Genomic DNA, 111,749 nt, shown 5'->3' on the forward strand with positions numbered 1-111,749 from the left:
CCACTCACATTCCCAGAGCCTCTGCTGCTGATACCACTGCCTGGGCTCTGGGTCTCTCTGGCATCCTACCTCCAGCTCAGTCAGCAGGCATCCTACAATCTGTGCTCTCATTCCTGTTTCCTAGCATCCAATACAGAAAAGTGGGTGTTTCCATTCCCTACCCCTTTCATATTATTTGAAGCTGAAATTCATATATCAGTAATTACATTATAGAAATAAAATGTGATTTATGTTTAATAATATGATTTTATATTAAATTTGATAAAAATCCATAGATCACAAATCTGTTTTTTCATGGCAGCAGTTCAGGATTAACAGCATATACAGTACATGTGCTTTTAATATGATTTATCTCTTCTAGACAAGGTGGGACATACCGTTTATTTTCTAAAGTGGAAATAATCTGAATGTTATACAACGCACTATTATGATGTCATTTATAATACTGTGTACAATTCTGTTTGTTTTACAATAAAAGGAATATATTGTGTTTAGGAAGAATTCAAAGAACATCAGCAAAAATTGTCTAAAATGTATGCCACACACCAGCAGGTTAAAGGTACTGTGATTAAAGGTATCTTTTCATTTCATAGTTGGGCAAAGAAGAGTCTGAAGGGATCTGATACTTGTATCCAAAACCTTAAAAGTTATTGATAAAGTCAATCAGGGAACAGGGAAGGCGACGAATAGAAGACGGCCTTCATCACCACCCATGAGCACTACGAATACCAGGTAATGCCCTTTAGCCTGGTTAATGCACCCGCCATATTCCAAAATTTTATGAATGATATATTCTGAGACATCTTCCAGAAATACTTATTGGTTTATCTGGATGACATTTTAATATTCTGCTACAATTTACAAGAACACATCTCCCACATTCGTGAAGTTTTGTCTCGCCTCATTCACACCAAGTTATACGCCAAGCTGGAGAAGTGCATTTTTCACATCTCGAAGATCCACTTCCTGGGATACATTATGTCTTCTCTCAGGGTAGAGATGGATCCTGTTATGATTTCCGCCATCACAGACTGGCCTACCCCCCAAAACCTGAAACAAGTCCAGAGTTTTGTGGGCTTCGCCAACTTTTATCGTCGTTTTTTTAGGAACTCCGGCTCCATTGTTGCTCCCGTCACTGCTCTGACCCGTAATGGCCCCAGGCAGGGCAAATGGACCCCCGAGGCAGACAAGGCTTTCCACCAGCTCAAGCAGCATTTCTCCATAGCCCCTCTCCTCCATCACCCGGACCCTACTCTCCCCTTTCGTCTTAGAAGTCAATGCCTCTGCCCACGGAGTCTGTGCCTTCCTGTCCCATGGCCACAGAAAAAAGGGGATCCTCCACCCATGTGCCTTCTTCTGTCACCAGCAGAGATGAACTCACAGACGCTCACTATTGAGGAAATCCGTCTGGAGCTCCCTTCGTGCGCCTTTGTAAACAACTAATTCTTATTCGCCGCCTGACTCATCGATCGTTTCTGGATCACATTTTTTCCATCTGCTTTCCCGTCTTTGTATCATCTGAGCCATGCACAGGATCCTAATTTTTGCTGCAGCCCTGTCAGTCAATAGCTGGAGTCAGACTGAGCAAAAGAACAGACTAAAGAGATAAAATTGAAGAGATATGCAAAGATTCAGAGGTCTTAGGACGTGGGCAGCTGGGAAGAGGACATGGTCTTAAGATGTATGAGGTGATGCTATAGAGATCACCACAATAAGAGGAGACAAGACTGGAGCTGTAGAGGCTGCCAGGTGTCATCTAGTACCTGGTTTGAGTGTGCAGTCATTGGAAGGAGTGTGTAGAGAGGTGGTACAGAAACACTCAACCAAGAGCCAGCTCGTCTTGGGCTATAACTGGAAACAAAATCTGGTTATTGAAAGAAATGGCAGGTGTTTATACTAACATCTTGACTCTATATTATGGAATACTGTTGGTCTTTTTAAATATTCATTGTTTTAGGTTGCCAGGACTTGGTCTCAGAATTCTGTTAAAATGTATTTTTTTAAGCCACTGTTTTCGCTTTTTACACATTAAATTTAATCACTAATTTATCAAATGATTAAATTAAGCATAGAGTGTTTCTCAGGAAGGTTCATGGCAGTTGTTGAAAAGTGATCTAGCACGGGAGGTGTTTATAAACGTTTAATTATTTTTCCTTAACAAGCAAATGATTCTTAAATTATTTAATTGGGAAAAAGCCCTGTGGTTCATTACAGTAGTAGTAGTTTGTCAGGACCTAGACAGGACCAGACATTGCTGTCAGCATTGAACTCATTTCGGTTTTCTCTTCTGATCTGATCCTGTTCTTACTCTGCTTTGTTCTGTGTGCCTCATTAAATTAGTTTCTGAACTGCTAGCAATGTCAATATCTTTTTTATGGTGACTGGAAGGCTAAGGTGAAGTTAGCTTGTTACTTCTTTTAGAAACAGATTTCTTTGCAAACTGTCCAACCATTTTCAGAGGAAACCTTTATTACATTGTCCACTTTTCCAGAGCTGAACTTCATCTCTGTCTTTTCACACAGAAAAATATGTGTGGGACTTATTGGTGCATTTTTTAATGTCAAAAGGTGTCAAAGAGTGAAAAGGGTGGAAACGTCAGACATAGAGATGCTCTAAATGTATTAAGAATCTGATAGAATACATTGAGAGCAATATTACTCTCTCTTTATCTACAGTAAATTAAAATTATGTACTGGGAGGACCCCTATATAGTAATACAGTACCAATTAATACTGAGCCAGTTATGTTAGCATTGTGTATATGATTATGTTGTAGAATTGCCTTCCACTCATAAAATCAAAAGTGAAATGTTTTTCTAGAAGTGAAGCATTAGTTTCAAAATAAAAGGTTTAACTTTCAATTAAGTATTTCTGACTACATAACATAATAAAACAATTTAAAAGCCAACAAAATGCTACAGTAAAACATTACATTAAAATAACTAATGTCAAGGCTAAGCAATTTGTCAACACTGAATACTGAATTGTGCACAATTCAGGTTCAGAAATAATTCCTTGTCTAAAAGGAATAACACAGAGAGAAAAGTTAAAGGGAGTGAATCTTTTCAGAACAGAGGTAATTATAAGTGACTGACAAAATGGTGCTGAAAAAATGCTGTCAATGTCAAGTCAATGGATGACTTTAGGAAGAAAAATAAGACTTAAAGGCCGCAAGTGGAAGTTAAGGGAGGATATTTAGTTGTGAAAGCCAGAGCCACCATTTTTGCACAAAGGGTGGTAAGTTTCCAGAATAAGCTGCCAAGTCATGTTGTTTTCAGAAATCAAATAACCAGAACACATACTGTATGCAACTGTCCATGCCCCCATATTTTGGAACAACCTGGGAGTTTCCAACTCAGAGAAGGCTCTGTCTCAGTTCTTTTCCCCTGTCTAATAATGTTTGATTAGCTGTGTTGTATTTTGAAAAGGGCAAACCTAATTGTCTCCAACTTCAGAGGTAAAGACATTCTTTAAAGCACCCAAATCTGGAAATAGTGTTTAAATATGAACTTATCTCAGAAATAAAATACTTACCTTGAAGGCATCATAGTATGTGTCAGTGTGTAGGCCTGGTCATTTCAGTGTGTGGAATGTTGGGCAGACTGAGGGATAAGGAGGCCTAAATAAAGACAACACAAACCTATACTAATCCCAGATTACACAAAAAATGCTTCATCTTTATGTTAACTGATTAGTGTGGGAGATTCTTTAAGATGCACAGCCAAGGATATAATTTTATTTCAGTAAGATTATAAATTACAAACTGAAATGATTTCAGAGCTTTTTTTATGGTCCAGGAAATCATTTCATAAAAGCAATTGTCGAGAAATTGCCTTCACAAGCATATTGAAGCTCATAACACTAAATTGTTTTCCCAACCTTGGTTCTCTGAAAACTAAATGAAGTTTTCACCAATGGAAGATGTGCACTGACCTTTACTGACCATTCCTGTGCTATTATGCCAAATCTGCCTTGATACTTTGAACTTCATTGTTTTTATCTAGACGTTGGGAGGACAGTTTAATCTATATCAATTTTTTTTAATCGGAATCAGAGGTCAGCTAAGAGCAGACCAGAAAGGGTGATGATTACATTCCTTTTCAGCCCAAACAAATGGCTGACAATACAGTCAATTGTTGGGCACAGCATGAGGACTGGTCAAAGCTTCCATTTGAATTTGAGTGACAGCTATCTACACATAATAATGCTGCTCAGATCTCATCCAGGAATGCTCAGGCAAATATAGCCATGAAGTGACATGAGCCTTAGTGTAATCCAGCCTTTTGGATTCCAGTGGCAGAAGGTCAGTGGGTTTTATGCTAGTTGGATGTTGTCTATAATTAAATGGCACAATCTAGATTTGGCAGGAACAGAACCACAGATCCAATTAACAAAAACCACCCCACTGTCATATGTGAGCATATGCTGTGGGGGTGAATATAATATATTATATTTTCACCAATTTTAATCAATATCTCTAAGGGGAGATAGACAACTGGCGACAGGTCACTCTGAAAATAATATTTCTATTTCGAAAGAGTCTAATAGCTCAGATGCAAGAGAAAATCCATTCTTCTCTTCAGAGAGACAGGGAGAGAGAGAGTGTGCCTTAGCTGGATTTCCATAGGCAAGGTTCTGGCTCGAACACTGGGACATCCACATGTGCAGTTTATATTCCTGCTCATTAAATAGACAATGATCCCAGCGTTGCATTCCCATGCGGCTGGCAGGAGAAAGAGGCTTGAGCCATATTCCCTCTCCCCTGAGGCCCTCCAGCACTGACCAGCAGAGTTCTGGCTCAGATAAAGACAGCGAGTCTCCATTGTGTCACAACGTGTCAAAGAAGCCATGGCTGCCATAATAACTTGGGAGTGTAATCCAGATTTCAGAGGGCAGTTTTGGTAATCAAACTGCAAGTAATTGAAGTAAAGGGCCTCAAAGTAAAAACCTCAGAATCACTGGCTACTCACAGGCAAGTGGGCTAAGGCTTCTTTCTTTCTGTGATGAGGTATTTTTTTCTACCTCTAAAGTTTTTTTTTTCTGTATGAGAAAACTTCTCTTTCTGTTTGAGGTTTAGACTGCAATCCATCTGCTCACTGCAACATCTTATCCTATCTTTTCTGACACCACTTTAATGAAGCTAGTGATTTGGCTTGGATCCTAAGAAGTTTAGTGAAGAAAATAGCCTTTAACAGGTGCCTGGAGCACTAATTTAAAGTTGCACACTGAAAAGGAACAAAATCTCTCACTTAGAAAGAATGAAGAACAGGAACAGCAGTGACAAGATGTACGATAACAGTTATAATACTGGAACTGAACATGGTGCAAATGGCACCCTATATTTATAAAACACCCTAGGGGGTGACGAAGATGACGTGGGAAGGAGTTTTAGATTCATGAGACTGTCTTAACCAAGCCACTGCATCTGTGTGCTCCCCTCTTCTGTCATCTTATACAAAATATTAACAGGCTAACAGGTCAAGTCAAGATTCTCCAGTCCTGGTGTGCTTCAGCCACATATACACTTTCAAATTAAATAGTCAATGTGCCTTAAAGATTCAGTAGTATAGTAGTACCATCTATGTTCTAATGAGAGAAGTTAGTGGAAGTAAACAATCGTCTCTTTTGTGCTAAGTACATAATACAGCTTGTCAGAAATTCTTTTCTCATGCCAGTGCCTTGAAACAACATGTGGATTGAAAATGAGGAAAAAAGTGTCATTATTAGAACTAATTTAGTTTTCAAGAGTAAGACTTTGACAGGTAAAAATGTATTTAAAGCTGGGGGAATATTCAGAAATCTTTTTAAAGCCGATTATGTCTTTCTTTACAAGCAAGCTCCAGTGGACTATTTGCAAAACTATTTACCCATCTCCCAATGATGTCCCATCCATCCATTTTCTAACCGCTTCTTCTGCTCAGGGTCACAGGGGAACCAGTGCCTATTCCAGCAAGCAACAAGCACAAGGCAGCATAAACCTGGCCAGGAAACCATCACGGGCCAAATAAGCATGCACACTTACAGTATGCCTAGGGACTGTTCCCCCAGAAACCAATTAACCTACCAGTATGTTGCTGGACTGTGAAACCCATGTGAAACACAGGGAGAACATACAAAATCCACACAGATAGCACCCTGGGTCTAGAATTAATCCCAGTGTTGCAAGGCAGCAATGCTAACACTCCGCCACTGTGTCACTTAGTCAATGGATTAAGGTAAGGATTACCTAATTAAGGTAATCCTTAATTACTTTTAGGATTAAGGTAACTTGAATGCATTCTCAGAACTTTTAAGGGTGTAAAAAGTTAAATGACCACAAAATCTGTAAATAAAAACTAAGACATTCATTGCAAAGTATTCACCCAGGTGAGTCAACACCTGCTGGAAGCACATTTGGCACCAATTACAGCTAGGAGTCTTTTTCGATACATCTACCAACTTTACACAGTGAGATAATACAAATTTCTGCCATTCCTCTTTGAAAACGTACTAAAGCTATGCCAAGTGGCTAATCAGTTTTCAAGTCTTGCAATAAATCTTCAAACCAGGACCTTGAGCCACCCTGATATTCACTTTCTCCTTAATCTACACTAACAAAGATTTGGGATATTGCCCCGCTGGAAAGCAGACATCTCACACCTCAGGTTTTGAACTCTATACTCATTCATAGTCACCACTGGATTCATATTGGCATCTGTAACTGGTTTCCCCATGCCTGGCTGCTCAGTTTGGAGGCAGTGCCTGGGTACATCCACTTCTTAATTAACTTCACCATACTCAAGGGGAAATTTATACCCTTCTCTGTCTTGCTGTAACTTCAAAATATCTCCAAGTTGTTTTGAAAGCTCATTGGTCTTCATCCTTGAATTCTTCTTTGAAATTCAGTTTTCATCCCCCATAGTAAAAAGTATAGAGCCTCATTAAATGACCCAAGTCATTAATACCAATACGTAATTGACCACACTTGTTATAGACCTGAATTTCTATAACAAGTTTTTACAAATGCTTCAACAATTATAAAAATCTTCCTGCCTGATCTATTTTCGGATTTAGAATTAAACTCTTCTGAGCCCTCAACCCGATTATTTTCTGTTTTCTTTTAATCTGGTAACGTTCCCAGGTGACCCTAGGCTTCACCCTTATAAAGCAGCTGCCCACTTACTATTATAATGAGCCAGAAGTACCTGACTATAGCAAAGCCAATAACTAAAGAATGATCTACAGTATAATTAGTTAACTGGAACAAATCAGAGGAAACTAATTAATCAGTTGAGCCAAGATACCAGCTAGAAAAATAACAACATCCAAGAATTGAATGCTTTGTGAATTTTTGGAATGCCTGGTAAGACAAGTTTGGTTTATCCCACTTGGTTATGGGCAGCCTCCTGGCCATAGAATGAGGGTGTTTGAACCCCATTCAGAGAGGGGTAAACCAAGGAGAGGGTAGAGAGGAGGTGGAGGAGGGATGCTTGAGACTAATGCAAAGGAAATGTTTGTTCAATATATACTGTATAGAGCTAATTTCAGTAATGATAGTGATTATGTAATGAGATTTACTTATCTTTGTTATCCCTCCCAAACTTCAGTTAAGAACTTCCATATCTAAGTGATTCATTAGGTTGTATCTGTTTATTTAGATTGTTATGAACATTTGTTTTAAAAAAATCTGTTACACCATGAGATCAAACCTGAGAACTTTATGTGAAAAATACAATATAAAATACAATTTTCTATTTTATTGTCAGATTTTAATAAAATATTTGTCTTAAGACTTGTTCAGACAGCTGTAAGTTCATTGACTGTCTTGCAATGAGGTCTCCCATTTATTTTTGTCTGTGAGTTTCATAATAAGAATAGTGTGTGCTGAACAAAGTTCATTTTGCTCTTAACATGCACTGCTCCTTATTAAAGAACTAAGTGAAAGCCAAAAATTGACAAATATTTGCATATGCCAAAAAAAGTTTTGTAATCACAGACAAAACTAGACAGCAAAATGGACTTTAAAGTGAAAGAAGTATGAGCCTGGTTATAACACTGTGTTCTTTTATATTTTAATGAACTATAATCAGAGATGGAACAGATCAGATACACAGAGTGTGTTGCCAAACATTTATAGGTAACATGAAGTCAGAAATGAGTGTCTTATCATTTTTGGAATTCCTCTGGTTTTTGAGGAGGTAATCTATCTCCACCATTTAGTGATGAATTCAGAATGAGGAAGAGAGGAGAAAAGCAAAAAAGGCACTTGCTCCTTATCAGAGTCCTTTCTCCCAAGGTCTCTGATGGGCTTGCTATATAACAAAGCTGGCTGCGTGCTCAGGATCTATTTATTCACTTGAACATTGTGTTGTTGTCTTTTTCGGTACCATTAGATGAAGATCTAGAAGAGCAAAAGCAATCTGCAAAATTCTGGAATCTAATGATATATAACCGCAATATCAAAGTAGTGTTAATGCTTGTCAGCTGAAAAAAAGACGATCCACACATTACCGCTTTATACATAAAAACACAAAGAGACCAGATTTCTGTGGACGGAGACAGAATGATCCTGTTGTGGGTTTACTTTCTTTTGATAGGAATGCAATGCATTGAATGCCACATCTGTGCAAGCAATGGGACAACCAGATCTTTCTCATGTGTGGGAATCAAAGTTCTACAGATGCCTACCGACATTCCACAGAACACGACCTATGTGTGAGTAAAATGCCTGTAACTAAAGACATAGAATCTCAATAGTGTTAAAATCAGTAAATAGCAACTGTTTGAATTCCTTGTTCTAATTGATGTAATTATCTTACATTTATTTATAGTAATATAAACATTAATATTTTAGCTTTTACAAACTATATAATATGATGACTGTTGGAATGAGTGAGTTTGAGTGAGTGATCTTTTCCAATTGTCTTATTTTTTTCAAATTCAGTTGTTACTCCTGCAAATATATTTTAGCCAATATGGCTGACTGTAACTACTATTTTGTAAATGAATGGGTGGATGTTTATGGCTCTTTTAATTAAGGGAAAAAGCCTTGAACATCATGTGAAGAACAACATGATCATATTTTGATTACTTCATTTATAATGCTGCATAGCGTGTGAATAGATAGTAAATAATCCAGCAGAAAACATCTTAAATTTTCCAACCAGAAACTTTGCAAATATCACAGTATTCTTATTCCAATTATAGATTTCTACTCAGCCTTTACCAAAAATAATGTTTAATTAGAAGTACCTCACAGTGCTTAATGCTTTACCAAACCAGAACAGTACAGCAAAACGTCATAAACACTAATAACAGATCAAGTAAATGTGTTTTTCATTTTTATTTATGAGCACTTCTCAAGAAACTCATTTTTATCACCTCATGATAGGAAAGATTTATCTTGAGATGTATAGGATCCCACTCCAGACTTGACACAGGTTAATAATGGTTGTCACAGGGACTGTACATCTCCAAGTCCCCAGTTACTCAAAACCCCTAAAACTGGTCCAGGACATGGTGGGGAGAGGTTCTTGATTACTCTAGAGAGATCTGAGGAGTAAGTTTATATTATTAAACCAGCAATACCCCATTCCAATAAACCTCTAAGAGTTAATCATGTAAATTTAATAGCAACGGTGATTATACAATATATGGGAAGCCACTGTGTATAATCTGGGTTCCTTGTGAAACAAATGTGGTCTAAAAACTATCATAAGTATCTCAAGTTATTGTTCCCAAGATTGAAAGATAACAGAAAGAAACTATCTTTCTGATGTATGGAGAACCTTTAAGATTTTTCCCACTTATTTTTGTTACTTACATTTCTTGAAACATTTCCACTCTCCTATCCAGTTTTTAATATTTCGTTTAATCTATATGCTTATATAGATATTTTTTAGAGGAACCCTTTAGTTACAAAGCATTACAAAAAAGCATTACGAAAAAAGTTACAAAGCAGCAAGATTTATGTCACGTTTGAGCAATGCAAGCTGGAGACTTTGTCAGTCTTTTGGCACTGTGAAAGCAATAATGATTTTTCTTTGGTGTGTAACTCAGATTAATTCATAAGAGTTACTTATAAAATGTAAGTGTGGGGAAATTTTAGGAAGTCAACTACAATGATGATCTAAGGAGTACAAAAGACCTTCTAAGGAATTTAGAAAAAAATAATAATGAAAAACACCTGGACGTTAAATAGAATAATTACATAAACTTTATTTCTTCATTTAAATGAGTGGTACATTTTTATCTGAGAGCAGTATTCATTCTGAATATGCTGTGCTTTAAATCAAGCAAAGTCTTCCCAGCCCTGTTAAATCCCTATGTGTTAGAAATTAAATTCAAATGCCCCTAAGCTATATCTGACCCCCTTGAAAAAAAGATACAGAAACCTACCTAGTTCCATACACAAAAGGCTCTTTTTTTTCTCAAGGCTCTGGGTTTTGGTCCTAAAGGACAAATGTATCAGGCGAAACACAGGATTAGAGTGCCTTTGGCTGCTATATCAATAATTTATATTACAATATTAAAAAAACATAGTAAAAAATACAGATGATGTCAAAGTTGTGGCAAAAACTGGACATACTTGTAGCAAAATAAACATTCTTGATGAGAGATGGAGAGGATTTAAATCAGGTCATTATTGAAGCTGCAAAAGAAACATCTAATTTTGATTATTTAAATACAAGAAAGTCTAAATTGTTTTGCTCTGGTATTATTCAAAGCTAAGATAACTAACCGTTGTGGAATCAGAAGAATTTTGTTGGCATAGTACAGAAAATCAGTGTATTTATCATTTTCATTGTGTGCAGTGACCATAAAGATATTAGAAATTCCAAGGAAATGTATTTAAGACTAATTTTGCCTGGTGTTTTTATGGTTTCATGATCAGAAAGAGGCAAAAAAATGAAAATATTTGTAAAAGGGAAAAACATGGGATAATCTGAACCTGAAAAGATTACTTCTTTCCAGATAGTAAACTGCTAGGTAACTGAAGGTCTTGCAGTGGTGACAGAAATTAATTAGCTGGGACTGCTGTGTATATAACAGGGAGCTGAAGATGCTGACTATGTAGAAAGATCACAGAGGTACATTAACTTCGCTGGTACACAGACTGCACAGAACAGAGAATCTATTTTCTTGTTTACAGCTAGTTTACAAAAGTATCTGTCTAAACACCCAGTTCTCCAGTAATGTAATCTTACTCTAACAAAAAATGTGAAGGATTGTTGTATGTGGTTTTCCAACTCCCATGTGTAAACACAGTGAGAAATTATTTGTTTTTCACCTGTTTGTTCAAGACAAATATTCATTTGTATACAGAGAACTAATTAATGAGCTCCCCCGAAACGGTGAAAGCAAACAGGTATGGTATTGCTGACCATGCAGTATTTAGTCATGAAACTGCACCATAGTATTTAGATATATTTAGTTTTCAAATTATTATTTTCCTAGTGCATTAAGAAATAGTATGGTGCATGTTGCCATTTTAACATAATCACCATATTTTTTTTATATCTGAAGCACTATTCACTTGATTTGGATTAAATTCAATAACTTGTTTGCATTAAAAAATCTTGGAGAAGCTGAAACAAATTAAATTGCAACCTTTGAAAATGATTATCAAAATGAAAAGTCGTTACTGTCCTTCATACACTTACTGGCCACATTACAAATGCAAAATGGAAGTCCATTGTTAAACACTGTTTCCAAAAAAATTACACAACAAAAAAATCATGCTACTTATTGTACAATGCACTAGAATACAGTAGGCATACGCTGCCACGTGGCATATTTGACATGAAGCCTCTGTATTAAAACAAACTGAAAACAACAAAAATACTAAGTCTTCTTTGACCGGGTAATTTATAATTTAATGTTTCAATCTTTTTTTGCCTTGTACATTCCAGCTTGTCTATCCTCCCTCTTGCAATATAGCATTTAGAAATATAGGTATTCCCCTCATTCATGATGCATTCTGCTCTAACAGGAAAAACAAAAACTGTCCCTAGTTTTTGCCATACTTGCTAGACTTCCATTATGTGGGAACACATGGCAAACTTCCCCATTATCAGGAAAAAATATTACCTATCAAATGAAACCGAGTCTTGCAAGTCAGAACTTGCAAGGGCAGTCAGATCTATGGGCAATGCTTCAATTCTTTCCATTCCTGTTAAGCCAATCACAATAAAGAACATATCATACTCTCCATCTGGTCACGAGGCCAGGGTTCAAGTCTGTTGTTTTGGATTGTGGTAGTAATTCCACAAGTTGCACCCTAATATTAAGAATAACCCTAATAATGTGGGCAGACAGATGCAATTTCTTCTTCAGTTCAGTGAAAACAAAAATGTTCAAACTGGAATATTCCAGAGGAACGGATATTCAAGAGAGAAGGAATAGACGTTTTTCTGCAAAATGTAATTAATAATGTGGTTACTATTTTCTACCATAAGGTTCTCATGGACCAAAATAAGACATAAGAGGAAATTAGACAGCGTTATCAGGAAGTTATTTACAGCATGGGAAGATTCCCCACTCCCAGGATCACAGATCATTAGTGCAGAAACTGTTCCTTAAGTGATACTGGTGCTCCTAGGAATAGGTGCAGCTTTTATTCACTATGATGAACCAGAGCTTGTTTTTCTAAAACTTTTGTAAATGTAAACTGTGTACAAGTAATTACAGAGAGAGAAACCAACTAGGGCAGAGGAGACAATGTATTCATATTTGAGAGTACAATGCTGTACAAGTGTCAAAGTTCAAAATGGCTTTCATCTGTTCAACTATCCAAAAAGTAAACTGCTCTTCAATTCCTTCCCTAGAGCTACTATTACAAAATGACTGGTATTTACTAATCAGGCTCTAGCTCAAAAGTCAGCTTCACTTCATTACGCCCTTCTGACATTCATAGTGGTCATAATGTCTCTGTCAATAAACATTGATAATACAGCTCTTTAGATTATCTGTATTTGCCTGCAGTCAACTCTAAAATCTGACAGTAACCAAATATAACCTAACTCAATGTTAAGTACAGGGAGTTGAAACCTAAAAATACTTAAGAATTCTCAAAGCTTTTTTTACAGGTGATATTACTCAGATACATTAGAAATGAACAAAAAAAAGATTGTTGCCAGGGCTTGAGAAACACAGAGTATATGACAAGTACCATATCTCTTTTTGACAGGGAGAACAGATAAAAATGTCAATTCCGTTGGGAAGAAGAAAATATTTTTGTAGCTGATTTTATAGAAATATTTGCCCTTGAGTTTAATTTGTTTTTGCATTTTTTTGTTCTTCTTCATATGATACAGCACCCTCCTAACCACCTGACTGCCATGATGTAAACACCAATGTGGGTGAAAGTACAGATCAGGAAATGACAGGCAAACACCTGTGGGCACTTAAGGGCTTTCATTCATGTTGGAAGGAGAGACTATTGATATTTCTGTTTACTTCTTAAGAAACACTGCTAAAAGCAACAGAAAGGCCTCAGAAATACTGTAAATAAGAGTTCTATTACCTTTGCCATGTGAAAAAGTCGCTCACATACAGTACTTATTAATTTTGTTCCTAGGGAAATTAAGATGACCAAGTTGAAAGTGATCCCCAGTGAAGCCTTCTCTGGACTCACCGACCTGTACAGAATGTATGTATAAGAAGATAAAAGAATATACAGCATAGCTATAAAGTCTAATTTACTGTACTTGAGACACAGTTGGGAGAAAGAATATTTGGGGTTTATAAATGGCATATCAAACATGCATATCAGCCCAGTTTATGGATGATCCTTAGAAGAATTATTTATGGTGCACTTAATACAAGGAATTTATTATGCTCCATTTCAAAGTTCATACAAAGACAGTTTCTAATAAAAATAACTTTGTTTTCAAAACAAGGTAAATCACAGGATTCCAAAGTTACTTATATTAAAAGATCGTTTTCATTTTTTCACTTCAGAAGTTAATGATAAGGTCTTTGTGGGGTATTATTTATTACTTTCTTTTTGTATATATGTTATACTGTATTTGTTTAATTTTATTTGACTGTGGTTGATTGTAGCAGATATGCAAAAGTGATGCTATACCTTGCTGCTGTGTACATTTGTGATCAGGGAGACCTGAGAGCCTGGTTATAAGTCTGCCAGGTTAAACATACTGTAGTTTCCTGCTCAAGAATAAGCCGTTTGGCTGTTTATCAGAGAAAATGCTGTCGGTGAAAGCTGCACCACACCTCCAGAAGGTGTTTACTGTTGTAGATGCTCACAGAGTGAATTAAAGTGCACGGCCCCACAAGGCACATTTCAGAGGTTGTGTGTGTGCTGTCCTCATCCATCCTGTGCTGGTTCAAGAACGTGATGTGCTGGTTTGAAGCCGTAAACCGACAGAATGGGGACATCAGAAAAAAAAACAGCATCGGTTCAATTTTTTAACAAAAACTCGTCTAAAGATGAGAAATCGTTTATGTACGAAAAATCAACAAAATGTGGCAGCTGCCATTGGTTCTAATAAACCTAATTACAAAAAGAGCAGTGATGCTTATGAGTGTTGCAAAAGATTTAGGGTACATGATTTGTAAATATTGAGATAAGATTTTATTTATCATAAATGTTTAGTCTTTGATACAGAACATGATGTGTAGCACAGATCTAAAAAACATTTGATATGTATCACAGAAATAGAATGGTTATGCCTAGAAAAGAAGGAATGCCATGTCTGGCTATAACTACTGTACACCACGAAACACTGAGAAAGGAAAAGTAGAGTCTGGGAAGAAGCAGTTTTAATGAGTACTTACAGAAACTGTCATAATTTGGAAACCATTCACAGCCACTTTTAACAAATAATAAATCTTGCTGCAGAAAATGATTGTATGGATTAGTGTAAGGTATTTTGAAAGCCTGGGAATTACCAGTGTAGTTATCAATACAGCTTGAAGATTCAGAATGTTTTTTATCTGCTTGTTTGATTGTGACCCCCTATCCAGAAAAATCAAACCTTAAGCACCAGGATGCAGTACTCAATACAGTGACATCAATAAAGTCTAAAAGGGGTAAATAAAATAAATGGAACAAAGAGACTAATTTGATTGAAACAATCTATGACCTTTTCTGCCTAGCCTATAACGAGGCCTTATCCCTTTCTTAATAATCCCAGAGTCCCTGATAAGGCAAGGGACTCAAAGCAAGCTATCCCTATAGACTGCAAGTTCATAAACCTTCTTCTTGGTCATTATTTGAATTACTGTGAAGTTAAGCAAACTGTGATTTCAGTACAAGAAAGAAAAGTACTTGGGCATTATCAGTACTTAAACTAATGACATTATATACTGAACATCAAAAGGAACAGAAATGACATAGGTAAATTCAATATTATGATTAACATTTGTCAATAACAGGATTGATCAAACATGAAACGCAAAGGATTGTAGTATGTGTCCACTGCTGGAAGAAATATAAACAGTATATATATATACAATGCATGTTTTGCGGTACATTGCAAATGTTGTATTATGGGATTCTATCCCATTCTTCAGTAGAGTGTGACAAGCACATGCCTGTTCACTGGTTGATGTGCCCTAAATGCCACATGTAATCCCAATTTATCCCACAGATCTTCAGTGAGGCTCAGGTCTGGCAAGCATAACATGCACTGTTGCATGAGCAGCATAAGGATGTGTCTTTTCTCAAATTTATTAAAAATATCTGCATACAATTCCTTTCTCATGACTGTTCTGTTCCCCAGTGTTATCACAGAGAATTTTGCACTGGAAGAGATAGGACACCGTGTCTTTAGAAATCTCCCAGGACTGCTGGAAATGTAAGTAAGAAAAGACCACCAGGTCAGCCAAAGTTACAACAACATGCTTATTCTGAGGTGTTGGTACTTATTCCACAATAGTACATTCTGGATTGAGGGATGTCCTTCACATTACATACAGTTGCAGGCACTCTTAAACACAGGCAAAAATACAGAGAGGAAAGCTTGTTTTGCTACAATGCACCCATTGTCTTGCTGTTTCACAGTTGTAGATAAAGTTTTAAAAAGGAACAGACACTATTTCAGAATGTGCCACAGAGATAGTGAGAAAATGATTAAAGTTAAGGTCAGGGATAGAAGAGCATGGGATATGTAATTCTGTGAAGGCAGCAGGATGAAGTCTTGAGCATTTGTGCTCATGATGGGACTCGTCTGCAGCAGGACTACTCAGCCTTCACCCCTTCCAGCTCAGTCCAATGTTGTACTGTGATATAACCAGCTACTTCATTGCTATTTTCATCCTGCTAATTATCTTAAATAATTCAATATCTTTTTGTAGTAAACTGTAAAATGGGGTTGATTGGAAGGGATGCAAGTTGAGTCACCTTCATGTAAAGCATAACAAAACAACATGCCTCAAGGCAGTCTGATACTCTTTCATTGAGATGGTTTGCAGAAATCCTGCTGTCCTTCTTTGCATATTAAATAAAGTGATAAAAACAGTAAATATGTCTACAACCTCCTCTTAAGATTACTGAAAGTGTGCTGTGAACAGTGCAACACATTCATGTAATTTTATCACAACAAAAAAACATAACAGCTGCTGACCTCCCCTTCTGAAATCATTTTAACTACATCTTCTGCTGCTTTCACTGGTTTCAATTTCTCTCTGTGTATTGCTGTAGAGGCAAGCTTATGTAGCTGAGTTAGCTAAAATGAGGCCTACTACATGAATATTTTGTGCCCTACTCAAATCTAGACTTTCTGCTCTTTGTCTATTTCTTACTAGCCATGTCTGCGAATCAATGAAATCTGATACCTGTACCCGTGCCTACTGTCACTGTTTTCTGCTGCTGTTAAAACTATTTTTACAAATTCAAGTAATTAAAACTACCATCCTATTTCCAACTTACTTTTTCTCACAGAACTAATATAACAGGGGTGGTATCTAAGGTGCAATTTCATGTTATACCTTTTTAGTTTAGGTTTCACACAGAGACACAAGCTGAATTTACAGCACCCTTGTCCATTAGAGACTCTGTAACTGTTGACATTTTTAAAACTTGCTCAGAATCCTACCATTTTATTATAGCTTTTAGTGTACAATTTAGTTTTATCTTGGGTCTGTTGGATCAATTTATTGTGCTCTTCCTTTTTATTTCTGCTTTGCGTTATACACATATGTTATTTTACAGCACTCTGAGTTTTTTTTTAATTCTTGGAAATAAAATGTATTATTAGAGATCGTCAGGAACAGAATGCCTTCCTTAATGGAACCTTGTCATGGTAAATCTCAATGATTTATTTTCTAATTTGGTATTGTTTGACCATTCCTACTCTCAGTACAGTATGTACTGTAGTTAAATTTGCCTCCCCTTATAGGTTTAGTGGGTGGAATAATGTTTTATTTTATGTTTACCACTATCCATTATTAGAATTTTTTACTTTCTTGTCATGATACATCACAGCAAACATGAAGTATGTAGCAGGATATTGTCAGAAGTCATATGTTATGTTATTCTTTCTGATACTTGTTGATAGCAACAATGTTGTATTTGTTGTTCATTAAAGGTGATGTGTGAAATAAAGACGACATGGTGCATCTGACATGAAGTGTAAGTTGATGAAATTTCAATTTGTAGCATGCACTTATATTAATAACTTGTTATTCTTTATTGTTTGCAGAACAATTGCTAAGTCAATAAACCTTGTTACCATTCACAAAGATGCTTTCTGGAATCTACCAAATCTAAAATATCTGTAAGTACTATTTATAGGTTTTTGGTTGACATCTTAAAGCACTCCTAAAATCTCTGTTTTCATCATAAGATGCATTGTTTTTTGCATTTACAAATACAGATGTTTGCACACAATGTTTCCTACAAAGAATTGATATCTTCCATTTACATATTTACAAAATCTCAAGAGGTTTTCTCAGAAATCTCAAAAATTACTTGAGCAATTTCAAAGTAATTTCAAAGAGCAGGTTCAAAATGGGACTCACCCCTAATCCATGGGGTGGATTATGTCATTATGGTACAATCAGGTCGTGCTTTGATTTCTTACTACTTAAGGATAGTAATTAATTTCCATTACATTTCTCAATGAAGCATTCTTTGAGGTGGTCTTCCTGCTGTTAAACATCTGCTAGTCCTCCATTGATCTCCTAATTGATTTGGTTACACTGGATAGTTACTTTTACAAACAACATTTTCCGAAAACGTACAAATGAATCTAGTCAGTAAAGCTTTTGCTTTCGTATGTGAAATCTCAAGGAGGTCCATGCTTTGGTGTCATGTTTTATATTTCTTTTTTCCTTACAGCTTGCTTGGGAATGGGGGAAAAGTTGAGGGCAGGGTTGGTTAGTTATTTTTGTGTTTGCATATACATGTACAGAAGTTGGACTTAATAATCTTAAGTGATGCACTTTGTTTTCATCTTGATATTGCCTGAGAAATAATAGATTTAAAGACTGAAAATGCAGAGAGACAGGGTTTGTCTGGTTTTAATCCCAGTCATGTCACATCCTGCTTTCCCACAGGAACCTTGTAAAGAGGTTTGCATCTTTGAAGATCTTGGATTCACCAACTGAGCATGTAGCACAAAAAAAAATGCTAGATTTCGTATATTATCAGGAGGATGAACATTTGTGAGGTTGATCTTAAGATTTTTCCTTTTCTGTTAATCTTTTTTTTTTCAGAACCATATCAAACACTGGACTCAAGATTCTGCCAGATTTCTCAAAAATTACTTCCAGACAACATGGGTTTCTATTGTAAGCTATTCCTTTGTGTCACACAAAAAAAGACAGTTCATAAAATATATGGACAGCGTACATGTGGTTCCGAGCATAAAAGGAGGGGAGAAAGCAAGGCTTTGATGTGGCTGGAAAATTGATCTTAACTGCTGGGAACTGAATCCTGTATACTGGTTATCACAGCTTCACTCCTCACAAGCAGTACAAGGTCTGATTCACAAGGGCTGCATATTGTCATGGGCCTCAAAAACTGCTAGTTTCACATGTGATTTGATCTTCCTTATTTAGTAGCATTGAGTATATGAGATGAGTTCACAGTGTTCTCAGCAGTTTATCTATAAGCACTAACATACAGAATTAAGACTCTTCACAATCATAAATGAATAGAACATAAATGCTATTGAAAGGCCTTTTAACCAATCTCAGTAGAATGTAGCAAAAGAAAAAAGGAGGTGGTGACAATGTAAGATTAAGTTTTAAATTGAACATTTTCTTTTATTTTTAGTGATCTCCAGGATAATACAAATATAGAACTTATTCCTCCGGATGCCTTCCTGGGACTGAGCAATGATTACATATCTGAGCTGTAAGTTTACTGACTGCATCTTCTAGATTTAATTAGACCATGGTTGCAAATGAGAGGAAACCATTAATCTGCTTTGCTCCTTAGGTGCTTTAGTATTTTATTCAGTTTTCCCTTGAAGGAACCCAGAACGTGGGACTCAAACACGCAAGTAAGCATTTCATTTACTCAAGTACATGTGATATTAAACTTGGGATGCTTGTTCCAGATATTCACAGGCCTTTGTATAAAGAATATTTTCTGTCGAGAATAGAATCCCTTTCAGTTTCCATTTGTGAACACTCATCCTTGCTTCATAATAATTCCACATGTTGACCTACAGTATTTGTATACATTGGGATTTTAAATAAATCTCCTCTCAGTCTACTTTGTTCGGGAGTTAAGGGAGATCATCATCTCAGGATTCTTTATGAATTTATACCTCAAATATCTTCATCTGATCACAGCAGGACACCTTAAATTACAATAATTTGACTCTCAATGTAAAAGCAGAAAAAGGACAATACATTTGTTCAATTGTTTTTAGTTTTTTATCAGAAGCTATTTCCACTACTTTTCTGTACTGTGGGACCCTGTTGGTGAAATGAATCTTACAGCTCTCTCCTGTTACAGCAGGCTGACAAAGAATGGGATTATTGAAGTGCAGAGCCACGCATTTAATGGCACCAAACTGGAAAAGCTGTAAGTTTCACTCGATATAATGTAACCAGGTAACATTTGGCAGAGGAGTTCTGTAATGGGTGTTAACTTACCTTTATGTTTTTTCAGCTTTCTCACAGGAAATGTAAATCTTCGAAAAATACACAATGATGCCTTCCAGGGAGCACAGGGTCCTGTTGTTCTGTAAGTGGCAGTGACTCATTTCATTCTCAGAATTCATAGATTTGAAACATTCCTAAAAGGTCAATCCCAATCCAACAAAAACACATGCAAATCAAACAACACATAAGGTGTACAAACAAATACAGCATGAAAAGATTAGTCACAAGATTTCAGGGCATATATTTAACCTATTAGAGTACAACCAGCATTAGACTTGTTTAGCCCTCTATGTTATGAGAAATTATAGAGACATAGTTGATAACATTATTTATTCTTCTTCTACTGAAAAATCATCTGTAAATACCTAACAATTTTAATAGACTCTTGAAAGTTTTAATTAACCTTGAGAAAATGCACAAACCTCAAAGTAGATTTTAAATTTTGTGATTTTAAATTCTCTCTGTGTAATTAAAACTGTTAGCAAACTAATTATATGTTTTCTTGACCATCTAGAGATATTTCCAGTACAAGCATCAGCATTCTGCCAAAGAACATGCTGAAGAGTATTAAAAAGTTCAGTGCTACCTCCACTTACAATCTAAAAAAGCTGCCCAACTTAGATATCTTTACTGAACTGATCGAAGCCAACTTGACCTATCCTAGCCATTGCTGTGCATTTGCAAACTGGAAAAAAAATCAGTAAGTATTTTATTGCTACTGTACAATGAACAACCCAAGACTTCATTTTAAAAAGATTTTAAAAATGTGATATTTATAACGTTTTCTTTGGAGCCTTTATTAGAATATTTGTAAACTGTGTACCCTCCAGGCATAGAAATTTGACCTTCCATCACTGTTGTCTTCATCTTCAGTGTTATTAGCAAACAACTTAAGCATGTCAATACAGTAGTTGTGTTATTTTCCCCCATTTGTATTGTGTTCTGTTGTAAATTATCTTATTACAGTGTGAAATTACAATGTAGATTCTATTTTCCAGGTCAGCAAAAAATCCAATGTGCAACATTCCCCACATAGACCAAGATGAGCCTGGCTGGTACAATGAGCACTGCAGGAAAGTGACTGAAGTAACGTGCTACCCCAGACCAGATGACTTCAATCCCTGTGAAGACATAATGGGACATACCTACCTCAGAGTATCAATATGGTCGATAAGCATCTTGGCCATAACAGGCAATCTTGTTGTGCTCATCGTGCTAATGACCAGCCGGTACAAACTAACAGTGCCCCGTTTCCTCATGTGTAACTTGGCCTTTGCAGATCTCTGCATGGGGATTTACCTGCTGATTATTGCTTCTGTGGACATCCACACTAAGTCACAGTACTACAACTACGGCATAGATTGGCAGACTGGCTTGGGGTGCAGTACTGCAGGCTTCTTAACCGTGTTTGCCAGCGAGTTCTCAATGTACACGCTCACCATGATCACCCTAGAAAGGTGGCACACCATCACCTACGCGATGCAGCTGGAAAGAAAGCTGCGCCTGTGGCACGCCTGCGCCATGATGCTGAGTGGATGGGTGCTGTCTTTCTTGATAGCACTCCTCCCCATTGTGGGGGTGAGCAGCTACATGAAAGTCAGCATCTGCCTGCCCATGGATATTGACACGCCCCATTCTCAGGCCTACATCATGTTCATCCTGCTGCTGAACGTCATCGCCTTCTTCGCCATTTGCATCTGCTACCTGAAAATCTACCTGACGGTTCGGAACCCCAGTTTTGTCTCGGCGAGCAGTGACACACGGATCGCTAAGCGCATGGCCATTTTGATTTTCACAAACTTCATCTGCATGGCGCCCATTTCCTTCTTTGCCATCTCCGCCTCCCTGAAGCTGCCCCTCATCACTGTCTCCAATTCCAAGATCCTGCTGGTCCTGTTTTACCCCATCAACTCCTGCTGCAACCCCTTCCTCTACGCCATCTTCACCAAAAGCTTTAAAAGGGACTTCTTCATTCTGATGAGTCAATTCGGGTGCTTTAAAAAACAGGCCCACATATACAGAACAGAGACATCTTCAGCTCACTACTCCAACAACAGAAATGGAACATGGGTTTCCACCCTGAAAACCAGTGAAGCCACCTTGTATTCACTGGTTCCTCTGGACCCTCAGCACAACACTCCAGGGAGAGCTACAGTCAGCAAAGGAAACAAAGGTGATGCACCACAATCACCTGTTCAATGACTGAGTACACAGGGCAACATGAGGCTGATTTTCAGATCTTTTTTCCTGGCACTGCTCTTTCGAGGATTTAATACTCTTTCCTTAAACATCTAAACTCCACATTTAAAAAATGAACTAGTGTCCTTCTGCTATTGACATTGAGCTGAATATGCAGAACATTTTGGTCTTCATCTGGAAAACACTGTTGATGTTCCCCACAATTGTTGAACATAATATTAGTTTCCAGGTTATGGTTCTGGATTATCTTTATTATTCCTGCATCCTGAAGTGACTGACATTTTTTCCCGGTATTATTTAAATACCAAATACTTAAAGACGTACTGTATTTTTTAGTTTTAACTACATTTTCAAATGGAACTTTCTTGTTGTGCCAACAATATTTTCTTATTCATGAGTATTACTTATTCGGCACTCCATTCTGTCTGATGGCATGTGTCCAGGCAAACCAACACAATACAGACGTCTTAAGGAGCAAGTGGAAAGGTACACTTACAAAATAACTAAATCTTCTGCCTCCAAGGCACATTAAATTCTTAGTTCTGTTTTAACAAGCTGTACAGTATGTGACAACTTAAAACATAATGGTGTATACTTTGATTAATATTTTCAGCCTCTATTTGTTTTGTGGTGTGTATATAGTGAATTTACTTTTTGTGTGGTGCTTTCTTTAAAGCCTGTCTGTGGAGGCTGGGAGTTTGCAGCGAAGAAAAGAGGACAAGATCTGCCAGCAACTGTTTCTACTCTCAGCTGACACAGGACATTTTTTATCTTTTCAATCAGGCCAAGGGAAGTCATATTTGGGCAGGCAGCTTTAAAAAATGACATAATGTGCTCAGGATTATAATCTGATTATAGTCTGGGGTAGATTTACATTAACAATAAATGCAAATGGTTCTATTTGTCTTTTGCTGTTTTTCCTATTGTAAGTGTGCATACATGTGTATAAGTGTATTAAAATTTAGTTTTGCAAATTAGGACTCAACTTCTTCAGCAATTTTTTTTTTTTTTACTGAGGAACAATTTCAGATGAGAAATGTGTTCAATAAATTCATGTAAAAACCTGTATTTTTATAATTAGCTTTTAAATTCCTCTCCTAGGACAGAATCTTGAAGTTAGCAATGTTCCCACAGTGAATTGGTATTAAAACATTTGGCTTTTCTGTGATTTAACTGGAGAGGTCAGATGCTTGACCCCCATAGAAAAAACCAAATGCACAAATGAGACTTACATTTTAAGACAGTTTTTTAATGGATTTCCTCAACTTGCTGAGCGCTCTTACCCCAGCTACGTAATAGGGACTCGTGAAGGCTTTTGATATATACAATACATTAATATACACTGTATGCAGTCATTTATTTACAAAGCAAACGTGCAAATCTTTGTGCATGCTCTACAGCATGTGATGTGTGATAGTGGTGTTTAAATTACTGGAACTGGGGATGCATCAAAATGCAGTAATACGTAATTGCTAGAACATGCTAGTCATCCATTTCATTCAGTGTTCATATCTCCGACGCTTCTTATTCAGCACATCTAGTGCATTCAAGGTCATTGTGACCTGACAGTGAAATTCACGCCGTTAGTAATTATGGAGATGGAGACTGTAAGGAAGACAGGCAAAAGTAGAAAATAAGTTTAAACTTTTTAAATGTGGTCATTACAGGCTATAAAAGCGCACACCTTTATGATACAAGATCAAAACCATGACAACTGGGATTGTTAGCACTTTATAACATGGGAAGGGAAAAATACAGCAACAAAACTAAGCTGATCTAAATGCTTCTTGTTTCATTACTTTTACTTTGGGATCATTAAACTGCTTTTCATGTATTTTTGTTTTCTGAGAAGATCATGCCTCTAGTTCATTGTGTGATATTTGTCAATATGTTGCTTTTTAAAAAGATTGCCCTACTTATTTTGCTGCAGCTCCTCACAAAATAAACACTGTGTGTCTTATCCTGTACAATAAAACGTAACTAGACCCATGAGTCCACAGTAAGTTCTTAAGAAAGGGACTTAAGAAAGATAAGCTCATATACTAGCTTGTAATAAGTGCAATTGTAAAATGAACGGAAGTTGACAGTCTTAGAAAAATATATTTTTAAAAAAACTCTCCCAGAAAATAACATCTAATGTCAAAGATAAAGTATATTTAAAACGGGTCAAAGAATCTTCTTTAAGAGACATCAAAGAAATAAGAATGGAACATTTTATGTCAATTTGTTCTATTTTCATCCTGTTGGGTTTATGGGGCAGGCAGCTTTGCGTGCTAAGCCAAAATATGACCTAATTGTTGATTGTGCCTCTTTGATCAAAAACCACAGCTAATTTTGTTTGAATCCTTTAGACTTCCGTCAGCTGCCTTGGTAGAATGGGAATCTGAAACACATAAACACGTTATCATTGTGAAACAACACTCTCTGTGTTTATCTGTCTAATAATCCCAAGTTTAAGAACCTTCTCTCTTAGCTGTTTAAGGTGTTTCTGTTTTACACCCTTAGTGTGTTTAAAATGTGATGCTAATGTCTTTAACATTTCAAAATGATCTGTACAGCCTGCTATATTAAGTACTCTCATGATTATTTATTTTGATTCATCTGTTTTTTCCTTTTCCAAACTCTACTTATCCTTTCTGTAATCCCTGAAGTGGAACAGCTTTTCTTTCTGTACAAAATATTTAATTGTAATATTCCTTTCTCTGCCTTGTGCTGCCTGAGAAAGGAGGTTGTGTGATAACTTTAAAGACAGATCCCACATAAAATCTGATCCACTGCCTGTAAAGGAGTAAGCATTTGAATAACATCAGTATCAGATGCCTTTTTGGACTATGATGTGTGGCAGATTGCCCTGTCAGAGAATGCACTGACCACAGGGTAAATGTAGAGATACAGCCTCATGACTAAACTTATGCATATTGTGCCTGTAATTGATTATGATGTAATGTTAATTGAAAGAAATATAGCATTAATCAAACATGTTTAGACCGCGTATAAAGGTGTATCAATTTCACAAAGGGCTGAGAGAAGCAGATGCAGCGGATCATGAATTGGTTGAATTTGGAGCCAAAATGAAACTCTTTATTTTTACAAATCTTGTGTTGAGATCTTTATTAACCTTACTATATTAACCTTACTTATAGTCAGGATCAGCAAATGTGCGTTAGAGATTCTCACATGCAAAGATCTGCTGAGCCATGTTACCTTAGTTTGGAACCCAAAAATGGTGGCACGGTGATGAGATAGTGGCCCCTAGTGACCAGCCAAGGAAGTACAGAAGAAATCTTTAACAGATGTTTCTAGTGCAGTACAGAAAATTGCTGGAGGTGCAGATGACTGCTGAACAGTGCAAGGCTAATGAGGCCTGGAGGGCTGAGATCAGGAGATGGATACAGCAGGTGTAGAGGGCTCTGTAGTAGTCACTGGGAAGTGTCAGGCATTAAGGTGGATTCATTACAAACCTCTGGAATTTTTTGTGGGCTGCCAGAGCTCTGGTGCTTGGAGGTTCAACCAGACACATTCTTAGAAAGGATTGGTTAATCCCCAGTGAACGGACTGGGTCTTGCCCCAAGAGAAGCAAAAATCCTAGCTACAGGAGGGGAGGAGTGGAACTACTCAACTCAGATGAAGAACAAGTGCCCTCAACAGAATGAGACAAAAATGAGGGACATTTGGCAGGCAGTGGAGAACAACTTCCCTGGCTGCTTGGTTCCTGGCTGGAACTCCCTCTTACAGCGGGCTTTCATTCACCTGGTAGTGTTGAGCCGGTGGCGAAGGTGTGAGGCAGATTGCCTGGTCAGACGGGGCTCTGGCACCTGGAGACGCCCTCAAAGTCTAAACACAAATGTAGCTGTGCTGTGATTGAGCTATGGTAATTGAATGAAATGCAGGAATGCTCATGTGTTTGGACTGTATATACAGTTGTCATCTTCAGAGAGCTTTGGGAGACGTTATTGCAAAGAGTGGGAGTTTGTTTGCAGTGCTAGATTAAGACATTTTTATACAGCATGTGCAAACTTTAATAAAGTCAGCATTGCCACTTGGGCCCTTAATTACATCTGTGATGGATTCTATGTGCAAAGAACCCCTAAGTTATGCTTCCATGCCTTGAGATTTTCCTCAGATAAAAATTCCTGTTGAAGGGGATAGATTAAGGTATTGAAGCCTACACCTGTGTATAATTATTTAATCTTCTGTCTTTTCAGATATGATTTTAAAATGCAGCTGCTCTATGTGTTTCACCAACACATTTTTTAGTTCTAGATGTTGTTGAACCGGTATATATTTAATTTCTGTTCATTTTGGTTCAAAATGTATAAGCAATAGGCTAGAACACCACAATGAGGAACGTCTATGTTTACAATCAGAATGTAAATTGGCGCCTTTCAACTTTACCATTCGAGGGGTGCATCTGCCCTCTGCTGGTGGCCTCCCATCAGTAGTAATGGGAGTTCTTGAGAAAATATTAAGTGATTCATAAACATCAAGAAAAGTTAACACATATACAGGCAAGGTTCATGATTCCTGTGCTTGATTCATATAACGTTAAATACAAACTTTGATTCTCCCTTGTAGTGGAATTTGATTGAAAGTGTCAGAAATGTATCTGGATTCAGTTAAAAACATTGTAAAAGAAATCAAACCCTTGATTATTCTTTTTAAACTCTAAAATGTACATTTCTTTTTCATTTCATCAAACGTACCATTTCAAGTCCAGATGAGAGAAAATAACCTTATGAAGACATTCAAAGAGCATTCCAAGTACAACATATATCAATACAGTAGCAACAAAGGCAATATTCAAACAGCAAACTGCCTCAAAAATATAGCTTCACTGACAACAGCTACACGAGGGTAAGTTAGTTTCCTATATTTTTGTTTTTGTACACTGTAAGTCACTCAAGGACATGTGCATTCCAAAGTGATAAAGACAGTGTTATTGACATTATTCTGATCCTCGGCTCATGCTATTGGTGGACACATCATGTGCTATTGCATGTCAAGGTTTTTACTGGTGTCAAAGAGATAAATTTATGTTTGAATTGAATCTCAAATATTTTTAGAATTATTTTTTTTACTGCACAATATAGTGTTAGGTAGCTTTTAAAGTTATTTTGTTTTGCCTGTAAACCCCAATCAGCAGGGAATGTGATGTTTATAGTGATATAGAGGCAACGACAGAAGAAAAGAATATGCTAATATGCATGTGTACTAATATAAAATTGCTTCAGGGGGTTATGGGATGTACACTTCCCTATTAGAGTCACTGTATACAGGACCTAAATTACAGGTTTCCTGAATTGTTGCTTCAGTAGACAAATGGCCACTATTTGGTATAAATACAATATAATCAGTAGAAATACACTGACTACAATAAGTATTTGTAATGCAAATCCACTACTCATGGGAGTTCATTTCTACGTTGAATAAAATGACTTGAAAATGATAAATGGTGAATACAATACATTTTTCATTTAAAGACACATAAACAAATAAAACCTGGGAAATTGCTGGAATTAACCTCCTCTGTCCTCTTTGAGTCTGTTTCCGTTCCTCTCCCCTCCTCTTGGAGTGAGAATGGCTATCCATCCCTGTAGGCCTCTCGCCACTGTCTTTCTTTTTTTTCTAATTGCATGCTAATGGTCCACTTGCAGGCCTTGTTCTTTCTCTTGGATATCAAAATATGATCCTCAGTTCTTGCTGCTTGTCCTAAACTTCCACATTTGAAAACATATCTGTTTTCAAATTATTTGTTTTGTATTTGTTTAATAAAAATTGCATTTTTATTAAACAAATACAACGGTGCAATCATTAGCTGCTTAATTTGAATTGATAACAGTGAATTATATTTAACAACTTTAAACAGTACCATTCTATTAGTGCATTATCAGAAAGCCTCTTATTCTCCGTTTGGGTCACACACCTATTCTGTTAATGCAAGACAGTACTACCTTGGACGGGATTCCAGTCCATTACAGGAAACATACTGTACACATAAAGAAAACATAGAGTCATTTAATTAGCCTAGCCCACATGTCTTTGGAATTTGGAAAGAAACTATAGCACCAGGAGAAACAGCCCAGAACTTGACAGAGTACAGAAAGCATTATGATCCAAAATCAAACCCACAACCCAAGACCAATGAATCAGAAGCAATAAGGGCTTTGCGGACAGTAACCACAGATTAAAATTCTGCTGCTAATATCGACCATTAGCACAATAAAAATACAATTCAAGTAAAGGTAAATTCAATGCTGAAAAATAGAAAGGAGAAATACAATATTTATGGATACTTGTTTCACTGCAGCCAACATTAGCTGCCACAGCTCCTCACTCAAACACCTTCAAAATGATAAATCTGTACAAACAGTTTTACTTTATTCTTTTTTTATAATCCATGTGTAATTTTGCTCAGCTTCCAAGTACAGTACAAGACCATTTTTGTTGGAATGATTTGCTGGTGGCCTCTCTGTCACAGCTGTGTTAGAGATATACTGTCTTTCAAGCAGGGAGCTACACTAAAATGTCTGTAAATTAAATTCAAGGGTACTTGCTAGATTCATTGACAGGGGACTCATTGAAAACCACTTTGCTTCAAAGTGAGCATGTACTGTATAGCTCCAATCAGTTTAACAGTAAAATGTCAAAAGGCCATCACAAAGGGGTCACCAAAAGATTGCACTGTCATGAAGAATAAACTACAACCTGTCACCACAACCTTAAATTATGACATTTTCCTTTGTTGTTGAATGAACGAGACAATGCCTATATCTCACAAAGCCAAATAATTGGCCCTCATCACCAACATATCTTTTTGAAAATAACAAAAAAATTATAGTTGAATAGTGTTTCTCTTCTTCTTTACATTTTTAAATGTAAAGTTATTGATTATGCTTTAACTGTGCACCTAATTTTATCTGCATAATATAGAGAGAAGAACCCTAAAAACTTCAGTCTGTCAAATTTGTTCAAGTACTAGCAACTGAGAGGTAACCAGTAACAGCAGAGTCTTTTTGTTTCTTTTTATATGAGGCGTTGTGGTTGGCTGCTGTTCTCAGACAGGACAATGAGATATTTGAAACATCTGTCTGTACAACACAGGGGCATTCATAAAAAATGGTCCTGAGAATGTATCATCTGCAGCATGATAGAAAAATCCAAAATAAGTTAACATCTGGATTACACAGGAGTTTAAAATGAAGTTTATACACAGAGGTTTTGGAGGAACGTTATCTTATAACCTCTCACACTTCCACCTCCCTACGTTGGGTGTGAAATTCAATCAAAGCAGGTTCCTGGGAGGAGCCACGGAGATCACTGGTAAAATGTCCTGTTTTGAGGCTGTGGAGGCCAACAAAAAAGGGAAAAACAAAAAAATGGGTCATCCAAACTGGACTATCCCTATCTAACAGGGTCCAGTCTTGGAAAAAAATGCACCACTTGGAACAGCAGCATCCAGACTGGACAATCCCTATTCTGTGGGGTCCAGTCTGGGGAAAAAGAACCGCTTTGAGCAACGGGATCCAGTCTGGACTATCCCTATTTAACAGGTCCAGACTGGAGAACAAGAAGAGTCAGGCCTAAAAACTTAACCTGTCCCGGCAAGGATATGCAGTGGGACAAGAGTCCTGCTTGCTTGTCCCTCCGGGGATGTGCTCAGTGTGTTCTTAAAAGGCCTCCACAGCTGCACCTCATCCTAAATTTGCCAGGGCAGCTGTGGTTGCTAAGGCAACGCATCGCCCTTAATCCAGGACTCTGCCTCCACATTAAACACGCCCCCCGTAATGCCACAACACACAATGCTCATTTATTATAAGAAATCAAAATCCAGATTTGTTTGAACTACCAGGCTGATTACTTTAAAAATTCTAACAAGGACAGTGGATTTTCTTCTTTGAGACAGGGCTTGGATTCAGTTTTACAAATGGCACTAGCAAAACAGTAAATTCGGTGGTTCTGGAGTAAGGTAACCCACAGAGCATTTTTTCTATTATTATTGTTGTTCTTATTATTAGAGCCAGGTATGTATTGCAGCCTTGGGTCATTACGACAAGGCTCCAGAGAGTGGTGCAGAAGATGATTGCAAGTACTCTACCTCACTGTAATGAGGAAACTGAATGAGAGAGAGAAAGCAGGCTCTGGGGCTTTATTCGCCACAGAACAGGGCTGCTGTTTTTAGAGCACTATAAACAGTCTCCCGGGTCAAGGAGATGTTCTATACTCAATTGTTTGATCTGTCAAGTTAATATAAATACGAGCTCTGGCAATCATGTTATCATGCCCTGCTGACAAGTAATAACCCACTTCAGTCTTCAGAACGAAAAGCCTTTTCTCAGATCATTTATTCAAAATGCTTTGTGCTGTACATATTTGCTTAGGCTTCATGTTGTAGCTTCACACGTTGTAAGCTCTAATGAAATCAAAGTAATAGGTCTAATAGCAGCTGGTATGTATCTATACAATATAAGATCTGCAGCATCTTGAAGATTATTGAGTCAGTCATTTATTTCAATTTGATTCTTTCATAGCTGGACATTTCAGTAACATTCCTATGTTAATAACTTCATAGTTGTCCAATTTGTCTTGTCTTAAAGAAGTATTAATACTGAATTCATATAGCATATGAAGAAACAAAATGCACAAAGTACAAGTTTTTATAGAATTATGCATGACAGACTGTATCTCGTCTTGAGAGAGTTTATTGGAGTTTCCAATACAGAAATATAGGTTCTGATTTCACTCACTTCTGCTCTCCTAAGCATAATTATCTCACCTCCTGAGCAACCTTTTGCTCTTCTTTTTCACTTGCTCTTGCCAGAGACTGACCTTGCCTTCTATTCTCCACTCTGTAAGTTCCCACAGCACTGTGCTGCCACAAAGCTGCCATCGTTCTTCACCTTGAGCAGGCAGATCTTCAACTTCTACTTACCCACATTCACAGAAAACAACCAGCTCCCCAGAGACCACATGTTGTCTGTTTTCGTCTTCCGTCTCTTTCTGATGTCATCACTGCTCCCAATAACTCCAGATCGATAATAACCCCCCCCCCAACTTCCACATCCCTCCACTCTCCCCCTATTCTCTCTCTTTCAGTACTGTTTCATTGTCAGGTGTCCTACCCACCACCCTCCAGTGTTTCATCACTTCCTCTACCTCATTCCTTCTTTCCTGCTGTCCATCTCTGTGTGTGTGAGGCCAAATTCCAGTCTCTCCCACATCCACTCTCCTACATATAAGTATGTTGCCTCCTGAGTAACCCCATTTTGCTTCTTTCTTGCACCTCTTCCTCCACCCCATCTTCACCCTTGAGGCAGCTCCCTGGCTCATTTCTTGTGAACAGAATAGTATCCTGTGAGCCTTAATCTCTTGGGCATGCTGTCATTCCCCCAGCCTGGCAAGATACACCAAATAAACTTTTAATACATTCCAAAATTTCAGCACACTCCATTCTCTACACTAACTTAATTAGAATTTGGCCAAACCTCTGAACTGTATGTGGTAAACAAATAGTACTTTTATGTTCGTTTTTGCAAATATTTGCCTATATTTATATATTATACAATATTTGACTATACATATGCTTGACTTAAAAGCTTATAAAGCTTTACCCACCACCTCTCCATTACACTTTTCCAGGTTTCCCACAGATCATTAAAGATAATTTTCATCCCATTATATCCAAATTGATAATGACTGAAGTGCCCTTCTAAAGCTAAACTCCTCTCACACTATGTTCTTTCTCCATGGGGACTTTGGTTTACAGTCACGCACAGAGCTACATAGCAATAGTCTCTTGGTGCTCCCAATAAATTCTGAGCGAATGAAAATTAATGACTTCCTGTGCTCACATCTACCCCATCTTTTCTCCATCCTTTAAATGAGAAGCTTGCTCCTGCCTTCTGATGCACTAAGCCTGTTGTAAATAAATGATCTTGCCCAGATGCATGGCTTGTTCAACTAGGCAGGGACTACAGCAGATTCATACAGTCATGCTTCTTTAACATTGGAAATTTGTCTCATTAAGCTGAACTATCATCTGCTTAATTCTGTTTATTTAGCTAGTTATGTACCTCATTTAACCAGTGGGAAAAAGATAATTAAGCTCAATGATCTCATTTACATTGATGACCTAGGAATTGAGCTGTACTATTAAACTTTAGATTCAAGAGGACTATAAGATAAGAAGTACAGCAGCATTTAAAAGATGATTTTTAACATTTGAGTATTTTGAACATTTGCATACTTGCAATTCAATTTTTTCTACTATAGCTTATTACCCCAATAAATATGTATTGCCAGGTGAATGGCAGAAAACCACTTACCCAGCTATTCTCTTTTATGTATGTATGCCTTAAAAATAATTATTTGTATATCTTCAAGCTTATGTACCTTCAGATTTAATCATGTGATTTCAATGCATTCTGATTCAAACATATTCAGTGCTTTTCCAGCTTACCAGTGTCACAGAAATGCAACTCAGCAAACTTAGATTTCTCTCACTCATGCATCAATTAAATTTTACCGAAGTATTATATCTCTTTAAGTTCCAAGAATTAGACTAACACAAGGGTTTTTTCATATAAGTTAGATATTCAGTTATAGATATTATGTTTATGTAACATGTTCATGTAGTGTAATTATATGACATAATAATTGTAATAATTATGTATTTTAATTATGTGAAAAGCTGTTTTTTTATTGAAAGTACAAAATATTTCTGCCTTTGCTCCTACTCCAGTAGATTCTGAATTCAAAAATACTGCTTGTATACCACATCGCAGAATACATACCATATTGGTTTTAAAAGTAGGCTTTTCTATTCTACCAAACATTAGAACAAACATAAAATGTCTCATGTATCTCTAATTCTTTCTCTCTCCTTATACTTTATTCCCATGACCATACATTTTCTTTCTTTGCTCCCCCATTGCAAAGCAACGCAAACACCAGGGTTTTGACTTCTCTGGTCATCTTCCTGTACCTCTGTGAAACTCTTATTGCGACAGGGCTCATCAATCCTACAATCTGTCTCTCAGTCTTCTAAAATACAAACTCATGTTACCACTACTGCGATATTTGACACTGCCCACAATCTGACGTGAGGCATCTTCTTTTGAGTCATTGGTAATGCTGTATGCCAAGTGATCACATGTTCTGTGTAACACTTCACTTTATCTGTGGTATTGCCAGCCCTGCATTATCCATTAGAGTTTCACCTCACCTTTAAGCCTGTTGCATTGCATTATATACTTATATCCACTATTGGTTTTAGATATAGTTTTCACACACATAGCGAAAAACCAATTTTCTACTCATTGCTGTGTTTATACTACATATTTCCTGAATCTAATTAGATATACCATTGTTTAACTAAAAAGAGCTCTAGTTTAGTTAGCTCTAGGTTTCTGACTTGTATTAATCTGTAATCTGTTTAGACTAAAGCTGCTAGAAAGATGGAAATGTAAATAGTAAAAAAAAATCTTGAACCAACTGGCTAGTAAGTGGATTATAGCAGCATTAATGTACCAGGACAACGAATAAGTGCTGCTCTGTCGACGACACAACTGAAAGTTATTTTATCCAGATGACTCTCCGCTGCCCGCCTGTCCCTTCTGAATTTGTATCTAATATCAGCTACGTGTCTTGTGCTTTGTAATATTTTTGTTAATGAGTTTTAGGATAAAGTACCAAGGTCCATCACTGAACTCTGAAATAAATATGCAACAGGAAAATTGTGTTAATGAAAGTGAATTAAAACACGATGTAAAGCTAAAGCAGGAGCTTTACTGTGAAAAAGAATCAGTTTATTCCCGAAGTGAAAGACCTCTGAAACTTTATTACATCGTTGTGCATGCGTACGGGAATTGAATTCCGCTCAAACCTGCAAGATGATACACTACCACAGTCGACCAGAACAAGCCTGCAAACGTGATGACGTAAACGTTTCAATATCCCGAGTAGGAGAAGAAAAGGTACAAAAGACTCTCTGGGCATGTCAAAGTGATCGTGAGAACTACTTGAACTGGTTGCAACAGCTGCTTTACTTTCTTTTGCCTTCAAAATACATTTTGGGGAGAAAAGTCTGTCGGAATGGCTGTGCGGAGTGTCGGGCAGGTGATTGCCCTGTCCTGTGTGCTACACGTGAGTCTGTCAGCCCTCAGTTTCTCCTGTCCAGGGATCTGTAGGTGTTCAGAGGACAGCATCATCTGTACCAGAGAAACACAACTCGCATCCAAAGGGGACTTTTCTTATATTAGAAATTTGTAAGTACTGTATGCTATCCATCCCTTTTGCAAGTACTTCTCGAATACTTTTCGAATTCCGTTGTTAGAAATACAGTTGTACAGAGGAATATGTAAATGTGATTTAGAATCTATGCACAGAACGTTGTGTCATCATAAAATGGTTGTTTACTTTATCATACATGGGTTTTTTGAAAGTTAAAAGTATTAAATTTCTTCCGTTATTTGACTTGTATTACGTCTGTCAGCTTGTTTGTGTTACTCAAAGGATAATAGTTACTGGAGTTGAAAAGGAGCACGACATGAGGGAAAATAAGTTTCCCACGAATTTTCTTAGGAATTGATTTCTTAAAGAAGCAAACTGTTGCGTTGTCAATAAGAAGAAGTGCAACAGTTTTCTTTCTCTTCTTACTTAGGTTATTTATTAGGTATGAATCACTTCTAGTTTGCATTAAGTATTTGAAATATTACTTCGACGTTTCAATCAGTGATTGTGCTAGAATCACTGTTAACGTATATTATGTGGCAATATATACATTATCGGAATGGGTGACTAGGTAATTATTCTTTAACTGAAATTAAAAACTGAAATTGAGACACACCCTCCTTCATCTATTAGCAAAGAATTGTGTTTTGTTGTTTGTTCTGATATGACTTCCACACTACCATTAAAATGAAGTTGCACTGTCATTAACAAACTGTACAGGGATTGTGATTCTCTTTTATCTCTTTTATCTTAATTTGCCTATATCCACAGATTTTAAATGTTGATTCAAAAGTGGCTAACTAGAGCTGACTTATAAGTTCAGGTCACCAATTGTTTTAACTGTTCTCTAGTTGAAATACTTCAGACATGTTTAGGGTTGTATGAAAACTAGTCACTTCTGTAAATAACTTATCTGTGAAATGCTCCCTGTGTTTAAATCCATTTTCTTTTTTTTTCTAGAAGATTAACTCATCTTCCTTTCGAAGAGATCCAAAGTGGTGCTTTCACTGGACTGATCAATGTGTCGAGAATGTGAGTTTGAAATCCATTTGCAGTTCTTATTAAATGAGTTTTTTATGAACAGTAGCCCTGTAAGGATTTGATTTATGAAACAAAACAATCTATTCCGAATGTGATTAATGTACTGTGTGTCTCTTACTGAAAATACTGTGTCTAGTGGTAAAAGACTGTATTGCAGCAAGCATGTTAGATAAGACCGTGTACAGCATCAGGTAAAACAGGTTGCAGTACAAAGTAATGAAAGTGCTGTTGCATTACTTCATATAAATAAGCTAAAACTTGAAAATATTTTTGTCTTCTGAATAACCTGTCTGGAGTATGTACTTAATATTTTCAAAAAAATGTTTTCTTCTGTGATCATTTTAAAATAGTGCTCTGGAGAACTCAGTTATATATTTCTGAGACGCTTGCTCAAGAAAATGATGTTCATTTGGATATTGGTAGGTTTGTAATAAGAAAAGCAGATCCAATGCTTCTTTCCTGAACTGACAAACTGATGGCCAAATCTATCTGATGGGGAGGGTGTGGGATTTTTTCTTCTTTTCTTTCTTTCTGGCATCTTCTTTAGGGTGTTTCCTGCTTTGCACCTATCCTTGCGGGCATTGTATTGCATCAGAAAATGGTTGGATGAATGGATTTTTAAAATGGTACTTATAAAAACATTGAATCTTTAAAATACATTTGCAGAGGAGTCTCAAGGGTGTGGCAGTTAGTGCTTTTGGATTCTGGACTGGATTGCCTTGAGTCTGAAGTCTGCATTTTCTGTCTGTGGCCCCATGGATTTTTTCTGGGTGCTCCAATGTCTTAACACTGTCCAAAGAGATCTTGTTTAGGTTCACTGGCATCTCTAAATTGTCTCATGTGTCTTGTCCAGGATGCATCCTGCTAAGAACATATTAGATGGCATACGTTCCAGCTCACTGTGAGCCTGAATTGGAATAAGTAGTTATTATAATTGTATGGGTGGGTCTTTGCAAGAAAAATGAATGCAAATGAATATGTATTGGTCAAATTTTAATATGTTCTGGTGATGTCTAATGAAACAATTTCAGACACCTGTGAAAAGAGCATGTTAGATATGTAGGAAGGCAGCCATTGAGCAATTTATTGTACAAATGGACTCATTATACAGACTTGACAAGAACAATAGTAACATCTAGTAACAATGTTTGCCTCTGGTTGTAATACAGAATGAACACATCAAAAGAAACATTGTTTGGATGAAGAAGGTGAAGTGCATTTTTCATTTAAATTAGAAAATGTCATTACCTATTTAAAGAAACAAAAAGGATTCTACAAGAACAGTAACCTGTTAATATGCACAAAAGCACAAAGACAATTACCTGGGACCCATTTATTAGGCCTAGCAGCATGTGTCTTGTTTACTGTGTGATTAAAAATTTAAATAAGAGGAGCAGGGATTGCAGAGTGTTTCAGGAATCTGTGCCAGTAGCTGTGACTGTCCTTTGCTGAGGAACCAAAGGCTCTACTTCAGAAAAGAATGTACACATCAATCAATAGATAAGTGCAGATGATCTATCAATGCATTTGTGGATCCTTTGCTTGGCTTCCCATCTACCCCTCTCCTTCCTAGCAGGCCCTGCTGTATTTCAGTTTTCCATGTGTTTGCATTGATATTCTTGCCATCTCAAGAGACAACAGAATATTCTCTGACGTGTTGTAATAAGGACTATAAAGTATAATATTGACAAATGTATTCGCAGTGTGAAAGATTTTCTGGTTGTTTAAACAGTCCAACTCACGTGAGTGACTCGCATTTTTAAGAATAAATTATAGCAAGATGCTTTACAGCACACAGTTACTGACCAGTTTCTCTGAAATGCATACATAAATGAATGTTTCAGTAAAAAACAAATTACAATGCAGGATATCATTATTGGCGCCTTTCATTTTCTGAGCTCAGTTTTTGACCTTGAAGACTTAGGTTTTTTGTACAAATGTTTTATTTTTTATTAGTTTATGATAAGGAACAGTTAAGAGCATTCTAAATATTGCAAAACACTGCAGCAAGTTAACTGTTTTCTCCTTTGCTCTGCATACTACAATCTATTCATACTACTTAACATGCTTCTGCGTATCACCTCCCTTAAAGCAGTTTTATCCATACATTTTAGTAACCACTTTATTCGTTGAAGGTCACAGTGTATCGGAGCCCAGTCTAGCAGGCACAGAATGCACAGCGGGTCTACACCCTAGACAAGACAACAGTCCATTACAAGGCACATACACTGGGACAGGGGCAGTTTAGAGATGACGGATAACCTGGAAACATGTCTTTGGACTTGAGGAAGCTGGAGACCCTGGAGAAAACCCATATTGACATGGGGAAAATATACAAATTCCATATAGAAAGCTCACCCAGACCAGAATCGAATGCAAGACACAATAGCTGTCAGGCACTAATTGCCACTGTGCTGCCCCTCAAAATACAATGACTGCATAATCAAGACAAGAGTTTAAATTACACTTAATACAAGGCTCTGCACCTGACAATGCAAGGCACAAGCTCATGTCACCTGTAAATAGTAATTATACCTGTATATGCCACCTGGGCAGTATGAACCATAGTCATTTTAAACTACGTTATTGCTACGACTGACAACAGCTCTTTGAAATTATACCATCATGCAGAGATAAAAATATGATGATAATCTGAGTGCCTAAAAGAGCGTTTATAAGTGTTTTTATGTTTGGCAGTTCTGAGATATTCAATTTGTGTGTTGTACTTAAAACAAGAAAATTACAGCTGTTATACACTGGTGGCGCAAAACAGTTTGCCATTGTACATCTTAAAGAAAGTTTGAAAACAAATTTTAAGTGTGTGAGAGAAAACAAGACTGGGAGATTGTAATCCATTGTGGAATGTTATAATTATCTGTGTGAATGGGTATCGAAAACTCTTTACACTGGCTGTGTAGATGACAGTATGAAAATCCAATTTCTGTTTTTCTTTAAATAGCATTTGCATTTGCAAATACAATTGAAAGGACATGTTAATTATGGAAAAGCGCACATCTTCTGAAATTATAATTAAGGCAGATGCAAAGACTGCGGACAAAAATGAAATTAGGTTTCTGAAACGAAAAGCACTGCCGCAATAACAGTGACGCCATTAGTAAGGAGCTATTACAGACAAGGTCAGGTCAGTGTCTTGTTTATCTTTTGAACCTGGAAGCCATTTATTTTCCCTGAAATGTGGACTTATGGGTTTCAAATGACATGATCAGAAGTAAAGAGCATCCATTCTTAGTATATGAAATTTGGAAATTTGGCTGCACACTCTTTTATTCTTGCAGTTGCTTGTTGACACAAACCAATGTTAATCATTACTGTTTCTCATCAATATAATACATTTCTAATAAAACACTCACAGACAAGTAGCATGTGTGAGTGTGGCCACCATTAGAAACAATACAAGCTGAAAATCTGCAGTTCACGGCTGCTACATGATAAATGTAGCATCAAGCATTCAGGATGCCATCTACCACTACTAGCAGAATTCTGTAGCACCTAAACACTCCTGACCAGGCCATTATATGTGTTCTGTTTTAAACAAGAATTAGTGTATTGTTCTGCACATCTTTGTGATGTGCATTAACATCATCTATATAAAACTGTGATTCATCACTTAAGAGGACTTTACTTCACTACTAGTGATTCACTGAGGTACTTCTTCCAACATACAGTAACAATGGCACAAAGGTGTTATTCTCTTGATAATCGTGGGGCATGTTAGCTCTTTTCTGTGCATCTTGTCTCCTGTGCCCAATTAACTTTTACTAATTAGGTGATTGAGTACTTATGCAATGTCAATCGAGTGTTTTATGGTCAGTCATAAATGATCTGTTAATCAAAATGACACCAGAAACATTTTATCAATATCCAGATGGATATTTATTATTTTTTAAACATACAGTACATGTACAGAATAGAGTGATATGATGCTTTTGATGGTCAGTTTATAACAAATGCTGCAATGAATGCATTGATTTGTGAGTAACAAAAACACAAACAGCGTATCCGCGCAATAATTACCTCTGATAATTTCTCCTTGTCTCTGTCACAGCGAAATTGTCCAGAGTGATTCAATCAAACGAATAAAAGGACAAGCATTTGTGTATCTCCCCAACCTTTATGAAATGTAAGTGTCTTTCTGTTCTTGATAATGACATTTCTACTACAGTATTAATACCGAAGACTTGCTGTAAAAGAATCGTGTTGATTAAATGGAAAAGAGGAGATTGAGAAACCTAAACAAAGGTTAATTAAATTTCATGTGGAGTCCAATTTGTTGTTCACAAACAATGTTCATGGCAACCCAGACTAAATCTTTAAAGTTAAAAGAAAACACATGTTTAAGCCATTAAACACAGAATAATGCAGCAATATTAGGTTTTGGTTATGTTATTGTCTTAAATGTTTGAATCCTTACTTGTTTGTTCTGTTCTTTCTTTTTAGAGTAATACAGAATACAAATCGGCTTGTGGCCATTGAGAAGGGGGCATTCACTAATCTAACAAAGTTAAAATATCTGTAAGAATTGGTGTGAGTTTGTTGTGATAATGTTCCATGTTTTCGTAATAATGTCCAGTGTCTTTTAGATAGTAGGATTTCCAATTGCTTGCATTGTGCCATTGTCTGTACTTTCCACCTTTATTTTTAAGAAGTAAAGTATTGTTTCCTTTAACCAGGAGTATCTGTAACACTGGAGTCAGAGTGTTCCCTGATCTGACAATGATTTCCTCGCTGGAATCCTCCTTTCTTCTGTGAGTATGCAGCAGGCTCACCTGGAGCCTGATAACTGTTGATTAGACCTAAAATGCTGATTGCCCACAACCACTGGAGCTAGTCTGATCATCTCACTAGCCTTTGTTTCTCCAGGGAACTGGGTGACAACATGCACATAACCACAATCCCACCCAATGCCTTTCTGGGAATGACAGAAGAGTATTCACTAATGTGAGTAAAGCATCGGGAAGGTAAATCTGTGAAGAACCTTCTTTATCTTAATCACCTTTACTAAGGTATAGAGTAACCTTTATGAATAGATAACGTTTAGGTTTTCCTTAAAAATCTGTTTCTTGTTTTTTCTAAATAGATCTGCCCTTAGAGGTACTCACATCTTATATTATATTGGCTTAATAGTGCAAAATCCTCATACTTCTTTTGGCTAATTTTGAAATTAATTAGGTTTGCTGGTCTGTCTTACCACAAGATGGTATGCAGGTCTCGTATCTTGAACACATATACAGCTTTGATGTGCACAACAAACTCATCTTCTCTGCCGATGTGACGTGCATTGCACCATGATAGTAAGCCTTTAAAGAATCAGTAAAAATTAACAGTGGCTTAAGAACATGAAAAAGTGCACTGCATGGTGTATAGAAAAGTAGGAATCCTAAATGGCTACACAGCTGGAAATTATGGTAGTTCAGCTAGTGGTAGACTAATTAATCTAATGAAGGATTCAGTCACATTATTAAGAGTTTGAGCAGAATTAACTAATATTTTTTCCTGTTATGACCAGGTATGAGTATGACTGTTGCTGACAAGGAATCAGCAAGGATTCAGAACGGAAAATGTAAACCATCTCAGACACATGCAAACTTCAAACTGAAGGCATCCTAGTTCAGACTTGAACTCAAGAGCCTAGAGCTGTAGTACTAATTGGCAATGTGCCATTTCATCCAAAATGCAATATTAGATTCAGAATTGTAAAGGTTCTGAGAGAACACATATAGAAACTGAGTACAAAAAGCATATGTTTTCTCCCTCAGTTTCACTGAAGGAAAACGTTTCACTGTTTGTTTTTCAGGAATCTTTTTAAAAATGGATTTAGAGAGATACAGAGTTATGCATTCAATGGAACAAAACTGGATAAACTGTACGTATTTCTTTTTTCTCTTCAGAGCTATCCATAAATGATATAACAGTAAGCCTCAAAAACAGCTTGACAGTCTGATGTGATGAAATTGACTTTCATCCCAGAGCTGCTGGAGTTATCCAGAAAACACATCATACTTTGACACTATTATTTCAAATATTCAGTGGGGTGGTAGTCTCCTGTAATCACTGGTACTTTATGTACCAGTAAATACATATCTTTCAGACAAAACATTGATTATAATGTCGGTGCAGTGCTGTTTTCTCATCTGTACCATATATTAGTTTTGTAAAACAATATTTTATCCTTCACTTTTGTTTCCATATACAAATGAAAGAAGTGAAGGCTCAACAAACTAACAATGGATGTTTATTGTAATGGATAAACAACATGTGGGGTCAAATCATAGAAATAGGTTTTTATGAAATGATTATTCTACATGTACAATTGTGCATTTCATCTTAGAAGATGAAGATGGTTCATGTCTAGAAGATGGTTCATGCCTTTTCACTTGTGAAAATACAGTATCTTCCTGCAACTTCCTCACCTTTAGAGGAGAACTAAAAATATAACGTTTATTATTAATGCTAGTCTAATTATTTATCCCCTTAAATGAATGTTCCCAATATTAATCTGATCCATACATAACACTACATTAATGGAAGTTATAAACTGAAGTTTGGGAAGGATAACAACGAGTCAATCACACACAGCTGTACCTAATCACCACCATCCATCTCAGCCATTCCTCCTCCACCCCATTTCCGCCTTGCAGCTGTCCCTGGATCACTCAGCCTGAATGGGGTTTGAGCCTCCTCGTCCTGTGGCTAGGAGGCTGCCCATTAACCAAGTGGGTTAAGCCAAACCTTAACATAATGCCATATTTTAAATGATACAGATCTATTTTAAAAAAAATTCGTATCTGCCTAAAACGAAGTTTAATAGTTATTGCCTTAAATTAATTTCTCTTTCTTTTAATCCTAGAGTTCTTAAAGATAACAAGTATCTGAGAAGAATTCACAAAAATGCCTTCAGTGGAGCCACAGGACCCAGTATTCTGTAAGTTATTTGTTTTTGACCTTATATACTATAATGCCACCAATCCCTTAACCTAAAAAGGTCCATACTATTTACTTACAGAGTAAAAGAAATATTTTTTGTTCACAAATGTTACATGCTTTGTGGTTAGAGAGGCCCAACAAATATGGCAGGCAATATACTAAATGTGAAAGGGTTCGAATTCTACAGTCTGAAATCATTGTTATTTTCACTTGCTTATACCTCATGTCATTATGACCTTTGCTAATGGACTCCCATCTTATCAGCTTTAATTGTAGATGATATATATCTTGTCACATCCTAGATGCTCTGTATCACAAGAAATCAAATTGTTCCACATGAGAGGAGACCAGATATGTTTCTTTATCACTGAATCTCAGTCGTCCTGTCAATTTATGAAGAGAATGTTTAAGAGGAAAATATTTAACCTGGACACTGTATAATGCTATTCTAAGATAGTCATCCAGTATTGAAAATATTCCATTCGCTAGGTAGATCATTCCTGCTTGCAACAAGGTGTTAATACAAAGCAATTTCTTAAGCCCTGTGAGAGAACTATGGTGCTAGCTTTTCCCCGACAGTAAAGTTGGGTTTATTTTTCTATTTCTCAAAATATAAATATCAGTTTACAGCACAAATATAAATTAATTGTACCACAGCCTTTTGCTTCTTTCACACAACAACCTGTAATTACATCTATATGGCATGTTTGACAGCTCAGGGAGAGAAGGCAGACTAGGTATCTTCAGCAGCTGTCATGACTGTAAGACACCAGGCCTGAACACCACTAGGAAATGCATCCCTTATTATTACATGTCATTCACAGCTGACAGTGTGGCATTGAAATGCCTGGTCATTCAATAGTGGGTTAAAGCAACTGCAGGCGATAGCAGCCTCAGAGTCTACACTTTCTGTGTGTTATTGCATTGTAGCTATTTTTGGTTATGCAAATAGGCAGGTAATATTGTAACAAAGTTGTATCACTAACAAACCATAGCTATTAAAAAAAGAAAACACATGTGATGATCAAAAAGTTGAAGGCTAGATACAAGTTCATGCATTTTAATGTTTTTTTAAGATGAACATTTCTTAATATTTGTTTAGTGATTTAAAAAGGATGTTTTAACTTAAGGTTTAAGGTAAAAATACCCAAGGCAACGTGATCTGAGCATCACGGGGCTCCTCTTTTTAGCTGAAAAAACACAATTACACTTCTGTAACCTACGAACCAAAATGTAGCAAGGTTTTTTTTCAATCAAAACGGAATTTCTATGTGAGCCTATTCGTGTCATCCAGGCCAATGTTCCTGTGAAGCGCTCAAGGTCCAGTGTAGGGGTGTGTGTGTGTGTAATAGTACAGTACAGCAGTGTGTTTTTCAGGGACGTCTCCTCCACAGCATTGCAATCGCTCCCAGCCTGGGGTCTGCAGTCTGTGAAGGTGCTGACCGCACGTTCCACTCACGCCCTCAAGACGCTGCCCCCACTGGACAGCTTCCTCAGCCTGCAGGAGGCCCAGCTCACCTACCCCAGCCACTGCTGTGCCTTCAGGAACTGGCATGCAAAAAAGGAGTAAGCAGGCTCTTTATACACTGCCACACACAGTGTGCGCAGGCTTGACTGCCTGTCTCCACTGTCCGTTATGGGACCAAAAGAGAGGACCAGAATATGAAAACAACACCATGAAAATGATAAAATGATCAATGGTGTAGACAAGTATCAATACAACAATGGTGTAGGGAGTGTGAAATAGTTTTTTTGGTTTATCAATATAAGGGGTTTGTTTTTCCTTTTTTTCCAAAGCGTGCGGTACATTTTCCATCAACATTGACCAAGGTCTTTTACAGTGGGGCAGGTTCTGACACAAGTTGTTTTTTCCCACAAAGTTACATCTTCATTTTTGTTGATGAAACACGTGCTTCATAAACAAGCACAGGGGGCAATACTTTAGGACCTGAAAAACCTTGTACTGCTTCTGGTTTTACTCATTTCTTTTTTTTCCCTTGAAAACAGCTTACGATTTACCAGTATATTTTAAAGCATATGGTTAGAAAAGTCCTCTGCACTTCAATGAATTTTCTGTGTGCACTTAAGTTAAGCCTTTGAGAAGAAGGCGAAGTTTTAATAGCACTGCTAAATCATTTCTCCACTGAAGCACTATTGCAATCTCTCTGGAGTGGTTTTGTAGGAGAAAAAGAGAAAAAACTAATCCTAAACTAATAAGGCTTTCATTTTCTCTCAGAACAGCCACACTACCATGAGACTGAACAGAAAATGGGAGTTGTGAAATTTGAAATTTGATTAGGAAGATTTATAACACTAAATATGCTTCTGTGACCTCTGTAGTTACTAGAGATGTTGTATATTTCACAAAAACCCCAGATTTAGAAGCAATAAAAGCATTATGCTAAAAGGTACTATAAACATGAAGAGGAATTACAGACGTATTTACTGAGAGGTATTAGAAACGCAACAAATATTATTGATTTTAATACTTATTTGTTGTGTTTTTAATTGTTGTCTGTATAAACATTTGAAGTTTTACTAAAGCTGTGTAGTGCCTATAGACAAAATTTAGGAAGTCTCACATTTCATGCTACCTAATATGAACCATTTTTCTCCTTTTTTACACAGAGACAGAGCCTTTCTGGGATCTTTTATGAACCTCTCCAGGCAGTGCCCAGGTGTCGCAGACCAGGAGAATTTGTAAGTCATTTGTATGTTGACAGAAAACAATAATACATTAAAAAGAAAATCAGCTAATTAGCTTCTTAATGAGTTTCCAAGAATCCTTTCTGCTAATCAGCAAAGCAAATCATTATTGTGATAACAGGTGTGCTAAAAATGACACTTCTCAAATGCAAATATATGTATAAAATTCCATGAGTTAAAAATAGAGCCAGTCAGAATATCTACTGTGTTATATGTATTAAAGGAATGAGCCCAATTAATTGTTTTGTAACATTCATTTCATTATTCATTTTTCACTAATTAAGAAATGAGGAAAGATTAACAACAAGGGAGAGCACAGTTGGGTTAAAAAGTACCAGTGTAGTAATTATGTGTACATTTTTATAATGAATATTGACAGTTTTTGGCATCCAATGCAAACATATTTAATGCACTTTAATTCATAAACCTTGCTACTGTACTTACTGTTTCTATTAATTTATTGAATTCTGACTTCAGATATCCCTCTGACAGTGGCCTTCTGTATTCAGAAGACAGCAGTGATATATTTGGTATCAATTTCCACTATCCAGACCTTGAATTGTGCGTAACAAACACCCATATTAAGTGTACACCAGAGCCAGACGCCTTCAACCCTTGTGAGGACATCTTGGGCTACAACTTCCTGAGAGCCATCATCTGGATCATAACCATCTTTGCCATTGCTGGGAACTTTGTTGTGCTCCTCGTGCTGCTCACCAGTCATTACAAGCTCACCGTTCCACGCTTCCTCATGTGTAACCTTGCCTTTGCTGATCTCTGTATGGGCGTCTACTTGCTTCTTATTGCCTTTACTGATTACAAGTCCAAATGCCAGTATTATAACTATGCCATAGAGTGGCAGACGGGAGCTGGCTGCACCGTTGCTGGCTTTCTGACTGTGTTTGCCAGCGAGCTCTCGGTCTACACGCTGACTGCGATCACCCTCGAGCGCTGGCACACCATCACCCACGCCATGCAGCTGGAGCGGAAGCTGCGCCTGCGGCACGCCACAGCCGTCATGGCGGGCGGGTGGGCGTTCTCACTCCTCATGGCTCTGCTACCCATCGGCGGGGTGAGCAGCTACAGCAAAGTCAGCATGTGTCTCCCGATGGACATCGAGACGCCCATGGCTCAGGGCTACATCGTCTTCATCCTCGTTCTCAACGTGATTGCGTTCTTTGTGATCTGCACCTGCTACGTGAAAATCTACCTGACAGTGCGCAACCCCGAGCTGGCGACCAAGAACAGCGACGCCAAGATCGCCAAGAGGATGGCAGTGCTGATCTTCACGGACTTTCTCTGCATGGCACCCATATCTTTCTTTGCGATTTCAGCTGTGCTCCGCATGCCCCTTATCACCATCAGCCATTCTAAGATTCTTCTGGTCCTCTTTTATCCCATCAACTCCTTTTCAAACCCTTTCCTTTATGCAATCTTCACCAGGGCATTTCGAAGGGATGTCTTCATACTACTGAGCAGGTTTGGGTGCTGCAAGGCCCAAGCCGACCTCTACAGGACCCGCAGCCTCTCTGCACAGAGGTCAGCAATGAGAAACGCCAGCTCGCTCAGCAGTGCCAAAAGGAGCTCTCAGGCGATTCTCTCCCTGACTACCTTTCCGTGCCAGTGTCCTGCAGAAAAAGGCTCAAATGGACACTGCTGCAAGCTACCCTTGAGAACAATCTGAAAGGGATTTGTGTTAGGGAAGGCTGGGAGCTCGCAGTTTGAATTTCAGGGATTTTATGCAGTTGGTTATAAAGGACTGCTTTTACAATACAAAAAAGCACAAGTAGCTTTACTATGTTTTGAAGAGACATTGAAATGTTAATAAAACCCAAACCAGGAGTGAATAACTAAGGTGCTTGATTAATACACAAATATATATTTTGTGTAGTATTTTTGTAATAAAGTCAAAATATTGGAAGAAAATCTGCTTCACATCTATTTTTAATAGTTCTTTACCAGTTAGTGGTATTCATCGTAAATCCTTCTGCAAACTGTATATGGATCCTCTCCCAATCTGTTGTTACATTTAAAGTATAACTCTCACTTTTTATTTAATAAATCAGCATTATTTTCATTCCAACTCCTAACTTGTGAAATGATTGCATTTTTAATTTATGTTAACATTCATAATTATAATTATTTGTATTAAGCATCAACAGTAAATATTTTAAGCATTGCAGAAATAAAACAGCAAGTATTAATACACTGTGGCTGGAGAAAAAAAAGGAACATTGCCTGGAAAAAAATGGCATTTCCACTTAATGAGTTGTAGCTTTTGCTGAAAAGGCCAGCTAATAATTAGCAGACAGAATCAGGACACCTTGACCCAGGGCATTTGAGAAATCACAAAGAGAAGATCACACGGTCATCCATTTTGCACCTGAAAAGGCTGCTTTTTCATCATGAATTCTAGTTTGAGGGATTAGATCTTCAGATTCAAGAGTTTGGGACAATCCCATAATGAGGGAATCGGTGAATGCAGTATAAGCCTCAGTGCCTTTTTCGGCTCATCACCAGCAGGCTTAAGAGTCCGTATTGTATCCAGTCAAACAAGGGAGAGCCCCTAATAATGAAATCATGTGATCACCCGAAAGATTTGAGTTAAAAATGTTGAGAAAGATAGAGACATGGGGACCAGAAGGATTTCCCAATGTAAGATATCAGCAGGTTTTCATTAATTTTATTATAAAAGGTATGGTTGACTTTTAATCTGTCTTGGGTGTAGTGAAACATTTTCAAAAAAGTACAGGTTATAAAAAGAATAATAATTTCACAGGCATCACTTCATCCACTTTTTAAAGTGGATTTCACTACACTGACCCCTAGTACCTTTTCATGCACTTAATTTGATAAGCATAACGATATTCCACATTGTGCAACAAGACAGTTTTTCCAGTCATATTTACAAATCTGACCAGAACACAGTGATAGAAATTTGAGTGCATGCCTGAGAGAACAGCACTGAAGTGAATCTGGATCTAATTACAAAGTCTACTTGAAACTCAGGAAAGAACAGCAAAATGAGCTATTTTATCTGTGAGATGCCATGTACATTGTGATGTTAATTTTCTTCTTACTGCTTATTGAGATCTGGTGGCATTTTATCATTGTCAATGTACCATCCTTAATCCTATGTAATTGTGCAAATATAGATTTATGAATGTCAAGCTAGTCAAAATATGCATGAAAGAATGCAAGGCTCTACACAATATTGGCAGCTTAATACAGGCAAAAAATGAAACATGGTACCTTGCAATCCTTCAAAATGTCAGTACAATAAAATATGTGGACTCAGACAGACAGCATTCATGATGAAGAATCTAGTCACAGCCCAAAGTGTATGCACAGAACTCCCTATTCATCATTTCATTAGTCCTTTGTTTCAGATTTCAGTTTAGATTTTATTTTGCTTCAGCAAGATTTTATGTCAAAAGAAACACATTTTCAAAGTGTTTTGTAAATACGCAAGGACCAATGTACCCACATCTAGGGTGATACTGTATGTAAATATTTACCCAAAACATTTTTTCAGATTCTTTGTGCTATTTTTAGTTCACAGATACAAAAATACCCTTAATTAAAAATTCAGGCAGCTTGTGTGCATGCAACACATAATTTATTAAATTTAACAAAAAAATACAATGCATAGCAATGTTTCTATTTATCATCGCATGTAATGTTTGGCAATTTTAAATATATTTCTTTGAAGAAGACACCTTGTGTAATTTCACAACCAAAAGAAGTAACAGAGCTGCTAAATTTTCCAGATAAATCTAGGCCAATCTGAAGTGGTGCTAATGAGTGTTTTATAATTCCATCCACAAAACAGCTTTAAACATTCTGAAACTCATTTGCAGTCAGACTGCATAATACAGCTGGATAAATTATGTAGGAATACAGCTGTTATTAGTAATATTGTGAATATTTCTCCTGATGGAAGCTCAGAAACAACTTTCCAAATGAAGCAAACAAATTTAATGGCATTACAAAAAATAAACCAGAAAAGCAATACACTATATTAGCTTATTATAAATCCTTCCAGTCCAACAGCTCAATTTGCATAGACACTTTAGCTTTGTAGTTGTTTCTCAGTTCATTAAATATCACATTTGCTCCACATCAACCTAAATAAAGTTTTTTTTCTTCTCACAAACCATGCTCACATCAGGGTTTCAATCTGCTCAAGTCTTGCTGACCCTAAACCCTTCTCAAAAGCAAACTGCTCCCTCTCCTGGTACCCTCACCATTCTGCCTCTCCAATTGCTTTAGAGAAGGCATAGTCCTTTCCCCCGAAGCTCATTACTCCATCTTTGAGGTAGAATTTCCATCTGTTCTTGCTGCGATGAATCTAAAGTTAGAAATATTTCCAACAGCACATTCATCAAAGAATATTTTATAATTTGATTTGCAAGAAGCTCACAGGCATATCAGAAAAATGCATTGAAATCCTGGAGTGAATACCCTTTAATGATTGAAATGTTTGATTGCATTGATATTGAAAAACTATTACCCTTATTTTGCTGAATGAGCCATCTTCCTCATTTCACACATAACAGCGGCAGCACTTTTTAAAATGGGAAATGTTACCTACCTTATCATACTGGCAGACAATAACGTTGTCTGTGTCAAACAGGTCTGGTACATCTTGCTCACTGACATCATCTCCAGAATTTAAAGGATCCTGGGAGAGTAGAGATTTAAAGTAAACACTTTCCCGACATAGCAGCATTCAAGAGAAATAACAATGGACTATGTAATTAAGGAAGATTACCCAAAGACAGAGGTAAGCAGATGCACTGTTTCATATTGGGTGACCTTTCAAAACTTGAATGAAACAGTATGAAGTTCTAAGAGGGAAGGTAGCACTACTGTAGAAGTTATGGTAATGACTCACAGGAGCATCTGAAAGCTTCCACATTGTTCACAACAGACTAAGCATAGGTTTCACAAAATAATGTGATAGAATAAGTGCCTCATATATACAAAGAAAATGTAATCTGAAAATTACTAGAGACTGGAAAAAGTGCTGCACTAAACAGATTGACCATCTGTTTGCCCACATGCATATTTTCAATTAATATTTAATGCTTTCTGAATTCAACACATGGAAAATTCCACTGGAGCAAACCCACCCCTGGCCTTCACCGGATGGGTAGAAGGAGAGGATGCAAGCAGCTGGCAGGGTCTGCCCTGCAACATTGTTAATAAATTTCAGGATGAAAGTTAGTATGTGAGTTCAAGATCATAATGGCTCACACAAGGTTACTTCTAAAATGCAAAGTCTCATGTTCAAGGTCAAAAAAGGCTTATTTCATGCATGCTAAGGAACTGACAATAAGTTGTATGTCTTTGTAAGTGCCCACAGTAACCACGAGGAAACAAAGTCAAGCAGGATTTGTAACACCATATGTTCCATGTTTCTTGTTATTGTGAAAATGGATGTTATTCTGTACATTCATGTGAACATGACTTGATATACCAACAGTCTGCAACAGGTATTGCAAAGAACACAATATGTTTGGATTGGTATCCTTTTACTTACAGATTAATTTGTTTTCTAAACTACTGTAACTGTTTGCTGTATTTTTAAAAGAAGAGCAGATTCTTCACAGAATATAAATGCCATCTTCTTGGCTCAGACCCACTTGTTTGTAAAGAAAAACCAATCGTTTGTAAACTGAATTGCAGTTGTACTCGAAATACTGAGCAAAACTCTTTAACATTAAAGATTTAAGGCTGGTGTGCCCCTAGAATTCTGCTTTTGAACCATTTCCATCCTTAGAGGAATAGCCAAGATCAATTTCTTCCTCAGTATGACCCAGTATGATCTACATTTGTATTTGTTCTAGACATTTCATTGTCCCAGGGATAACAAATTCTAAAATTCAAGTCAGTTTATGCTTTTAACCAAGGCTTCATGGGATATATCTTCTTTTAAGAATACCTGCTGTTTGGGACACTAGGATGCATGAAATAATGCACAGTATATCAAAAACTGGCTCAATTATGACTGGAGTGGAATACATAAACTTCATACTTATCTTTACACAACATCCACAGTCCCCCAGAAGTACAACTTATAATACCAACGTGTTCCTTTTTTTTAGCTCCTTGCCAATTTCATTTTTGAAAACTTGTTTAAAAAAAAATCGAAGACAATTTTCTACCAATAATTTCTCTCAAAATTTTATGTCTAAGGCAAGAATCTGTGCATGTAACTATCTATTACTTAAAATGAGCAACAAAAACCTCTGGAGAAAGGAAAAAATAGAAACCAAAGAATATGAATGTCAATCAAACTCTAATTGCAGCCTCAGACATGTCATGATTCACTGCAAGGTAAATGTCAAAATGTTCCTGAACATTCTCTTCTATCTTCTTCAAAAGACTAACAATGCATTGTAAGGTCAGACTTGCAAAAATTTTAAGGTGTATGCTACTTAATGTGTTCTCACCTGGTTAATTCTCCTTAGTTAATGGATAATATATCATCAATTCAGTGCAAAACAAAAAAAATGAAGGGCAAAAAAAGAAAAAGGCATCCTGGCAGATTTCTTGTACTGTGTTCTGACTGCCTTTCAAGCTGTGCCATACAGACCTATAAATTATCACCTCCTGTAAAAGGATGACAGCCCCATGTAAACTCAATCAACTACCGTCTGAGGGCCAGGGTGAAAACTACGTAGACTGTAAGAAAATGTGAGGGAGAAATGGAACCATAATCCACCACACATCGATCAAATTTTAGTGGTCATTGTTAATAAAAGGGTTCAAGCAGCCAAACAGGAGACACTAGACCTAGAGATGAGAAATCATGCCCCGGTACTCTTCTCTCGCTGCTCCATCAGCTTTCCTTCATGTTCATCTAGTCAGCAGGCAATGTTCTCGAATAACCCAGTATGGTACGAGTTCTGGGTCTGTCATTGAAAACGCCCACCATTGTTGCCCATGGGCTATAGGAAATATTTCTTCTAAATTCCTCTTTCAATACTTTTAAATACATAGAGAACAGTCTCCCAAAACCATTTTCAGGTTCTCAAGATTATTATTTTCTAAAAGTCAGACAGATTTAAAAGTATCCTGAACTGCAAGCCTAAATCTGAAAAATAAATTCAAGTTTAATTTGAAGAAAAAAAAAGGCTGCCTGTGGCTATTTCTGAAGCATATTTAAGAGTGGGTTACAATAATTACTGATGCTGAGAATAAAATTTTGTGAGTGCAGGTCACATTATAAATTAGAAATATATTGTGTTTTTACAAGTATGCATGATAAACACATAAGACACAATGTTTTAGGTATCATTTTGATTCAATAATGATTTATAACCTTCTGAATGTCAGTGCTGGTGAAAATCAATAAAACACAAAAAGGAACCATTAAGCCCCACTTATCAAGAGAATACCACCTCTGTGCTATCACTGTTGTAGACTCTCTAGTTATATATCAAGGTTTTGTGTAGACCATCCCAAAGGACATCAGTGAGATGCAGAATGAATATGAATGATACTCTAATTATGTACAACAGACCAGTCAAGGGAGAGGTCCAAGCATGATGGTCTCGACAGGAGAGTCTAGTTGCTACAGACAACCACTAGTAGTATTCGATGGCAACCTGATAGCACAGCATTACATAGACCACGTCCCGTGACCTCAATTTCAGTCCTTCCTGCAAGCTCACCCTGACAAAACACTCCAACAGGACAACACTTCTCATGCTGCTCATGTAACAGTGGCTTTTTTGTGAGACGAGAATGATGGTTATGCCATCAATGCCAGACTTGAGCCCTGTTGAACATGTGTTGTACAAGCTGGGACAACGTGAGGCAACTAGGACTATGAGAAAAATGAACAGATACATGCCTGGCCAACCTCTACAAGCCCAATGGAACAAAATCCTACAAGAATCTATAAACCACTGCAAAGCAAGCATTGTTACATCTTATATACCTTCAAAGGCTGGACATACAGACTACTAATTTGGGACTTTCACAGTAGACCCCCTTTTGAGGACAGATGCTAATCTGCATAATGAATTTACCCGTCTAATAAAACATAAAGGCACTTACTACAAAGAAATAGTCATTCTCATGACAGTTATTTTTGCTGTATAGTATATAAATCTACAGACAGGAATATCAACAGAGTAAACATTTTGTATCTATAAAAAGTCGCTTTCAGTAATCCAACAGCACCATCTGTTGACAGCAGCCTTGCAGACTTAAATCTGAAAGCTTCTTTAAATTCTACAGAAGTCATGAAATGGAAAGGAAATAACACAAAATTAACATTACTTTCAATAATAATTAAAATGACCATTTATCTAGGGTGTATCCCGTCTTGCACGCATTGCTTACTGGGATAGGATCCCACTTCCACACAACCCTGTAAGTGCTCAGAAAATGGATGAATAAAATTACATTAAATGCAGTATATAAGCATTCTATCGATACCAGATTTGGCTGGTATTAAAATGTTTGGCAAAAACAGAAGTTCTGTCTACCTCAGTTTTCTTTTATATTTCTACTCACTTCCTCGACTTCCTCCAGAGGTGGGTCATCGTCAGTGTCACTTGTGGAGCTGTCTGAAGTGCTGGTCCCTCCTCCTCCTTCCAACACCTTCAGGTCCTCTGCATCAATGATCCCCAGGAACTCATTCTCACCCACTTCTCTGAGGGTGCCTGCACCTTCGTCAGAGGAGCTGTCACACGTACCATCAATCTGGACTATGTCAATTATGTCGTTGTAGTTGTAGTCTTTTGTCACGTTAATGCCAGGCTTTAAAGAAAAATAATACTACACTGCATACGGTTGGCATTTTAAAAATGATGCACGCATTAGCTCGTCATCTTTTTTCACTTCACAAAGCCTGTTCTATTTTTAAGCATGTATTACCAGTCCCTAATGGGAATAAAAAAGAAAGCAGAAATTATTCAAGCAAATGAACTGAACTGCAGTAATAAAGACTCTAAAGCATCTGAGTCAAACACAAAAAGTGAGACATCTGTAATGCTAAAATGTGGCTAATTAGTGAACTAAAGGACTATATTATTGCCCCTGACAAGCTTGTTTTTAGATAAGCCTAATGGGATTCATTGGTATCTTGTAGATGTTTGCTATCTTACCTGTGCAGAAACCTCTGGTTGACACTGGAGATTCATTTGTTTTACATTGCTGCATTCAGATTTCTCAGGCTTTTCAGCCACCACACCAGGATCCTCATTGTTACGCACTACATCGGCACTAAGCAGGTGTGAATCAGGCTTTACCTGAAAGCTACCGAGCTGGGCAGGAAAGGCCTGCTGCACTGAAGATGCCTGGCTCACATCAATCTGTGGGGTGTCCCCACTAGTTTGACCATCGCTCAAGCTGTCACTGTGCTGTAACAGGATCTGACTGACTGCCACCCCAGGCTGAATGACTAAAGGTTGCTGTACAGGTGGTTGTATGGATTGCACACACTGGCCCATGACAAGCTGTTGCTGCAGAAGCTGTCCAGAAGGCCCCTGCTGGAACAGGTCTTTCCTCTGTTCAGGTAAGGACTGCATGACGGCTGACTGGATTTGGACTGAGGCAGTCTGCGGCGCAGCAGCCTGGGCCTCAGGAGCCTCACGCTGTTCTAACAAGTGCTGGACCGACTGCTGCAAAATGCGCTGACCTCCTGGAGCCCGCGTCACCATCACAGGGACATTGACTTTGTACAAATGCCCTGCGGAAAGAAGGAAACAACCAGCTAAGTTACACAAATATTGATGTACTCATCAATACACTCCAGCACAGCACTTTATTTTAATGAATGCTGAGCATCCATTTTGTCTGCCAAGTAGCAGATGCAAGGAGAAGCCCATTTATCATTACAAAGCTGGTATCATGGTTTCTATGGAAATCTAAATTAGGATACTGGATTCTATGTGAGCAAACATTAAGAAATGGACATTTATTCAAAAAGGAAACAAGTTAAAATTTTTATCCAAAGCTACACAGCTCAACATTTCAGCAATGAAAAAAGTATAGCAAGCGAATCTTGATGTGTGCCTTCAACATTCTCCCCACAAATGTAACAGGAATGCCTCTCCTAGGTTACTAAAGAGCTGAATCACACAGGCATTCATCATTCATGGTTTTGTGCTGTCTAAGCGCCATACTTTTGCTCCAAGCCTGTATTTTTTACAAAGCTATACACTGCACACTTCTAATTAATTGTTCTATTCAGCTTAATGGGAACAATAGAACTAAAGAAAATAATGAATACAATACATTCTAATTATGAGTCCGTTTGAGAATGGACTCTTCCCTGACATTTTAGTACTGAAAAACAGAGTTCTCTTTTACAAAATAATTTTTACCTTGCCAGGCCATTCTGATACAGTGGATTCAGAAGACCAGAAATGGAATTGGTTAGAAATAAGGTTGTATACTCCATCATAGAGAGTCACAATAGCACAGGAACATATTTCACCTAATGAATACATCTTTCCTCTAACCATATTTCTGTACAGAATAATCTACAGCACACAAGTGCATACCCTGAGAAGCTGCAGATTTTACTTCCTAGCTTTTCCCTAGGGTCTAGAAGTGAAAATGTAAGTGGATGTTTTTTCTCTATTTAAATGTCATATTGTCTCAAACAGCACCTTTTATAGCTCAGAAAATTAGTTCATGCAGTAACACATGAAGTGTGTAGTATTATCAGAAGGTCTGAACCATTTGTTGATAACAAAAGCTTCAAACCCAGGAGGCATTTTAAGCGAATAGAGAGAAGATTATTCAGTCAGCAAAGGTTGGATAATTATGCACAATGTAAAGAATTAGGCTATATAGTACCCAATTGCCCTGTACCTGAGGATGTTTGTAGTGTGACTCCAGCAGGTATCTGAATTGGATAGCTGACACCTTGAGGGAGAGAGAGAGTAGCTGCTGACCCAGAATTGTTCTGAAAGCAAAGCAAGATTTTTTTAAATTAATCCTTCATATTAAAAAATGAATTGTATCATCCTCTTATGCACAAGCATCCTAAAAAAGTTCTGAAACCTGTTCAACTTCTTAATGTTCTGAATTCCATAACATTGACTTTAAGAATGTTTACAAACATTTATAGCTAGCAGTTTATTGATCCAAGGTCTCATCCACCTGGTTTTGGCAACTTATACCAAATGCCTACAATCCTTTGAGTAACAAAAGGCCTTTTCTTAGTTTTAAAGGCCCTTCCATAAAGTTTTCACTTTGTCCTCTTGCTCATGGTGCTGTTCATCCACTGCACTGACTATCAACACCTCTGAGGATTTTCAAATACTCGTATCAAACATTACCTCCATTACCAGGCTTATAGATCATAAATAGAAATTACACCGTCCCCCTCAAAAACCATTTTAATGAAACTCTGAATAAACTACTTCTGTACATCATATTAACATGTCAGTATGACCTAACCCCTCGCTAGTCATAACATGGTGTTGAAAAGTCTGTCTCCAGCAAGGAGTATGAATGTTCTTCTCAAATGGATTTTTCCCATTTTACAGTGAGGAAGCTCATCACACTGTTGAAAATGGTTAATTTTCTGCATTGCTGTAACACTGGGCTATAATATAGCCAGAGCTACAGAAGCCAATCATTCTGTAGTTTTATTCAGTTGTGGCATACCACCTCTATTAGTTACATTACCACTATCACTCTAGCTCTATCTGTCTGCTCTAGCTGGTTGCACTTCTTCCAGTTTTGAATTCCATTTTATTTGCTGGGCAGTACAGGGGTGAGAGGGTAGTGTACCCCTTTTTATACAATGATGCACACCCCAAAAACAGATAATTGCCGGTAAGGTACAGCAAGCTGGAGTCTTGCAAAGTGGGACTAAACTTGGACGGGAAGTCAGTCCGCTCCAGTGTTGACACACACAAGTCAGCCAGCACAAGACAGAACCGCCCATTACCCTAAGCAGCAGGCCTTTGTTATGTGGGAGAAAACTGGAGCACCCAGCAAAACCAGGTAAGACAAACTCGTGCAAACTCTGCACAGAATATACAGAAATCCTGGACCCAAAATGTTTATATGTAATGAAATGTAATCATAATAGAATGATTGTAAAAACGGTATAAGAATAAAGAGCTTTTTAAGTCATTATATCTCAGTTTAAGTCTTTTTCTGTATCTGCTACCTAAAGAATCCATGTTTTTGGTCTCTTCAGGCTCTGGTATTGATCATATTTCAGTTCAAGGGGCTTCATCTTTGAACAAACACACAAATATATATACACATAAAAAATCTGCATTAGTTTGGGATTTGTACAAGTATGCACTCAAAGGTATTTCAAATTCTAAACCTGTCCCACTTGTGATGCAAGCGATCACTACCTACTCAGAACTAACATTTAATTTATAAAATATGTACTATTCATCTGCTCAGTAAATATGAAATTAAAAAGTCAGTCTCAAGATCACTAAAGGGCTTTCTCTTCCATCAGTAATGCTCATGTTTCTCTGCCCTATTTGCCTGCTCCATGTATTGCTTTTTCATGCATGCATTTGGAAACATGGGCCAAATGAAATAACTACAGGAGACAGCAACAGTGAAACACTGCAATAAAGGATTTTAAAGGTTTTCTTCAATCAGCCGGCTGGTTTAATTTTGTTGGCATGGATTTCTTTAATGTCATCTCACCGCTGGGGGAGAGGAGCAATCTACCTTCACACAGCAGTTTGTTTCATGGAAGGAATGTCAGTCAGTCTCAAAGGAAGGTGCCATTTGGAAATGACTGAACACACCTTGGGCAGTAAAGGAATGATTAAATTCTGTCTGTGCTGCAATTCAGAGGCAGTAATAAGCCATTTGTGATCCCAGTCCTTTGCAAAAATACAGGTTTGTGAGAATCCAATGTTAATTGTGATGTACAGTAGGCTTAACTACATAAAGAAAAAAATATGTAATTGAATTAGTAAATATACTTTTTTTTTCATAAAAGGAATTTTTTTAATGAGTTCCACTGCATTTCTCATTATCATTCAGGAGTTCTCTAAGAAACAGAAATTGAGTTGTCCTTTTGAAATGTTCCCTTATTATATGGAAATCAGCAGGAAATTACTTCAACATTTTGAACACATGAATAAGCCCTTAAAGTTTTGCATATAAGAAAATCACACAAATTAATAGCTTAGAATTGAATGATTTATGTATCTTTTTGTACATTTTGCACAAAAGTGATAGACCACAGTTTTAACCAATTCAGGAAATTGAACATTTAAGCAGCATGTCTTCAAACTAACCCTTTATTAACTTTTCAATACAACATGCTGTATTTCAATATAATTTGAAGCAATATTAAATCCTAAATATGTAAAGATTCAAAAGACCATTTACAACTTACCATATCTGCTGTAAAATTCTGAACATTTTGGCCAGCAGGTATAACTATCGAGGCTGAAAAAGGAGTAACATTTTTGGAAAATCAAACTGCGTTAAAGAAATTGACACAAGGCAGTTAAGAATACAACATGATTAATAAATCAGACATTTTACACTGTTCACTTCAGATCCTTCAAAGTTTTTTTTATCGTGTTTCTCTGGGTGAATTTCCTTATCAGGGACTTGAGAGGTAGAGCCTCTTAAAATGTTCTTTCATTGGTCTTCTTTATAATAAGAATAACTGCTAATGCTCAGCTTTAAAGAGCACAAGGAAACAATATGAGTGCGTTATCAAATATAAGGAAACTCTTCTGCAGTTGACCTTGCAAGATCTGGATAACTGTGGAGCACTTCAGAGAATGAACACTGGTTCAGAGAAATGGATCCCTTTATCCTAAGCTGAAGTGTTTCATGGGAGGCTCTAACTGAAGAGAACAAGTGCAGGTAATATGTCAAAGAGAGCATAACAAGCAAAAAAAAAAGAATATGAATCAAATTATATGTAGGACAGACAAAGAATAATTCACCAAAAGCTAATACTGGGAGAATTTAGTCTCTGTACCAGAGACTGCTACACCTGGGGCCTTTAAAAAGAGACCAAATGATGAGCTGACATTATATTGCTTATGTACCTGCAACTTAACTAAAGTGACAAAGGGTTTACAGAAAAATGAACTAACCTGTTGGTTTCTGCAGTGTTTGAGCAAAGCTAGCTGGGAGCTGCAGAAGAAAGTTGGATGGATTTATGGTGTCTTTAACAAAGCCCTCCACTGCCTTCGACTGCATAACCTTGGATTCCCATATCTAAAAAAACATCCTCTTGTATGATTTCTGGCAGCGATATTCTGACTGCTGCAGAATGTAAGTATCTATTTAATACATTAAACAGAATCAACATTAAAGGTTATAAAACATTATCCATATTAAAATGTAGTATTTTAGCTACTTTTTTAATATTAATGCTCGTTCCTAGAAGTGCATCACTACAAAGAATACATTAGTTTTAAAAATTAACTACGTTGATATTAATAAATTGACTTCAAAACAATATAAAAATGATTTCACAAATATTATTAAATAATATAACAACAAACAGAAATAAATGGTAGCACTAGCTATTTTATGTATATATATATAACACTTTCAGTAATTTCAGAGGAAATGGCAAACAGCACACATTAATCACATGTCAAGTATAAACATATTAACATCATATATATATATATGTGCATACAGTGTCTACACAATTGGGACAGAAGCCTAAAGTTTGTGTTTCTGCTGAGGAGCACCTCAAGAGGACTTCCAGATGAGGTGAAGAATGAGCAAGTGAGTAAAGGATCCAGCATGATCATCTCACCTGCCTTAGATCCTGCAGCACTTGCTCTTCCACACCTTCATCAACAAACAGCTCACGTACACCCTCAATGACATCCTCAATGATGGACTTGTATAATTTAGGCTGCATGGGGGAGGGGAGAGAAAGAGCAAAGCAACAAAGAGAGAGTCAAGGTGCAGCTGAGATACCCAAATAGACCACCGAGCTGAAGATTAATCATAGCATCCAAATCAGTAATCGCTTCTTCAGAATGCTGGCATTTTGAGCCCTTACACAATGACTGTCAATTTGAACTTGGGAGCCGATCACAAATGTCTTAAATATAACTAAGAAAACTGAGAAAAATATTAAGCCCCGATTTCTAAAATTGTTTTTGGAGATGGCTTGTCAGAAAGGACTCAAACGGTCACCAAAATTAGAATACCACACTTGCAAATAGCTTTATAAAAGGGCAGGTATGGCAATTTTAACGCTGCATTGTTGGAAGAAAGATTAATGCCTTTACAGACGCAGGCATCGCAAATATTAATGTGTAGTATTCTAAAAAGTTCCCCCCAAGCAACAATCTGCACATTCAATAATGAATACTTTTATAACTCGCAGCATAAAATTTGTATCAGTCGCACAAAATACTTGACACTGTTACTTGTTGATTACTTATCAATTTACAAACGTTAACAAGTATAGGGAGGCTGTACGTACGTTACAATAGATTCCTTGTAGATAAATTGTAACTAAAAATATTTCCATGCGCTTACCACAGGGTTTGAGTTGGACAACATTTCGGAGGCTGTTGAGATTATAACGGTGGCTCTGTTTCAAAACACAAATACATTTTGAGATAGCAAATTAAACTTTTCCAAATAAACCATATTGAAAATCAAACAAAATATTTGAACTGCAACCACAAAATATTTTTGAACACGCAAATAAAATGTAAAACTTTTCAAAACGCAAAAAAAACATAATATAATGTCTCACAATAGAAATAGTTCGTCATAACGGAAAGGAGGCAATACGGAGAAGGAGGTCGAAAAGGTAAGGCTGGCAAGACTTCTGTGAGTAGTATTTAATTATCTCCTTTAATTAATTTATCATGACGTAGTGACACCCGCTAGGCAAGCAAATATTAGCAGCCATAATGTTTGCAAAAATATTTCCGTCATTCCTGTTTGTTGTGAATTTGGTGTATATGGTGCAGTCATGTAAGCGTTCTCGAGTTTAACCTCTTGCTAGCAATCCAAAGAAAAAATAACGTAATCTAATATGTGTGGTGCTATATAGTATTTTGCACTATATATCGTCAATATAATTAGGTTTCTCAGCGCACTACAGATTTTACCTGTTTTGTGGCGTTTGCTTTAACCCAAGGCCTTGCTGTGGAAGGCTTATGGCTTTTTCACCCAAACAAAATGATCCCCAGTGCACCACAGCGCGACGAGGATTTGCAGAATATCGTGCAGGTAGAAGTCAGTGTTAAAATGTAATCAACGAATTGAAAGAATAACTTAAAAGAAGTTTAATTCCAAGTGTATTTGCATACATGATGTCATTTTCAGGCCATTGGGCAACCTTGGAACTCAAGTAAAACAATGTTCATATGCACCTACTTAAGTGGTGATTTATCATGCTGAGGTAGGGTTCGAATTAGAATAAACGTTAATGTCTGGCTTCAGTTATCATGGTGATTGAACTTTAAGTGGTTAAATTAGAACTGTTTCAAGGTTAACTTATAACATTTTAATTGACTTCATTTTAGGTTGAAGCTAGTGCAAGGCCCAGTAAAATATCAATATTCATTACTATCCAAAATGAAACCCTAGCTCAAGCTTAACACCTCTGAATAAACATTATTATTTTTACAAATCCAGTGTTAGTCTCAGAGGGCTGATAATCGATAGTACACCTTTATTCACCTGCTTTTTAAATATTACAGATATTTCAAAGACTTGATATACGTAACAACCATGGCAGCTCTATTTGTATTTATGTGCACTGAAGTCTATACTTCTATGTTGTGCTTCAGAGCATTGCAATATCTTTTTACAAATGAAAAAGTTGTCTGAACAAACCCATTAATTACAATTATTTGGTACTGAAAGGAAAAAAATTGTCATTTGATTGCTTGCTTATTTAAATTAATATTTGCTGTTTTCTCTATTGATTAGGATTAGTATATGGCATTTCTCCAATCTTGGTTTTGTTCTCCTTTGTGGATGATATACTGGTATATATGTTATATATGTGTGAAAGATTAATTTGTCAGATATTTTTGCTGGTATTTAATAGCTGTTGGAATGACTGAAATGTATTTTGTTACAGCTAACCAATTTTAAATACATGATTTATAGTGAATTTTTACTGTCCAGTACATTTTTATTCATTTGGATTGTACTTTACACACGCTTGTTCTTAGTTCATTTCTTTAGCAAAAGCATTAAAATCTGCGTTCCTTGGTTTCATTGCTTTATGGATAATCACCATGTTTTTGATTTGATTTTGAAAGTGTATTGTTGTGATTATACTTTGAATTTAAGTATTTTTCAAAGTTTTCTTGATTACATTTTAGCTTAATATTGGGAACATGATGTCATTTTAAAAAAGGAGGAAAAGCTTGACTACTTCACATTTCTCCTGCAGTTTCCAAAACTGATCTTTGCAACCGAAGCAAAATGTAGAATGTTCAGTCGCTGTCTTCCTAATGCTCCACATGTTCATTTGCATTATAATGGAGCAACTGTAGACAAGGAACCTGGATCTGAGAATTAATTTACGAGCATTTAAGGATCCAACTGTCAGATCCTTCTGGAGACATATGTTTTTCATTTGTGCAAAGAAGATTATACAAAGTGTGTACGTAAGAAACTAATATTTGTCTTTCAAATTAGGTTTTAAATGCTTACTTTGCATGTAATACAAATACTTTGCTGTTTTGTCTTTTAAGAGTTACAGTGTAAAAGGGGTCTCTTCAGTCCCTCAGGCAGTTTATTAGTGATGTTAATAACCGATTCCAGAGTCCATATAACTTACATTTCAGTCTTGCAGTTTTTCAGTTGATCTGAGAATACATCCATCCCTCTTTATGACCATTCTTGTTCACAATTTATTTCTACAAAAATTAATTCTTATTCTTGTTGTTTGCTATACAAAGCCTTTTTTAAAATATAATACGACAAAGGAACTTTAAGATCACTTAGTAATTTTTAGCGTTGAATATCCTCCTTATTTTTAACATTGCCAGTTAAACGTTGCAAATGGTTCAGGTATTGCAAAAGAAAATAAGCAGGATTTTCCCTGGCTATAGAACTTAGTGATAGAAAGAATGGAAAAATTAGAGTGATTGAAAGACATTTGCATTGTCTTGAATTTAGCTCTCCTGTCCTGATTTTCAACAGTTTGAAGTTTTATACATTTTATCTTACATGTCATATTAAGTTAAATGGGCTGATAAACTATCCTAAACATGAATAGTGCTCTGTTTCTACAATTCAGTAGTTAATATTGGATGACTTACTAAACCTTGGGAGCAAGTCATAAGCATTTATGTGTAAAGTAATGGGAACTTTATTTTTGTTATGTAAAAAATTGTATTATAAACAATTTTGAGAAGCTAATCTTTTACCTTATCCTTTATTATTTTACTGTTGAGGTTATGAAAACCTGCATTGCAACATTCCTGAACATCTCTCTTTGCCTTTCTGCCCTCCTCCAGCTGGACGAACTGCAGCGATCGAGGGTTCTGTTCTTCTCAGAATCATTCAAGGGGTTTGTTTAAAAAAGGGTTATCCCTCACTGGACCACAGATGCCCTGTTGTAGTAAGGATATCAGCTGCTTTAATTTTTTTTTAAATGATACTTCAAAAGTCTGATAATGTTTTCTAACCTATTCTGCAGCTGGCAGCCATTCACAGATTGCCTAAGAGCAGCTGGTGAATAAATGAGTTGAAGAAAAAGAGCCATTTTAAACATCATTTGAAGCTATTTGCCCTTCAACATAAGTGAAAGACCTGGTTCAGTGAGCTTTGTCACCAGAAGAAAGACATTTTAGCATACATATAAGAATCTTCTTTACAGTTTCTATTGGTTTTTTCTTGCACTTTAAAACTTACATGTTCAATCTGACCACTGTTCACCCTATAAGCCACCAAAATCACACAACAGACAGAAATCAAATAAAGGAAATGTTTATTGTACAAGGAAGGTCAGCAATGGAATAATGTGATAACTGGTTTAGAATTTAAATTTTGACATGAACCAGCAACATTATTGCATTAGTTTTGCAGATCATAAATCAGGTTAGATAGAACAATATATGTAAATAGTATCTTAATTGCATTATGTTCAAACGATTAAGCTATGAATGACAAAACAGATTATGATGTCTATGCTTGCTATACGTGGCAAATGACTTGTCATATTTTTCTGTGCTTCATGTTGCAAAGTCTGAATTTTGTAGCTCATAAAATCAGCTGCAAGTACTTGATCTATCTTTTCAAACTTATATGATTTCAGCAAGATATCAAATGTACCTTGTCACAGCAAGCAAACTGCTAATCTTCTTACACTGGCAGACATGGACCTCTAATCAGAGCTTTTTCTGGAGACGCTGGAAGTTCGGAGTTAAGTGAAGCCGCACTTCGTCAGCAGAGTGCTGTCATAGCTGTGTGCAGCCTGGTGTGGACTCTCAGGAGGACGGGCCCCAGTGGCACTGTTAGGACTGCAGCCAGGCATGTCATGAAAATGTTCAGATGTCAATGTTCCAAGGCTGGCAGAACTTTTTCATTTTTTAACACAAGGTTGTGTTAAAAAGACCATATGCCGAGGAAGCCTGCGGTTTAATATCTCTGAAGCAGTTTAAAACAGACAGAGAGTCAAGAGAGAAAAGACAAGTGGAAAAAAGCCGTATGTGGTCAACTGCAGGCTTCCTAGGCTCATCTGTTTCCTCCAGGTAAAATACTCTGAAAGAAAGCTAACTATGCTGTCACTCAGCCAGAACTGAAAGAAACTAATTGAGGCTGCCAAGCTGTTAAATTGCTGAAAAACGAAAATCCAAGTGTGTGGTGGAATACGTAAAATGTGCACCACAGAAGAGAAGAGAGCTTGATATGAAGTTGCATCCATGTGTTTGCCATACATTTATTTGTGAGATTTGGATCTACAGTTACACTTTTTAGAATGAGAATATAATAGAGTTTTCCCACTGCCAAGTGTGGTATGCCAGCAATTCAGGTAAGAAGACTGTAAGGAAATTGACTTTTTCACTGTGGGAACAAAAATAATGTAGTTTTGAAATGGTATAGTTTGTCTTCCAGTAGAAACCCTTTCACACTGGCATTTCATTGAGTCAGACAATCAGCTTTTTTCCGTGAGTCACCTTCATAGTTCTGGATCCACTTCTTCTCAATTTCCACCTGTGAAGGGACATTCAAGGGTACAAATGAAAGTTATTTCTAAATGTTTTAATAAAGCATACAAACTCTAAACTCAACAATCAAGACATAACCAGACACTCTGGGACCAGATCCAAATTGTAGGAAAAGCTTCAATTCATCAGAACTGTGATAAACAAGAGGCTTAAAAGAAGTAATGATATTGGTTTGGACAACACGGCTTGATCTATATTCCCACATCCTGCTGGACTGTAGGTGTTGTTTTTTCCTCATGTTTTTATTGCAATCCCTTTGTTACAATACCTGGCAGTGGAAGTGTGCTTTGGAGACGATGTGCTTCTGGGGCTGAATGTCACTCTCAATTCCCAGTGATTTCACTCTGGTCCTGGACACCACTGTGTCTGCTACATCAAATTCCATCGTGACAAAGGGATACCAGTCCGAGGGAATCTCCTGATCGGACCCGAGCTCCAGCTTGCAGGAAAAGCAATGTGGATGGTCTGCGGCTGCCAGAGAGAAGATAACACAAGTTTTAAACTCTCTGTTTGACTGTATACTTGCATGTACAACAGCAGACAGCCCCTACTACCTTCAGTGTTTATTCTATAAGACATGAGATGCATTCTAGTTGATGCATTAAAAACTATAAAACTACAATAAAAAGCTCATCTTACATGTTAAACTGTTATATTTTAAATATAATTATTCTAATAATTTACTCACAATACTGGCAGACGGTTGTAATTGTAAAATTTCCCTGTCACTTGTTCTAATTTTACTTCTTATTTCAGAACATGAAGGTTTCTTACCAGTGTTTTTAGCTGGCAACCTGTCAATTCTCCACACGATAGAGCCATAGGCATGCTCATACTTGACGGTTCCCACTGTGACCTGCATCACAGGCTCTGTGTCAGCTGTAGTGACAGATCCAAGGCAGGCATTTCTGTTCATTCTGGACTTCAGTGACTTTTGCCTGAGGAGAGCCACAGTGCGAGATACTTTGATCCAGTCTCCTGGAACTGAGACCTGAATGAATACATTCTCGCAGACCTGCATCGAGTCCAGATGAACAGAACTTGTTAATGTTGAGGACATGTTTAAGAAGGCCTGTAGCTCAATGTAGGCTCCCTGCACAGTCACAACAGCCTTTACAGAGAAAGGCAGTTCCACCATAGTTGAAAGTGTCTTAAAACGCATTAGCTCCACTCTGCAGGCATCTGGAGGGGTGAATTTGATGAGTCTTGATCTCTTAAACTCACTCTCATTTATGCTTTTGTGAAAGAAGTAGTCAGAAATCTCCATCCAACTTTCACTGTCCTCTCCCCCATAACTTGGGTCCCTCCTGAGTAACTGCAGGTCATTCAATGCTAAGAAACACTCAGCACCTCCATTGACAAAGGCCAGACAGTAGATGTGAGTTACTGCTGCTTGTTCCACCATTCTCCCATCCTTGTCTATTCGCCCCCAGAAGTTGTCAGTGATTTGCAGGAAGAGCTCCTGCTCTTCATAGTGTTTCTTCTGCTGAGAGTGGGGAGGCAGCTGCATGAGCTCCTCTTCCATAGTGGCCAGCAGATCGGTGAAGTCACTGTAGTCTGTGGTTCCAAACTTCAGAAGCTGCTCCACTTCTGCCTCATGTACCACCTCGTTCTTGGGGTGGTATTTTCTCCTCTCAGTGTAGGATACATGCTCTATCTTCACTGTGTGGATTTTTCCAGGATCATTGTAGCTCTCCAGCTTGGGCTGAGAGAGCCGGCAGTAGGGGTGCAGCTGAAATTCTTTAAATGGCTTCTCTAGGCCTTTCTCATAATACATCTGCAGGACCCCACCCAACAGCAGTTTCAAGTATATGGGACCCCACTGGCGTGATGACATGCGATTCTTCTTCTCCGGTATCCTGAGCATCAGAGACCAGCCATCTCTCCTCTGGCTACGGAACAAGCCTTGTGGGATGAAGGACGATCTTACTTTTGACTCCTCGTACCTTTGGGCTGGGGCAGTACTTCCACTTCCCTCATCTTCGGCACGAAGCCTTTCCAACTTCTTGCAAATATACGTGTAGGACTGCTGGATCTGGTCACCTGGAAGTTCATGTCCATCTTTCCTGACGAAGAACCGAGGAATGCTGGTGTCAGCAGAGCTAGGTTCAGAATCCGAGGAAGAGCTACCCGATTCCCGCCCCTCACCCCAGAAGGGATTGGTGTGTCCGCTGTAGTTCTGGAAGGCTGGAAAAGGACTAGGCCCCCCAGGGGGAAACGGGCAATGAGGTCCCCTGAATTGTGGAGTCCCCCAGCTACTGTCTAAGGCAGGGGATGGAAGAGGGGTACCACCAGAAGAAAAACTCCCGAAGAATCCAGGTGTCTCTCTGACTGGTGTGCACAAGGGTGTATTGCTGGGTACACAGGGGCTTCCATTAAAGTGCAGCTGTGGTGAAGTAAGGGGGCTGGTGTTCGACAAGTGGAAACTGGCAGGGTCATGCAGAGGAGGCAGGGATAGCTTTAACCCATTGGGTTTGGGAGTGGCGGTGCTGGTACTGGGGGATGGAAAAGATTTCTGGGGTGACTGGAAAGCAGAGCTGTCATCTTCAAATGTCACCCAGTTTGGGTGATTCATGGAGCACATTGTTGCTGATCCCACAGGCTGAACATCAACTTCTGTGGGTTTCCTGATGTTAAAAAAGCTGTCAAAAATAAAGGGAAACAAATAGTGAAGTATTTAGTAATTAATAAGTCAGCAATATTCTAACATTTTTAAGATTATGTTTCAGCATGTTTTTAACCTATTGAAAAGTGTGCAATGTATTTTTAAAAGTCTTTATGTTAAACAGTATATTAACAGTATATATGAGTATGCTACAGTATATTTTTTAGTGTCATTGCCTTCACTGATAAATATATTTCTAGTGCTGATAAACCACATTCTTTGATATTAGGCTCCATCTGGTGGAGTCAATGTGAAAGTGCAAATAAAATGTATAGTGTGGCCTAAATTAATATAACAGTTGGCAGCATTCCTGTGTGTACACAGAGAGTGCCCATTGACCAAAAACCCTTTTATTTTTGTATACATATGACAGATAGATATGAAAATGGCTCAAAAGCTAATAAAGGGATAACTTATGCTAATAGAAAGCTAATAAGGGGATAAAGTTTTGTTTCAGAATGCACTAGTAAAAAAAAAGATGAAGCACCTAAAAAACAGATTTGCTGGGCTCGCATTAGTCTGATGTGTGCAGACAGTTCAATAGCAATAATACCATGCTGTCAGCAGTGATTACCTAATGCACAGAAGTACATTAATTAAATCAATCAACTGCACCCTCAAGCTCAGACTTCCAAGCACAGTTTCAATTTAGTTCATCTGAAGCCTGGAGGAACTGCATCTCAAAAAAAGGTGAAGCAATTACATATAACTAAACTTTACTTTAGGACAAAACACTACACAGCTTGCTGTTTTTCACTTCCATGAAAACTGTTATGTTGAACCATTATGGGCTATAAACATTTTGACTTTGTTTTTTTTGTAACATAATTTAATTAGAACTTAAAAACTGCAGGTCAATGCTTGGTTGAGGTTTATGAAGTATAAATAAGATTCTGAAACACTTATGTAGTGGGTTCTGTAAAGTACTACTAACATAACATATAGTACACTTAGTTTTACTACACATTTTTCCAGTTCTGTACAAACTCACAGTGCATGCCTATCCAAAACCTCACCACACCTGACTGTGATACTGAGGTTTTTGTTCATTACAAGACAAAAGGTACCATTCAAGTCCTTCAAGTCTTTGAACACATTTCATAATGTGAACAGTATATAGTCAGTCAGCACATATCAAACTATTCTAGGCTAAAAACAGATATGGACTTTTAAGTAATCATGAATATTTTATGCATTTAAATGTAATGCTAAGCCATGCTCATGCTCATCAAGAAAATACCAGTTCCAAAAATGAAGGACTTGGAGCAGTAACAACTGACCGGTAGCTTTGATTCACACTTTACTGGGGTTATACAACATCTTCACTGAAAAGCCAAACAAACTTATACTTGACTCCAAGTTGGTCATAAGTAAAAAATTCTGGTTAGGTTTCAGTTTCAGGGATTGGACTTTAATTATTATCCTGTATGAGTTTAAGCTACAGTTTCCAAGTTCTTCAAGTAAAAACATCTGGAAGAGTACAATCATACTTTGTGTGTGTCTTTGTAAAATAAATGAAATTAAAATCCCTTTCCCTTAAAATCCCTTATGAGCCTATCATACCTTGACAGTACATTGTTTTTTAATAAAGGTTATAAAAAGTCATATCAGTTGGGTGGCTCTTTTTTCTGCTTAGTAACCTCTCAGAATAAGCTGAAAGTGTACTATAAGCCATCTTTTATCTGTCAAAATCAACATGATATATAAATTGATCTTATACTATTATATAGTGGAAAGTGCATGAATACATTGTTTTCCTTGGTGTAACAAAATACTTAGGTCAAGAGTTTCAGAAACAGAGCCATGGCATCCATTTGGATGGACCAGAGAGTGTGATGGAGTGTTTTATTTACCAGCAATGGTGTTTTTCTCTTGAAGACAACATATGTGGAGATGTCACAATGTTACACTACCAAGCCCAATATTTAAACCAATCAGAGGAGTGGATGTGTAAGAATATTTGGAGGATTTATTTCTACTTTTATGCAGATTAGGGACAATATTACTTCTCAGAGATGTGTTGGCTTTCAAACCAGTCTTTCTATTCCTGCAAGCTAACCTGCAGGACAATGCAAGACCACACAGGGGTAGGGTTACAATAGAACAACTTCTTTAAAACTATGTCAAGTTCCTGAGCCACAGCCAAGAACTCTGACCCAAGTTCAACAGAACATCTGTGGGAGCAATTCACCAAAGCCATCAGGAGAAAAGAAGTCCCATTCTACCAACCTTCCCCAGCTGGCAGTAGCTGCACAGGAAGAGTTGCAAAGTATCCCACAGCAGTCTGTCCAGAGGCTGATCAGATCTATGCATCAACATTGCCAGACTAACAATTTATTAATGCACAGGGAGGTTATACTCTGTACTTTGTAATGTTTTCATTTTGACAGTGTCATTTTTTTATATGAAAAACTTGGAATTTGACGTATTTTTCTTTCTGTTTTCTGTTATTTTATTTCATATCATGAAACTTCCATGAAATCCATTAGAATTATGTTTTCTTCATGCATAATTTGTGCATGTATGTAATAAGCTTTCAAGCCAGCTGCGTAGAATATATAACATCAATTGATAATCAATTCCAAAGCTGCCCTGATATATTCTTTTGACATAAACATCTAGAAACCATCAGCAGTCTCCAGGTTCTCCTCTCATACCACTCTTGGAAATGAAGCCTTTAATATTTTCCAATTGAGAAAGACATCTTTTTTTCATTTAAATGAACCTGCCTGCCATTTTTTGACTCATTGTTTTCAAAGACAGACTGAGGGGAAACACGAAACCAGTTGCATGAAAAGCCATGCTTCTCAAAGCTTGCCAAAGCCAGAGCTCCATTATATTGCAATTCTTGCTCATAATGCATGAAAACTATAAAGCTTTGCAAAGTACAAAATCTGCTTAAATAAGCAAGACTACAGGAATGCAATCTGACCTTTAATTGAATGTTGCTTTTAGAATAACATATCTCATCCATAAAATTTGGTATTTCAATTTAACAGAGGCACACAGAAAAATAACTCTGCAACCAATTAATAAAATGGTTCCCTTCCACATTTTAAAAACGTGCTTAACTATTGTAAAAACACTGCATCTACAGGATGAGTTTGAGTTTGTTGCCTGAATCAATGCAGACATAAACAGAATGCCAGAGGTCAACCATGCATTCCCAGCAGTTTGAAGAAACATGCAATACACATTAACATCCTATAATCTACATCTGCTTTGTGTAAAAACACTTTTAACTTCAAGCTAAAGTCTCCAGCTTACATATTTCCTATTCTCTACAAATTCAGAGCAAAAATACAAATGTACTAAATATATTGCAAGATATTTTACAAATAAATTGCTCCTCCGAATCTTTTTTCAGTCATGCTTCCAAACTGGATCTCTTTTTTGGCAACAAGAATTTTTCGACTCTGTCACTCCTAACAAGGCAAATCAAACCACTTTCTAGGCATTATTAACTGGGTATTTCCTACGTTGAACTTTTGAAGTTTGCTTGCTGTTACTGGAACGAAATTGAAGATAATTCGGGTGGTCAGTCACAACTAATCCCTTCTTATTATGCACACTGAGCCTACAGAAGCTAACCAGTCAAGTGCAAGGAATAACCATTTAAACCCGGGTCTGTAGAAGTCTGGGTATAAAAAAAAATATCCTGCTGACCTGCTTAACTGCAGGTATTTAGGGAACCAACAGTGTAACTGACAAGGACTTATACATTGCAGCATCATTAGGAACATACAATCAGATTACCCACATTCCTCAAGCCTTCCCAAAAACGAGCACGCAGGCAGTTAAATCTCTTTTTATTCCCAAAAAACACATACTAACATTGCAAAAAAACTAGCATTAAACTACTCAGAACTTTAACTTTTTACGTATAAATTCTAGCTGAAGCCTTGATTTAGGCTGACTATGACTCACTGTTGCACATCCACCACCTCCAGCAGTAGTAGGGAGAACATACATTTCTGGGAGCTGTTTTCCACATTCGGAACAATATACCTGCCTTCATAATTTAAATGTTTTTGAATTGAAAAGGCTGAGACTGCACATTAAGGAAAGTGAAATATTGTATTCAGTAAGTTAATTACAGGGTGGTGAATAGTCAGAAAATCTTCCACTACCCAAACTGTGTTTACTGTATTGTACGTTAACTACAGCTAAGAGAAGCATAATGACATTTAACTTGTTACCATTTAAGCTTTCGTTATAGAGAAAGATATACCTGCCTGGTATGTAAAGTCTGTAAAATGTGGATGGTTATACATCTTAGGTTACAGACAAAACTGTGATGTTAGTATTTCTTATGAACTGTATACAGAATCTTAAAAACATAAAAAATACTTATCCTGTATGTGAAAGTATCTAAGAAGATACCCACTGAAGGCCTCCAGAGTTCTGACAGTTAACTTGTGTTTCCAATATTACATCAGTTCATTAGAATAACATTTTCAGGCAAGAAAGGGAGCAGGGAAAACTAAATATTAGATATAGATAGTAGCATTTCATAGTCAAAGCAGAGTGCTTTTGATAATACAGTCCCAAAAGGAAAGTCTGCAAGTCATATTGTTCAGGCTCAGTCGTTGTAAAATATATGTTCCAAATGTATGCTTGAAAGCAGATTTACGTAAAGCCCATATAACACCTAGATAATCTTTAGTAAGCAGTAAATGCTATAATTCAATGTACTATTGAAAATTGATTGAGAGATTGAACTTTAACCATAAACAGACTTTCTGCCATTGGCTGGATTGCAGTTCTCGAATCCAGATTGGACCCAGATAGTGACTAAAGACCTTAGCTGACCACTTCATTTCTCTTTTTAATTCACTGTCACCCTATCACAAATACCAGACAGCTAAGCAATCACCATATCCCTACACTCTTCATTTCATTGCTTTATTAGCATAAATACTGTTTAAAAACGAAAGCTGAAAGGATTACTGACAATAACAGTAATTTTGCATAGCAATAACATCACATTGTACTGAATTACATGTAATATATATAATTTTTGCAAATTAAAACTTTTTACTCAAAATGTTAATGATCAAAATGAACAGTTATATGTGAAGGAGGTTGATTGTCAGCAAAACCTGCAAACAAAATAACACTGCACAAAGTGAAGTTAACTGATTGCATAGGTCTTCAGCTTTCTAAGTACCTGGTAGAAACACCTTTGGCAGCAATTACTGCTGTCAGTAGTTTTGGTTAGATTATTCTTGGCAAAATGTCTCCAGTTCTGAAATGTCACAGGCGTTAGTTGATAGACCCCTCTCCATATATTTTCTGTTGGAATCAAGTCAGGACTTTGACTGGGCCATTCAAGGACATTCACCCTCTCCTTGTCAAACCACATCAGCGTTGCTTTGGCCTAGTGCTTATGGTAAAATGTGAATTTTCAGCCTACAGTTAGAATATCAGATTCTCCAGTAAAATTAGCCTGTATTTTGCATAATCTATTTTTCCTCCACTCAGCTTCCCAGTCCCTGTTGATGAACCTACGACATGGTGCTGCCATCAGTACTAACTGGGCAATGTGCTGTGTTGGGCTTGTGTCAGATACTGCATGATAGGTTGCATTTAAAACAAGAAGATATCTCAATGTTGCTCATCTTCCCATAACACATTCTACCATATATTCTCTCTGCAATATATTTCATTGAGAATCGTCTAATATTCTTTAAAAATGCCATTTCTACATGATATTATTTGTGATCCTTCTCACAAAAAACGTATTTTTCAGAGCACACTGGGCAACTAATGACTGTATTTAGTGTCTCTTTAATGTTATTTTTATAATATAATATGAAGATTAACAGGCCATGATCCTGTGTTGCATTGAACTTAGCACACCTAAGGCACAAAGTGTCCAAGCTTTTGTGACCCCACAATTACAACATTGTATTTGTAAAAAAGGAAAGATTCTATAAAGTGTATCACTGCTCATTCACAGTTAACCACCAGTGTAAAAGTGACGTCCCTGTGAGTGTTTGTGGAAGTTTTGCCTTGACGTACAAGTGTTAAAGAATGTCACCCTAACCCAACATCTGTATAATGATGTAAGACGTGGTGTCTAATTACAAATATGGTGAAAAGTCACAGGTGACCCAGAAAAACAAAGGGAAATAATGTATGTACTGCAGCTGCAGTTCTCATTAACAGACTAATTATTTCCAAATGGCTTGCATGCCAACTGAATTGATGCATGTATAGTGCTGTACTGACACATCAGATCTCAGGGATGAGATGCTCAAGGCATCACTGTCAGTCTTTAATTAGGGTACTGATGCAGACAACTGCAGATAAAGTCATCGCTATAAAGCCCCACTGTTAGGGAGCAGACTGCCATTTAACATCTCAAAAGCACTGGGACATGAAACACAAAACGTTTTTTAGAAGATACTTAATCATTATTATTTCCAATTTTAAACTGCATTTCCCTGCTTTCTTACCAAAAAAAAAAGTGAATTCTATTATAGCACGCATTAATGTTAAAGAGCTGGTTTTGTTACTACTAACACAGGACTACAATAATATTAGGGTACTTCCTTTAGGTTTTGTTTCTGGATTAACCGACACTTCAGCAATCACACCTCAAATCCAGGTAAGACACATCACATTGGCCCTAGCAGGTCGTCCTGGACACATTTAGCCAATGTGGGTGAGAGAGCATGCTGGTAGCACAAGCCTGGTTCCATCGTTGTTTGGGACCAGGAAAGATAATACGAGTTTTGTCCAGAAGGACCGTCCGCTGTGGTGAGCTGGATTATAGAAGATGAAGAAGGCAGATGGGGTTGGAGGTTAAGCAGACAAGCTATAATCATACTAACGGGTCATAGGCACCACACTGATGCAGGATGATCTGCCTTCCTGGTTCCATTACATGTCTGCAACAGTTCCGAATACTGCCGGACCGACTCACGGAGTACCTACACTTAGTGCTGACATCCTGAGTGTCAGTACTGTCAGTAACATACACCCTGATCTTGAATGCCTAAAAGCAATTCATATCTAATTTCTGATGGTGGAACAAAGAACAATAAGTCTGCTGTCCTGATTGTTAGTGTTTCTAATATTTGATAAATGTTACTTAGTCCCAGAACTTTTGCTCACGCGTAAAACTAGAAAGGCTCTCCAACAATCTGCAATAACATGAATACCAACTTTTTTTTTTAAATTCGGCTGAAACTCGGTATTTTCGATCAATGCGTAAATAAAACGATACTTGAATATCGCCCCCGAGAAATACAAAACAGCTCATGACAGAAAACTAAGTTCTGTATATTCTGCTACTTTAAAAGCGCAACATATTATAGAGATGTCCTGCGAAGTTGCTGTAAAGTAATTTGCTGCGCAGAAACTTTCAAACTGAATATTCGTTAAATAATTGTATTCTTTATTTTTCTAAAATTCTACTTACAGCGATCCACGACTCCAACTTCGTCAACAGCGGTACATTGCTAAAGCATAAAATCCCTTTTCTTCTCTCTCCCGTTATCCAAATACTAGCTCAACCCTATGGAATTTTAACAAAATGGCAGAGGACGCGGCGGCTGTCGGAATTTTCTTTTCCAAAGCTGCGCTAACGGGAATATCTTGCTTCTGCAGGCGACAGCTCGCAGAAGAATGAGAATAATACAGTGCACTACTTCCTCTTACCCAGCTGAGCCTGGTTAATGACGACGGCATAGCTTGGCATTTCTCCGAACCGTGGCTATTTTTGTTAAAAGCCACCTCCGAATTGCGTAGGAGAAAATGAGGAAAAGTTGGCAAAACGTTAAACAAGCACAGTTAGATGGCCTCCACTGAGAAAAAAGGTCACTTTTACTAGAAACAAGTTTGAAAAGAAGTACATTTTAGTGTCAAATGAAAATATTTCTTACGCTTTAACGTACTCTATTACTCTTAATCCCTTGACTTTCTAATCGTACTTTAAAAACGCTTATTCTAAAAACCAGCCTAAAAATGTTTCTAAATTATAACTTAAAGTGTACTATTAAATTATTTTGGCTTTCTTCCATACGATTAACAGTTATTACTATTGCCTACTTTTTACTTACAAAAATGCTCAAACCGATTACTTCGAGTTTTCTTTGTATCAGCCTGCAACCCAAGGCACGAACACAGTAAGGATTCACAGCATGAGCAGTATGCCCCTGCCGCCATACTGCTGTGGATCTTGACTTTTAAATCGAGAATCTGCGCAGCAACACCAATGTTTTATAATAACGACACATGTACAAAAGCTTGTCAAGGAAAATGCATTAAAGACTAAATAAAGCTCAAAAAATGTATTTGTTACAATAAATGTTAATGCAATAAATCATTTTTAGTTCCGTGAAATTAATTATTATACCCGTTGTATTTAGCCTGCCTCATATCGAGTTTGCTCCTTCACTGGGCTTTAAGTTTTGATGCCCTGTATCACTTAAATGGGCTTTAAATAACAGATAATAAATCTAGGCCGAGATGCAGTTCACTGGCCTGTCGCACAGCTGTATACACTTGAAGGCAGTGGTGGGGCTATGAGGAGCAGCTGCAGTACGTTGGGAGGGGTTCATTCCCACAGGAGCTGCAGAGCCCTGAGGACCACCTCAGCCTTGCTGCCCTCTGACAGGCTGCAGCCTGGGAATTCGGGGTGGGTTAGGACTGCAGGACGCACTGTCGGAATTGACAATTTCATGTAGATTATTTCTTTCTTTTTCCACATCAGTGCTGCCATTTATCATGTTTGCACCTACAATTCTATTTTTAAAAAATCAAGAGCAAATTTTACCCCGTGAATGGCAGAGAAAAAAAAAGCAGTAAAAGACACCAGTGAAGTAGGAAAGTAGGTTTTGGTTGTGTTTTTTGAAATTCCATGTTAACAGCTGGATCACATATCGGTGAAGGTTCCTCATACATTTTCTAATCCACATTTGTATCGAAATCGGTTCTGTTATTTTCACTAAAACTGTTACCACTGCATTTTGCAAACCTCTGAAGCCCCAAACCAAAATGTAAAGTATTGAGGCTATATATATTACAGTATATTGTATGTACAGATAATTTTGAACAATAAGGAATATACCGTATATATATTTTGAACATATATTTTGAACAAGAAGGAATATACCCTGACCCTTTAAAAGAGTTTAGTAGAGTTCATGGAAAAGGCAATAGCTGAAGTAAAACAGCCTTTAGTTTGGTGAGGAAAGTCCACTCACCAGATAACAAATTTGCTTATTGCCACTCCGAATCTCTGTCCCATTACTGTGGCTCTGAATTTCCAAGTTCTCAACTGTACACCACAAAGATCTGACTGGGTTCTTACCAGCACATCTCCTGGTCACTGTTTCCATGAAGATCTGAGAATTTTCCAGAATTTATCAGTCACCAACAGCACACCAGTGACTCAGGCCCAAAACCAGCTCCACGTGCTTTAAGAAGCACCCTACACCATAGCCCATCCCCTTTCCAGTTCAATTCCTGCCTGTATAACTTCACCTTATCACTCACCATCCACTCTTTCCACCTCTGACACTTCTTAATGCGTGTAACGAGCAGGCCTGAAAAGGGAAGTTTACTTGTTGAAGACATCTACAGGGTGCTCACCCCCTCTTCTCACGCCTCTACGCCTGTCGCTCAGTGCTCGGCAGAGGAAGGAAGGTTCTAGTAAAAACGAAGGCGTATGAAATGCAGAACCTGGATAGTTAAGGAACTGTTCCACAGATTAATATTATCATTTCCTTCCACTTACGTAGCACTTTTCTGGACACTCCACTCAAAGCGCTTTACAGGTAATGGGGACTCTTCTCCACCACCACCAGTGTGAAGCACCACCTGGATGATGCGACAGCAGCCATAGTGCGCAGAGTACACTCTTCACACATCAGCTCTCAGCTCTCAGGAGAACAGAGTGATAAAGCCAATTCATAGATGGGGATTATTAGGAAGCCATGTTTGGTAAAGCCCAACAGGAAATTCTGTCTATTCAAATAGACAATTTCACCTATGAAGATCAAGGAGTATATGTTTTTTTCTTGAAAAACATTTTTTTCAGTATTGAAAAATAGTAAAAAGAATTAGCATCTGTGCAATTTGAAGAGATCCTTCTCTATGTCCCAACCCCAACCCCCCCACCATCAGGGAGCGCCTGGTCTACAGAAGGGCCTCTGTTGCTGTGCTTATATAAGGAAAACAAGAACATAACAGAAGCTCCACACACTGTCACAACCCACCACTGGCAAGGGAGTGGAAGCACTTCTGCAGTTTTCAGCAAGACTGTCAAGAAGTGAGACACATGGATATTATTTTGTCTGCTCCTCATGTGTGCATACAAGGTGTTCCTGGCTTTCTCCAGGGTTATGGAAATAATTATAGGATGCATCACGAACTAGTGATTATCTGCAATGAGAATAGCACAAATGATACAGAGCTTGTTTTTCACACCCCCAGAGACACTGGAGCTGTGAAAGTCAGTTTGAAAGAGATGTTTTGACATGGGTGGGTGGAAACCTCAAGGCTCTTAATCTGGTGTTTTGGGGGTCTCCAGAGGCCATTCTCCGCAGGGATAATCTCAGGAAGCCAGTGAGAAGGAGACATCTTCCAAACTCTCAGCAGCTGAGCCACATCTGTCAACACCGTCAAAAGGATCTCCTACATTATCACAAATGAGCTAAAGCATAATAAAGATAAAATGAAGCCTAAACAAATGTAATAAAGCAAAACAAACCCACTGCCATGGGGTTATTTTTTAAATGTATTAAAACTTCAAATCATAGCAATTTTATTCCATAAAAAGAGCAATTAAGTATTTTTTCTGTTGTTCAAAAAACAAACATGGTTTCCAGGTGGTTTTTGTTTCACTGTTTCTGATTAGACAAAACATCTAATCAGCTGAAACATGTTTGTGACACATTGAAAAACCTTACTTAATGCATTTAACATTTAACAAGGCAAGAAAGTCTTTGAAGGCACAATAGAGATGTGCACACAGGCAGTGTGGTGGCGTAGCAAGCAGGAACGAATTTCAATTCAGGTTTGTGGTCGGGCAGGCAGTGGACAAAGCAGGTGAATCCTTGGATCCTTGGAAAGGTGAAACACATTACGTAGCAAGTGCAAATCCAGAAGACAGTGTAGTAACAGCAAGTAGATAGATAGATAATACTTTATTTATCCCATAGGGAAATTGATGAAAGTAGGTTCCGTAGCCGAACATACACAGAGAGATAACAAGCCAAGGGGTGATCCAGGAACGAAGTAGTTAACAAGACAGGTCAGTATTCCAAGCAAGGCAAAACTAGGGAAATAAGAACAAGGATTAGAGGGGCTCAGAGATAAAACTATTACAGAGCCCTGAGCAGTGTCAGAGCAGTCCGTAAATATTCTTTACCACCTGATACAGGAGTGGAAGTAAATTGCTCGCAGGTGATGCAGATTTCCTGGGGGAATATTTCCATGGTAACCAGTACTCAGCGACAGGTGAGTGGCCAGCTACCATGGCAAACGCTAGCTTTCTCTGCAGCTTTGCAGTGGATGGGAGCCTGAGACAATGAATCAATGTTTCTTTTTTAATTACGGTTCCCAATTGCATTTCAGTACAATTGCTAATATGTGAGCACCTGTGTTATAGCAACAGCTCTTTCAAATAGAGAAGGCTATGTACCTGTTGTAAAGCATGTTTGAGAAGACTACACAGTCTGCTATCTGTCTTCCCAAAAATCATTATCTGCATTCCTACCTGGGCAGCGGGTCCCATTGTTTTTTGTCTATCCAACCAAATCCGATTCTTCCAATGCTTAAGGCTATGATTAGACAAAGTGTTTACTGGATGAGCCATTACTATCTTATGAGACTGAACACCAGCTTCCATCAGTGTTTTTCTCACTATAACATGTGCATGTCTTTGCTAGGCAGTACCGGGCTATAATTTGGGTAAAATCTCATTTTAGAACACTCATTCAAGCAAAGACACTGGGTTGCCTGTTTTGTTTTAAAAGCAAGTGCCTATCAGTGGAGTATCAGAGACATCTAAAAAATAAAAATAATCACTAAAGGCTTGTTGCAATTCCATGAAGAGTGATCTCCATATGTTGTTTGTGCACTTTTCATGCTGTTCCAATTTTGGAATGCAGCGGTTTTGTTTTTAAAAAATCCAATGGGATATGTGAATATTTTAACACTGACAGTTGTCCTCAGGTTCAGCAATTTTATGTTTCAGACACTCCAGCTTCACACTGTGGGTATTAAATACTTTTGTTGTTCCCTTTATTCATTTGAGATGTCTCCAGTTACAAATTGCTGAATAATTCACATCTGAACTTCCATGTTTAGTGCTGTTGCAGCAATCTGTCAGTTAACCAACATCACATCAGCTTTTACAAGTTGTACCCGCTGTTCCATTAGCTGCTCAAGCAGAATGGATATTTTGGCTTATTAATGACAATTAATTACTTTGTCTTCTAAATTTTCTCCCTTGTTTCCTATTTTAATTAAGGAAACAAGGTGTAAAAAAGCAGCCTTTAACACATTTCTGTTATCTGGATCAAGGACACAACATAAAAATGACAAAGATAACAAAAACAGCAAAAGGGGTTGGCGACAACAGAAGAATTAACTTTGGATTGGATCCCCAGCAGATACCCTAAAGCCTTTAAGTTTAGACTGGTCTTATGAAGTTTAAATTTGAACCCTGCCTCCAAAATGTGGAATAAACACTGAGAACAGGCATTATTGTTCTCTGTACATATTGATAAAACCATCATGTGTACTAAACATATGGGACATGAACAAAAGCAACTTCTAACTGAACCAAATATAAATATTCATAGATAACCTAATTTAAAACCCTAGACCGGAGTTATTTGTGTACAGTCCTTTTAAATAAAAGGACAACTCCAACGAGGGGAAATGAAAGAGCTCTCGCTCTGTTTTCTTTAATTTGCTTAAAAATTTGTCCTCTCCCCACTCTCAGGAACTTAATTAAGCAACACTGTTAGAATAACTTATGATTCATGGGTCGTATGCCAAGAATATCCTAAACTACTCATTGTATCTCGAGTGGATGATGAGATTCACTTCAGCCTCCCAGCTAAGTGGGAGAGAGCACTCAAGATAAAGGTTCATACAGCCATTTTTCCAAGAGAAAAAGGTTATCGACTTCATCATCCCACACAGTTAAAGTGTTCAACATTTTGAGAGGATCATATCTCCCCTTACAGACCAATAATAAGAAAAACGTGCATGCAATACTGTAAGTCTCCAAATACATAATTTTCTAAGATATTAATCCTATATGTAATGCAGTCAGCTATTGCCAGTAGAAAAACAGCATTAGTGTTATAGCAAGATTCCTTAAATTAGATCCACATACTGCACAAGCATTTTCACTGTCAAGAGGAAGTCAGAGTAAAGGAACAGTTTATCACATCTAAAAGATCTTTTAGTGTTGATATACATTTTTGTGAGCATCCTTCAGAGATACTGAGTTTGTTAATTGAGATCTCCATCTGTACCAAAAAATAGTTTCAGTTTCTTGCATGATTTTAGGTACAAAAAACATCCTGCACTAAGCATTTCAAACAGAATACTGATACCATTTAAGATCATTTTATTTATACCAATTACATACGTAATGACTCACTGAATGGACACAATTGACATGACTGCCAAAGAAGTAAAACCTTTCACTGACTAAAGACATTGTAATGTCTAAAACACAGAACCCTCTAGACGTTTGGCTTTTTGGTAGATAAACATAACTGCATTCGGACTACAGAAAATACAATGCTCATAAACTCAACAAAACAAACATTCAACCTTTTAATCTTTTTCACATTACAAAATTAAAAATCAACTCTTTTTTTAAAAAAAGTGCACAGAACAATGAATAGTTACTTTCATCAGGAGTGGAGTGTATGATAACCCTTCACATCCAATGCTAATTCCTATGGTGTACAATTTCTATGGCAAACACGAGTCAGTCCATATAATGTTTTACACATATACTGTTACAGTGAATAATTCCCAACATTCTCAAGATGTTATGAGAGTAATTTAAATGTATTATTTAAGAACATGTCAGACTCAGAGCCGTTAGTGGGCTTGCTAAGTGTGCAGTTTTGTTCCAAACTCTTCTCAGAGTAGTGCAGAGGAATAGCTGACTATGGACAGGATAGGGCTGCTGAGCAAGGGGAGGCAACATCTAAGCAGAAATTGTCATCACACAGGAAATTGCTCTCTCCTTCTGTGACCAAATGGTTTAATATTTGATTAAAATGGATTTTCATCATGAAGCAACCACCTTCAAAAGCTATGGCCTTAAGTTCAAGAATGAATCCATCTATACCGAAATTCAGAAAAGAATAAGAGTGCATCCCTTTTAAAGTATGTGAAAGGCAACTTGCGTTTTGGTCTTGCTACTTAGTGATAAAAAAAGGAACAGAGGATATAAAAGTGTCAGAAGGTTACAACTGCCCGCCAGGCTCACTGCAGAACTTCTTTAATTGTAAAACTGTAATTGTAAAATGTCCAAATACATGTATAAAAGCTAAACATTTTCTGAGCAAGTCTCAGAGTTCTAAGTTATAGCAATTTATAATATTTAATTCTGGGCAGTTTAACTTATAACACAGCTCTGTTGTCTGAGACATTTGTTTGGGTTTTTTGGGCCTTAAGACTTCATCTTTGTAGTCTTCAATGTGTGACATACTGTACCACTGGCTTCTCCACCCTGGGCTTCTCATATAAAAATGTTTAGATTAAAACCTAATCTCATAAAAACAAACCTTATGTAGAATAAGGAGAAAATGGATTAGCCTTTACCAGCCATTCAGAAACTCAAGACTCCTACACCCCCCTGTGCCACAGAGAACTTGAGTGTGAAAAACTGTGGTAATTTTACACCTACATAAATGAAGGAGAAACCTCTTCCAACTGGCAAAACTATTGGACTTCAAATAACTTGCTAGTAATCCCACTGAATCCATGTCCACAGTGATAAGCTATTCAAGAATTTAATGATAATAAAAACAGTAACTGTTTTGTTTTATCTTTCTCATTTAAAATATTTTTCATACACATTTTATCCCTTTCAGCTTTCATGCTAACTTCCCAGACTTAGCAGATCTTCTCCACATGCAATGTACTTTTTTTGGTCTAAAAGTGAGACCCAGTAAGTTTGGCTCTGCTGACCTAGTTCTTCCAGGCTTTGGCGCTCTGCAGTGTGTGGCTACATCCCACTGGCAAAACCCACTCTCACAGTCAGGGCAAGCTTCTCCCAGTAGCAAAGCACACATCACTGAATTCACCTCGTTGACTGAAAATCTAGCTTCCTCCAGGTCTATAAACAGCTGTAACATGTGCTAGACTCCTGATATACTTGGGAAAACAGTTTTTCCCAAAACAAAACAGCTGTATCTTCTTCCTTAGTCACTATCATAACAGCTGCTTCCTAGATGGAAGGAAGCACTTAACAAAAAGGGACTAAATATATAGAAACAGTTTACTAAGGCAGGACCCTGGCTTTCTGCTCAAATCCCTTCTGCTTTGTGTCGGTTACTGAAGAAGTTTGATCCCTGGTTCCAAGGCAGTTCCTCACTGTGCTGTTCTCTCAGCAGGAGGAGGAGGATGGTACACCATAATATCCCCCACCTTGCAGCGCAGGCTGGTCCCCCACCTCCTCCACCCTGCTCCAGTTTGTAGGTGCAGCCTGCCTTTGAACCGTCTAGCGACTCTTGTTCTTTTTGGAATTTGCCTATATGAAAAATATAGAAATTAGAAAAAAGGAGGAGAAAGACATTACTATACTAAAAATGAATCAATCAAAAAACACCTACTTTATAAACATTTAATTGTAGAATGCATTTGGATTTAACTTCTTCCCCTTATTTATACCTAGCAAAAGCTTTTCATATTTAGAATATGTGTATACATTTTCTCCTTGCATTTCAAGAAACTTTGAGATGGACATATTTTAGAAACAGCTTTATCAAAAAGATTAGAATCAAACATATCAAAAATAGACATATGTGTTTTTGGGTAGATGTAGACACAAGTTTAGTTTCCTACATTGTATAATAGTATTGCATTTGGTATTTAAAAGAATGTATTGCCCCTGCCACAAAACACCCCTTAGGCCTTTCAATCATGAAGAATATAAAAACTACTTTGAAGCTTTGAATGTAGTTAGAGGTGTGTGAAAAGGCAAGATCAAAAGAGATAGTTTATAAAAGCTCACTTCAAACGCATACAAAATTCTCTCTCTGATTTTGGCATCATTTGCTTCATTCCCTCCCCAAATTTGATCAAGTGACCAACCTGAATTAATCTCCCAGCAACAAGCAGGTTTTATACAGTAAGAGTCCAACATGGGTCTACACAAATTGTCCAAAAGACCTCACCCATGCACAGAATTCTGAACCACTCCTGTACCTGTGCTGTGTCTACTGGCTCCCACATGCTGTAGACTTTGATCTTTGGATTTAATACACCACTTGTTTCCAGCTGCCCTTGTATAAACAGAAAAGGTTAACTGCTTCCCTGGGGTTTGAACAGGTGCTTTTCACATCAGCTTGCTTCCTGATACCTCATGCTTTCAGGCAGTAGAGTGCTACAGCTCTGTCAGCTTCCATGAGTTATAAAAGGGACTTCCAGTCCAGTGACTAAAACAATCTGTTTTCCTGAACTGCTGCTATCATCTGCACTTCTGGCAAGGGATCACTATATTTCCACTTGTGTTTCTCATCTAGTTAAAGCTTCTACTTATAAACAAGAAAGGAAGACAGCAATGAAAATACAGTCATTACCAGACAAGTTATCTAATAGCACATTTTTACAGAAGAATGTCTTTAAGGTGGATTTGAAACATATCTCTTCTTGAGAGGCATTTAATACAACAGTTCAGTAACAGTTACTTCTCTAAACATTAACCACAGGTCAGTCCATCAACACGGCACATGAATGAGGACAAGGTTTAAAGAAGAAGGCTTCAGCTTTCTGGTCAACTGGCAATCTTTCCATGCCAAAGGCCATCTGTACAGATTACATCTAAATGTCATGGGCACCAGTTGTCTCAGCACAAAAGATTGAAATCCAGAAACATTTAAACTAGAATGGAAGGGGACAAAATAAAAAAAAACACACTAGGAAGTTACATGGGTAGCAAAGACAAAGGAAGAACAACAGGGGAAAAAAAAAGGACCAATTAATTAAGTGCTTATATTTCAACGCTAGGAGTATTAGAAACAGATAATGGGAAGAAGATACCACATTAGCAGTGATTTATGACATTACTGAAATGAAAGACACCTGAAATGGAGATGGATGCAATATTGGTTGATTAGTGCACTGTTCCAGAGACACAAGAAAGAAGGAGGAGGTGTACCCCTATATAGCACAGAAACTAAAGGCAAAGGAATAAAAAAACTCTGAATCACTCTCATTAAAAACATTCCAAAGGTATAGTGTAAGGAGTGTGCTGTAGACCACCAAATGCAGATGTTGATTACAATTCAACACTGTACAATTATTGTAATTATTGTACACTGTACAAAATTAAGAATGTATACAAAGGATGCAATACAAAGCTAGCTTCAGTGTTCCCCACAAAACGTTGTTGAATTAGTTACTATCTACTACTAGGGGCTAGACAGGCTGACTAACCTCTTCTCATTTGTAACTGTTCTGATATTCTTACCTTTATAAGAAAGAATAATAAGTCTCACTACTTCAAGGAAAAAGAAGCATTGGACTTTCCGAGCCATTACAGGGCAGATCTTTAAAGTAAAATCAGCTGTATAATTGAAGATTTATTTTTAAAAAGTAACAGAGCTGAATGTTCCAAAGCCTTACAGTAGCATGGGTTGATAATCGAGTCCTTGTTACAGGGCTCTATTAATTCAATAATTTCAATAATAATTAATAATAATATTAATTCAATGTACTCCTGGTACTGTAAAGTTGATAACACACTTCATTTATTCACTGTATGAAATGAAGTGGGGCACGTCATGCTCTTCTTTCTGGACCTGTTTTCAGGGGTGCCTGTGCTTCACTCTACGCACCTTGCTTCCCAGTTTTAGAGTGTCGATCTCCTCCCTCTGTTTGCTCAGGGTCTCATTCATGCTGCACAAGTGATCACTCATCATGCTCAGCTGATCCTCATAGCTCCTCTTGGTGGTAGTCAGCTCATCCTGCAAGAGTGTTCACAAACTGAGTGCCAGCTTTTTACTGCTGTCACTACTTGCAACAGTATAAAGATGCCATGATTCGGAGAAATACAGGCTGTCCTCTGTTTTCATTATATTGTAGTATAACACATCTGATGTCACATTAGCTAATTCAGAAGCATAACAAACTCATCTGGTCTTATTTTAATTAACTGACATTTGTTTTCTCATAATACTAGCATTACATTATTGTTTTTTACAAAACTGAGGATACATGAGGGCTATAACAGAGCAGGGCAGCTTGAGTATGAAAAGATCAAGAAGCAGGTTTGCAAATTTTAGAAAATTTCCCTTTGTAATGTGGACAAGTATTCCAGAGCTCAAACACAGTAGGAAAGTCTACTGTTACATTGGTATGCGGAAACCGAATGAAGCCAGCATTTCTGACCTTCTAATCTCCCCACTAAGAGAGATTCCTGGCATCTTTCCCAGCATGCCTGTCAAGCTCCTCTTTAACAGAACAAAAAGACGAGATACCACTTTATGGAGTTTTGGAAAAACAAACCACAAAATCTTCTCTTCCAAGCTGCGAACCTTTTTTTAAAACCCGACTTTTAACAAAAATAAACGCCACAAGAGGTTATAGAAGTGCAGGACCAGATATTTCCCATTTGTTGGACAGGGCATGCCCCAGAGGACCCCACACAACAAGCGATGAAGAATTCCCCCTTTTGAAGATTTTTTATAAGGCTTTTTCCCAAGGTGTTAAATAAAGTTTCGTGTTTTTTAAAAACTTTCCTATGCTTGTCACTGTTTTTGCTGGGTTTAATGTATCAGGTTTAAAGTACCATTGATTCAACAATATCATCTTTCGTTTCAAAAGGATTCCTGCTGTGGCTGTTATTTCACGGGTTATAAATTCAGTCTGTCACACTGTTTAGTCACACTGGGTCAGTGCAACAAAGCTCACAACTCCACATTGTCCACAGGGCCTCAGTTAACTCATAGAGCGTTTACAATTTGTTCAAAGTGCAAATAAGACCTAGATTCTCTTCTTGCCATGTGGAACATTGTCAGTGTAAATGCAGAACCACAAAAGATGGTGTAAATAAAAAATTACTGTTACAGTAATGTTCTGTGATTCATGTTTGCCAATTTTTATCACCATACCTGTAAACGACTGATATTCTGATTGGCCATTTTCACCTCCTCTGTCATCGTTTCTCTAGATTTCTCAGCCAGTGCCAGTCGCTTAGCCAGTGCTCGGCACTGTGAAGGAAAAACAGGAGAGATGTACAAACCTCAATTCCTTCCAAGACATTCTCCATATTCCAACAAAAATCCATAATGTTGGCAAAGCAAAGTTCAGATAGTGTTGAGGAATTTGTTCTCCACGTGGGAAGTGTCTAAAGTAAGTGATCCCTTCCTTACTTCCATCTGGCATCACTTCTATTTCCGACACAGTGAGTAAGAAACAGTCAGACAATGACTCCAGTGATGCAATGCATACAAACAGACCATGTGTTTCCCAGCAACAAAGCCAACAGACTCTCCGGGTATGGACATATATATAAATCCTTACGTACTGATGCCTGAACAGTGACCTTCCCAGAATACTGCAGATGCTAAACTGAACCTTCCCCTGCTTACTAACTTACAGTGAAACTCTGGAGACAATTAAAACTGATCTTTTAAAGAGAACTGACAACACAATGACACATCTGGATGCACAATCCCCAAAGTTCTTCCCATCAGCACATCCTCAGGTTTCCCCACTTTCCATTCTTCTCTTGGAGAGGGGCTTAAGGAAAGAATCTGAGTCTGAACAGGGGGGTGAAGATCTTAAGTACTGACCTCAGCATGGAAATGGACAGCCTTGCTATCAGCCACTTGCAGCTGCGCAGTGAGATCAGCCACGCGGCTCATGTAGTGACTCTTGATGAGCTGCTCCCGGGATTGCTCGTCACCTGCCTGCATACACAGTACAGAGGTGTGTTTGTCAGTCACATACATTGTATAGCCCTCCAAACAGCTCCCATGGTGACTGGATAGTGCACATGATCACAGCTGAGTTTGAGTGCACTTGCCTTGTTAAACAATTTAAAATAGATTTGTTCCCAATGTGACACCGAATCACACAGGATAAGATCAAACTGCTCTGAAACAAGAACACAAGGTTCCAGCCTGGCTGCCTGATGCTACTGTATGTACCTTCACATGCACAATGATTCTCTACCATAAAACACCTCATGTTTACATGCACCTGACACTGACCATTGTGGGTCATTACACTAGATAACAGGTGTGAATAAAACATTAATAATGAGGAGTTAGAAAGGGCATGAATAAGAAGCCATGTAAAAAAAAAATCAAGTGAATAAAGAATGACCTAAGCAAGCTGACACACATCTGTTGCATAACCCACTGCTTATCCCTTCGGGCATGTGATTAGGAAGAGCACACTGCTGTTTGACTTATGTCAGCTCAATCACATTAGAAGGCAGATTCATTGCCAGCAGGGTGGGTTAAGAAAGGATTTAATGTGCCTGTCAAAAGTTAAACAGATGATTAAGAAAATATTTTGATATTAATAACTATAAGTTAGTATTCTCCTAAAGACAAAACTACCTACAGTAACTGTAATGATAGTAGATGCAAAATCCTGGATGAAAACAGACATTTGAAAAAATCTAAGTTTTTATTGTTTCAAGGTGAACATAGTAAAATTATGCATCCACAGATAAGAGAGAAAACATTTATGAAATCTAAATCACACTGACAAAATAATGAAAGCATGCTTTTTACCATTTTACAGGTGGGGTATTGTTATCAAATCCCCAAATCATTTGGTTTTATTACAATATTTATTACCTGTTACTGAGCTTACTTTGGGTGCATCTCCTTTAACATAATCATTAGACTAGTGGAAAACAACAAGAAGAAAAGTCTAGTTGCAGTAATTATTAAACTGACTTACTTCTTCACTAATCTGTGTTGTAGTCAACATGCCCATCTAAAAATAAGGGGGAGAAAGGGTGTGAAGATTTAATACAAAAACAAACTTTATGTTATGGCTCTAAGATTAAAAATGACAAAACAAGCAATCAATTATAGACTAGCATTTGCTTGCTTCACTTTATAATTTAAGAACTACTAACCCCAGTTGACAAACTAAAGCATTCCTTTATGGTTTGTAAGTAAGAAAATAAATTACTACACATTTTCCCCTTACTTAGCTTTCACTGTTTCACTATAGAATTTGGGTTCTAGTCAGTCAGCAGTTTCGTACAAGATAGTGAGCTACTGAAAAGTTAAAGCTATTTTATTCATCTTCCTATTATAGAACATGTCCTGCGACACCATAAAACTTTCTCTTTTCTACTAGTAAACAGATCAATATCGTTTAGCTCAACTTTGTACATCTGACAAGATCTAACATTTTCTTAGAAATCTGTACATTCCCATTATGTGTGGGGTTGCTCATATTAAGTTGTCAGGACTCGCCAAATTAAAGCACTAAAAAGCTGAGGATGACAGAAGGCAGGGCAGCATTCGTCTCTAACCAGGCTAGTGGTGAGTACAGGCTCCTTTGGGTCACACTCCACAGACTCCGCCCCCTCCTGGCCGGGCCTGGGAGCAGCAGGGCTGGACTGGGCGGCTGAGGGCAGCTGTCCAGCTAGGGCCATGCTCAGCTGCCTCTCCAGGTCAGCAATGCGCTGGGTCTCCTTCTCCAGTTTGATGCGGCTGAGCTGGGCCTCCAGAAGCCAGTGCTCCTTCTCCTGCTCCAGCCGAGCGATCTTCTCCTGGCTCTGCTGGACCTGACAGGAGCACCCCCACCAGTCAGCAAACACCTAGGAGCTGTAGCCTTTCAACACGAGGGATGAATTCTCCAGCAGCACGTTTCAGTTTTCTTGTTATGGTACATAATACGGAAGCTTGCAGGCAGATTTCATAGGAGGCAAGAGCAACCATAAAGCAAATCTCCTACAAATACATTTGGTAGTATAAAGACAAACATCTAATGCAAAGTTCATATCAGAAGGAGAAATAAAAGAGATAGAAATACATTTTCTTTCTTTCAGGATTAGCCAGGAGCTTTTTAGTATCAGTGAGAGAAAGTAAAATCCAGGACCCTGGGTGTGTGTCGGACTCAACTGCACAACTTGAAAACGAGAAGCAAGCACTGGAGTTACTGTAGGTTGGGTGTACCCCCAAAATGTCTTGGCAGGAGCAGGAAGCAATGAAGGGAAGCAAGAAGGGGTACCTGCTGTGTGAGGCCTTCCCGACTCTCCGTGGAGCTGGTTAGCACTCTGCGGTTGGACAGTGCCTCCAAGTAGGGTACAGACTCTGGCCTTGGCTAGCGCCCCAGAACAAACAACAACAGAGGGGGGGTAATGAGTCAAGGATAAACTGTTATTCAGCAGAAGACAGGATATCTTTTTACATTCTTATGTACTTCAATTATTGCTGATAATGTGTACCTAAAGATGAGATTCACTTAGGGACACAGCACTTAGACTTGTCACACTTCCTCAGTCGATTTAATGCCAACACTTTGCTGTAAGCCAGAAACACTAAGTAGGTTAATAAAGAAAGTCTTATCTCGCCTTAACACACCCCCAGTCCAACTAATGAGCTCTAAGTGTTTTAAGCAGAAGCCCAGCTGGGATGCAGGCGGACAGGCTGACTGACCTTCCTGAGCCTGAGGATGTAGGCTGCAGCTCTCCTCTTGTTCTGCAGCATGCACTCTGCCTGGAGAGGGTTCAGCAGCCCGAGGCCGCCCCTCGGCCCGTACCCTGCCGAGGCCGTGAAGAAGTCCAGGTTGTTGCTGAAAAATGTGGCAATCTAAATAAACCAAAAGAAAAACAGCACATTTTGTTTCTGCCACAATCTGGTTGCAAATAGAGAAAGAAAACAGTAATTCAGCTAGATTCATTCTATCTAGAGCTACTATACCGCTCAGCCCATATTTCTGCACAGTGAGAAGTTCAAAATCTCTTCCTTTTCAGACTCAAGTTGTTTATCTTTTTTTACACACTACATTTTTGCACAGTTCTATCGCAAAATCATGATTCATCAAAAAAGAAAATGGCAGGTTCAGTACTTCAATATAACAATGTGCTCGTTTGCATGCTTAATTTCATACACTGAGCAGGTGATTGGGAACTGACTTGTACAGCTCAACTATACAAACATAGAATTAACTAGCCTGCAGCTACTGTATATCACCCTGTAACTCACAACTGGCAGCCCACTGAAGCTCAGCAGGTGTGAGCCTCGTCAGTGTCTGGATGGGAGACCTCCTGGGAAAGCTAAGGTTGCTGCTGGAAGAGGTGTTAGTGGGGCCAGTAGGGACTGCCATCCTTCGGATGAGACATAAAACCGAGGACCTGACTATCAGTGGTCATTAAAAATTCCTGGGTGTTTCATGAAAAAAGTAGTGGTGTTACCCTGGCATCCTGGACAAATTTCCCCCTGGCCTATACCAATCATGGCCTCCTAATAATCCCCATGCACATCAAGAGATAGCTACACTGGATGCAGGATACTGGTTCATAGTACAGTACTCCAGTTAATATAGCTCAGCTATTGGGTTGGCAGTACATTGTTGGAAGTCACTGGCTTTTGACACATTCCTGGACTTTAGACCTTCCTTGCACAGGACTGTGCACAGCCTATTCCAGTTACCTTTCCTGTGCTGTTGGTGAGGGAACCGAGGGAGGACAGGATGCATTCGTTTGTTGTCCTGAGTTTTTGTGTTACAGTTGGGAGATCCTGTTCCAAAGTGGCTTTCTGACTGTAGTGCTTGGAAACATCTGAGAGAGAGGAGTTGAGGAGTTACAGAGAGCTACGAAACTCACACACAGTGCTCTCTCAAGCACCTCAATAAAAAAAAGAAGTTGTGGTCCCCTTATCAATTGCTTGTCACACAAGGTTCATCTAAGGATACTTTAAAAAGCATGTATTTTTATTTTATTTTATATGGAAATTAGACTCTAAACTGTACGTCTTGGCTCCTCTGCTTTTTTAATCTCCGTCTAAACATAATTAATCGTGTTCTGCAGTGGCAGTATTCGATGCCACTTCAAACAAATAAGTTTAGAACACTTCCCAAGCATTTCAGTAGAACCTAATAAGGGAATGTTATTCTGCATGGTTATAATCCTTTTCAGCCTTCATTATGTATCCTACTGTGCTATAACTTTGCTACTCAGGAGCACAGGCCTAAGCAAAGCTGTTGGCTTGTTTACCAAGAATACCACTCGATCCCTTAAAAAGGTAAGCTTGGCAAACAATTCTCTACACCGCAAGATGTCAAGTATCTAAAGTAACTAGGTTTAATAAATAAAGTTAAAAGATGGCCCACATCTTACTGGCAAAAAAAAGAAGGTATGGACCAAGCCCCCTGACAGCTTCCAGTCAACAGAAAACAAAACTGTCATATTAACACCCTGCTAAACAAGATACCTATTGCAGCAAGAAAAAAAAACTCTTCACATCTGTAGATCATTGCAGCCAGGCAGAACTATAGTCTAATGAGTGATTTATTTGTTGCTTGTAGTTTTTTTTAAATAAATTTTGAATTAAACATACTGTACTAATTGTCATGACCTCCTCCTTTGTAAAAGGTTCCAGGACACCAAAGTTACCCAAACAGCATTCAAATGTCAAGAATAAAATAAGAAATGAAACTGCAGGCTTGTCCTGCTGCATTGTTCTTTTGGGAACTATCAATTTTTGTTACCACAAAGCATACGAATGATTTAGAGAAGACATCCAGACTATGGGGTGAAAAAAAAGTGAAATGTGCATCTTTGCATCTCTGCCTTTGCCATGTGAGAGGGCACACTTACCTTTCATTGCATCCTGCAGGCCATGGAGACATGCAGCTAACTGAGTAAACACAGCACTGAAGCTACTTGGAGGGAGAGCCTCTGGTTTTGTACCTGTGAACACACTGTACATGTTGTAATATGGCCACACTCTGGTCTACACAAACACTCAGACAACTAGCAAGCAGAACATAACAGAACATAATATGCAAGATCCCTATTAATTATAAGATAAGAGAGATAAGATAAGATCACTTTATTAGCCATATACAATTTCTTGAATTAGGAATTCGCCTTTTCGCATACCCCAGCTTGCTCTCCAAGAGACACACAGACAGGAAGAGAAGCTCGGGGTCAAAGCGCAGGGTGAGCCATTGTACAGGGCCCCTGGAGCAGTTGGTGTTAAGGCCTTGCTCAGGGGCCCAACGGAGTAGGATTCCTCTGCCAGCGGAGAGATACGAACAAGCAACCTTCCAGCCACAGGCACAGATCCTGAGCCACAGAGCCACCGCTCCACCCCAATTCACTCTAATTTCACATTCCATTAGTAAAAACAATGCTGAAACTTCTAGTAATTTAAAAACCCTTGTTGCTAAGGATGTGAGGACTACTTTCAATGTCATTCACCTTTAGTGACCTTGTCCATGCTTGCATTAAGCTGTGTCAGAGCAGGAAGTGTCCCCTAGTGATAAGATATGGTAACAGACAAATTTTGCCAAAGAACAGACACTGTGGAAGAGTCCGCTCTCCTTATTTGAAACAACAGTGCTGGCCACTCACTTGGTAAAGACAGAAGACTAATATAATTCTGCAGCTTTTCAAAGACTGATGTCATCTTTCTCATGTCGTCCTGCAGCTCCTTGTTCTTCGATGTTAGAGAGGAGGTGCAAAGAGGAGATTCACACTCCTCCTCCAGACTGTACAGACACAAAGAAAAACCATCATGTTCAGGAACTCACACACAGCTGAGGAAGCCTCCTAACAATGAACAATCTTTAAAGATTTATTGCATTTAGCTCTGATAACGTTATTCTCAAACAACAACTGTATGAAGACAGGTGATCAAACAACTTTGTAGAAAAAAGTTGAATAACATTTTACATTTTCTGATAGTCCAGTAAAATGAGGGGAAACTAAACAATGCCTAGACACAGAAAATTACTTTCTAAATGTGCAGTGTCCACTGTCCACTGTCCTTGCTTTTCAATGATAAACTACTCTCATCCTACTGGTGAGACGTTTAATAAATGTGAACAGCAATAAGTTACATAGCTGTCTTTTATAAAGACCTATTAAAAGTCAACGGAAATGAGCAATAAAAAAAATTACAGTACAAACAACTAATGTGATAGAAGACTCTAAGCACGGAAATCTGTCTTTTTAGAAAAGCAATCATAAAGACCTTTTCAACTGGTATGGAAGTATCTTCTGCAGAAATCGGGTATAGGAGGTGAAATGGTCAGAAAAGTCTTTAAGTTTCACAGTTGTTTCCTAAAAATAAATAAGACTGCATTGTCAGTTATTCATTCCAATAAACCACTTGTAGCATGAGAGAACACAGGGCTGTGACAGAGCAGGGAAGTGTTACATACCAGCGTGGTGACGGTCTCCTCTGTGATGCTGTCGAACAGTTGCTGCAGTCCGTCCTCTAGGGGGCGCACATAACCTGCATTCTCGTGCAGGTACTGAGAGAACTGCCAAAGAAACCACAGGCAGCTTTGTCAGGAGCTCCATTGAAAGCAGAAATTTTAACAAAGCAGAGAAAACATGGAAGTTTTTATTTTGAGCTGAGGACCAGAATTTTATACATGGTCAATGCATATCTTCACGGATTCAGAACTTCAAAAAAAAGGTACTTCAGAAAGGTAAGGCAAAAAAAGTGTTTCAGATACAACATTCATCAAGATATTTCAGACTACAGAGGACAATGCTTCAAAGGAACACCTTGTGTAACTTGTACATGTATTTTTCACTATTTCCAAGTGATTTAACTACATACATCTACATGCACGGAAACATTTCAGTTGTACTCGGTATCCCACAACCACGCTCGGCAGGGATTCTCCCTGTTCAGCCCCTGACCCCACTTGCCTTCTGGTTGAGTGGTGAAATGGGCTCAATAGCTGAGTCCCGGGGGTAGATGTGGACCCTCTGCTCAGTGTAAGTGTGGAAATTGAGCAACGCAGCCACAAGGTCCTGGACAAATCCCAGTGCCTGGCCAGCCACATCCTGAGCCTTCAGCTGGAGAGAGGAGAGGGCAAAGGCAGTCAGCACAGGGCTCTTCTGGCTGATACCTGCACTGGACACAGCTACTGCAGATAGCACTGGCTTTAACCATGACACTGAAGCTGATTTAAATCCAGTGGAAAGTTCCATCTTTAACACATGATAAGCCATCACAAAATAGCCGTAACAAAAACCATGCCCCTTATCAGACACTGTTACAAGTCACACCAATGTACTGGGGGACTCTGATGGCCCATGTTTTTTTTCTGTATTTAAATGATACAGCAACTACCCTGAAAATAAAAAAAATATGGTAGCCTACATTGCTGTTTAGAACTTACGGGTTCCATCTATAATAACTGTTTTAAAACACCTGTTATTATGTCACACTGCCAATGTGCCAAATAAGTATCATCAGCGCAGCCTTCAGATATGCATTTTGATTGACATCAAAGATGCAAATGAGCTCTTGCTCAGTCAAGAATCAGGCGTGTTCATCATAAAATCCCTGTGGAAACACCTACTAGGTATTGTTAAAACATAATATTCCACCAGCGCTGTGTTAGTGAGTTTAAGGACAAAAATGAAAAGAATAAAATTGTTTTAATTTACAAATTGAATTGGGAAAGAAATCTGTGCAATTCAAATCCCTCTTTGTCTATAAAAGCCATCTCAAGGACATAAACTGACATACACACACGAATACATTTAAAGTACAATTAGACTGCCTAGAATAAAGGAAGATCAGCTTTCTTGCAATGGAGAATCCACTGCTGTCTGAAGAAGCACAGTGTGGTTCAAGAGCTACAATAAGCTTGGGAGATAGGATTCAATCAGTGGCAAGGAACAAACAGTGCATTACTAAATATATAGTACGTGTACTTATATTAACACACACGGTGAACATGCAGTGGTGATGTAAAACACCATTTATTAAATTGCTATTATTTTAGAGAGTTCACAACCCATCCCTCAGTTAAAAAAAGAAAATGAGATTCTGAGCATGACAAAAATACTCTTTGTGTTACATTCAAGAATGTTTATGACTTCTGAATTCGTATTGTAGTTCATGCAACAGCATGTTCTTATAATATTAAACATCTTGTTCGGGATAGTAAACGTTAATTACAACGTTTCAAAAACTGCTTGTTTTTGGTACTCAGAGCATACGTACAACGTAAATATTTAACGTTGAATGTATATTCCTTTTCTTTCAAATTGGAACTAAAGTCCATGCTACGGTGAGCTCTCATTACACAACTACTTTGAAACATTACATTTAAGCACAACTGCATTGTGTTTCCAAAGTTTTAATGATACAGCTTATTTTACTTTGAATTAAGTGCATGGTTACTTTAACAATTTATACAACTTACTTTTTTATGTCTAGAGAAATGTGTTGTCCTTAGTCATTTACAGTAGCAACTTCCCCAACCCTCCAATACACTAAAGTCTTTTCTCTGCTTTGACACATAGCTAAGCCACACCTTCATGCATACACTTCACAGAGCGGATTTGCTTGACCTCACAATAACAGCTGCCTTCCGACACATGGCAATTCTCTGAATTGTGAAACCATCTGACTAATCAAATAAACCCAACCACAGAGAAAAGAGAAATAAAAATATAGCATAGCTGGAACTAAATTTGCTTTTAATTTAGAGTAACTAGCAATTCCTTATTCACTCCAAGAAATAAAAAGGTGGCATTTAGCACTTTTTAGTACAAAGTACTACTGCTACATCAGAAGTTTTCCCAGAACACATTTTATGGTCGCACACATACATATAAATTAAGTGTGGGGAGAACACTGAAGTCATTATGAAAAAACTACAACCATTACCAAGCAGGAAATGAAAGCAGGCTGCTTACCTGATGTCTTCGATTGTGAGGGGGAACGTTCAATGTGTTATAGTGGGCATGCCCTTGGGCAAAGACAAAAGGAAAAATAACGTCATTCCAAAATCAGGAATATTTAAAAAAATATTTTCAATAACCTTGTCAATGACTGTTTAAAAAGAATCACCCAACCAAAAGAGAATCCTGCCCTACAAATACATCTGTAAGATGCATTTTATTTTCAACTTAATTATTACTAATTCAAACTGCAAGAGATGATTGAAGGGCCGTACTTAGATATAAATGCTGTATGTGTATGTAGTTGAAATCAACAAAAAATGTTGAAGAGTTTGGAAATCAAATCTCTGTTTTGGAGAACAGACAAAGCACTGATCAAATTCTGAATTCTAAAAGAACAATGTACATTAAGTGTTCGGATAAGTGATGCAGAAATAAGGACATCAGCATCTTATGTCAATTCACTTTTATTACATCCGGAAAGCTGGCTTCGTATTTATAGACACGTTGCTCAACAAGGTCTACCAATATAATTTTGGTTCCTATGCAGTAACCCACAGCCCCTTTCACTAATGGAAGGTAAAGTTACTGTATCAACCCACCCAATACAGCTACAGTTTGACACTGTGCATGTGTCTGATACCAGAAGGCATTACCTTTTCATTAAACAAAAACCGAATTACAAAAACATGTCTTCCATTCTAATAATGTCAGGGATATATTTTTACTCTTATCTTTTACTCTCTCTTTAAGAAAATCAAAATTTGCTACATTAGAAAACAAAAAGCTGAGCAGTGTAGCTGTGTGCAAATGTTACTCACTAGTGTCATTGAAGGGCACTTTTTCCTTAATGATGTTGGTGGTGTGCTCCAGCTGACTGCTCAGCTCAGTCTGGAACTTCCTCAGCTGCTGCTGGCTGTTGGCAGAGACAGCACAGTGTAGGCAGACCCTTTGTATCAACATGTAAACTCACTTTAGGAACAATTCACATTTAAGTAGTATTTCAATGACAGGCTTCAACACGAGTCTTTCCACTGTAGTAAAACAGCCTAAAATACTGACTTTCCAAACTCCCTGCACGCGAGCACTAAGCTGTTCTATTTTAAGATCAAGAGCTTTCAGTCTCCTTATAAATCTGTTGAAACCCAAACTTTATTCAAATACATTGATCTTTTTTTATTTGCTATTAAACTAGGCTGCAATAAATCTCTCATCAGGTCTAGTAACACTCAAGAGGTCCTGACATGTTCTGATCTCACTACAAAGCTGAGACACCTGCAGCACTTTAGCAACTCTACCAACACCTGCTCCATGCAACTGCTAGATGTTTAATGAAACTACTAAAAAAAACTGTTCCACAGGATTTCAGGCACTATTACTCCACTGCAGCACACAATTCCACATTATATTGTAACAGATTATAACTTTCCCATCCTGTGATTGTCTTGTCTTCTGTTCTGGGGGGAAAAAAAAGAAAAGAAAAATGCGTTTTGTTTACCATTCTTCAGTTCGGAGTCTGCATTCCTTTGCCTCTCTTTCCAAGGTCTGGGATTTTACCTGTAATAAATTAAAAAAAAAGAAGAATCATCTAATCCTTTTCAGTCACTATTAGCTGAAAAATGTTCCCAAGGCAGAAGAAAAGTTACATAATGCTGAGGTGCTCAGAATGCATCTCCTAATACCTTAATCCAGAACATACATTAAAATCCAGGATCCCATCTGAGTGGTAACGCACAGATGGAAGGGTGACAGACAAAGGGTGTGTCAGTGGTGTAATTACTGCTTTACTGCGACTCATTGATTCATGTATTAATAGGAAAGTGGATCCTAGATCCATATTTACTGCCTTCAGTCGACTCCTAATGGTTCAGGCAGGCCTGCTGAATTCCCAGCCCTAGCCCTAGTCTCTTGGGAAAATTGAGAAAACAGCAGGTGGTTTTTTTTGTGTGTATCTGCAGGACTCACTTCCAGCTTGGCCTTGTCATTCTGCAGCTTCTCGATAGTCTCCATGTACTTCTGCGTCAGTCCGTCCACAACCGCCTGGTGCTGCGCCGCGTCCCGCTCCAGGACCTCCAGCTGCTCCCTCAGCTGGGCTTCCCTGTGCCGGTGCTGCTCGTCCGCCTCAAAGAACTGCAACACAGAGAGGCCGCGGCTCACTCCCGCGCCCTGCTGGCAGCTCCCCCCCAGCGGGCGCGGCGCTCACCTGGATGTGCAGCCGCTCGTTCTCTTCGATCTTCTTCTGCAGGTCCTCGTCGAACACGCTGGGGTGCTGCAGGGCATGCTGGGAGGGAGAGTCCCCAGTCTTCTGCTGGCAGGGGGCAGACGGACAGAAAGAGCGATTTCACACCCCGGCCCCACCACACCAAACTAGCAACCAGATGGACAATGAGCCACCGGGGTCAGGAAGGCTCCAGCTGCTGGAACGTGTTCCCCAGGACGCCGAAAACAATAAGAAAAGCGGTGCGTTATCCCAGAAGCGCTCTTACTTATGATCAATTTATCCATTATAAATGTTGATATTTTCATCTTTAATATCACAGACATTAACAAAAGATATCAAATGAAAAAATTCTAATAAAGCATTCGTATAAAAACTTTCTACTTAATTAAAATCACAGCAAATAGTACTATTTCATGTAATGTAATAAATAAGTAGAATTACACCTAATCGTGCATGGGTGTAGTGATTGGTAAGGGAAGTGTAGGAGTCTGCTCACACTTCATTTACATTTGGAATCTCCTTTCTCTGAGGCCATAACAGCTCAACATTAATACATTAATGACTGCAGCTGCATAGAAACAGCCTGGTGCAGCCCAGCAGGACTGCTCCATTCTGCACTCACTCAGATTACAACCGCAATCCCAAAATTCCACTTTTATTTGGTCATAAAATATAAAGCAATATAATGTAATTTAGGACAATCCATATGCTCTCTCTATTGAACGGGCATCTACAGAAAAACATTCTGTGGGAAATAATTCTTAACTCAGGCAAAGGACTGTATTCTGCAGACTTTCCGGTTTATAAAGAGACAGCTACATCTCTTGCAAATCTACATAAATATTTATTTTAAAACACAAGCCACAATACAGATACAGATAATAATGTCACATTACACAAACTCTAAGGTTTGTACAAGTTTGTAAGGTTTTTACTTAAGAGATAAGAACAAGTCTACACTCTATGGGTAGTAAGGCTTTTTTTTTGCTATGCCCCAAAGCTGTGGAAAACCATGGCAGAAGGAATCCTTATTATTAGTACTACAAGCCTGAGAGGCTGTGAGAGCTAACTATAGTGATTCTCTGACAAAATTGATCAAATTCCATACTGCTAATATCATACTGTGACTATATTCTTGGTTAACAAAGCCCAGAATCCTGCAGTGAAGTACTCTAGTCAATTTAGAAAACTACTACTAAAACCTTAAAAGAAAACTAGAGAACTGCTCTGCCTTAATTACAGCAGTAAAGAAAGGAAAATTTAACTTCAGCTTAAAAGAATAATTCCTTTTGTTTGCAGTTACCAATACACCTGAAAAACTAAATCTGCATGGTTCAAGTAAATCAGTGAAGTAAAGTCAAAATTCAGAAGACAGTTATTATACTAGCCCACATGTAACTGCGGGCTAATCCTGTTGCTCCTTTAGCTGGTCAGTTGTGCTCTTTTGTAGCACTAAGAACTAAAGACCTGTGAAAACCACCTGCTCGGGCACCGGAGTGCCTCAGAAAGGCAATGGGCTTGCTTGGCATGCTTAGAAAAAGACCTTCGTCGATCAGATGTCACCAGTTTGAGGGTATGTATGACATCTGAGATATGCATCTATCTAATGCAAACAGCAGCACACAACAGAGTATCACGAGAGTAAAACTGGGATTACAAAACTATATCAATGGAGAAACAGCACAGCAGAAGGGCACGTTAGAGGTGTGTCAGAAACTCAGTCAAGTTTCAGGCATAGGATTCACTGCAGGACAGCTGAGTCTCAAGTCTTACCTCCAAATTGGGTGGATTTTTTAAAAGAAAAAAATAAGCAATTTTACATGTGATAAAAGAAGGAAAATATCACTCATTTGTCGTATGAATATCTCATGAGAATGTCTCGGTACAGAACAGCCTTCACATCTTGAATGGTTGTACTTCTTTTTACACACATCAATACAAACATATGTTTTATCATATGCTTCCTCCTGGGCCTAGATTTATTTGAACATTTTTCAGCCTAGAGCACCTAATGTAAGCTGCACTGTACTCTCCCAGTACTCTGCCCAGGACTGCGGTGTGTACACTGGGTGGCCACACTGCCCTCAAACCCTGCCCCCAGGGGGATGCAGCTCTACCTTACTCTTCTTGCCCCGCGCCTCGCTATTCGCCAGCTCTTCCTGCAGCAGCTCCACGCGCTTGGCCAGCTGCTGGTTTCTGAAGGTCAGGCTGTCCATCTCCTGCTCCACCTTGCGTAGGCTCTGCTCTCTCTGCTTCACCTGCTCCTGCGAGTGACACACAAGGGAAACAATACTGTCTCCTCACTATCCACAATGCGATGCAGCCTAACCCAAGAGGCACAGTACACATGGCAGGGTTGAACTCTGGGCAGGATTTCAGTCAATCGCAGGATACGCACACATGCACAAGGGGGATTTGAGAGGCACCAGTACACATGGACAGCATGAGAGAAAAACTGAAGTCCCCAGATCTGTGATCAGTCACCCGGGAGAGAAACAAAAAACAGAGTTAAGCTACAAAAGAGCAGTAATGCACCCCAGAGCAATACCGAGTACTCCTGCAGAGGCTGCCATTGTCTGTAACGCCATGGACCCTGCTGTAACAAGGGTGGCAGGCCAAGAGTGGTGATGTTATCGCCTACCTTGAAAGAGCTCGAGTTGGCCTGCTCATCCACCACTGCCTTCTTCAACACCTGGTTCTGTGCACGGAGCTGGAGGAAACAAAACTACAGTGAATCCCAGGCACACATACACACAGGCATGACATGAGTAGTTCAAGCAGATAGCTATGTCAGCATGTGTAGGCTGCAAAGGAACAAGTAAAGGTTTATTCCACACTGGAAAGAGAAGAAAAGAAACACACCCGAAGAAGGCTCCACAGCCAAAATGTTATGTTTCTTTTCATTGAATAGACTTTTACTTGCGACACTACATAAGGCTGCACTCAAACAAATGGCTCAGTGTATATGGGCAGATTTAGACATTTCAATTGTTTTCCTACAATTTATTTCTTAACCATTTAAAAGTGTAAGTCTGCTAAATTGCCTAACACCGTAAACTTCATTGTCTTTTGCAGATGATGCACATTCCTCTAGCTGTTCAAGAAACACTATCGAGGCCTCATTTGCATTAGCTCATTAACTAAGCCGTTACTTGTTAAATTTTAACAAGTAACAAGGCAAAGGTAAAATTACTGTAGCAGAAAAGCAGCACTGTATTTCATAAAATGAACAACAGATCCGTAAAGCTTTTGTGATCTGATTCACTAAATGAGATAAATTACAAGAGACTATAATGTATGTTTAGACCTAATGGTTTACTAAGGTTCAAACATGGGCTTGACTAGACTCTGGTGTTGCTTTTCTAAAACAGCAACAGTAGGCCTCCTGAGTGACAACCTCACCAGTCACGCTATGCATATAAGACTGTAAAACAGTCTTCTGGTGGACAAGTGAAGGAATGTAGACTGTCTACTTAAATTTTAAAACGTTCTGATTAAATGGATGAACTGCAGCTTTTCTGTGCTGCTCTGCCCTGTCCTAAAGAGTCCTAGCACTCTGTAACCCACTGAGCTCAGAAACTGTACACATGTGTGACTGCAGGCATTCCATCACCCAGACCTGCACGTCCTGAGTCTCCAGCCATCCTACATACATATAACACAATGCTACTGCCTGAGCACTAGGGCCAGGCAATAAACTTCATCTGAACAGAAAAAAAATCAATATCACTTTAGTTAGGGCTGGACTTGCACATTTCACCCACCTCTACTACAGATTAACTGCCTAAAAAAAGCCTAATCCTGACTATCGCCCGAATTTGGATTCCAATTGTTATATTTACAATACTATTAAGACATGTCTGTAAACAGATATAACCAAGACGTGAACTAAAATGTTATTTAAATAAGACCTACCTAATTGGGTTGGGGAAACATTTATCAAAGCGCGCATATCCACCAAGTAAAGAAAGCTCTTAAAAACAGCCACAATTCTTAAATATTCCATCACTTGGTTCTTATTTACTCTGCGAAAGTGATGTATATCCTGCACTTCTATGCATAACTTCATTAATGCAGTCTGAAGAGTGAGCCAGTAAATAAGGAAGTTTCCATTCATGCTCGGTGCATTCATTACAGCGCTTAAACTGATTTAAACTTAAAATGATTTCACGGCACCGTTAAAACGTTGAAGTAAATAAAACATCATCAGTTAACATGAAGTGGTAATGAATGTCAGCTCTATACAGAGAGATATCAAGTCACCCGACTGATCCTATACTCTCCACACCGGTAAATTAGCTGGTAAACTAAATTTTAAAGTATATACTAAACGTATGCTCACCTTTGAGTACTCCTGAGCCAGCTTTGTATATTTGGCTTGCAAATCGGTGGCCATCCTTTCCCCCTTTAAAAAGCTGAATATGAATATCAGCAGTCTAACGAGTCAATCTGCGCTTTGACAGCAGCCACTGTCACTCAGAGAATGTACGGCGATGACAGTACGTCTACCCTGCTTCTTATCGTCCTGTCACGAAACTCAGACAATGCATCTTCATAACATAATAGCGTCCAAAAAGAGTTTTAAACATTAATACCGGAATTGCCCTGCAGAATGGCGTCTCCTTTCAAGCAGGGATCGCCTCCTATGTCGCTAGGACTGTCTGCCTTCTTAAATCTCGGCTAACGAATGCAACGCGTTAATATCAATGACAGCTTTTCTTCTACTGTTTACGTTTTTCAGCGCTAAAAAGGCATTTACTAGAACTAATCACACATAAAAAAAATCCATCATCACTTGCACGATCAGGCTATCCCCAACATTCTCATACAAATTCGATCGGCACAACACTACAGGCCTCAGCTTCCGGCTTCTAGTTCAAAGTTCAACAAAACACACGTGTGAAACCACGGAAGCCCGTCAGGCTCTATAGGTGGCTAGTACGATTCTGCCCCCTAGTGGACGGGTGTGTAAAAGACAGTATTAATTTAATTCATTTCGATGTACCATTTGCTGCTTACTAATTTTACTTTCCTCGGTTTATTTTTATTTATTTAGAATAAAAAGTTGACATTGTTCTGAATCCAGCCTCATCATCAGCTGAATGCCAGTTACAAATGAGAGTAGGTCATGTGGGTTCATTGGGTTCATTTGGTTTCTGAGGAGAAGGATATCACGCCTTTTATGAACAAATTAGGACCTTTTTTAGTCACCACTAAAGTGCAGACTGTGTGACACAGCAACTATTCCATGCCAGAATCTGCACTACATAGCAGATTGGGAGGAGAAGTGAGAAATTTCTTCACCAACTGAATTAAGGGGGAACTTCAGACAAGACAGGTATTGTGCAAGCCTGGCTAGGCAGCAATTTAACCAGGGCACAGCAATCAAAATGCTAGCTCTTACAAACAGTGCTATAGAATTATTAACAACTAAGCAGTCTCTTTAATGCCTCCTCCAAAGAACTATTAGCTTGCCAATTCTGGTCCAGAGAGAAGAACACCATCTAGTGGTTCAGCAGCACCATTTATAGAAGCTATCTGGTTCACTTTACAAGATTTTCAATCCCTGTACTGATCCTTCCCAGCCTTGCTTAGCTTCCAGATTAGATCAAGCTATAGGGTGGCAATGCCACTGTACCAGCTAGTAGATTCAAGCTTCATCGATCTATTTCCTGAAGGATCTAAAATCTATACCTTTGGTACCCAATTCGAGCTGACTCTGATGTCAGTCCTTTTTTTGGTTAAGCTACCCACAAACAAAATCAATTGGTAGTGCTACTGTTCACTTTCCAATTTATTAAGGTGAAACTAAGGTGTTGTTCAAAAGCTGTTACTTACATGACCATGTCAAAGAAACTCAGGTCAAGCTCCATAGAACCAAAAAGACCGTATGACAAAAACACGTAAGCAATGGTACCTTATTCTGCTCCATTTTTAATGGACTTATCTCACATATCCATGAACCAAATCTGGAACAAGAGGCTTTTATCATATCATTATCCAATAAGACCTCTGTAGAAGACCATTCACACTTATCCCTCCAAGACTCTCACAGCAGACCTGAGACTGGCTTAGGGTGCAGAACCCAGCTAAAATACAAATCCCGCTAGTATCTCTTTCCTGCATAGATTTTCAACCCAGAGAAACAAGTTTAGTAGGATCAGTGTTAGGTAGCCCTTGTGTTTATTCGTTGCACTTGACAGTGTGCAGCGAGGGCACTGGTGAGCTGTGTGAAAAGATAATGCATACCTTTACCTGTGTGAGCCTCCGTACCCGATTGATAAATCTGGAATCAATGCTAATAGGCTACCATAAGATTAATAATCTGCATCTGTCTGGGGCATTATTACAGCCCCAAACTAATCAGCAAAGAGGAAATCCCCCCAGACCTGTCCTGTAGCTGCTAGTAGTGTGTATCCTCCTGGCTGTCATGCTGTCCTTATACACACGCCACTGCGCTGCCGGGGGGCTCTGTCTGGTTGCCTGGTAACTGTTGGCGTGGTGCAGTTGCCAGGGCGGTGTGTGGGGGGAGGGGTGGGCTGCACTCCTGTGGGATTGCGACTGTTGGTTGAAGGAGAGGCCAGGGTGGGTGGGAGGGGGTGGGCTCCACCAGCAGTTCCGCTAAACTAAATAATTTGGGTTAGATAATTGGATTTAGGGCATGTCTGGACAACCAGCATTTGGAGGTTGTGCTGTTCAAACATCCCCCACTGATTAACAGACGCATGCACACGTGACAACTAACGAAGCCACTGTCAAAGGCCGTCTGCCATTGGCACAAAGCAAATAATGAAAAAAGTAAAGCTCAGTGGTGTCATCACAAGCCATATTAGTTTTTTTTTTACCATTCGGGCAGGACAGTGATTCTTCATTTATTTCTACTGTAAAACTAAAACATGGAAAACGCTCTTCCACATGGCTGGGCAGGGTTTGAACACATCCATTAAGTCGTTCTCGGGATTTTCTTATACACTGCGGACCTGCTGCGCCTTTGACAAGAAGTGATTAAGAGCGAGTATATGCCATCTTGACATTCTCACTACACCACTCTGAAAGCTAAATGCAGGCACATTTACAAGTGAGAACAAGGGGACGCGTTGATTCTACACAGGGCTGTGGGAGTTTGGAACACGCTGTGCAGCCATGTTGGCGACAGTGGTTCCCAACTCAAGCTCATTCTCACCAGCCACCAGACAGGCCAGGATGAATCTCTTTGGTAACCTTTCTTATGTTCTTAAGGGGTTTTCCTTCTTGCTGCACACAGCACAGGGCAGGAAACTGTTGTGCTGCAGTCCCACAGTATCAAAGAGCTCCTCAAAAACAAAGCTCCGACATTCTAAAATAAGGCTGTTTTCTTGTCTTTTTGATCATGTGTGTCAGGCCTCTTCACACCCCTGTTTTGCCGTATTGGTCGAAAGCTGGTGCGCCTTATTGAAAACATCAGTGCTGAAATGTAGCTGAAGGAGGATGAACATGACAATTCTAACTCTTGTCACTAACACATGAGTTCGATGGCTTGGCACAACACCACACATCAGCACAGGAGGCACGGTGGGTGAGCTTAGCTGAGGCATTGCTTCCTGAACTACTATTCTTGCTGGGTTCAAAAGAAAGGGGAACTGCATCAGTGCTATGCGGGTTCCTCTGCAGATTGTGACTCCTGCCCAGTGAATATCAAAAGCCTCTGCAGACTCATCAGTTGCCATGGACAACTATCTGACAGAAGGTTCTGATAGCTTATTAACCCCTCCGTTCTTTTCAATTGCTAAGATTTCTTTCCATTCCTTTTCTTTAAGGTAAATGTGTCACTGCTCACTATTCTTGTGCAATGTCCTCCATTAAATAATGGGAAATGAACAAAAGCACACAAAAGGTGTTCGGGATATTTACTTTTTCAGGCATTTCACTGAAATAATTATTTCTCATATTTTCTTACTTCCAGGTCCTTTTGATGTTACAGTTAATAGGGATGCAGTCACGCTGGGGCTGGTCTCAATATCACTACTACTCACAGTGTCTTTCATTGTGTCACTTTGGATCTTTCTCTGCTTGTAGCCGTCTAAAATTACAAAGATACCTCTTACAAAAGGTGTTAAGCTGTTTAGACGAGCCGTCATTTAGTTTGCAGAATTGAGTTAGTGCAGAACTTGTCTCAGCCCTCACTAGGACAAGCAGTGAATGGATCGTTTGGTAATTCGGTCTTAAAGCAATTTGAGTTGGGTGATTGAATGGAAAAGAAGTGCTGAAGATTAAAAAAAATTTCTGAAGAAGCACACTTTGCTTACGTGTTAGTTACTGTTATTTAACTCCACTAAACAGTTAAAATTGTCTCAAGTTTACACTGTGGATGGGGTGAATTTGCTGTGTGATTTTCTACTAAACTCACTAGGATACCAGGTTTTCGTCAGGAGCCTTTGAAAACCTCCAACTCTGGCCCTGACAGTGAGGCTGGGGCTGACCGTCCTGGGAGACCAGCAGGCTTTTACTACTGAGGCTCACTGAGAAGGTTACAGCTGTGCAACTCCAAGAGAAACCATCACTGTGTTTTCTCCCCGATAAGAATGATGAAAGATCACTGAGAAAGACAAATATTGGAATGCTCATTCCTAGACAGGTTTCCTGCAAATCCTGCTGATTAACGACTGAGCGAATGAAGACATCAGGAACACGAGAGACATTACCCAGGGACTAAGAAGTGAGACATTGATTTATATATCAGAGACTTTTGCAAGCACATTCCCTTCGAGGCTCGATGTCTGCGTTTTGAGGTACACTCTACCATGGCTGCCACAGCACTGCCTCCTGTCAACCAGGCCTGTTTCTGTTACAGTTTAGTCCAAAGGCAGCTGTGTAAAGAGGCTCTGTCTCTGTGACACTGACCTTGCACACAGCAAGGCTATGACAATATGCTACTGGTTTATGTTTCGCTATTATTTCAAAGAAATACACTTACAACACCCTGAAGGGTGTAAGAGTGTATAGTGTGGCAGTTAATGCTTGAGAGCCTCTCCATTGACTACGCTTGTTAGCAAATGGGAGAACAAAGCTGCTGAATAATACATAAACCACTTTCACCTGATGCACTCTGGCTAATTAAAGGAAGGCCCTAGTTTTTACTGCCCATATTCAATGGCATTAATTATGAATACTGCAAGAGAAGACATCTGCATATTTCTAAATGGCACTGTTTAAAAGCACTTCTTTGTTGACAAATAAGACAAACACATTTAATTTTTCTTTATGCATTTTGTATGATACAAATCCATCCTCGTGTCCCCTAGGTGGTACAGTGCAAAGGTATTGAGAGATGTCTCTTTGGTAACAGGAGCAATTTTGGCTCAGTGTTGCTGATTACTTACCACAACACTTTCTCTTGCTTAGATCAAGAGCCCCTGATCCTCGGTGGAGTATGACAAAAACACTGGTGAAAAAACGTGATGCAGTCCCAGTATTTGCAAGAAAATGTGTATTTTACTGTATAGCTCTGGCCTTTCTTACACTTTGAACTTGAGTCCCTCACTGTTCACTATCCTAACTGCAGGTTCCTCTACAACCAAGTTCACAGAATGAGGGACTTTTAGCCCAGGCCTAGAAAATGTTCCAGGCCTAGAAAAAGTTGTATTAAAGTCTGGAAAACTCCACAATTGTGAAATAATTTGCTTTTCATCATTAAACAGAAGTATTTGTTTCAGTTCCTTTGTAAAACTGTACCATTCAAAGCCACTAGCAAAACCACTAGCCCTCAGGTTGAGTATTTGTTATTCAAAAATTCGCGATGTCATTTTTGTAACCAATACTCAGCTGAAATTAAAATAATTTAAGTTATTTTCAACATTAACATCTATATAGTTATCATGAGAAATGCTAGACTGTACCTACCAATCTGTTGAATCTATTAATCTATTAAAGTAATTAATTCACTCAAGTACATTAAGTACATCTTGCCAGAATGAATGAGGTCCTAATAAATGTAGAAGGTTATTAATAAAATAAGAACTGTCTGACAATAAAACATTTAATTATTTAATAACTATATTTCAGATACAGTGTGTCAATTCTTGTGTCTGCAACTATACATTATTTATTAGGTTCACAAAGGCATCTTACAATGAAAATATGATGTGTTGTAAAGAGCCTGTTATATCAGAGACATACATTACTGCATGCTGATGTGTGAATAAGTGCAGAAGATGTTATAGCCCAGTATAGGAGATCACACAAAGGGCAACAAACAGAACATGCATAAAAATGATAGAGAAAGACAAATATTTCAATGGTTCCCAATTGCTGAAATTGTCTGATACCACTATTAATAAATGTAAGGCTATTGGAATTTTTATTTCCCTGCTTGTTTCAGAACAAGAACAGCCCTTTAATTAAAATGTGGAAAGAAGTTATTAATCATAGTCATGTTAAACTGTTTCTGGTTAATACCCCGATTGAATTTGTTTTTTCAGAGTACAGAAAAAGAAGGCGTTTGTCTCAGGTTCGAACAAGGTAAATGTAATTGTTTTGAACAAAATCATTAATCTACAGCTGCTTTTTTATCATGTAAAAAAAGAGTACGATGGCATGCAAGTACAGACAGACAGGTGCAGGCGAGCAAACACAAACACTTAAGCTCTTTTCGGTACCTGGTCTAATTCAGTACCACACACTTGACATTATAATCTTCAACCTTGCTAGCTGTATAAATCTCTGTGTTTTGCTAGTTTGCTAGTTTTTTTAATATACTTAAGACTCAAAAGAGTTTGATATTTCCAAATACACTTTGGCATCTTCCTCAAATTTGTAAAGCTTGCTAATTATACAAGAGTCTAGGTCACAGATGCAAATTCAGACAAGCATTGGCACAGTGATTCCTAAATACCTCTGTTAATCCTAAACTATCATTTGTAACATTCTTTTCCAATGGTACTTCATACCGTGCTTTGGCATTATCAATGCTATATACAATAGTACTTTAAATTTTGGTTTGACAGTGTTCAGTGCTATATTGAGTGGCACTTAAAATGACAGGGGTTTACAGTGTGAAATTCAATGGTACTTTCCTTAATAAACTGTATTGTCTTCTACATGGTATGTGTGATAATATTTTCAATATAAAATATGGTATTTTTCACAGTGGACTAAATGATAAACTAAATAGGGAAATGATATATGTGATTGCACAATGAGTGGTATTTTTAGCATTGTGCGTTGTATTGTTTAATTAGCTAGAGACAGAGAAGTGTGGGGATATTTAAAGCTGTTCCTGCTTTTGGGGGACATGTGCAAACATATATAAAGTATATATATTTTTCTATTTGAAAATATATTAAAATGTATTACAGCTTGATGAATTAACCAACCTACTAGCCAAAGACAAAATAAAAACTTGATAGAAATAGCTTGTGGCCCTAGCTGTGACTGTCAAAGCTAGGTGTGTACAAACAATGGTGGAATTGTTAATTTATCTCCGCAGTACACAGAAGACAAGCAGCCCACATTGAGCTGCAGACAGAAACATCACTGTTTTCCACTAGTAATGCAATGTCATGAAACAAATGTGTTAACAAACTGATGGCACAATAACTAAAGTGATATGGCACAGATGTCTTTTATTAGGAAATGGAAGTCCGCAATGACAGTGGTACAAGACAAGATGCATGGTAAGTCAATAAATAAAGTTAATTTGAAAATTTTGTACTTCACAGTCAGGGAAGACTTAATTTCTCAACTTAGTACTGTTTCATATTCACACATATATAATGGATGCCTTCATAATAAATTATCCTGAGCAATTCATGCAACCTGATTTGGACCCCTTGGTCATCATTGAATTTCTGACCTCAGCACAGGTGCTGCTCTGAGGAAGAAAGCAGCCCTTGTAGTTATAGAAGGACATAGAGCAGCAGGACAAGAAGAGTGCCTATATACAGTGAGCTTACGAACCTTGCGGTGTGGATCTTGTACTGCAGATTTGCATATTGTGTGGTCAAATTGAAGGAGTTCTCCAAGGTTAAAGTATGATTACAAGGTCATGTTGTGGTGCAGGAATGGCTTGAGAGAGCAGCCAATATCATTTTATTACAAAGCCCTAGTGAAGCAGTGGTGAAAGCCTAGTCTGGAAGACATGTTGAAAAATGAAAGTTTTACCCACCTGTAAATTTGGCCAATACTTTACAAATTATTTTTGTTTACTGACTTTAGTCCATGCTGGACACTACAACATTTTATATGGGTTTAAGTCAGGATTGTTACTGTTGTAAAATACCTGAATATTTCCGTCAACTGTCCACGATACTGTTCATTTCTTTCGAAATATAAGGCATTGTGGGTAATTGTAAGTGCACTGGGGCTCGGTGAGTAAGAGCCTGCCACAATAAGGCACTTCACTCCCTTGACATCCAGTGGAGAATTCCCCCACAAAAGTAGAGCTGGTCTAGTGGGGCTCCCTGTGTTCAAGGGAGCA

The 111,749-nt window shown here is 38.1% G+C and overlaps 5 protein-coding genes across 16 annotated transcripts; 2 read left to right on the plus strand and 3 right to left on the minus strand.

Annotated features, from left to right (window-relative positions):
• Positions 1-8,195: 8,195 nt before the first annotated feature.
• On the plus strand, positions 8,196-25,029 carry fshr (follicle stimulating hormone receptor). 2 transcript variants are annotated; one of them, XM_088609721.1, is made up of 10 exons: positions 8,196-8,693; positions 13,558-13,629; positions 15,725-15,799; positions 17,645-17,719; positions 18,660-18,734; positions 19,222-19,302; positions 19,912-19,980; positions 20,068-20,142; positions 20,575-20,760; positions 21,059-25,029. In XM_088609721.1, the coding sequence occupies exons 1-10, from the start codon at positions 8,542-8,544 to the stop codon at positions 22,260-22,262; spliced, it is 2,064 nt and encodes a 687-aa protein (XP_088465847.1). In that variant the 5' UTR covers positions 8,196-8,541; the 3' UTR covers positions 22,263-25,029. The 2 variants fall into 2 exon arrangements, with proteins under 2 accessions (XP_088465847.1, XP_088465848.1); XM_088609722.1 differs by having other exon boundaries at positions 19,915-19,980.
• An 8,437-nt stretch (positions 25,030-33,466) lies between these two features.
• On the plus strand, positions 33,467-47,105 carry LOC148646253 (lutropin-choriogonadotropic hormone receptor-like). Of its 3 annotated transcripts, none has more exons than XM_088609745.1 (11): positions 33,467-34,522; positions 35,448-35,519; positions 39,595-39,669; positions 39,987-40,061; positions 40,220-40,294; positions 40,410-40,487; positions 41,344-41,412; positions 42,397-42,471; positions 43,851-44,039; positions 45,102-45,173; positions 45,672-47,105. In XM_088609745.1, the coding sequence occupies exons 1-11, from the start codon at positions 34,350-34,352 to the stop codon at positions 46,861-46,863; spliced, it is 2,145 nt and encodes a 714-aa protein (XP_088465871.1). In that variant the 5' UTR covers positions 33,467-34,349; the 3' UTR covers positions 46,864-47,105. The 3 variants fall into 3 exon arrangements, with proteins under 3 accessions (XP_088465871.1, XP_088465870.1, XP_088465872.1); XM_088609744.1 differs by having other exon boundaries at positions 33,469-34,522; positions 45,657-47,105; XM_088609746.1 differs by lacking the exon at positions 39,987-40,061 and having other exon boundaries at positions 33,469-34,522; positions 45,657-47,105.
• A 1,671-nt stretch (positions 47,106-48,776) lies between these two features.
• Positions 48,777-61,374, minus strand: gtf2a1l (general transcription factor IIA, 1-like). 3 transcript variants are annotated; one of them, XM_088609749.1, is made up of 10 exons: positions 61,253-61,374; positions 60,669-60,723; positions 59,932-60,033; positions 59,255-59,294; positions 58,537-58,589; positions 56,019-56,112; positions 54,305-54,888; positions 53,712-53,957; positions 49,774-49,863; positions 48,777-49,530 (listed from the first exon to the last, which is right to left on the minus strand). In XM_088609749.1, exons 2-10 carry the CDS (start codon positions 60,690-60,692, stop codon positions 49,423-49,425), a joined length of 1,341 nt encoding a protein of 446 aa, XP_088465875.1. In that variant the 5' UTR covers positions 60,693-60,723; positions 61,253-61,374; the 3' UTR covers positions 48,777-49,422. The 3 variants fall into 3 exon arrangements, with proteins under 3 accessions (XP_088465875.1, XP_088465873.1, XP_088465874.1); XM_088609747.1 differs by having other exon boundaries at positions 59,255-59,378; XM_088609748.1 differs by lacking the exon at positions 61,253-61,374 and adding an exon at positions 60,892-61,042 and having other exon boundaries at positions 59,255-59,378.
• Positions 61,375-64,078: 2,704 nt separating this feature from the next.
• On the minus strand, positions 64,079-76,210 carry ston1 (stonin 1). 3 transcript variants are annotated; one of them, XM_088609853.1, is made up of 4 exons: positions 76,070-76,210; positions 66,110-67,977; positions 65,604-65,806; positions 64,079-65,321 (listed from the first exon to the last, which is right to left on the minus strand). In XM_088609853.1, the coding sequence occupies exons 2-4, from the start codon at positions 67,917-67,919 to the stop codon at positions 65,247-65,249; spliced, it is 2,088 nt and encodes a 695-aa protein (XP_088465979.1). In that variant the 5' UTR covers positions 67,920-67,977; positions 76,070-76,210; the 3' UTR covers positions 64,079-65,246. The 3 variants fall into 3 exon arrangements, with proteins under 3 accessions (XP_088465979.1, XP_088465978.1, XP_088465980.1); XM_088609852.1 differs by lacking the exon at positions 76,070-76,210 and adding an exon at positions 75,430-75,762; XM_088609854.1 differs by lacking the exon at positions 76,070-76,210 and adding an exon at positions 70,230-70,329.
• Positions 76,211-81,583: 5,373 nt separating this feature from the next.
• On the minus strand, positions 81,584-104,175 carry ppp1r21 (protein phosphatase 1, regulatory subunit 21). Of its 5 annotated transcripts, none has more exons than XM_088609719.1 (22): positions 103,638-104,175; positions 101,937-102,005; positions 101,413-101,559; positions 99,278-99,379; positions 99,040-99,204; positions 98,573-98,631; positions 97,896-97,990; positions 97,090-97,142; positions 95,083-95,232; positions 94,584-94,685; positions 94,394-94,482; positions 93,772-93,908; positions 93,013-93,105; positions 91,847-91,974; positions 90,851-91,003; positions 90,423-90,515; positions 89,722-89,976; positions 89,136-89,171; positions 88,013-88,129; positions 87,329-87,427; positions 86,054-86,182; positions 81,584-83,745 (listed from the first exon to the last, which is right to left on the minus strand). In XM_088609719.1, the coding sequence occupies exons 1-22, from the start codon at positions 103,689-103,691 to the stop codon at positions 83,716-83,718; spliced, it is 2,355 nt and encodes a 784-aa protein (XP_088465845.1). In that variant the 5' UTR covers positions 103,692-104,175; the 3' UTR covers positions 81,584-83,715. The 5 variants fall into 5 exon arrangements, with proteins under 5 accessions (XP_088465845.1, XP_088465842.1, XP_088465843.1 ...); XM_088609716.1 differs by having other exon boundaries at positions 97,896-98,023; XM_088609717.1 differs by having other exon boundaries at positions 99,278-99,382.
• Between the last annotated feature and the right edge of the window lie 7,574 nt (positions 104,176-111,749).

Source organism: Lepisosteus platostomus, chromosome 17 (genome assembly GCF_059453375.1).
Source record: "Lepisosteus platostomus isolate fLepPlt1 chromosome 17, fLepPlt1.hap1, whole genome shotgun sequence".
NCBI lineage: Eukaryota > Metazoa > Chordata > Actinopteri > Semionotiformes > Lepisosteidae > Lepisosteus > Lepisosteus platostomus.

Excerpts from the sequence above, each read along its gene's own strand:
- fshr (XM_088609721.1), top strand. The coding sequence starts at position 8,542 with ATGATCCTGTTGTGGGTTTACTTTCTTTTGATAGGAATGCAATGCATT. Across the intron at positions 8,694-13,557 it reads CCACAGAACACGACCTATGT|GGAAATTAAGATGACCAAGT; the intron begins GTGAGTAAAATG and ends TTTTGTTCCTAG. Across the intron at positions 17,720-18,659 it reads CTACCAAATCTAAAATATCT|AACCATATCAAACACTGGAC; the intron begins GTAAGTACTATT and ends TTTTTTTTTCAG.
- LOC148646253 (XM_088609744.1), top strand. The coding sequence starts at position 34,350 with ATGGCTGTGCGGAGTGTCGGGCAGGTGATTGCCCTGTCCTGTGTGCTA. Across the intron at positions 35,520-39,594 it reads CTGATCAATGTGTCGAGAAT|CGAAATTGTCCAGAGTGATT; the intron begins GTGAGTTTGAAA and ends TCTCTGTCACAG. Across the intron at positions 40,295-40,409 it reads CTGGAATCCTCCTTTCTTCT|GGAACTGGGTGACAACATGC; the intron begins GTGAGTATGCAG and ends TTGTTTCTCCAG.
- gtf2a1l (XM_088609747.1), bottom strand. The coding sequence starts at position 60,692 with ATGTTGTCCAACTCAAACCCTGTG. Across the intron at positions 60,034-60,668 it reads TGTCCAACTCAAACCCTGTG|CCTAAATTATACAAGTCCAT; the intron begins GTAAGCGCATGG and ends TCCCCCATGCAG. Across the intron at positions 49,531-49,773 it reads TTGTCTGCCAGTATGATAAG|ATTCATCGCAGCAAGAACAG; the intron begins GTAGGTAACATT and ends TTCTAACTTTAG.
- ston1 (XM_088609853.1), bottom strand. The coding sequence starts at position 67,919 with ATGTGCTCCATGAATCACCCAAACTGGGTGACATTTGAAGATGACAGC. Across the intron at positions 65,807-66,109 it reads GTTGCCAGCTAAAAACACTG|CCGCAGACCATCCACATTGC; the intron begins GTAAGAAACCTT and ends TCTCTCTGGCAG. Across the intron at positions 65,322-65,603 it reads AAGCACACTTCCACTGCCAG|GTGGAAATTGAGAAGAAGTG; the intron begins GTATTGTAACAA and ends GTCCCTTCACAG.
- ppp1r21 (XM_088609715.1), bottom strand. The coding sequence starts at position 103,691 with ATGGCCACCGATTTGCAAGCCAAATATACAAAGCTGGCTCAGGAGTAC. Across the intron at positions 91,975-93,012 it reads CCTGCAGGATGCAATGAAAG|ATGTTTCCAAGCACTACAGT; the intron begins GTAAGTGTGCCC and ends CCTCTCTCTCAG. Across the intron at positions 90,516-90,850 it reads ACATCCTCAGGCTCAGGAAG|CCAAGGCCAGAGTCTGTACC; the intron begins GTCAGTCAGCCT and ends CTGGGGCGCTAG.